This window comes from Mesocricetus auratus, unplaced genomic scaffold (genome assembly GCF_017639785.1).
Source record: "Mesocricetus auratus isolate SY011 unplaced genomic scaffold, BCM_Maur_2.0 Super-Scaffold_100004, whole genome shotgun sequence".
Classification (NCBI taxonomy): domain Eukaryota; kingdom Metazoa; phylum Chordata; class Mammalia; order Rodentia; family Cricetidae; genus Mesocricetus; species Mesocricetus auratus.
Window position 1 is genome coordinate 116,245,866 of NW_024429189.1, and position 117,935 is coordinate 116,363,800.

General features: G+C 45.3%; 2 protein-coding genes, 1 long non-coding RNA gene and 1 pseudogene across 5 annotated transcripts; 1 reads left to right on the top strand and 3 right to left on the bottom strand.

Annotated features, from left to right (window-relative positions):
- Positions 1 to 241: 241 nt before the first annotated feature.
- Positions 242 to 2,316, bottom strand: LOC101831574 (annotated as a pseudogene).
- A 941-nt stretch (positions 2,317 to 3,257) lies between these two features.
- Positions 3,258 to 77,250, bottom strand: Ninl (ninein like). 2 transcript variants are annotated; one of them, XM_013115160.3, is made up of 24 exons: positions 77,095 to 77,250; positions 50,418 to 50,611; positions 49,838 to 49,934; positions 44,641 to 44,813; positions 43,113 to 43,179; positions 40,078 to 40,268; positions 39,313 to 39,465; positions 35,277 to 35,441; positions 32,702 to 32,838; positions 31,923 to 32,063; positions 26,946 to 27,120; positions 23,815 to 23,925; positions 23,650 to 23,730; positions 20,658 to 20,790; positions 18,709 to 18,815; positions 17,928 to 18,235; positions 14,690 to 15,775; positions 11,632 to 11,736; positions 11,145 to 11,214; positions 8,604 to 8,762; positions 7,816 to 7,929; positions 6,726 to 6,893; positions 5,967 to 6,080; positions 3,258 to 4,117 (listed from the first exon to the last, which is right to left on the bottom strand). In XM_013115160.3, the coding sequence occupies exons 2-24, from the start codon at positions 50,598 to 50,600 to the stop codon at positions 3,926 to 3,928; spliced, it is 4,230 nt and encodes a 1,409-aa protein (XP_012970614.1). In that variant the 5' UTR covers positions 50,601 to 50,611; positions 77,095 to 77,250; the 3' UTR covers positions 3,258 to 3,925. The 2 variants fall into 2 exon arrangements, with proteins under 2 accessions (XP_012970614.1, XP_021084331.1); XM_021228672.2 differs by having other exon boundaries at positions 50,418 to 50,768.
- A 22,177-nt stretch (positions 77,251 to 99,427) lies between these two features.
- Positions 99,428 to 107,287, bottom strand: LOC101831045 (N-acetylneuraminic acid phosphatase). 2 transcript variants are annotated; one of them, XM_021228671.2, is made up of 3 exons: positions 107,151 to 107,287; positions 106,580 to 106,667; positions 99,428 to 100,636 (listed from the first exon to the last, which is right to left on the bottom strand). In XM_021228671.2, exons 2-3 carry the CDS (start codon positions 106,589 to 106,591, stop codon positions 99,980 to 99,982), a joined length of 669 nt encoding a protein of 222 aa, XP_021084330.1. In that variant the 5' UTR covers positions 106,592 to 106,667; positions 107,151 to 107,287; the 3' UTR covers positions 99,428 to 99,979. The 2 variants fall into 2 exon arrangements, with proteins under 2 accessions (XP_021084330.1, XP_005072598.1); XM_005072541.4 differs by lacking the exon at positions 106,580 to 106,667 and having other exon boundaries at positions 107,151 to 107,286.
- Positions 107,288 to 107,408: 121 nt separating this feature from the next.
- On the top strand, positions 107,409 to 108,845 carry LOC121140559. The gene is made up of 2 exons (XR_005877471.1): positions 107,409 to 107,933; positions 108,388 to 108,845. It is a non-coding gene; the product is annotated as an uncharacterized LOC121140559 (long non-coding RNA).
- Positions 108,846 to 117,935: the final 9,090 nt, after the last annotated feature.

A 117,935-nucleotide genomic window follows, 5' to 3' on the forward strand; every position in this document is an offset into this window, starting at 1 on the left:
AATTTTATCTTCTGATTGTTTTCCTTACACTCAGACCCTACATGGTTCAGAACTAAGACCCAAGCAGGATGGACAAGGTGGCTTTGGGAAGATTTCTTCCAGCACCACTGCCCTGGGTTCTGGTCCCTGGGTCCTATCTAGTCCCTGGAGACATTATATTTAATATATCTTATGTAAGTACAGAGGAATAGAATATATGAAATCTGAGAGATTGGGGAGAGGTCAGAGTTGCAGATCTTACTCAGGCTAACTTGACCTCTTCTTTGACCCCCTTGGCTTCTGGCTTCTCTTCCTTGGTCTTCTCTTCTTCTGTGACTTCTTTTTCTCTTCTGGATCTTGAATTAGAGGAGTTCTTGAGACTACCTCCTCCCTCCTCATCTGAATTGGAGAATTCTTCCTCGTTTGTCAGAGGAGCAGATGCAGATGGGTTTATCAAGGTCTTCATCCTCATCACCTCTCTGGGATGGCATCCTCCGTATTGCCTGCATTTGGACACCAGGTGCATTGTGCAGCATTCTCAAGTTCTCCAAGAGCCACTGCTTGATTTTCTCCAGATACTCGTTTAGTGTTGGTCAAATTGGAAGGACTGATGTGAAGCTTCAAGTCCAGGGCCACAGCTGTTTTATAAGTTCAGCACCGAGCAACATTATGGATGGATCCACCTCCTCTCAGCATTAGCATAGGCAAGTTGAAACTGTTGACAAACTCTGCACACTTGGCATGCCCTTTGATGGTCAGATTGAAGTAACCTAGCTGATCTCCAGATAGGGGATCTGAACCACACTGTAAGAGCACTGCACTAGGCTAGAACATCTCCATTACTTTGGACATGACTAGCTTGAAAAATGGCTTCACAGGACTCATTATCTGTCCCATCTCAGAGAGAGCAGTTAGTAGCATAGTACTTGCCTTTGCCTGCCCCAATAATCCCATAGGTCCCAATTCCAGGGAAGTACTCTCCGTATTTATGAAAGGACACAATCATGTCTCAGTCTATGGTCTAGAAGGCATCTTCCACACCATCGACATAGTGAGTGTCAATGTCAACATACAACACCCTCTGGTGATAATTTAGCAGTTCCAGGATGGCCAAGAACATACCATTGACATAAAAGAAACCAGATGCTCCAGACTTCTTTGCATGACACAGACCCTAAGCCAAGTTCACAGCGATGTCCATCTGCTGCTTATTAAGTTTCACAGCTCTTGCCACAGAGCCACTAGTAGACAGCTGACAAAACTCAAACAAGCCATCAAATACTAGACAGTCCTCACCAATGCTGAATCTCTGTATCTGCTTGCTGTATGCAGACATGTTATCTGGGCAAATGGAATACAGAAATTTAATGTAGTCATCACTGTGGTATTTGGTCATCTCAGCATTGGCTTTGTGAGGACAACAGATTTCCATTTTTCAGTAGAGACCATAGTGGAGCAGCAAATGTGAATCGTGGATTTGGTGAGGCTTCATCAGGTGGCCTTGTCCATAACAGTATTTTCCAACATCATCTCAACTTCCCTGGGCCTGATGAGCCACTCCAGTTCTTGGATCCTATGTACTGAGGCCTCTTTGTGTTCTCCAACACTGAACATCCTCTTATATAACGGAGCACATTGTAGTAATAACAGTTTACTCTTGGTGCCCTGAGTCCACAACATCTTGCACACTGCCCAGCCCTCCCGTCAGTCTCCTACCAAATAATTTTTGATTAGCATGTACAGTATTAGATATGATGGTAGAATGAATTTGATACTTCATTCTTTGTAATTTTTGAAACTTGTAGTAAAGCTCCAAACAAGGTCTATCATGGTAATCATTACAGGTTTATTTACTACTGCTAAATTTGGGAGTGGAGTCATTTTCTAAAACGTCAATTAGCTGATCATGTTTTCAGGTCCTTAACCAATATACTTTGTGTGAGTACATGTGGTTGCTAATGCACATGTATGGAGAGGCCAGATATTTTCCTCAATTGCTCTTCACCTTTTTTTGCCATTTTTTTAGACAGGGTTTCTCTGTGTAGCCTTGGTTATCCTAGAACTCTCTCTGTAGACCAAGCTGGCCTCAGGCTGAACAATTCACCTGCCTCCTGGGTGCTGGGAACAAAGGTTGTGTGCCACCACTGAGCCAGAGTCACTGAACCTAGAGCTTACTGATTGAGCTAGACTGGCTAGTGGACTCTAGGGAACACATCTCTGTCTCCAGTCCTCCTGTGATGGGATTACAGGTCCACACTGCCAGCTTTGTACAGGGTTCTGGAGATCTGAGCTCAGGTCTTCAGACTTGTGCAGCAGGACCTTTACCAACTGACCCATGTCTCCTGCCCTCTCACCTTATACTTCAGTTCCAGGCAGAAGCCCAAAGTAAAGAAGTACATCCAGTAGCCCGACACTCTAGACCAGGCTGGCTTCGAACTCACAGAGATCCACCTGCCTCTGCCTCCCAAGCGTTGGGATTAAAGGTGTGCTCACTAAGTTTTGGCAATGCCTATACTGGTATAACACAAAGTATATTGAGACTTAGTATTTTACTGGTTAGTAATACTAGACTCTACATTTTAAGTGTATTCCCTCTGGGGTAAAGAGCTGACCAGTGTAGAGAATCCTTGTTTTTTCATTTTTTTCAAGACAGGGCATTACTATTGTAGCTCTGGCTATCCTGGAACTCACTATGTAGATCAGGCTGGCCTCAAACTCATAGAGATTCGCCTGCTCTCCTTCCTGAGTAATGGGATTAAAGCAGTAGTTGTCAAGCTTCCAATGCTGTGACCCTTTAATACAGTTCCTCATGTTGTGGTGTCCCCCAACCATAGAATTATCTCATAGCTACTTCATAACTAATTTTGCTGTTATGAATAATATAAATATCTAATATGTAGGCTCTCTGATATATGATACCTAAAGGGGTTGCAACCCACAAGTTGAGAACCACTGGATTAAAGGCATCACCACTATACCTACCAATCCCTGTTTATATTTTTATTGAAGAGTCCAAACTCTGTCCTCATGCTTGCTCATCAATCACTTTGTCTGCTGGACCTTCTTCCTAGCCCCATAGTGACTCTTTTTTTTAGACAGGATTTCTCTGTGTAGCTTTGGAGCCTGTCCTGGCATTCATTCTGTAGACCAGGCTGGCCTTGAACTCACATAAATCCTCCTGTCTGCCTGCTAAGTGCTGGGATTAAAGGCATGTGCCACCACTGTCCAGCAAGTGATTCTTATAAAACTATTATTGGTGAAATAATTTAAGACTTAAAAAACTTAAATTCATTTTATTTTATTTTTTAAAATCAATTTTAATAGAAAAGAAGTTATTGAAAATACAGTAACTTTTCATTTCACAGTAGAATACTCTGGTAAACCAAATGGTCATAATTTAGGTATATCTGTTATAAAACTATACCTTTAAAAATATGTACAATTTCCAGTGTGACAAGAGTTTTGTAATGAGATTGCACTTGCAACAATGAGTGTGGCTATCCCTGAGCCCACCACCTCAGATACCCCCTCCCTCCCCCCTCCCGGAGCAGATGACTGCTGGGGGATGCCCTCTTCTGGGGGTGTACTGCCCACATGGAGAGCTCTGATGTCAGAGCTCACCTAGAACCTGATTCTGCATTTCAGTCTGCCAGCCCAAAGCACAACTCTAGAATACCAGCCACTTTCTCTCCATTGCTCTTTGCAGAGAGCCTGAGTCTTTCAATAGTATCAAACTTGGAGACTTAACCCAAGGTGTTACCCGAGACCCACTTCCCCAACACCTGGCACACAGTAGACCGACATTCATCAAATACTTTTAGGGTGAACAGGAACCAGTCCTTACGTGTCTAGGGAGTGTGGCTAATGAGCCATAGAAAATTATGGCATCAGAGTAGCAGTATCTGAAAAGACATTACTTCACATGAACTCTAGGAAACAGCAACTTCTACACAGAGAGTGATGCTGGTGCCATCTTACTGATCAGTTTGTTGAGAGCTCGAACTTTTTCTTCCAAGACACAGTTTTTCCTCTCAGTACCTCGTTGCTTCTCTTCTGTGAGCTGAACAGCTTTCATGAGGTGGGCATTTTCCACATACAGTTCCTTGAGCAGCAAATCAGATCTGGTGTTCTTCTCCAACTAGACAGGGAAGAGAGCCACACTTTCCTGTGAACTGCTGCAGGCTGCTGGGACAGCCTGCCCCTCATCCTCTGCTCCAGCCCTATCCTTGTTCTTGAGTTCTGACACACATACTGGATACAATGACAATTTCTGTTCCCTGATATAAGGGAGGAAAGTGAGAATGTGTAGAACTATGTGGAGAAAACTTAAGACAATTTTATGACAATCTTTGCCAGGAAATGAAAAACCTTGCTACTCAATGCAATGTCTATATGCTCTGCCTTGATGATGCCACACAGGACACACTGGGTCACTACAGCTGCTCTTGTAGCCAGGTGTGTGAGCCAGTTACTATGTATAGGGAGGCTAGATAGATTCCAGTGATGGAAACACAGTTCCAGGCAGTGGTCCTTGCTGTATTCTTGTTCAAGACACATAGATCAGGGCACTGGGCTCCATGAGGCCACAGAATACATGGACATAAGCACTATGGCAACACGAATGCTGTGGCAGAGCACATGAATAATGGAGGCAGATAGAAACTAACATGCAGAGGAACCAGAGCAGTGTGTGCCATTGTGATGAACAGGGTAGGGCGTCTCCAAGGACAGGTAGAAAAAAGCCAAAAAGCTAGTCAAGGCTGGGCATGAACGCTGCAAGCGGAGGAAAGCATGCATACAAAGGCCCTGTAGCTGGCAGGTGCTTGGGGACAGGTATGGGTGGATAGACTTGGAGTAGAAGTGAGAACGGACTGGGCCTGCCCTCGCTTACTCTTGAGTGAGTGGCAGCTTTCGGGCTGTGCCTAGCTTTGGGTGGCTCCATGTTATAAAGCAACAGCCTTGACTGGAATTGTTGTGTTTGGAATATAAGTGGCCAAAAAGGATGGCTATGTCCTGTATACTCATGTAAAGAAGTTATCGGTGTCACCTATTTATATATCCCAAATCACGTCAGAAACACCAGGCACATGAGCTCATCAGCCACACCATCAGTAACCCCTTGCCTGACACTAAAGGGAGGGGACTCGCATGTGGCAGGCACACTTCTAGTCATGAGGCCCCTCACAAGCCTCATTCAGGGAAACCGCCACAGTGATGGACTTCTGCCTCATTCTTGGGCTCCAGTTGGAGTATAATTTTTTCTACATGTGACAGTTAGCTACTCCTAGCTGACTCTTGGCTTCTACCCGGACCTGAATCTAGCGGCACATGACACACATGCAGTGTCCAGCTCTGTGCCTGGACTCCTTGTCTGCCTCCCTGTCCCCACTCTTCCATACACCTTGTATCAGCTCCATCTCCAACGTCAGGACACCCCCTGAATGCTGCACACTTTGACCTGTTCTTTCATCCAGTGGCCTACATGTTTGTAGATTGCTGTGTGAAATGCAGTGTGTGGTGTAACAGTCAATATTAGTTAAGACTGAAATAAAAGAGCCTATGATTACCATGGGCAATCACCACGAGAAGCCAGGAGTACTTGTCAAACTGTAACCAAGGACATGGACATGGCAGCTTGTGAATTTATGACTAGCCTAATCAGTTCTGACACTGTAGAAAGACAAATGTGCCTGTGTGCTTCTGACACGTGACATCCATGACAAAGAGGCAGAGGGCCTTAGCACCGTGTAACGGAGAGCAAGGCAGGGAAGAGGATTCCTGACAGTGGCAGCCACAGTTTCGGCATGATGTGCAAATACAGTATGGCATGTATTGAGAAGTCCATCCGCCTGGATTAATAATTACTAAAGAAAAATTATGCACTTGAACCCTTTCCTGGATCTCCAGGTTCTGGGCTGGAGTCACTCCAGCCTTCCTGGGCCATGGGGAGGAGAGTCCGTGGAGGAAGGGCAAGAGGCTATACTCACCTGTTCTCGAAGCTCCTCCACCTTCTCCTGAAGCAGCCACTCCACACTGCGTAACCGAGCCTCCGCATCCTCCACCTGGTCCTCCTTGGCCTTCAGTTGCTGCTTATATTCTTCCTGCACAGAAGTTTGTACTCATAAACAGTGCTCCTGAGGGTTTTTTTTTTAGATTTATTTATTATATATACAGTGTTCTGCTTACATGTATGCCTACAGGCCAGAAGAGGGCACCAGATTTCATTACAAATGGTTGTGAGCTACTATGTGGTTGCTGGGGATTAAATTCAGGCCCACTAGAAGAACAGCCAGTGCTCTCAACTTCTGAACCATTTCTCCAGCCCCTTGGGTGGTTTAAGTGAAAAATGACTAAATGCACAAAGCTGAGCATGGTATTAGATGATCGGCTACCTGTGAAGATTCAGCAATGTTTCCACAGGCTATAGTAACCAGCTCTTTCTCTAGTTGAGGGAGACACGGTAGATACTCTTAATCATAAATGACCAGTACCAAATGAGCTTCCATCATGGTGTCACTCTCCGCCAACGATGACTGACTGCGATGGTGTGACCTGGAGACAGACTGGAGTTTGGGAGGACCTGTGGACCCTGGCTGGAGGGACCCATGAGGTTGGTTGGCTTCCTAGTCTTCAACTATGACCCTGATCTACACCTCAGCATCTATTAGACGTCCCTGGATGTTCAGCTTCCTTGTCCTGGGTGCCCTTTCCCAAGCAGCTAGCCTGAAGTGCGCATGCCCACTCACCTGCTGTGCATTTAGTCGTCTCCCAGCCTCCTCCTCAAGGCTGAGCAGGTGCTGTAGCTCAGCTACATGAGCTCCAGGAACCAAGTGACCCATCTGCTCCTGCAGGCACTGGACAATCTGATCATGCTGGGACTGTGCAGCCTCCAGCGTCAGCTGGACACTGTGCAGCTATAAGGAAAGTTTTGGCAAGACTGATAAGTGCAAAGTCATTACCAGACAAGTGAAAAATGTTAGTGTTATAGTCTCTTTAAGGTCACCCCAGAGAGGACAGAAGGGCCCACTCCCTGTGCTGTGGGACCTGCCTGTGTGTGTACAGCAGTCCTTAGGGACTCAGAACCAAGTTCCTGCTAGACACGGTGTCTCCATGCAATGTGGTAGGGAAAGACTGTGTCCGGAACCCTCAATAACAGCTCTGGTCCTTGATGCAGGATCAGGTTCTGTTCCATTCACTGTCCACCACAGCCTACTTCATGTGACCAGAGTAAGGTATAAACCATGTGAGCATGGCCTGGTTTCCTTACACCGGGGAGGGAATTCATGGTTCTTAGACTTAGCTATGGCTCAGGTCCTAGAGTGTGATTAATACGCAAGGCATTGAGGACTTTGGGGACAGGAATGGAATGGACTGCAGCATAAGGTCCTAAATCCAGGGGACCAGAGCCACAGAGCTCACCATGGCTATGAGCAGCCTCTGCTAGTAAACTATGCATAACTTAGCCAACTCCTTCAATCAAACAAAGGTAAACACAAGTTCAATGTGTTTGATGCTGGATGCTTTATCTAAAACACAGAACATCCTTGACCGCTCAGAAGAACTGGCTGCCATAGTCTGTTTACCTCCAAGACCCCAGGGACAGAAGAGAGAAGCCTAGGTTCATCAAAGATCCTGTTTGAGGTAAAGCCGATCTCTCCACGTTACCACGGAATGGGGATGCCTCTGACCCTGATGAGTTCCTGGTCAGCTGTAGAGCATCTGGCTGGCCCAGTAATGTCTTTGGGCTAGATGAGTCATGGCAACGGCTATCCTAATATTGATACTTCTCATAGCCTAGGACTAGACCAAGTGCTTCCAGCCACCTCATCTACCCACCTGGCTTTGACTTTCTTTGAGGTTTTCTGTCAGCTCTGCCTGTGACAGTCGTAAGCCCTGGCATTCCTCATTTACACGTTCAAGTTCAATTTCAAGATTTTGGATTTGGACACCCTGTTTATAAAAAACAAAACCATTTTCATAATTACAAGCAGAGCATGAAACAGACATAGAAATCAGAAAGTTCCAGACAAGAAAAAAAAAAAAACAAGAATTTTCATCTCCCATGACCCTGAGAGCCTGAGGTCCACACCTAATTTCTTTACACTCTTCTATCCAAGGGCACATCTACTGTGAGCTTGTATCAGAAAGCACATAGTGTCCTGCAATGCTGTCCTCCTTATGGAACCTGGATCACTTCCAAACCCTGCTATTTGAGAACTTGGCATTTAATGGCTGTGCCATCATTTACTCATTCACCTGCTGATGTTCTAATTGATACTGGGCCTGTTTTTCTATTATAAATAGGACATCAATAAAAACACTTCCAGCTAAATCCATAATGCTTTTAGGTACAATCTTCACAAGCAAAAGTCTATCGCCAACATACAAGGGCACTCTCAGGCTCTTGCTATTTATCTTACTAGGAAAGTTGTCTCCTGTCACCTGCAGTAACAGTCAGTTCCCGTTTCTGCATCCTGGTGATTTTACCAAAGCTGCTCAGCCTGACCCATTTCTCCAGGCCTTACCCTTTACTTCACTTTTGGGGGCAACCACCCACCTCCTTGACCTCCACCACCCAGTAGACCATCCTTCCAACCACTCCCTAGGTACAGCTGGCCCCTGACCTGCTGCTCCTCCCGGCACCCTGCCTCCTCCAGCTTCTGCATTAACAGTTGGATGGCAACACGATTTTCCTCCTTCTGAGTGTGGAGGGCAGAAGTGTCCCCTTCCAGCTGAAGGATCCTGCAATTGAGCTGTGACAATTCATCCTTGTACTTCTGAGCCTACAGAAAAAAGAGTTAAAAACATATTTTTTTAAAATATACTTTTAAACAGCGGTTCAATTCAGATCATTCCAGAGTTTCCTAACCAGGGGTGACTTTTCTCCCTGTGGGTATCTTGGCAACTCCTGGAGACACTTTGAAGCTGGGCAAATGGGCAGAGGCTGTACTTGTTCCCAGAAGGCGGGGGATGATCTAGCCTCAGTGGCCAGCAGAGCTGAGAACTAGAAACCCCACTCTATTCTGTAAGACAAGAGACAACCTAGGCCGCCAGAGGCCGTTATGTACTACAGCCACCATCCTTCTGATGCCTTCTAGTCCTTGTCATTCTCTAGTCTGCAAGCCAAACAGGTAACAAAGGACCAAACAGCACAGTGCCCTCAGGAAGCAGCCAACAGATACAGACTAGGGACAGCCTGTGAAATAACAGTCTCTTCCAAAAGTCAATGTCAAGGGGAAAGACAGGTATTCTGGGTCCACAGAGCTAATGTGTCACTCGGAAGACCACACTTCCATATCTGTCCCCAGTCAAGGGGGTCCTTGACTGCCATGTGACTGGACATGTGCAGAGTGAGAGAGCCACCCTGTGCTTCCATGAGTATCTAGCTGACCCTCTTTGATACTGACCTTGGGTATCTCTGCCTAGAACACTCCCCAGAACCTGGCCCCACAGAGAAGCACCACGCCCACAGACATGCACATTAGGAACGTTGGCTATTGGTCACTTCAGCTCTCCAGTCTTCTCACTACATTTCTCATGGTACTGATCAAAGCACATCACCAGAGATGTGCCAGGCTTGTTCTCTAACCCCTTCACTCTGCAAACAAGACGGCGTGGATGGCTTATTTTAAAAAAGGTTTGAAAGTTAACTGCAGTATGTCAGCTGCTTACTGTGTAATTTTTGCATCACTGAAGCAATGTGAGTATGGCCTGACCTAGTACAGTTATGTCTCTTCAGCATTACGACAACATTGTGTACAGTAAAAGATGCACTTGTTGAGGAGACACCTGCTGACGTATTTAAGAGAAGAATATCATGATACGACTCAGAAGAACACACACGAAACACAGATACAACAATAATGAGAAACTGGCTGCACAGAGAATCTCCCAAACTCCCCAGGGAATGGTGATGTGTGACAAAAGACAACCTCAAGAGCCACACTTGGCATAGTTCCATGTTGGGGAATATTATTTTCAGGTGTGTTTATGCTGCATTTGTTTAACTCTGTGGAACTGTGATTCTTTGCCCGTCTAAAACACCTGATGGTCCTCATAAAGATCTGGCAGACAGAGAGGATAAACAGAAGGAGAACTGAGGAAAACGAGGAGCAACAAGAGCAAGAGAAGGAGGAGGGCGTCGGGCCAGCCACCCACGGAGTAAAAGTAAGATTTACAGACGTATGAGAACAGAAAAAGCTAAAAAAGTGGATGGGGTAATACTAAGTTAAGGAAAGTTGTCAAGAAACAAGCCAGGCTAAGACTGGGCATTCATAAGTAATAATAAGCTTCTCTGTGTGACTTATTTGGGAGCTGGGTGGTGGGCACCCCAAAAAAGAGTCACTTTGAAATGAGCTTTCTGGAAGGGGGGAGGGAAGACTGAGGCTGCCAGGTGGGAAAGTTGGCAAGGCAACTAAATGGTAACAAGGATTCCCTAATAGAAACACCAATCACATGTCTGCAAAGGACACAGGAGTCTACCCGGCTGATACAATTATGTAGGATCCAATGCATAAGCAATGAGGACAGGTATGAAAACTGGGGATCTAAATATGCTCTAGGAGTCTGTCAATATTGTACCTTGGCTGTGACATTGTTAAGGGCTGAGGTATGTCCTCCCCAAAATACAAATCTTGAACTCCCAGCCATAGTACCCTGAGCGTTGACTATACTTAGAGAGAAGCGCTTTAGTTTTTTTTTTTTTTAATTTTTACAATGGGGCCCTGCTGGGAGATGGGGGGAGCCCTGGCAGGGGAGACACAGTTGCCCCAGGTGTTGGAGGGGGCAGTAGTGCCTTGTCTAGCCCACGCCCACGCCATTGAGGGAAGCACTTTAAAGATAACTGAGTTGATACCGGAGTCCTTGGGAGAACACAAATACTCATGGAGATACTACCATGTGGAGACTGAAGGAGGCTGGATTGCACACATGACTGCTAACAGCTAGGATAGCTGCCAACCTACGGAGGGGCCTTTGGGGCCTCACCAGAGACCTTATAAGGAGGGGCCTTTGGGTCCTCACCAGAGACCTTATAAGGAGAGCTGGGTCGGCTGTAACTAGATCTTATTGGGAAAAAAAATTCTCTATCCCCTTTCATTAGAGAGAAATTACTTGGAGACGCCAAGACAGGGAGTCAGTACCACTCATGCCAGTCAGTACCCAACCTGTGTGCCGAGCTCTTCCAGGTCAAAGCGGGCCTGTTCCTTGTCCTTCTTTAAAACCTCGATTTCCTGCCTGTTGAAGAAGCAGATTAGGAACATCACTTCATAGCCTGCCTGGGCTCAGCCTGTGCCCAGCTCTGACTCACTGACTTGAAGACGCCGGCAGTAAAGGCTGGAGAAAAGCGCAGTGGGACCATCGCCAGGCTGTGCTAGGCTCTGCTCCACTCCAGACACTGGCAGCCCCACCTCAGGTGCCATGTGGAACATTTCTGCAGGGCTGACACCTGCCATGGCCTGCGCTGTGGTGGGGCAGCTGAGCACACACTAGACCTCTGTGTAGCTCCAAGGACACAGGAATGTAGGGGCTGCTGGAGCCCCCAAACCTGCTATCTGCTCATAGTCCCCCCACTGTCCTGCCCCTCCTAAGCTCACTCCAGGGTACCATCAGGTTGCAGTACACAGGTCTAGGGAACCCTGAGACCCACCTTACCTCTGTGTTTCATTTCTCCTCTCTGAAGTTTCTAGTTCCAGTTGAATCCTCCCCAGGTCACTTTTCAACACAAAGTTTTCTTCAGAAAGCCTCTGAAACTCAGCCCTGTGGTCAAAGTTGAAGAAGCCAGTTAAGGCCTGGAAGGGGAAAGCACGACACAGCCTCCCAGGCAGCTCCTAGCAGGCAATGCTGAAAACTGTGCAGGCTGCATCTCCTCTCTGGAGGAGACAAGCACAAAGGAGAAGCAAGCTCTGGTGTGTGCTCCCCAAAGGCCAGGCCCCTTGAACCACACCCACAACTCCTACATGCTCTTGGCACCTGGACTCTGCCTGTGAAGAGCCAAGTCACACAGAGTGTATGCCATCTTCACAGAGGCCATACTCCAAGGGTCCCAAACCAAACCAAAAAACTGGAGGCTGAACGGAAGAGGTGAGTAAGCCGCATGCCTCACAAAGCTGGGCTGGCCCAGAATACTGTATCTGTCAGCATCACAGCCAGTAGGGCAGAAAAGTTAGACTGTGGGTACCCTCACAGCTGGGGCATAGAAGGAAGCTCAGGCCGTCTCAGATGAGCGGTGTCCCACTTCTCTGCAAAGGCAATACAGAAAAACACCCTCTATTGAGGCTCTCAAGATTCCTTTAATCTCAGTCGGGCAGTGGTGGCACATGCCTTTAATCCCACCACTCAGGAGGCAGAGGCAGGCGGATCTCTGTGAGTTCGAAACCAACCTGGTCTACAAGAGCTAGTTCCAGGGCAACCTCCAAAGCCACAGAGAAACCCTGTCTGGAAAAACAAAAACAAACAAAAAGATTCCAGTAAATATGAACACACAGAGACTCATGGACATGTGAAAAGCCACCAGTAATAACAGAAACAACCAACTGACCCATAATCAGATCCCCCAGGAACTTCAGACACTAGAATTATCTGAAGTCAGGGTGCTGAGGACAATACTCTACACTACAGACACATGCTTAGGAAGCAAAGGTGTGGACAAACACCTAGAGACATCTGCAGAAGTGAAGAGCCTTTGGGAACACGTGGGTAGGCCTATCTATCTATCTATCTATCTATCTATCTATCTATCTATCTATCTATCTACCTACCTACCTACCTACCTACCTACCTACCTACCTACCTACCTATCTTGGAACTCACTCTGTAGACCATGCTGCCTGCCTCTGCCTCCCAAGTGCTGGGATTAAAGGTGTGAAAGTTACCATTGCCCAACTTTAATTTTATTATGAAAATCCTTTTGACTATCTAGGCTGGCACCCTTCTCCCTCTCCTTCTTCTCCCCCAAATCTTTCTCTTCCAATAATTCTGCATAGGAGAATGTCAGTTAATAAAAATGACAAATGGCTCAGTGGCCTCCTCTGAGCCTACAGGCTGTCTCTATAGGCAGGAGTAGTGTGCTGAGCCGAGGGCTGAAGGAAAGCATATATGGGCCGCCCTCCCCTCACGTCCTGCTCCCCGGCCATGAATTCACAGGGCCTGGGCTCTAGTAGCTCTAGTAGCACAAAGCGAGCTTCCGGGGTGGAGCAGGTTGGCCCTGAAGCTGAACCCAGGTTCCTTTCCCTTTGGTGTTCTCCTTTTTCTGACCACTCTCCTCCACTCAGCAAGCTCTCTCAGCTCTTACAGGGCAACCAACATGCTCAAAGTGCACATTAATGCTCTCGACAAGGCTCTCGCCCTTGACTTGTGTGTTTATAGCAGTGCCAGCAGCATGCTGGGTAACCTCGCAGACCCTTCCTGCCCAGCCATGCTAACATTTATGGGCTATTCCTTTTTGAACAGCTATAGTATTGTTCTTCTCATAGACTCTTATATATGTGGTCAAAGGAACAACTGCATGTCTTCTAAAGGCCTAGAGAGCACATACTGGTGCCTTTCCTCTTCCCACTGGGTTTTTATTTTGGTGAGTTCTTGGAAGATGGCGTTTCCTGTTGAAAGGGAGCCATGTCTGCTTTCTTACGCTGTTTCTATAGTGACATGTGCATGTCTGCAAGTCTACTTTATTTATTTTGTGCTGCATACAGAACACAGGACCTCACACATGCTAAGTGCACGCTCTGTGCCATACCTAAACCTCACGTTCTTCCCCAGAATGGAAGCAACTGCACACTATTCCCCAATGAGCAGGAGTTCACCTTTTAGTGGAAATGCTCATATCATCCATATGTGACCACACACAATCCTGTGACACACTGTACACCTACTGTGTCACCAGCCAGGGCTTCCTGTAGTGACCTGTAGTCTGTCTCTACAGGAGCAGATACCTCCTCAGTGTGCTGAATGAGGGCTATTGGGAGTAAAGAAAAGCATATATGGTCCACCATCATGTGCCTGCAAATTTCTCCACCATCAGAGAAGGAGCCAGAAAGCTCTGGTAGCCATGACCTATAGCTTAGGCAAGCCTTCCCAGGATCCTGGCATCTGTGACAGAATTGGTACTCACTCACAACTCATCTTCTGATCATGTGGCCAACAGACCCAAACCATAGCCTCCTTCCCACAGAGGGTATTCCAATGGGATCGGCTACAGCACTATTTCCAGCTCTATAACCACGAGTCCCCTGAACCCCTGACAGTGCTCAGGCCAGCCCAAGCACTGCAGCCCAGGGGTCCACTCCACAGAAGGCCTCACTGGCTGCTGCCCACGAACCAGTATAACAACCGGTTGATTCACTTTCATCGCAGGGCCTGGCACCAAAGCACGCTGCAATCCCACACCTCTGCTTCTCTTAAACTCAGAGGGAAGCAGGTTCACAGATGACCCACAAGTTATATGAAGTCTCCAAAACATAGTCCTCATGAGGTGAGAGGTGGGGACGCCAGAGCCAGCTGAGCTGTCTCAGAAAGGCCTACCCTTCCTCTCTTGGCCCACTTGCGGGCACCCAGGGATCAGGGAAGCTAGGAGTGGGCTTGGGATTTCTGCACAATAGGAACCACACAGCCATATTGCCAGTCAAGAGCTACAAATTAGGGGAACTGTACAGTGGTCACGAGGGACAAGTCTGAGGGGCTCATGTGCATTTAAAGACTCAGAGTGACAAACCTGCAATTCTCTCTGGCATCCGCTTCTCTTTCAAGAGCACGGACAACGTCTTCCAGCTGCAGAAGTTTGGTCTTCACATCGTCCATCTCACTCTCTGACATCACTGATGGCACTTTGGCCTCTGTCTCCCCCCGAGTGGCAAGGTGCTTGAACTTGACCTCTTGTGGATCTGGGAGCTCAGAGCAGGGCAGTGAGGGCCTCATCCTGGAAGCTTCTTCCCTGAACTGGAGCCAAGTCTCTTGGACGCCCTCAGCATCTCTATTCGGCCTCTCTGAAGCCTGTTCCTGAACCCCAACAGGAGCTGGCTTCCTGTCCAAAGCAGTTGGGCCCAACCATGGTTCCATCATCTGGGGCTGAGTGGGTAAGGGCAGCTTCTGCTCATGGCCTATTAAGGCCCTGGCAGGAAGCTCTGACTCCTTTGGGATAGGTCCCTCCTCAGCACTGAGTGGACCTTGATGGTTGTCTCTGACACCCAGGCTCTCCAAGGACCTTGTGGGCACTAGGGTAGGGGTTGGGCTTGGCATGGCAACTATACTACAAGGCTGGCCAGGAAGATTACTCCCCTTAGCTCTCCGCTGGTCAGGACATTCTTCTGCTGGTGCCCCAGTCCTTCCATCAGGGCTGACAGCTTGCTGGGGTGGTGGCTGCTGCCGGCTGTCTGGACCCCTGGGCGTGGAGCTGGGTGTCCTCTCCTGCTGGTCACTCACCACAGAGGTTCCATTCTTCAGGAGAGCACGTAGTGCATCTGCCTCCTGGACAAGTCCCTCAACCTGCTCCCTGTAGGCTTGTTCCAGCTTCTCCTTCTCCAGGGTGAACGACCTGCAGATCCGCGCCTGCTCCTCACTCATCACAGCCTGCAGCTTCAGGTGCTGCCTCCGACAGTGTTCCAGGACCTCCTGTTCCCTCTCCTCCCTCCACCCCTTCTCCAGGTCAAGCTGAGCAGCCAGGTCCTTCACTCGCTGCAGGTGTGTCTGCAGCAGCTGGTCCTTCTCGCACTGATGCTGCAGGGACAGACTCTCGCAGCAAGCAGCGTGCTGGGCTTCCAGCCATGACAACTTCCGGTTCAGCTCTTCTTCTGCCTCTCTCCTGCAGAAACATAGTCATACACTGTGGGTTCTGCCCGCTGAATCCCAGGCCCTTCCACTTATGGGAGAAAAAGCCACTTGAACTCCCGCTCTAAGTGCCTAACGCCTCCTTCCTTTCTGTAACCTATTTGGTGTCAGGATGCCCTGTTCCTTCCCTGGAGTCCCTTGTGGAGTTCACAGGAAGCAGCACAGAATCATTCACCATGTCTAACAGCTTGAAGATAATAAGGGGTTAGTTACTATCCAGTAGAACTAAAATTCCTGTCCTTGGCCACACTGCAAATGCTTAGTCAAGTGTGGCTGGAAGCCTTGCACCGAGGGCTGCTGGGCAGCGCTGGTCTCACTGAGGGCTGCTGGGCAGCAGTGGTCCCAGGTGTTAGTGAGACAGGTAAAATTGACCCATACTCGAAAACCCTATAAGCAGTTTGGCCTGGTGTCTCATGAGCCTGGAGACAGTGGAGAGAATGTGGGAGTGAGGTAAGGGCTCGATAGAAATACCTGGCGTGGTGAGGCATGCTGTGTACTCTGGCCTGGCCCATCCTGGAAGCTGCAAGAATGAGGGTTCCCATGCCCTAGTCATCAGGCCCCAAAGGAGCTTTGTTCCAGTCCCTTAACACAATCCTCACGTTGAAGAGGAGACAGCTTAAGGTTTGGGGAGAGCATGTGACTTGAAGATGGCTGCTTCTGTCCTTCAAGACTGCAACAGTCAGTTCCCTCAGATCTCCAGTGGCCCGAGTGTCTCTACTGCTGTCACCCCCAAGGGAGCGAGAGGGGACTCTGATTCTCTCCCCTTCACATCCTATGTTTTCTGGCTACTCTCAATCCCCTCCCACAAGGAGAGAGCCCACTTCAATAGGAACTGACACCATGACAGGAATACATCCCTTTATTGTCAACATATGGACCCAACTAGCCTCAAGATAACACCAACTGACTGGGTGTTGGTGGCACACACCTTTAATCCCAGCACTCGGGAGGCAGACGCAGGCAGATCTCTGTGAGTTTGAGACCAGCCTGGTCTACAAGAGCAAGTTCCAGGACAGCCTCCAAAGCCACAGAGAAATCCTGTCTCGAAAAAAAACCAAAAACCAAAAAACAAAACAAAACAAAACAAAAAGATAACACCAACTGAACCATCTGCTCAGTCTAGTCAGTGGGAGGCTCCCAACATGAGTGGCCAGGCCAGGAAATAGGAAGGGCCATTTTTTTTGTGGGGGTGACAATCTCCACTGGTTATGTGTCCCTAGAAACTAAGTACTGACTCTACCAAGTTGGCCTCAGGGAATAGAGGGCAGGTGACATTTCTCAAGTAATAGACACAATGAAATGTACCACATCCAGGTTTTCCAGGTGACCCTTTCCTTCCTTAGTACAAATATTTTAGCTTTCCAAGACTTTTCTCACTAAACCAAATTAACTGTCTATTTAGAGGGGCTTCTGGATTTTTCTTCCTCTACTGTTGTGATGGCTAATATTGGGTGGTCAATTTTGCTACAATGGAATCAACTAAAACCCATGCAACTGGATACATGTGTTACAGATTTTCTTGATTGGATGATTTCAGGAGAGAAGGCCCACCCTAAATCTAGGCCACACCTCCTGGTGGCAGCCCACATAAAAGGGCATGGGAAGCTTTTGCTTTTTGCCTGCTTGCCCTTACTCTCATTGGCAAAGTCATCTGCCCTGTTGCTGAGACGTTCCTTCACTGGTATTAGACCCTGCTTCTTCAGGATTCTATTGCAGACCAGTTGAGGCATTCAGCCTCACGGACCGAACCACCGGAATGTTGGCCTTTCTGTTGAGAGAAAGCCATTGCTGGACTAGCAAGACCACAGCCTGAAAACCACTCTGATAAATCCACAGAAAACCCTAATACACCTACTCTCTGGTGTCCTCAATATTTAGTGATGGGGGATAATACATCATCTTGCTACCAGGCCTGCAAGGAAAAAAAACAGAGTCCAAACACCACACAGCAAATTGCTCCATGATTCAAGGTGGATTGAAAGTGAAGACCTCATATAGAAATTCTCTGGGCCCTTGTCAGAAGGAAACGTGCCTGTAACCAGGGACCGGATCCTGACCAGTTCACATAAGCTATGGTCAAGTTTTGGTTCCTTGTGAGCAGCCCTGAACAAAAGCCCATCCCAAACCTTATCTGCTGCAGCTGGTCCTGGTGTCGCAGGTCCATCTCCACTTCTAGCCGCTGGGCCAGGGTGCACAGCGCCTGTGCACAGCAGTGGGCCAGCCCGGCTGCTGCAGGCTCTGGGCTTCGTGCTGCGTCCTGCAGCTGCTCCTTCAGGCCCAGGATGACCTCCTGTGACTTGGCATACAGGGCCTCTAGATCTGCCTTCTGGCCCTCCAGCATGCTGACCTCAAGCTGGAATGCCTGCTCCATCTCCTTTTTATCTTTCTCAAAGTTTCTCTTCATGACCTCAATTTCCTTTTCATAGTAATTTACCTAAAGAAAGATGAGCAGTGCTAATTAGAAAGTCCTAGCAACAGCTTGACAAGCAGAAGACACACGAGCAGGAGGGTATCAGGCAGGATGCTGAGAAGAGCTGATGGCCCAGACAGTGATATCAACAAAGTGTGCAGTGTGCCTATACACCCTTTCACAGTAACCCTGAGGTAGGTTCAGTGGGTGAGCTCAGGAGGCCTGGGACCAAGACTTGCCAAGCACCCGGCAAACACCATGGGTCTAGAGGGTGTGATAGCAAAGGAGTCTTCACAAGACCAGGGGGCAGCACTCCACAGCCTGGAAGGCCCGGGGAGGGAATAACCCAGATACACAGGCAAGGCTATGTGAGAGGCGCTCCCAGCATATCTGCCAGGGAACGCAAGGATCCAATGGGGACAGAGTGGACGGCAGTGCTAAGCAGTCTGATGCACTGGACATGCGACTTTGCAGCCTGAGGTCCCAAATCCCCTGACCTTCGATTCCAGCTGCATCCTGAGTTCTTGGTAATGTTCCTTCATCTGCTCCACCATGATCTCTGTCTCCAAACTCACTGAAGTACAGTCACCCACGAACAGATTGCCTGTAAAGAGGAGACACTCTGACATTATGACAAGGATGCCTCCAGTGGCTTCTTGACATTTTCATCTGACTTTCCATGTGTAACATGTGAGTGCAGGCCTGGCAAGACAGTCTTTGTCCTCCACCTGCACTGCATAAAGAACGTGGGACCAGTAGTAAAGGCCACCCTGCCCTCTAGGTGCACCACGGTTGAGGACTCCGGGGACGGAAGGAAAGGTCACACTGCTTTGCAAATTGACACAACAAAGAACTCAGGGGTTCTAGTCTTTTAAAAAAAAGGATTTATCTATATTTTATGAGTATGTGTGTTTTGCATACATGTGTGTGCAGTGCCCACGGAGGCCAGAGATCAATGTCAGGGGCTCTGAATCATGACTTACTGATGGTTACCATGTGGTTGCTAGGAACTGAACCTAGGTGCTCTGTAAGGGCAATAAGTGCTCTTAACCTCCAAACAATCTCACCACAATGTTCAAGTCTCCATCGTACCACTGGTTACTGAGAGAGAACTCCCATTAAATTCACCAGGACCTTTAACTCTGAAAGATCCTTGTCAGATGGTGGAGTCACTGCATTTAAAATCTGGCTCCCAATGATGCCAGGAGCACAGGGGAAGTGAGAAGACAAGGCAGAATGGTGACAGCTTCACAACCTCCCTACTGTGGAGATCTTCATGCCCACATCTCCACACTCTTGAACATATTCAGTCTCTGTCTTGTGAGTTCTTGGAGATTCTGTGTGACGTGCTTTTACATCATACACTGACATGTTCAGCACTGGAAATCCTGGTGTGTGAAGGCTCTGGTGGGTGCAGAGGGAAGTGTGAATAGCTCCACAGTGGTCTATCCCCACACTCCTGACCACAACCACATGCTCTGTGCAACTCAGGTTCCTGAGGCACCAGAGGAGCAATCAGCATGTTTTACTGTCTGGCTAGGCTGGGCTCCTAGCTGAACAGCGCAGGTGACCACATCCCATACCCTTTTCCTCTATCCTAGCCCCCATAGGGCTGTGCCAAGGCCACTCTCTACTTCTTACGGAGACTCCCCAGGGATTCTGGCAGCCATTCATGCCCCACACAGGTAATGTCTCTAAGAGGAACTTTGACTGGTAGTAAAGGCCACCGGTATATCTCTTTGGGGTATATTATTTTGTCTGCTTTCCAACATAAATAGTTATAGGGCACATGGAGACTCGTGAGCTCTCAAGATTGAAGAACGATGCTAAGGGGTGTGGATTTCCACAATGGAACTGGGTAGGGGCAGTCAGGGTGGTTGGACCCATGGGCAGCACAGAGATAGGGGCCATGAGTGTCCCATGATGCTGCTGAGGGAAGCAGAGCTGGAGTGATTGCATTGGTGACAGCCAGCCTGGAACAACCAGTGGGTAGCCAAAGTACACACTGTCTTCCACAAGAACTGTGACACCTTCACAACACCCGACCCCCCACCCAGTCTCTAGAAAAGACCAAGAACACTTTAATATGGGCCTGTGTTTTGACCCCACTGCCTAAGAGCAGGAGATGCTGAACCAGCTGCCAGGACTCCCTCAGTTGGGAATATCCCACTATTAGTCATCTTGCTATATGGCCTTCCACACCAATGACCTTCCAAATGTAGTACTGCCACTAAGTTGCCCGTGATCTCATAGGATCCCTCATGGAAACAGGACCCTAGTGCAAATCTGTATCCTCCAGGATCAGGTAATCATAACTTTTGTGATTTCTAAAACATAAAATCTTCCATCCCTCATCTCTGACCTCTGGAGTGCCAAATTAAAGTGCAGCCTTGTGGTCGTGTCCAGGAGCTCCGCTCTCAACTTACCCTCAGGACTGAGCTCCTACCTGTTGGGCCACGTCTAGGAAGTCGCCTTCTATGGGTGCCTGGGGTCCTCGAGGGGCTCTGTCGACTCCTGGGAAGCCGCATCCGCAGGCCTTCTAGCTCTGTTTGTAATTCATCATTGCGGTCCTGTAGGTCCTGTGTAGGCAGAGCCAGATACGTCCTCCAGCTACTGCAGCCACTCAGACTTGGGAGGCCAAACCCAAGGCCAGCCCCATCCGCAGCGAGCGTACACAACAGGTTAGACATATAGGCAGGGGCAGATTCTGGACTTCCCGCACGTAACACCAAACCTAGCAGAACTGCAGAAACCATTTCTTTTGACTTTCTTGTTTGCTTTTTTTTTTGTGTGTGTGGTTTTTCGAGACAGGATTTTTCTGTGTAACAGGCCTAGCTGTCCAGGAACTAGCTCTGTAAACTAGGCTGGTCTCAAACTCAGAGATCCACTTGCCTCTATCTCCCAAGTGCTGGGATTAAAGGCATGCACCACCAATGCCAGATGATTTTTTAATGCTTGCATCACTGGATACATAAAAGGGATTCAAGGGGGGGGGAAGAGTAGAGGCTGTGAAGAAAACAGGAAAGGTCTCAATGGGTACTACCCACCACCAAGTGGTGGCATGGCAAATGCAGGGGATCAACATCTTGGAACAGGTTGGGGCTGTGTGCTTGCTGAGGTGGAATTGGCATGAGGTTCTGTAGCTATAGCTGTTAGGCCATTTGTTTAGATTAAATGCTATAGAGCAGTGATGCACTTAGCAGAGAGAGAGAATAGTATCTGAGAAGCCGAAGCCTGGTGGGTAGAGGCTGCTGGACCACAGGAAACTGAACTGGGAGAGACACCCTTTGGTGAGGATGAGGAGTCTGCCTTTGTGACAAGCACCACCTTGCTGGCACTTTAATGACATATGTCTGGGTGAGCAGGCTCAGACACTTGCTTGTTAAAAGGGAGGAAAAGAAGCTTTTAGCACACTTCCCTGGGAGGTTTTGGGTCCTGCAGAATCTTGGGAAGTATGACAACAATCAGTCCTGACTGTAGGCTCCTATCTCCAGTTCTGGGATTGCTCCAACCAGAGGGCCCTAAAAGCAAGGCCACACATTTTCCCAGGACATGCATTTACTCAACTTGTAGGATACTCCGACTAGAGGAAGCTCAAGATACATCACAGGAAGAGGAACCAAGAACACACTCAAAACAGTAGCAGTTCCATTTCTGAGTTTGTTTTCTGTCTATTTACACCTTCTGCAATGTGGGAATCAATTTTCATATAATGTAAAACTATTTTGTAACTCTCTGTGTCATAACAATGCCTATAATGGTATTCCCAGAAATAGCTACAGATTTTCAGTATGAACAGACTCAGAGCAAAGCCTTACTGTCAATGGAGCTGTAAAGAATCAGATGCAACTAAAACCAGCTGTCTGATTCAGTCACATCCTTCAGTAATGTCTTCATAAATTATCATTTGTCACATTTTTATTATTGTAGTATACACATGAGAAAGATAAATGACTGAATAAGCTCTCCTGACCTCCTTAGCTTTCCCATGTCTGTCAGTAGTGTTTATTATTGAGTGGGTTTGTTTTATTTTGGCTTTGGAGACCAGACCCAGAACTTATGCATGCTATGCATGGGGGTCCTCTAATGAATGACAACCTCATGTAGTTTTAAGTGCCCATTACCTGAGCACCCACACTACTTATCCTTGGTCACTTGCCAATGTTGCCTATGAAGGGTTTGTCTATGAAGGTGATTTCCAAGACTATGCAAAATTCTATTAAATTAAGTCATGACATGCTTCTCATTTCCTGATACTGAACCAGCAGCTACTGTTTTACTCTCCCTGATGCTTATGATATAAAGGAACAAACAGACCTGTGGGCTCTTATGATCTTGTTGTTTATTTCTGAGACAGGTCTTGCAACATTGCCCAGGCTACCCCATATTTGTTTTTGTTGTGGGTTTTTTTGGGGGGGCTGGGTGGGAAGGTGATTGTTTTTTTTTAGACAAGGTCTCAGGTAGCCCAAGTGCACTTCTAACTGGCTATGTAGTCAAAGATGAATGACCCTGAACTCCTACTATGCCTGCCTCTACTTCCCAAGCACTGGGATTATAAGCATGTGTTTGGCTTAAGACTGACCTTTAGCTCCTGGGTGCAAGCAATCCTCCTGCATCAGCTGAGACAGTAAACTACTGTACATTTAGCTTCAAGGGCAGGAGTTTTTTTAAATAATTGTTGTAATTTAATTTTTTATCTTTATTTTAGGTGCCATGGTGCTTTGCCATGGGTGTCAGGTCCCCTGGAACTGGAATTATAGACAGTTGCGAACTGCCATTTGGGTGCTGGGAATTGAACCTCAGTCCTCTGGAAGAGGAGTAAGTGCTCTTAACTTCTGAGCTATCTTTCCAGTCCCAAGGGCTGGAGTTTTTAACCACACACATGCCTTTCTTTGTAAATAATGTTTCTAGTTAAGTTTTACATAAGTTAACTTTTGGTAAATTAAGCCTAAACAAAAGCTGACTAATAAGGATTTGTGATAGATCACTTTATAAATCAAAGATCTTTTCCGTATCATTAGTAATGGACCGTGCCAACTCTGATTTTCCTCTCTGTTCTTCTTACACTGAATTTTAAATAAGATTCATCGTGGGAGTACAGTCAGGGACACCTTCGCTCCTGGGATTTGACTAGTCACTGTGATACCTGCTGCACAACTAAGCAACACCATGCATGGCTGAGCGCAGCCTGAATAAAAAGTTCTTGCTGGAAAAGATGCTCCTGCAGTCACTTGTGGGCCACCCTGCACATATAGACCAAGGAGGGGAGAGAAATGAGGCCTCACATGGCCTCTGGGGTCAGAGCCAGGGAGCTCTGAGAACCCACAGTGGGGCCCTGTGTAGCTGGTCCTCCCTCCCTGTCACTGCTGCAGGACAGGCTGTAGGAGCAGGACTTGGGGATGCTCAAGATGGCCAAGCAGACTGGGACAGGCACGCACCCTGCACTTGAGCTCATATTCTTTCAGCATGGCTGTGAACTTCTCTTCTTGGGCCAGGAGCTCCATGTTCTGAGGTTCCAGCTGAAAGTGAGAAATATGTAAACATCAGCGAATCAGGGTTTGGAGCGCACTGCTCTGAAAACCCAGAATAGCAAAAAGGTTCACCTTGTCCTTCAGCACAAACTGGAGGTCACTCTGCAGGCGCAGGACCAGCTTCTCTGAATCTGAAAGTTTTTCCACAACTTCTATGATCTCCTTCTGTAATCGGCTGTTTTCCTAGGAGATAGGCGTACATACATACAGGGTTCAGGGCACAGAGAAAGACGATGACAAGTGCCCATCTTCATATGCTGGAGGCTTGTTCCCAGCAGCATTTCTCAGAAAGAGCCCGGAGAAAGGCAGGGCATGTGGGTGCCTGCTGCCTCTGCACCAAGTAGGCAGCGTGTGCTGGTGGAAGCCACAACTTCCTACGACACATCCAACAACTCTAAGCTGATTGCTTTCCTTCTGCCATCTTTTTTTCTTACCTCCACTCTCATGTTCAGAAAGTTAAAGACTGACGCAAGAATGGCCTGGTAATGCACCATTTTTAGTTGTTTTTAAAATGATGGTTTTGAAGTTGTGTCTATATGGCTCAGAGGTCTAGCACATCTGGAGTGCTTGTCTGTAGACAAGGGCTGTGCTGAGAAGGGTCAAGACAGTGCCATCACACTAGGGTGATGTCAGTTACGTCCAGATACTCCTACTACAATGTGCAGGGACTGCAGGAAGCAGGGTGGGAGGGAAAGAGATCACAGAGATCCTTGGGCATTAGGAAAGGAGAAGCAGCTGGGATGAGAGCAACAAGAAGGCTCACAGTGAGTGCTTCTGGGAGCCAAAGGCAGGGTAGGTGCAAGGCACAGTCACCAAAACCCTAAAAGCTATGTCTGGTCCAGACTCTGAGCTCAGGCCACGGCAGGAAATGTCTAGAATATTCCTAGACCCCAGGGATGTAGCCATGCTGGCTATGGTAACTGACTCACTCTGATTTTGAGTTTGTATGACACAGAACAGAGGGGGATGGAACAAAGCCAAGACCTCTTACTTTGGGTGAGAGCATGACATCACCCTGTTCTGCTGTGGTGATTTGAATGGCTATAGCCCCCATAGACTCATGTGTGTAAATGTGTAGCCCATAGGGAGTAGCACTATTAGGAGGTATGGCCTTGTTGGAGGAAGTGTGTCACTGTGAAGATGAGCTCATATATGCTCAAGCCACACCCAGTGAGACAGTTCACTTCCTGTTGCCTGCAGATCAATATGTAGAACTCTCAGTTCCTTCTCCAGCACCATGTCTGTTTGCATGCTGCCGTGTTTCCCACCATGATGACAATGGATTAAACCTCTGAACTGTTTTCTTTTGTAAGGGTTCCCATGGTCATGGTGTCTCTCCACAGCAATAAAAACCCTAAGAAAGACAGAAGTTGGTACCAAGGACTGGGGTATTGTGATAGGACTAATCATACATTTGTTGGAGGAATCTGGACTTTGGGACTTGGGTCAGGAAAGCAATAAAATGTTTTAAGAGTTGCTTAATGGGTCATACTAGTAGGAGCATGTAGGACAGTGATGCTGAAGTTTATTTGAATTATGGGGGCCTGAGGGGAGAGGAATTTTAGTTTGTGGCCTAGAGATTGTTCTTGTGATATTTTGGTGAGCAAAGTGGCTGCCTTTGCCCTCATCTGAAAAGTCTGCCAGAGGCTAAAGTGTTGACAAAGGAAATCTTAAAAAAAGCCTAGTATAGACTGTTGTGGGGTTATTACTGGACACTCTTATACAGATTTATAATGAAAAGCAGCAAGGTGAAAAAGTAAAAATACAAAGTGTACAATTTGAGGAGAAAAGGAACACCAGAAAGTGGAATGGAACTAAGTCCTGTGTTCGAGGAGATAAACACATAAGAAATGGGATAAGTGGTGACCTCTTTATAAAGTGGCAAGATACCATCCAGCTAAGTTTCTACTTGTGAAAAGGAACTAAAGAAAAGCTTAGAGCTGGGTTTGGTGGTGCACACCTTTAATCCCAGCACTCTGAAGGCATGGGCTAGCAGATCTTTGAGTTTGAGGCCAGCCTGGTCTATAGAGCAAGTTCCAGAAGAGACAAGCTTAGGCAATGAAGGAAGCCATCAAAAACAAAAGCTGATAGATGTACTTGAACAAAGAGGTCATGTTCCAGCCCCAGCAAGCAACAGAACTAGGTAGCTTCAACATGTGGTTCTGGCTTTAGAGTCAAGGATAGAAGAAAGGGGCTATGGATTTATCCTCCATGACAATGGAAAGCTGCTGAGGCCAGGTGTGTGTCAGGGACATCCCTGAAAGGAGGCCTAGGGAGGCCATTGTGTCAAGCTGTGAAGTTGAAGCTTGTATTGCCTTGGAGATCCCAAGATGTTGCAGATGCCAGAGCTGTGAGACACCTGCCATGGAAAGCTGCTAACAGACAATGGAACCAGCCCAAGAGAAACAAGTTATGTACCAGTCAACAAAGATGAAAGGAGTTGGAGATCTGAAGAATACTTTGATATTAGACATGGAGATGCAGAGTTTGGGATTTTCCCAGGTGGTATTTGGTCTTGTTTTGGTCTAGTATATCCTCCCTTTCTTCCATTTTGGAATGATAAGGTAGATCCTGTGCCATTATATGTTGGAAGTATATGATCTGTTTTTGTATTTTGATTCTATGGGGTATTATAGTTTAGGGATTTGCATGAATCTCAGAAGAGATTTTGAACATTGTTGAGACTGTGATAGACTATGGGAACCTTAGAAGTTGGACTAAATGCATTTTGCATTGTTAAAGCTACACGCCTATGAAGATGGGAGTGGAATGTGATGGTTTGAATGGATATGGCCCCTATAGACTCATTTATGTGAATTCATGGCCCACAGAGAGTAGCACTACTCGGGGATGTGACCTTGTTAGAGTAGGTATGGCCTTGTGGGAGGAAGTGTGTCACTGTAGAGACAGGCTTTGAGGTGTCATATAAGCCAAGTCATGCCCAGTGAGACAGTTCACTTCCTGTTGCCTGCAGTTCAAGATGTGGAACTCTCAGCTCCTTCCCTAGCATCATGTCTGCCTACATGCTGCCATGCTTCCCATTATGACAATAATTGACTAAACCTCTGAACTTAAGCTAGCTCCCATTAAATGTTTTGTAAGAGTTGCCGTGGCCATAGTGTCTCTTCACAGCAATAGAAACCCTAAGTAAAATATCTGCCGACATGTGCCTTCAGTTTACAACAGGGATGCATCCCACCTACCTTCAGGGCCAAGGTCAGCTTCTCTCGGAGACTGGTCTCCTCAGCCTGGAGGCGGCCCACGTCCTGCTCCAGCACAGCTCTCTGCCTGCGGGCTTGCTCCCAGAATAGCTCCCGTTCCATCTCTACCTCTGACCGCAGGAGGCTCAGCCTTCCCTTGTACTCGTGCTCTAGGTGCCTACAACATAGCACAAAATACACAGTCCCACATGGAAGTGTCACTTTGCCTCTCTGGACACCTGTCCCCCTTTGCTGGACATTGTCAACCTGCTCAGCAGATGAACTGTGTATGCTGGCGATACACACATTGATGGGTATCTTTCCCTCATAGGCTGGAGGAGGTGACACCCAGACAAGGGAGTTGGGGTGGTATTGGACACATGGTAAATACTCAAAGCTGGGGTAAGCAAGTAGGCAGAGATCTCTGGGCAGATGCCCTGAATGTCCTCAGCCTCTCTGCCCCCAACACCCACACTGTGCCACACCACACCCAGAAGCCCTGGCCCACAGCAGCCCTGTGACAGGCCTTTGATGCCAGATGCACATCAAAGCCAGCCTCCTTCTCTAGGAACCAGGCTGCACAAAGCCTGTAGACAGTGACTTCCCAGGGGTCAGAGGAATGGGTACAGGCACTTCTCCCTCAGACTCTGCTCTCATCTTCTGCAAGTGCTGCCAACAGTGGGGAAAGTCGGGGCAAGCTTAGTCTTTCCACTCTAGCGCAGCCTCATGGAGTTTCAAGTCTAAACTTCAGGTGAGCAAGGCTCACACACAGGGGGAGGGAGGGGAGAGAGAGAGAGAGAGAGAGAGAGAGAGAGAGAGAGAGAGAGAGAGAGAGAAGGAGGGAGGGAGGGAGGGAGGGACAGAGACAGAGACAGGCAGACAGACAGACAGACAGACAGACAGAGAGACAGAGACACATACACATGCTGACCAGGTAGATCAGTTCTATATCTCAAACTAGGATCCAAAATAAGTTTGCTTTCAAAATCAACTTGGAACATCATGTTTAAGGAGGGTGGTCCTTGAGGGTAGGACTGTACCCCATATCCCTAGCATGAAGAGATCTGGAGAGGAAGCATTAATGTCTCAGTATCACACATGGAGCAGCTAGGAGCAAGCCCTGCCACGCACTCTGAACCCAACACTTGGGAGTAAAGTAAAAGTGTCATGGTTGTGTCAACCCTTTGGGCACATAAAGGGGAAAAATGACATTCAACTGACTGCACTACTTGTCTGTCTTAGTCATCTGCCATTTTTTTCTAAGTAAACGCTCTAACTTTGGACTATACCCAAAGCCTTTTTACTCTCTAACAACAGCTTCACTCTGAAAACAGACTTCATGAGCAGTTCTGAGAAGACAAGGAAATAAGAAGAGGTTCTTAGAGTAGCAAATATCAACACTTTGAAGATGATTTAGCCTGGGCCAGAGCACCATGGAAGAATTCAGAGGCTGAGAAGCCAACAGTCACCAACTACTCACAACAGCAGAAACACAACACATTCTTTCTATTGGAAACACCCTTCTGTGATAACCCAACGTGACCTGTGCCAAGGGAAGAGGTGACTGGGCATGTGCCCTGACTTCACCGCTTAGTGGGTCTCCTGTAATTGGTTTCAGTCTTATACACATGCTCCTATGATAAGGCAACAGCTCAGGCTTGACTGGAAACACTTAAAAGTAGACACCTCACTTCTAGCTTCTTTGAGAATTACCACCATCCTATCAAGACATCGGTGGTGGAAGTGAGCATGAAGCCATACTCACTGACACACTCATACCCAAGTCTCTTCTCAGATCTACACATAGCCAACAGTCTCACACACCTGTTTATCCACACTCATACAACTCTCCACAGACCTGGATTCACACACTCATTCTTACACACAGCTGCAATCAAGGCTCACATCCTCATCTCTATAATGTCAACTTGAACAAAGCCTTCCCTCAGACCTCAGAGAAGAAGGGCACATGCATAGACACAAGCCCTGTCATACCAGAGCTGGCCAGTGTGGGGCAGCACTGGTTACAGGAAGGGGGCAGAGCTCCCTTCCATAGAGCAGTTCTATAGGAACTCAAGTGCACAAGTCATGGAGAAAGGGGAGATAGTGAGTCTTCACAGTGAATCAAAGGTCACAGCTGACTCAGAGAGGTGTGGTGATATCTTCCTTGTACAAATAAAGCCTGGCCGGGCGGTGGTGGCGCATGCCTTTAATCCCAGCACTCGGGAGGCAGAGGCAGGTGGATCTCTGTGAGTTCGAGGCCAGGCTGGACCGACCGCCTCCAAAACAATACAGAGAAACCCTGTCTCGTAAAAACCAAAAAAAAAACAAAAACAAAAAAACAAAAAAACCAAAACCAAAAAAATAAATAAAGCCTGTCTGAAGGTCAGAGAATAAAGCTTGCCACCAGCTAACCATAGAGGTCTGGAGGTCTGTACAGACAGACAGGAAGTGAGGTAGGTAGGCCGAAACAGGATATAAGCAGGGAGAAACAGGAACTCACCCTTTTGTCTGCTGAGATGCTAAGGAGATAAGGTGTGGCAGTGGCTTGCTCCTTCTCTCTGATCTCTCAGCATTTTCCTCTATATCTGACTCTGGGTTTTCATTACTTACACCAATTTAAAACTCCATGAGATCTCCAGATCTCTATGGTTAGCTAGTGGCAAGCTCCATTCTCTGAACTTCGGACAGACTTTACTTGTTTTAAAGATTTATTTATTTATTATTAATACAACATCCTGCCTCCATGTATGCCTGCATGCCAGAAGAGGTCACCAAATCTCATTACAGATGGTTGTGAGCCACCATGTGGTTACTGGGAATTGAACTCAGGTCCTCTGGAAGAGCAGTCAGTGCTCTAAACCTCTGAGCCATCTCTCCAGCCCCCAGACTTTACTTGTATATGCAAGATATCACCACAGAGAGGCCTAAGAATCCACCCTGCCTGAAAAAGTGTGCAGGCTCCACTTCGACTGGTGCTTCTCAGAAGAAACAGACTATCTTTGAAATACTGCAGGACTGGCCAGGCACATTGGCCCAGGATAATATTTATAACCATAGCTACTCAGGAGACCAAGATAGGAAGATTCCAAGTGGGAGTTCGGCTGGGAAGTTTAGTAAGACTGTCTTAAAATGAAGTAAGAAGGGCTGGGAAGCTGAGTGGTGGTGCATGCCTTTAATCCCAGCACTCGGGAGGCAGAGGTAGGTGGATCTCTGTGAGTTTGAGGCCAGCCTTGTCTACAAAACTAGTTCCAGGACAGGCTTCTAAGCTACACAGAGAACCCTGTCTTGAAAAATTAAACAAAAGGAAAGAAAGGGAGGAAGGAAGGAAGGAAGGAAGGAAGGAAGGAAGGAAGGAAGGAAGGAAGGAAGACAGAAGAAGAAAGGGCTGGGATGTATCTCTGTATTACAGCACTGGCTTAGTATGCATGAGACCACGGTGTAAGACCTGGCAGAGAAGACTTGAGTTTCCACTGCATACACCCATGAGTAATTGTGGGCAAGTCATGAGCTTGCCTGACTCTCCATTTCTCTGCCTAAAATGGGATTAAGATGGGTGTTGGGGGTTAGGTGAGGCAGCATTGACACAGACAGGACCATAACAGCCTGAGAGTCCATCATCTCCTTCCTTAACCTCTGATTTTGGGTTGCTCTGCAAAAGTGCCAGGATACCTCTAGTGAAGGAAGTAATGGGCTTTTTGTTTAAACCCAGCATTAGCAGAATACAATCAAACTGATAGAAGGAAGGGACTTGCAGCTGAGGTCTAGTAGCATGGGGATCACCCTGCAGAGCCTATGGTACACCCAACACCAGCTGCCCTCAGCTACACAAGGTGCTGTCTAGGCCGCTGTGGTTCCAATCTGACCATATGCTGTTCATCCCTTGTCTCTAGGTCCATGATGATCTAATAGATCCCTGGCCAGATGGACTCAGACACTAAAGCTGCAAACAAGGCAAGTAAAGGAGGATGAAAATCCTGGTAAAATCCCCTGAACTCCCATCAAGCCTTTGTGGGAGGCTTCTTCAAGATCTTGAGTAACACTCGGGAGATATGTGACTCCAAGGTGTCACGCTGTGAAGAAGCAAGGTCTTCAAATGCCATAGGACACATGACAGGATACACAGACTCCTCAGCAGGACACATGACAGGATACACAGACTCCTCAGCAGGACACAAGACAGGATACACAGAGTCCTCAGCAGGTGGACACCCATTCCATCCCTCAGGCAGTGCAGACCACACTGAGACAAGTGGTATACTCAATGCTATGCACAAAGATGCTGGCCCACAGCGGAGGAGTTGAATGAAGGATTTAGGCACAGCAGGATTGGAACTCTAGCCTGGGGCAGGCCTTTCTCAGCCAGGTGCCCAACCCAAGATGGAGAAAAGGAAAACAACCCGCAGTGCTCTCTGGCCCAAATCATAACACAGAGCTGGGTGATTTAAAGCATCAGGCAGATGACCATGTAGCTGAGGCAGGCCAGGACCTAAGGAGCTAGAGATGCTCCTTCCATTCTGTAGCCCTAGTAATCTTCACGCCAGGCGTTTCCTCCAATGTCTGGTTAATAAACCCAAGAGGTAACTTTGTGTTTTTGATTTTGGCCCACCAGCCACCTTCTCTCACTGACCCCTACGGATCAATCCAGGTGCTGTTTCCTCCAAATCTCACCATCTTGAAATACAGGCAACTCGAGTTAAGACAGAGCCTGATAAATCCATGGACAGAGCTAGGGTTTTCCTCATGGTCACATGCACACAGGAGACACCAGGGTCACTGTACCCACATCACATAAAGTAGGACACTGCTTGTCAGATGCAACCCTTGCTTTAAAAAAAAAAGGTGGTTTCAAAAGTTGTCCCAATTTCCACTGGTTCCAGCAAAGCGGCAAGATCACGGGAGCAGGCAGCATCCCTGGCCCGACTAGGGTGGTCACTGCTGTGGCAGACTGGGAACTATAGCTGTGAGCCCAGGACCTACTTGATTTTCTTTTCCGTGAGCTGTTCCAGGGCAGAGTGGCAGTCATCCATCTCTCTCACAAAGTCCAGGTTCCTCTTCTCAGCTTTCTCCAGGTCCTGCCTCGCCTTGTCCCGTTCATGCATCAGCTGCTCCACTTGTCCTCTGCCATGGGAAGGACAGACGGGACACTGCTGTCAGCCTGACAGACTTACCTGGGCCTCACAGCCTGGTGTGACCTCCCTGCCCTACAACCACCTTCTGGGGCACTCTGCAATTGTTGGGGCCATTTTGCCAGCGTATGTGTTAAGAAAGGCCAAATAAACTTCCTCAATAGTAAGCTAAACCACATTCCAGCCATTAGGAAGTTAAGCATGGACTTCCTTTTCCTGGTGCTAGCTGTAGCCAGGGATCCCTTGGCTGTTCTCAGAAGCAGGTCCCTCTCAAACCACAGGTGTTCTGCCTCCACAACAGTGAGCCCCAGAATCAGGATGACAGTCAAGATCAAATCTTTAAACACCCTGAAAGTGGCTGAATGAGGTCCTGGACATATGGATTTCTAACCATAGCCTGTGCTTGAGGACACATAATACAAGCAGTAGCAGCAGTGACTAGCTGTGGGTCCTCAGGCCTCCTCTGCTCTGTGCATGTGAGCTCTGGTTGCAAAGGTAGGAGAGCAGGGAAGAGGCAGCCTGGGAGTCACCAGGGGAAACTCAGATGAGGCAGGGGAGGTACGACCTGAAGTTCCCAGGATGTGGACCAGACCAGCGGGACCCTATCCCCATTCCCTCGTGGGCTCTTACTGGTGGTAGTTCAGTTCCTGGCGGTAGCAGGCCAGGGCTGCCTGCTGGATGACACCATCAACTGTTAGGAGTTCATTGTCGAGGGCCCAGGTCAGCTCCAAGAGGTTCACCTTCTCATCCACACTGAAGTCCAGGCTCTAGAATCAGCAAGCCCCATGGGACAAAGGGGAGTGAGGGACTTCTCCAAAAGTACTCTCTTGCTCTGTGGCAGCTCAGGGGCCCTTACCTACAGTGGTGACTATAGCCAGCACCCACCCCTGTACTGTCTACAAGTATCTCTGGTTCTTGGGGTGCTCCTTCTCAATCCCAGTAGTTCAGCTGGGCTCTCAACAGTGGGCTTCCCCATCATGCTGTGGTTCCTAAGACACCTTCTCATTGCTGGGTACAGCACAAGATGGACAGAATTCTTCTACCTAAACAATGTATACAAGATGCAGTAAGGAGCACCTCATCTCAGCACATCACATGAACTGAAAGGAGAACTGAGGAACGGGGTCCATTCCCCTCTGAGACCAAGAGTTTTACATACTTTTGTAAGCCTGTGGATGCCCCATGTGGGAACCTGAGTTTGAATACCTAGAACACAGGTAAAGCTTGGTGCCATAGCGCCCATCTGTAATGTCAGCACTCTCACGGTAAGATGAAAGACAGGCAGGAGGATCCTTGGAACCTCACAAGTCAGTTAGCCTGGCATATGCACTGATAGACAACAGAGCTGGTCTCAAACAAAACAGAAGGCAAGGACTACACCTGAGGTTGTCCTCTGACCTCCACACATGTCCACACACACATGCACGTAAAAAAAAAAAACAAAAACAAAAAAAAAGAATAAAGCTGGCTCATGCTTCCATTCCTAGAACTCAGAGCAGAAACTTTTTCAAAAGGTAAAATATACAGGCAGGAATCAACTACACAGAGCAACATGACCATAAGCACAGTGAAGCTGATACCTTATATATGCTGAGGAAAAACCTACCTGTCCAATAGCAATAGCAACAGCAAGGAAGGGCTGCATAGTTTAGTGGTACACTATGATACCAATGCCGAAAAAATAAACTAGAATATATAAACACACTCACTTTACTGTGCTGGGAAAAGTCCACAATAGGCTCACGGCACACAGGTTCATGTGCACATACATTCAAAAGGAAAAACCCACAATAGGCTCACGGCACACAGGTTCATGTGCGCATGCATTCAAAAGGAAAAACCCCACAACAGGCTCATGGCACACAGGTTCATGTGCGCAAACATTCAAAAGGAAGCCAGTTGAGTTCTTCCTCAGATGCCATCCATCTAGATTTTTCTTCCTTCCTTCCTTCCTTCCTTCCTTCCTTCCTTCCTTCCTTCCTTCCTTCCTTCCCTCCCTCCCTCCCTCCCTCCCTCCCTCCTTCCTTCCTTCCTTCTTTCTTTCTTTCGCTTTTGTTACTTTGAAACAGGGTGTTTTCTGCCAAAGTAGGTTAAGCTGGAAGGCACTGAGCCAAAACCCAGTCTTGTCTCTGCCTTATCAGGGCTGGGATCGCAAACACTCAGCCTTTCATGCATTTGTAGCAAGTAATTTGCCAACTGAGTCATTTCCCCAGGCCAAGCTGTGACTAAAAATTACTATATTAGAATTTTAATTATGTGTATGTATGTGTGTCTGTGTGTGTACACCTGAGTGGGGTGCCAGTGGAGACCAGAGACATGAGATCCCGTAGAGTTGCAATTACAGGCACTTGACATGGGTGCTGGGGACTGAATTTGGGTCCTCTGCAAGAGCAATAGGCACTTTTAATCACTGAGCTATCATCTTAATCCAAATTGTGATTTGTTTTCAAACAATGGAAAGGAAAATTTGGAAAGGAAGCTAAATCTAGTCTGTAATACTTCACCCCTGCCCCTGCCAACCTCATCGAGCCTGACTCAACTGCCCCGGGGCAGAACTCTATATAAACAACAAATGTGACTCAATCAAACCTATAGAGCAAGATTGAGCCCATCTGTGTGAAGCCCACCACCTCTGCTCAGTGAGGCACTCTGGTTCACTGTGGCCTCATCAAGGCTGACTGACAGTGTTAACTAAAGGTCCTCTTAGCACAATGAAGCTGCATGACTTCCTTCTTTTTTTCCTTGGTTTTTCGAAATAAGGTTTCTCTGTGTAGCTCTGGAGCCTGTCCTGGAACTAGCTCTTGTAGACCAGGCTGGCCTGGAACTCACAGAGATCCTCCTGCCTCTATCTCCCGAGAGCTGGGATTAAAGGCGTGCGCCACCACTGCCTGGCGTGACTTCCTTCTTCTGGGTGACAATCGGGGCTGTTGTGTATGACACTGGAACTTATCTTGGAATGCACAGTTCCAGACTGTTTTCTCCATAAAGTTCCCAAATTAAAATTTCCTACATTTTAATTGCAAAACTTGATGGAAAAACGTTCCTTTTGGGGTTCCCCTGCACGGGGTGGGGGCTCATCAGCACACAGCACATGCTCTGCTGCATTTACCCTCAGTGGACACATGGCCTCTCATGTCCCCTGCTCAGCCCCACAGTGTCTCAGGCCCCACCCAACAGGGCAGCCACAAAGCAGTGAGTTCCAAACCTGCAAGATCTCCCTGCCGTTCTGAATCCCCTCCTGGGCCCATGTGGAGATGACTTGCTCTGGGAAGGCAAAACCACTGCCATCATCGACACTGGAGAACAGGCGCAGGCCTGAGCACACGGACACGAGGGACGAGGTCGTGGTTGTGTGGCAGCCGTTCTCCTCCTGCACATCAGGAAGGAAGATGCCCTGAGCATTCAGGTGTCTTGAGGCTGTAGTATCTACCTTCTAACACACGTCTCACCTTGTAAGCCTGTGTTTGGTATTTTGCCTTCTCATCCAGGCTTAAAACAAGAGAACACATACCTGCGATGATCCAAGCCCCCTTCCCTCAGGAAGAAGCATGACACAGTCCAGAATTTACCTGGGATCCCATTGGTTCTGCAGGGGACAGAAGTGAGACTGCACCCAGTCTTGCAAGGATCCCTGGACACTTGCTCTTATGGATCATGGCCCTCACACCTGTTAGGCCTGAGTCAGCTCTGGCCAACACATCATCATGTAAAGAAGACCCACAAAGGGATCTGGCCATTTCGCCCTATGTTAAGAAAGTGCATGTACTAGGAAAAGCCAGGCTGAGAAAGGAAATGACAGACAGGCTCAAGAACAAAGGGCAGGATAGCCCAAGCAGAACCCCACATTTCCCAGAACTCTGAGCGCCACAGCCCAGTGCTAAACAGTACTAGGGAGGTTTATGGGACAGTAAGGAAATCTCCCAGAGGGAAAACTGCCTGTGAGGCTTCTCTACTACCTGAACACAAGAGCGAGAATGATTTCCCACCCTCTCCTGTCCCACCTGGGGTCTTCCCTACAAGTCTCAGCTGTAAGGAACCTTGGGACTGAGGTAGGCAGTGCTTCCTTTATACAAGAGCTGGAACCCCAGGCCCTCACTGCACCCAGAACCACACCCTGTATCGGCATGATATAGATGGGCTGCTGTGTACTCTCCAAGCCGCCTCTCCAGTTCCTAGGTCTCCTTTCTCTTTATACATTCCTGTGCAGAAATACTTTCTCCAACACTTGCCAGTCTGTCCTCACCCCATCTTGGTTTGTCCTTTTCTTGAACTTAATTTGACAACACCCCGCCGCCACCAGACCAGCCTGAAAAAGCTTCATCCGTGTGCAGCTCCAGGAAAGGCTTGCTGGTGGTTCTCTTGCCGCCTGCAGCTCCAGTCCCCCATTTGTCCATATGCCTGCTTTTCAACTGGCCCTACCTCTACAGCATGCACAGGGAGAGAGTTTTTCCTGGGCTGTGGGGCTGTCTTACAATCCTGCACGGCAGACATCTTGCCCTTTTACAGAGGGAGAGAACATCTCTACCACATCTAGTGATGGCCACCTGTGCATAAGCCTCACTACCCAAATGCACCAAGGAACTGCTGGTCCCTCCTCCGGCTCTAGCAGAAGGGCAGGACTGACACTAATCTCTCTGGAGCTTGTCTTCCTGGGGCTGGCACAGCCACATAAAGCTAGCAGAGCCCACACAGGACATGGCAGTTTCAACTTAGCATTCATGCAGGTCACTTACTGAAGTCCTTGGAGTCCTGAATGCTGCCTAAAGTAGAAGGCAGGCATTCTAAAATAAGAGACATCAGAAGGGCAAGAATTCGGTATACTACAGACTAGAGTCAGAATCTGTCCTCTTTCCATCTTGGCAGCACATGCCATAATATGCTAGAACACAGTGTGCATGCACTTATGGACTATGTACAATGGCTCATATTATTGTTATTAATGGCTCATGTTAATGTGTATACATATTTGTATATATATTATGAGTAGGCATAATGTGCGTCACATATGTAAACACACAGTGGGTTTATGCATCCAGTAGATAGATATCTACTGTGATTGTGGATGTGTCTATAACAGGTACAAATCTATATTTGACAAGCACTTACAGAAGATCTGTAGGTGCACATAAACAGTGAATGAGCAACTGTTTACAGAGTGTGTGTATGTACAGAGCCTGCTTATAATAGGGATGTATATAGTAAGGTGTGTTTGTACACACTGTAAGAACAGTGGATGTGCACATGTCTACATTGGATGCACATACAGAACCTGAGCATGCATCTACAATGGGTATGCATATATAGAACCTGTGCATGTCTTAAGCAGATGTGTACATACAGAAGATGTGGAGTTAATGGTAGATACATACATATACTGAATGTACACAAGTTATTAGCAGGTGGTGCAGCCAGACAGTGGTGGTGCACGCCTTTAATCCCAGCACTCAGGAGGCAGAGGCAGGCGGATCTCTGTGAATTCGATGCCAGCCTGGTCTACAGCACTAGTTCCAGGGCAGTCAGAGCTGTTACACAGAGAAACCCTGTCTCAAAAAACAAACAAAAAGTAGGTGGTGCAGAGACAGACTGACTGATCACTCATCTACAGTTGAGTATGTATGAATCATAGATGTACATTTGTCTAAGAGCAGGTTCACACATACAGTGGATGTGTTGGTATGGTGGACTGAGTGTCTCTATACCAGGTGAGACATGTACAAAGCCTAAATACAACTCCATACAGTAGATGAGCAGGTACAGTGGACGCACAGTTCTATAGCACATTCACACATAGAGTGGGCTCACATGTGTCTGCAGGAAGCTCAGATGTATAGATGTGTGCACACACACAGAAAATGTGTGTACAAGTTGTTATAGGTGTACAGTGAACATACGTGTGTACGGCTGGTGAGCATTTACAGAGTGAACACACAGCAGATACACACATTAAACAGAGGTGCCAGTCTACAGCAGGAATGCATGCATGGCGGATGTGCGTGTTCTCAGTGAACTGTGCATGTCCAGATGATGTGTGCATAGTGAGCACAGTACAGTGTGTATGGGCTGTATGGACGCATGCAGCTGTATGCCTGTGTTGTATTCTGGTAAGCAGGGAGTTTGTGAGCAGAGGAAACAAGGTGGGGGCTGGTTCAATACCCATACTGCCAGGAGCACGGGAGAAGTTCACCGCGTGCTGGAAAGGAAAGGAAGGAAGGTGTACAGAGAGGAGCTGCAACTTCTAGCACATTCTAGACCATGACCTCTGTCATCAGTAAGGCTGCCAGGTGAAGAAGCAACTTCTGGGAAGCACATGGGACCTGCAGTACTCCTTATATGCTAGCCTAGGGTGTATAGGTAGTTGCTGGGCCTTCTAGAAGATGGTTCAGACTCTGAGAGTTCATTTGATAACAGTTGCTAGTGGTATCAAAGCACAGGAAACATACGGCCTCACTCAGAGGGGGTGTCCAGCTGAACCAACACTGAGGAAGACTGGGGGGGGGAGTTCATCTTCGGGCTTCAGACTTGATTTGTCTGTGTTCATGTGTGTTACTAACATGGTGTAGAGATGACACATGGTGGGCAAGAACTCCACCACTGATCAGTATTTCCACCTTGAAGGGCTGACACCATCTCGCAGTGCTCGCTCTGAGTTTGCTGATTGCCAGTGGCTTTAGTTAAAAACTTAGATTCTCAAATGCGCCTGCCCACACCAGTGCTGTCCTCCAGAGCTAGTCTATACTATGTCTTGGTGCTAATGAAACAAGTGCTGGACCAGCAGTCTCTGAGTGAAGTGAAGTGGCTTATACAAAATAAAATTCAGGACTTCAGGTCAGAAAACACCCAGTCCATGTGGGGAGGGAATCCCAGACAAGCTACACTACTCTACAATTCACCCTTAGTGTGTAACAGGACAGGGACAGTTGTCTCACTGAAACACATCTCTCAACCGCATACCTGAGGGGACTTGCTGAGAACTGCCATGTTCTCCACACTGCATTATTCCCTGGAAACTCCTGACGTAGGTGTTTAGAGTCAGAGAAAGTAAGTAACGTACCATCAGGAATTCCCACCACCAGATGAGTGTAAGGTCCACAGAGTGTTGTACACGCACAGGTGTGTTAGCACGTCTATCTGGCTGCTGGGCTGAGTGCCGTGACACTGGCCGAACATCAGCCGGCACCCTCATCGGTCAAGAAGCAAAACCAAGTACTGCTGGTGTTAGACATGTAATTCTCCCATTTTACCTGATAATGAGACCAAGGCCGGTTTGGTTTGACGAGACTGGAAGATTCTGGAAGCGAAGGAAGCTCATGACCAAACAGACCAAGCTGAAACTCTTCAAGACTCACTCTGCCATCGCCATCTTGATCCAGTTTGCTGAACAGTTCTTCAAGTTCCTAGACAAAAGCCACCACCCTTCAGGCCTGGAGAGTCACCTTGCTCTGTCCCTCTAGCTGCCAACAAGGGCCCTTGGCTTATCCAAAAATTAAACTGTCAGCTGGTTTGAATCCTACATGGCTTTGACGGGTACGGGTGGGCAGCATCTGAACATCCTAACTATAGATAACTTGTGTCCACTGGGGATAGGAACTTTCTGGAAACCCAGCCTCAGCCTTACAGTTCATGTTCCATCAGGGATACAGGGCAGGAACAATAACAGGAAGGACCTATGCTATCATCACAGCCAACTTCCTGTCCAAGGCTTCCCAGAGAATGACACACACCTGGGGTGTGGCCAGGCTCAAAGGTGCTGCATTGGGCTGGGCAGAAGGAGGGCTCAGAGTCAAGGTTTTAGAAGCAGCTGAGACCCTTGAGGAGAGCCATAAATTTGTGAGGATGGACTGTGTGCATGAAGATGGACTCTCCAAGTTCTCTCAAAGCTTTGGCCAACAGCCCTGGGAGCCATCAAAAGATCTGAGACTACAAAGTGCAGAAGAAAACAGCTGTATGAAGGTGAACTGGTTTGCCAGACTCAGCACTAAATGTGACCACTACAAATACCAAGTCACCTGTTTCTCAAGCCCATGGAGCCCGATGCTTCGGCAGACCACAGCCAGTTCCTGCTCATTCAGGTGACCACTGCTGCCAACCCCCAGCTCATGCCAGATGCTCTGGACCTGGTTCTCAGGAGTGTTGAAGGAGGGGCTACAGGATTTCCTAGGTGTCCCAAAGACATCACAACCCCAGGACCGAAGCTGGCCTGAAGCAAGGGAAGGTCACAGTTAAACACTAATACACCCATAATAAAGAAACCAAATGGAATACTTAGCCTTACTGGCATTAGTTACTTTCATAACTCAACAACTAACATTAAACTACTGTCTTCCAAAAAGAGCCAGGCCGAGTACTCCCAAATGACACCATGGGCTGGGTAGTGGAAAGCAGGCCAAAGGGATTGTGGCCAGTGCAGCCTGACCCAAGACATAGATCACAGGGCACTCTGCCCAAGCTGGGGAACTTGCTGTGTGCAGGTTAATGAGGCCTAGACTCTGTCCATGGCCCATGGGTAGTCAGAGCTAGAAGTTTTGTGTATTCACAGGTGGTCTAGTGTCTTTTCCTACAGGATAGACCAGCTCCACACATGCATCCACTAGGCACCTCCCAGTTCCTTACAGGTGGCTTGGGGTTGGGCACTCTGCAGCAAGAAGAGTAGTCAATCTCTTCAAATGGCTTCAGACCCCTCCTCCCTGGTCACTGCAGCCTAACATACAAGTTCCTTTCAACATTGCCCTGCAACAGCTTCCTGCTGCCCTGGGGTCTCACGGGTCTGGCTTTAAAGGGCCTCACGGTGTGCTCCCCACTTGCTTACTGAGGCAGGTGCCGTGTTCACGTTCTCACTCCTCCCCGCTTCTGAAATGACTGCCCCCATCTTTTTGGCTTTCCCCATGAGTCAGTTTAAAATCCTGACTCCAAATTCTGACTCTTCTTCCATCAGTACCCAGGGGTCTGAAGCCTGGAGACAGCTTTCACCAACAGAACACAGAAGAAGTCATGCCGTATGATTGTAGGCTAGGCTCCTGTAACACAAAGGATGGAGGACCAGCTGGCCAGACCTTGTGTGGGGAGACATGAGCCATGATGCTATGAGGAAGCCCAGCCATGCCTAGGACCTTCAAAAAGGCAGTCCACATGTGAGCCTCAGCCCTGAGGTGTGAGCCAGCTCACATCGGCTCACGATTCAGGATTGGCCTTCCTGCGTCTCGGCAGAGGCCCCGGATGCCACAATACGGAGCCATGCTAGCCACCTTCTTCAGCTCTTCATGAGTACGCCATGAGAAGCTCTGCAGCAGTGGCATGAAGCTTTTGGCTGCCCTGGCCATTGAGGCCTGGTGTGATCTTCACTCCTATTCCTAAGCTCACCAGAAACCTCTGCAGGCACCTTGGTTGCACAAAGCGAGAGGTGCTCAGACTGCTTTCAGCCTGGTGAAAGGCTCAGAAAAGCCTAGGCAGGTCCTTGGCCAGCTCCTCAGGGCTTGCACAGTGGCCAGGAACAGATGTCACCCTCATGCTGGCAAGCTCCTTTTATCACTTCTGTGGCATCACTGATGTTGACAATTACACATTGTCTTTTTTTTTTTTTTTACGAGACAGGGTTTCTCTGTATTGTTTCGGAGGCTATCGGTCCAGCCTGGCCTCGAACACACAAAGATCCGCCTGCCTCTGCCTCCCGAGTGCTGGGATTAAAGGTGTGCGCCACCACCGCCCGGCTTATACATTGTCTTTTAATGATTTATTTCAAATGCGTTGCTGTTTTACCTGCATGTATGTCTGTATGAGGGAGTTACAGACAGTTGGGAGCTGCCATGTGGGTGCTGGGACTTTAACCTGGGTTTTCTGTAAGAGCAGCCAGTGCTCTTAACTGCTGAGCCATCTCTCCAGAGCCCTACATTTTTTTTTCTTGCTTTGGAATTGTTTGCCATTGGCCTTGATCTCATCTCCCCAGTTAAATTCCAGGATTCAACTTTTCTTTCTGTGTGGGTGTGTGCACATACACTCATACACACATGTTCATGTGTACCTGTCAGTGTACATGTGTTTGCTGGTACACATACATGTGTGGAGATGTCAAGTGTGTTAGTTACTTACCACATTATTCTCCAGGACAGTCTCTCAATGAGCCTGGAGCATACTGACTGGGTAAGACTAGGTAGTCAGCAAGCTCTAGGGAACCCACTCTTTCTGCCTCACCCATGCTAGAATTACAGAGGTGCTCTGACAAAATGCACTTTTTATGTTAGTGCTGAGAATCTGAATTCAGGTCCTCTGGCTATAAGCTAGGCACTCTACTCACTGAGCCAACCCCAACATGTAAGCATTATTTCTTTACCTCTCATCACAGAAGCAGCATAGGCAAATACGAGTTTGAAAGAGTCACTTCCCTACAAAGTCTCTGTACTCTCTCTTAGGACACTACTACTACTATGAAAAACTTCTTGTGAATTTCTACAGCCCCAGGGACATGTAATACAACTGCCATCCCACATCCGGCTCATGCCTATGCACCCAGTGGCTGTTTGGAGCTCAGTATCACACACAGACCAAGCAGTTCTGATGGCCAAGAGCCCCTGGACCAGCCACACTCTCCTGATGCTGATGCACTGATTTGCTCCAGTTGTGGGAATCTGGTTGCTGTTTGAGGGCCTTCAGGAGCAGAACCACACGCTACTCTCTGCTGGGGGATAACTCAAACACAGGTAGGCTTGAGGCTACCCCTTCACAGCTTGAGAGAATGCACACAAGTAAGTCAAAGCCCTTCAGTCCAAGACTCCTGGGCAATACCCGAAACCTGGGCAGTGCCATGAATCAGAGCAGCAGAACCCTGCAACCTCAGCCAGACGCCTCTATCTCAGGAACTGGTCTTGGAGAAAACCGAAGATCAAGTGACTGTCTCATGCCTGTGACACCAACATTCTAACCACTTCTGTAGAAGGAACCTATGAGGATCACACACACAAAACATGTAGTTCCCAAGACACTGCCCTGCCCAGCAACGGCTCTCAGAGCTCTAATCAGATACAGTATGAACTAGGAAGCCATAGGTTACCTTGTGCTTCAAATAATTCGTTCTGAGGTTCTTTAGCACTCTCAGCATCTTCATCTGACTTGAGGCTCTGAAAAAAAGCAAAGAAAAGGATGTGAGTGTCCCGATGGGTGACACAGTGGATTAAAGCATCAGGAATAAGCACAAAGGATGTCGGGGTGGGAGGGGTCACTGAAGATACACTCTGGGCTGTCACCCTCAGACTGAAGTTCAATAGGTTATGGACCCACCAATCAGAGCTTTGTATGTTACGAAGACTAATGCCCTTTCCAGAGCAAAGGGTTCAGACGTGAGTTTGAGCACTGCTTTGTTTTGCATACTTGGGCTCCTTAGCAGGTCACACAGAAAACACAGAAAGCTCCTGTATCCCACAGCAGAATGAGGCCAGCTTTACTCACCAGCATTCGACAGGAATTGTCTACTTATGGGACACCCACAACAAATATTGTGGTATTGTGGCCCTGTGCACAATCCTTTACCATCCCTATTAGTTCAGCAAACAGAGGGGCTAGCCCCTGGTCCCTTTAGGGGCTCTGGGGACAATACAGCCCATAGTAAGCCCTGACACCTTGGCCTGGAAGATAGGGCCATCAAGGAATGTGTGATGTAAGTGAAAGTCTCACCACCCCAGAAGACCAGAGCTAAAGTCAGTTTCTGAGCAGTGCCATGTGACTTGCTGATTCCCAAATGAACACCTGGGGGACCAAGACTCTGTCCCTTTAAAGCTGCCCTAACTCTCAGAGGACAGAACCCAAGTTGGCAATAAATACTCAGCTCCATTTTTCTAAGGCTTTTAACTTAGCTGACAACATGGTGTTCTCCGAGTTTGCACCGTGAGTCAAAGATGAAGTAATCACAATGAGTCAAAGATGAAGTAATCACAATGAAGGTGGAGAGTCACAAGCTCAGAAGTGCGTTCCCTCAACCCATCAGGCCTGGCAGAGGTGCCCTTCTCCACTGAGTCACCTCACCTGTCCAGTGAACACATTTCTTTACATGAAGCAGGCAAGGCTCCATTGCCAGCAGCAAAAGGCTCGGAGGCAGGGAAAGGGTCAGCTCCCACACTCCAGGAGGTACCATGCAGGACCACAGGTGTGTCAATCTTGGTATATCCTGAGGCAGACAGTACGGTGGACTCCATACTCCCACATCCCTGCCCTGGAGACTCACCAAAGACTTCTTTTTCCATTCCTTGGCATGGAATGCTCCTCTGTTGTGAAGCCCTAACTTGAACTTTCCACAGTGAAAGAAAGGTGTAGCTGGTAAGCCATGAAAGAGGAGTAAAGGTCACCACAAAGTCCCCATTTCTCCACATCGGATGAAAAGTGGCCTGGGACCAGGACTGTCCCAAACAGAGAAGAGGGTTTCAAGTGAATCATAGCTGTCATGAGCACCCAGGCTCCTGACAACTCAAGGCCCAGGAACTTGGTCCCCTGCCTACATCCTCCAGGACCATGTGTATGGACAGTGACAAATTGACAATTACTTCTGTATGTTGGGCAGTCTGGGTGGGAAGGGTTGGCTGACTTACCTCCACGCTTTCCAGAGACGCAGAACGCCTAAGTGGTGGCTTCATGCTACCCTTGGCCTGCTGTTCTGATCCATATTTGACTGCAGTAGCAGAGTCACAAAGCTCAGGTCGGCTCCGGCGGCCATACCACTTAGAGCCACTCACGTACTTTGGAGGGACAGCACAGGAAGTAGCTGGGAAGATGAAAGGAGATGGGGAGAGCGGATGGCTATGAAGCAGGTTGGTGGGCCCTGCATGCCAATAAGGCCCTTTCTTAGAAGCAGCAGGTTAGAGCCCCAGTATGGCTCAGACACACTGTTGACCACGTTAGCCTGGAGGACACAGAACACTGATCAGTTAACAGTGGATGTTGTATTACTTACTTGAAGCAAAACAGGGAAAGCTGGGTTGGGTAAGAAGGAGTCCTACTAAACACCAGGTGCTCTTTATCTTTTCTCAAGCATATTTTGGAGAAATACCAACATTCCAAGAACATGTGGTTAGAGAACTGAGGACTATTTCCCAGAACGCCTTCCTTAGTGTACTAGACTCGGGGTCACAGTCTGTGCCTCAACAAGCCAGGCTCAGTCACTATCACAATGAGTCGATTAGAAGAGCCAAATTAACAGTAAAAAGCAGATGTGCTCAATGCAGCCACATCAAGGAAGAAGAATAAAGAGATCCAGTGATCCCCATGAGTCTATCTTTAGGGTCTTGCCTTGCGGTTAAGTTTTATTTGGCACTCCCAATCAATGTATGGTCCTACCTATTGGTGACTTATTACCGTCTTGACTCCAGTCTCTCCTGCACGGTGGTCTGAAAACCTGCCAGCACTGTGTGAAATCCTTCTGCTTTCCTAAAGACAAGACACCCCCCCCCACACACACACACCTCTAGCTCATACAAGGATTCAGCGATTTCCTTCTCTCAGGGTGAGATTTCTGGGGGAAATCCCAATTCTCTCAGTGCCTTGCTCCAATGGTCCAGAGAGTTAGAGTGAGGGACACATGTGTCTCTTTAGAAAATCCTCACTCTTGCTAGGTTGCTGATTACTTTAGGATCCCATGCTCTTGGGGCTAGAGGTGCTCCATTGGCAGGCATGGGAGACAGACAAAGACCAACTGCCATCCTGTGTAGCCTGAAGGTCTGGGGCAGAAGTAGCATGGATTGTAGTCTCCAGACGGAAGGGAATACTCTAAACCTTACACTTCCTGTGGCTCCTTCTTTCTTCATCCACTCTGCACATCTACACAATCCTAACTGAGCACATGTGGGGAGGAGAGCACAGGGAGGGCAACCAGAGAAGCAGTCATGTTGGGATGCGGATTCAGGAGAGGAATTCAGGATCGGGATTCTGAGGGAGGGAAGCTAAGGAGACCCAGACGAGCCCTCTGAGGCCAGGCCTGAGGAGCCCTTCAGAGCACATGCTACTTAGGTTTACCAAACAGAAGGGCAGCTTCTGAAGGCCAAGAACCCCCTAGATGCTTTCCTCTGTGCTGAAGGTCACTACCTGTTCACCCCTGGACCATCTGAGGAGAAATCTGGGTGACCTGAAGACACACAAGAATTGGGGATGAGGAACAAGGTTCGGTGAGGTCAATGCTGAGTTTCAATCTGGATATGCTGACTGTGAAGTGACAGTGTAGCATTCAAGGTCTGAAAACACCCAGGGTTGTTTTTTCAGGGACACTTTAACAGTCATCATGAGTATCACTGATAACTACTCTAATGCAGCAGGCATTGGCAGGCAAGTCATGGGGCATGTTGAGAAGAAGGAAAAGCACCCATTCCACAGAGAGAAATCAAGAGGCCACATGAGAAAATGACCTGAGGCCAGAGTCAAGTCCCCATAGGCAGAGAGAATAAAAGGGGAGGTAGGCACATCACTCACTTCTTTGAGGGCTGTGGATACGCTTTCCAGAGACAATGCATGCCATGGTCTGTCTCTGATCCTGTAGTCTAAACTCTCCTCAGAGGCCCTGCTCTGCTTTTGTCTGCCTGTCAGTGGTATCAATAACTCTTTTAATGAATTTCATAATCAACAATCTGTCTCAAAGTCTTTAAACCCCAACCCAATACCTTTTAGTCATGTAAACAGAAGAACAAAGACAGTATAGTTTAGTTGGAAGCCAGGAAAATACCAGCCAAGGTCAGAGAGCAGCAACACTTGCAAGGTCAATAGTTACAGTTTCAGGCAAAGCCAGCAGCCAGCAGAAGCCAAGGTTAGCAGGGGACAGAGCAATCAGATGGACAGCATGTGACCACCCTCCTAACCAGGAGAGCAATGCATGGCCATCTCCCGATGGGACAAGTTGAAAGCATTAAACATCTCAACTGAAATGACCTCAGTCTGTCCAGTTTCTGCTGTAAATCCTATTAAAAGCTCCTACAATATGTCTCCACAGTGTTCCCTTCCCTCGGAGTTTCTCTTGCTTTTCCTTATTAAATCTGTTTGCTTGGCTCTTAAGAAGCCCATCATTGATGGGCTTCTAACTATAGGCAAGGTGTGGCTGGGCACGACTCTCCCTTCTAGTCTTTTGGGGAAGCACCTTCTTGTAGGGCTAGAAGATGAAACCCCTGTTGTAGGAGTGGAAAGCATACGACACCTGGGTACCATAAAAAGATGCCCACTTTCATCCTCCCCACCAGGAGGCCTGCCACAGAGGAGACCTTGGCCACCAGGCCATGGCTACAGTTCCATCCTGGAGTTCGTTGGGCACATCTGAAAATGGTGCAACTTGTCCATGCTTCTCTTCCTTGTGGGCTTCCTCATGTCCAATGGCCCCGTTCACATCTCTGTTGTCCACACAGACCTCATAGTGCTGTTACTCTACATCTCCATCCACCGACAGATGTAGTTCCCTTACAATGGTCAACAATGGAGAAAAACACATGCTCTTCTGGCAACAATCCTAAGGACCTCACCAGGGCAGTCCAAGGAGGAACCACCCTCCACCGTGTACCCACAGGGCTGCCTCTTCAGCACAGAAGCAACAATGGCAGAATAATGACAATGACTGGGCAGTGTCCAATCCCTATAGCACCACAGGTGCCCTCCCATGGGGTGGGAGCACAATAAGTCACCTGGACCCAGCATTTTCCACCAGCCCATTGTAACATCAGCTTGACGTGCATTGCATAACATCCTGCAGAAGCCCCACTGTCTGGCTAGAACCCTGGATACCTACGTGCCATTATTAAATGTACAGAGTATTGAGAAAGTACAACAGGGTTGGAGAGTCAGGTGCATTTAGTTACATGTCCACCAATGGCCTTTAACAACAGGAGGGGGAACAGGAATGCAGGGCTGCTCTTCCCAATCCAGGCATTTGGCCACATAAACATAGTCTAATGGCAAGATGGGAGGGCACTAGGAGAGAAACTCGAAATCATGATGAAGACGATGCAGTGCAACCAAAAAGGCAAGCAGCACAGTCAGACGGCTGAGGGGCAGGCAGGGGTGAGTGAACCACAGGAGACAGGGACCGGACAAGTCAGAGAACTATGAAAAGACTAAGCCAGATCAGCCCTGGAGTTGACCAGCTCTGTGGCCAGAGGCCCACAGCACAAGGTCAGTTCTGGTAGCAGGAGATGTTTCCAGACTGTTCCAGACTTCCTCCAAATTGAAACACTCCCTCCTCCACTCACAAGACTGGCAAAGCTACCGGAGCTTACGGGGCTGAGGAAGCTCAGGAAGACACAAGGGTCACAAGACTGAGAGACCAAGCTTAAAAACGTAAAGATCAGCACTGAGCAGCAGCTGGCGGAAGAGGCTGACGGGGGCTGGGGGAGTCACCGTGCTCCTCTAAGAAAGCCCACTAATCCCACGGTTCCCCACTGAGGCACGGGTAAAGTCTTTTCTTTGGCCTGCTGTTAGTGTTCTATCTAGAGTGAACAGACTTTTGTTCACACGTCTTCCGTAGAGGGCACACAACACAGACGGGCCAAGCTTGGTCTCCACTCAATGGCATAAGAGGCAGTGTTTCAGGGAAGGCCTGGGGCTCCTTAGTTGAGAAAAGCTTCTCAAATTCTATCAAAAGAAAAGAAAAAGAATTGGCACTGGAGAGGAAGAAATACAGTTGCTAAAGGGACTCACTTCTTTGGGAAAATAGAACATGTTCCAGAGAGTTTCAAGCTTTGAAATGTCACATGGCAGGAAGTAGGATCTTTTATCTCTGGTACAACAGAGGGACTGGGTCTCACTTTTCCAAAGGCATTTTGATATCCAATTACCATCTTGTGTCAGGAAAGACAATGCGCCCTCTTCACATGTTTGGAGAGGAAGGCAGGAGACAAGCACCTGTGCATGCGGTGTGCGGCTGACACAGACCCCAGTGCTCTGTCCTGTGTCCAGGGCCTCTGCAATCAGAGAGGTGGCAAAAGGGCTGACGATGTCATCCAAAGCAAGCGCACTGTCCTGACACTGTGGACAGCAGGGACTCAAATCCAAGCCACCAAGTACTAACTACGGGTCAGGGATAAATGTTTCTCAGCTCAGCTGTGGGTGTGGCAGGACCACTGGGTTTCCAGGAGGGCCAAAATCTACATAAAATACACGAGAAGCTCCAGGCCTAGCATCCAGAAGACAACCGGTGTGCGTGCGTGCCAGTCCCTGTGGCTCTCACTGTCCCTCATCTCCCTGCCTCTGCTCCAGACTAGGATGCTTCACCCTGCTGTACGGTCACACAACATGCCACGGGGTAGTTGATTCCAGTGAGCCCACCTCACACAGTCCTCATGTCCCTAAACAGACCTGCCTCCAGCTCCGTCCCATCAGGCCCATTGTCTTGTACTTCAGGACCAAGTCCTTGGGCCTGGTGGCTTCCTGCCATGATACAGACGTACTGTGTTCCTGCCCCACAAGCATTTCCACAATGGGATTCCTGTTAGTCCTGTTAGCACACCGTAACAGCACTGGCCATGACGGCAGATGCTACTGTCCAGGACGGTAGGCCAGTCTACTTGCTTGGTACCCCAGAGCCCTGGGGCTCTACCTCTCCCTGCTCCACACCCCTCAGCTCACTTGGCAGCCCATGTAATGCGGGTTACACTCTCATGACATTCACAGAAGAGGAAACTCCAGGTATTTTGCTCAAGTCCACATGGTTTGATGGTAACAGAAAGAGAGGTTAGAATTTGGAGCAGTTAAGCTACACTCTTAAAAAAACATAGAGAAACATAGGAAAGAAACTCAAGTCCTTAGAGGAAATCCTCTTACCTGACTCTGAGGAACTACCTTCTTCATCAGAGGGTCCTACACCAGAGCCAGAGGACAGCACAGCCACAAACCCATCCTTAAATTCTTCAAAGTTGACCTGCAGGAATTCGAGTAAGGAGAAAACCCTGTTACTTTCCACAGATTCACATTTAATTTGGTGGACAAAACAAACAAACAAAAAACAAACAGCCCTGAGTCTTTTTTCTCAAACAATGTCTGATCACTCACTGCCTTTTGGAGTGAGAACATTCATTTCACTTTTCCAAATATGTACTTAAGATGATTTTCACTAGAAGAACCTAATGTGGAAGGTAATGGTGAACCACCATCCCATCATCAAACAAACCAATTTATAAAACCAAACCAAATGGCATCATTAGAGAACAGTGCTGGGTACGGTGGATCACCTACACGTGGTGGGCGTGACTGCTTATACTCTCTCAAGTTCTTTCTACAATCCCCAGAACAACCTTGGCTCATTGTTGGTGGCTTTCCTTTCCCAACTGTCTTTCTTTGGGTGCCGAGTACCAGTATCAGTAGCACAGCTCCGCACTCTGCCCCGGGAAGAGCCCACACTCACCCTGGCCAATCGGTCATTTCCAAGAAGAATCTGAAGAAGCGCTGGCAACTGCTCTTCCAGGCCAAGCTTAGTGCAGAGCTGGGTCAGCTCTTCCTGATCCAGGAACCCGGTCCCTGTGGTGTCACAGCTGCTGTAGACGTCCCTGAGCTGTGAGACATAGTGGTTCTCTTCTTCGCTGTCCATCCCATAGCAGGCTGGTCACGGAGGAGAAAAGGACATTGTCAGGACAGGTTTCTTGGTCCCACTCCTCTCACGCCGACACGATGAACAAAAGCAGGTCCCAGAGCTATTGGTTCACAGAGGTGTCAGGAGCCCTTCCCGGTCAAGTGCAGCTGGAGGATCAGCTTCTCTCTGCAGGAGAGGCCAGTGTCTAGACAGGGGCCAAGCCTTGTCAGTCAGCAGTTACAAGAAAAGGCATTTTGTTCTTGTGTAAAAAAGAAAAAAGCTACAGAATAACTAGAAAACAGATAAGACCTGGTACTAAGGCACACAGCTATAGACCCAGTTACACTTGTGAAGCAGAGGTCAGCCTGGGTAACATAACAATATCTGTCTTCAAAGAAGGAATGAGGAGGGGAGGGAGGAGTGAAGGAGGAGGAGGGAGGGAGGAGGGGAGGAGGAGGAGTGAAGGAGGAGAAGGAGTGAAGGAGGAGTGAAGGAGGGAGGAGTGAAGGAGGGAGGAGTGAAGGAGGGAGGAGGGGAGGAGGGAGGAGTGAAGGAGGAGGGAGGAGTGAAGGAGGAGGAGGAGTGAAGGAGGGAGGAGTGAAGGAGGGAGGAGGGAGGAGTGAAGGAGGAGGAGGAGTGAAGGAGGAGTGAAGGAGGGAGGAGTGAAGGAGGGAGGAGGGGAGAAGGGAGGAGTGAAGGAGGAGGGAGGAGTGAAGGAGGAGGAGGAGTGAAGGAGGAGGAGGAGTGAAGGAGGAGGGAGGAGTGAAGGAGGAGTGAAGGAGGGAGGAGTGAAGGAGGGAGGAGGAGTGAAGGAGTCGGGGGCGGTGGAAAGGAGAAGAAAACACAAAAAGAGCTCAAATCATTCAGGATTCCAATACCTAAAAACCTTGTTAGGGCCAGGTGGTGGTGGCGCACGCCTTTAATCCCAGCACTCGGGAGGCAGAGGCAGGAGGATCTCTGTGAGTTCGAGGCCAGCCTGGTCTACAGAGCGAGTTCCAGGGCAGGCTCCAAAGAGAAACCCTGACTTGGAAAAAAAAAAGTACTATTATGGAGAACAAAGACCATTTTTCAGTACACACAAGGTCTTTCCTTTATACATGAAATACCCACTTAAAAACTAAATCAGTAAATTCTACACTAAATTTCACTAAATAAAAGGGCATATAAAAAGAGATACTCCAATAAAAAGATGCAGTAGTCCTAGATACTGGGAGGCTGAGGCAGGAGGACTAAAACTTTACAGACAGCTCTTTCTTGTGGTTGGCTGTGTCAAGATGAAGCTGAGTATACCCTTCCCAGCCCCAGGCTGTCAGAGACATCGGAGAGACGATGAACTTGAACCTCTACTTCCTACACGTGTACAGCCGCAGAGGCAGCTGCTGATGCTCTGGGTGAAGATGGTGGATGGTGGTAATGAAAATCAGTGTGGTTGTTATGGAAACCACCCCAGAAAGATGCCTTACTAAGAAGCTAAAAGTAGAGTTATCCTATAGCCAGCAATGCCTTTTCTGGGTATATAGACCAAAGAACGGTAAGCAGGGTCTTAACAAGATATCTGGACTTCTACATTCATCACAGTATTAACCACAAAATGGCCAAGAGGAGAGGCAAACCAAGTGTCCATCAATGACAAAGATGATAAAGAAAACATAGGGCAGCCATGTGTCTTGGTTAGGGTTCCTATTGCTGTGATAAACACCATGACCAAAAGGAACTTGGGGAGGAAAGGGTTTATTTGGCTTACACTTCCACATCATAGTCCATTATTAAAAGGAGTCAGGGCAGGAAGTCAAGGCAGAAATAAGGAGGCAGGAACTGAAGCAGGAGCCATCCAGGAGGGCTGCTTAACAGCTTGCTCAGGTTGGTTGGTTGGTTGGTTGGTTGGTTAGTTAGTTAGTTGGTTGGTTCCTTCCTTTCTTCCTTCCCTCCTTCCTTCTTCCCTCCCTCCTTCCTTCTTTCCTTCCAAGATTTATTTATGTATACATTGTTCTGCCTGCATGTACTCCTACATGCCAGAAGAGGTCACCAGATCTCATTACAGATGGTTGCTGGGAAATGAACTCAGGACCTCTGGAAGAGCTCTTAACCTCTGAATCATCTCTCCAGGCCCTCAGCTTACTTTCTTATACTATCCAGGGGTGTCACTGCCCTCAGCGGGCTGGGCCTTCCCACAACAATCATTAACCAAGAAAATGCAAGGACAATCTGGTGGAGGCATTTTCTCAATTGAGGTTCTCTTCCCAGAAAATTCTAGTTTGTGTCAAGTTCACAAAAACCAACATGATACTATGTAATTAAAATATTGACATCCTCCATACCCTTTGGAGACAGGGTCTCACTATATAGTTTTAGCTGGCCTGGAACGCTCTACATAGACCATTCTGACCCTGAACTCACATAGATCCGCCTGCCTCTGCCTCCCGAGTGCTGGGAATAAAGGCGTGTGCCACCCACCACCTGTTGGTCAAGTATTTTAACAGTAACAGAAACCAAAACTAGGACACAACTGGGCACTTCAGAATGCTCTATCATCTTCATGCCCAGAGTGACATCCCACAGCCTTCCATCCAGCAAGGCCCAATGTGTCACCTGTGCCTATATTTTTGCCTGCCCCCGTCTGTGTCAATTTCACCCTCACCCCCTCTCTCTTCTTCCTCCTCCCTATCCTTCCCAAACACCTCCGCCCCAAGTGGCAATGTCTGCAGACAGTAGCTGCCTTACTGACTCAAGTTACATTGACAAGAGGCACTGGTTCCTAGTGTGGACCAAGTGTGGTCTCACTGGGCCAAGTTCTGCAACAGCAACTGAGAGGTTAATGCATGTTGCCATCCAGAATGGGATCAAAGTACACTGATGGGCAGATGTGCATCAGGCTAGAGCTCCTAGGTGGGATGGAGCCTGTGGCTGCTGAGCTCGGGGACCAGCTGGGTGCCTCGGTCAGTTTCCTCCCTACTAACGACTAGTGTGGTGCTTCCCTGGACCCCATTTGCTCTTTACTTGACATCACAAAAGGCATGGGGCAGCTCTGCCTCTTCTCAAGGACAATAAAAGATGCAACAAGTTTACAGAAAGGAAGCTGAGACAAAATTATCCTTCGTGGGCAAGTTTCTAGGGCAGTTACAGATAACAACTTGGCCCCAAGTGGAAAAGCAAGATTTCGGGACCAAGGAAGAACTTCTTTAGAACTGGCCAAAAAGGATAGCGTTACAGGGTCATGAGTGAAAATGCCCTCAGTCCCCTCAGTTCCTACAACACCAGGAGAGCTATAATGCCAAGAGCAGAGTGATGGGGTCTTAAAGTCAGAAAGAGCCATTGAGTTCAAGGAACAAAGGGAGGCTTCTCGCTCTTACAGGTTTTAGGGTGGGAGGTAAATTCCATAGCATGTGACCCAGCCTACTGCTAGAAATGAGGAAGGCACTGATGAACGGACAGCCTTGACAGAAGGACATCCTGGGTCTGAGCAGTAGTGAGGAGGTGAGGCCTTGACTGTGGCTTCAAGAAGGAGATGACTCAACTGGGAGTTGCAAAGTCACAGCACTGTGTGTCTTATCAACTCCTTAGAGAATGAGACTGCAGGGGTCTGGGAGTGGGGAGCTTGATTCTGTCAAGCGGATACTACTACAAGGTCTGTAACCCAACACTCGTGAAAATATTATGTGGCATATTCTTTTATTTTATTCCCAACAAATTGCACCCAAACTGCTTCCCATTACTCTTGGTTGCCAGCTTTCCATGGGTGATTAATCTTTTGACATCTAGACTGTTTCCTAAGGAAGCTGTGGGACCAATTAAAAAACCCAGGGCCAGACCTGCAGCAAACAGTTTGTTGTCAAAAGTCTCTTCCATTTCTTCTTCCTCCAAATGAACTATTTGATTCTCCTCAGGATTTCAAAAATGCATGAGATATTTGCACATCAAACAACCCGAAAGCCTGGCCTTTAGCAGCTTAATGCAAAATGGGGTAATAATCCACTCAGTTGTTTGTGGTATGTTTTTCTAATGGAAAGGAGGATTCTCAAAAGTCTGATGCTGTCAAGCTTTATTTGAAACTCAACTGTAAACACTGCTGCCAGGCGAAGCCAAAGTCTGTTCACACAGGACTAAAACCTTCCAAAAACACGGAATCTGACTCAGCCAGTCACCCTTGGTCACTCCACAGGACAGGGAAGCCCTCTGGAGGCAGAGGCAGTCAATGCTGGTTTACAATCCATCGGTGCAGTACCAAGGGAATCCCTGCCCTCAAGACCCCACTGAGGAGGAGTGGAGAAGCCATAAGAGTGTAGCTCCTCTGTGGGACTTGGGGACCCCTGTTATAGGAAACATGTTCCAACCAATGGCCTCCATAATTCTGCTGACTATGCAACACATAAGACCAAAGGTAGCCATTCCAGATGGGGTCCTGGTTTGCCAGGAGCCAAAAGCCAAGATCCAGCTGGGCATCATGCACCACGTTCGGTGCTCTTGCCTTTAGTAACCAGCTTTCACCCTCAGCACCGCCATGCCATCAGAACCAGCTTCTACACTCTTGCTTTGCCTTGCGAATGTGTCACTAATTGAGTCATCACTCCAGAATCCGTAGTCCTTTTTGATCCGACTGTTTCCTTCATCATAAGTTTTAAGTTCTTTGTATATTCTAAATATTAAACTTCTATCAGCTGGCAATGATCCTCTCCCATTCTGCAGCCATCTCTTCAGCTAACTTTTATTTGCTGCACAGAAACTTTTTATTTTATGACAGTGCATGTGTCAATGGGTCACTAAATCTCCTGAGCAAATGGAATCCAAGTCACAAAATTCTTACCTGTGTCTACCTTCATGGGTTTTCTGTACTTTTCTAATAGCAATTTCAGAATATCAGGTCTTACACTAAGGTCTTTGGTCCCTTTGCAGTTCATTTTTATGAAGGCAGAGAGATAAAGATCTGGTTTCACTCTTCTACATTAGATACCCAAATTTCCTAGTACAATTTGTGGTCCACAGAGCAAGATGCAGGCCAGACCAGGCTATGTAATGAGATTATGCCTGTAAACAAATGCATGAATAAATTCAAAATGTAAGAGATGGACACTTAGAATTAACTTTAAATTTGCTCGTTCTCTTCCCAAACATCTATTAACTACTTAATCAACAGCAAAGAATCATGAAGATGCTGAGACTGGAGACTGGTCAGTTTCTTGGTTCCCAAAATGTACAGAGTGGGTAGATATGAGCTCTGTTTAAGTAGTAATGAGTACTTTGTACAGCATTTGTCTGCTAAATACCTGGGGGAAATGTGAGAAAGTCTACACCCAGCAATAGCTATCACCTTTCACATTAGAAAACTTAAGAATGTCAATTAATTGATACTGTTTGATCTTTCTGTACTTGGTAGAATTTTGGTCCATCCTGATCACAGATTTAGGTAAAGGCTGAGAAGACTACAAGACAGAAATTGGCATTCTATCCCCAATTGCAAAAATGTAGAGCGTGTGGGGTTGGAAATAAGGCTCACTGCTTAAGAGCACTTACTGCTCTTATGGAGAATGGACAGTCATTTTCTGGTACCCACACAGGATGGCTCAAAACCTCCAAATTGTTAGCTCCAAGGGATCTACCATATGTAGCCTACATAGGTACCATCACTTACATTTACTTACCCACTAAGACAGAGACAAGAAGACATAACTAAAAACAAATTCAAAGGTTTTAAAATATATATTTTGGGAATAGAATAATATTCAGCTATTTTTAAAAGATGTTAATGCTTCAATAAAGTCATCAATGCAACTAGAGCATTATTTTTGTATTTACAGCAAATAACACTGTTATGGATGTATGCTTTTACATAAGATTTTATATGTTTTTTTAATTGTCTTCTGCTATTATGTTAAAGACATTGCTACCTAGGGACCCTTTAAACAGATACTTCAGGTATCTATATTAAAGTCTTTACAAGGCAGTTCTATAAGCACAATTTTTAAAGTGTTTTTCAGTAGTTGTAATGGCCTGTATATCAGTGGCTTTCAGAAGTATGTGTCTACACATTATACATTAAACCAAAGTTTATACACTTAAAGGAGTATGTTTTGCATGTAGTAATATGCAAAGTGATCCATAAATGCAGTTTGTGGTGCATTCTGATTTAAAACCTGCTCTTTGCACGCACACACACACACACACACACACACACACACACTTACACTTCTTTGAGGTAGGGTCTTCTTGGTATCCCTGGCTAGGCTGTCCCTGACTCACATAGATCAACCTGCTTCTGCCTCCCTGGTGCTGGGGTTAAGGTGCATGCCCACATGCACTGATTGATTGTGCTTTTAAAATCCCCAATCTTTAACCTATTTGCCTCAGTTGAATCAGCGTTTAGTGATTATAAATAAGATACACTTCCACACCATCTCTTTGCAAGGACTGCTGTTCTTCTCTACAATTGTGAGGGGCCTTAATGTTTCCACTCATCATTGCTGTGGTCATATTGTCCTAATGATCCTGGATTTTACTTCAGTGACAGAAGTTGACTAGATACCTGGCGGACTTTGGTGTACCTCTTCTGTGGAATGTTGCTGCCTGTGGCTGGCTGGCTCTTTTACACATGTATGCTGTGCCTTCGAGGATTCAACGCTTAGAAAAAAACTTCGCCACAGGCATTCTTATTATTATTAATGACACTACCACTTCAGGTTTTATGCTTGTATAATCCTGTTTTATGACTATTCTCTTTAGCAAAAAAATAATTAAATAGGCTTTCACACTTGACACCCTAAATGATGCCTGCTCATAATTGACAAATCTGTAAACAAGTACTTAATTTTCAAATTGTTGTGACAATTATTGTTTTTTAAATTTATTTCTTATTTTATATACATTAGTGTTTTGCCTGCAAATATGTATGTGGGAATCAGATCCTCTGGAACAGGAGTTACAGATAGTACTGAGCTGTCATGTGGGTACTGGGGATTGAACCTGGGTCCTCTGGAAGAGCAGCCAGTGCTCTTAACTGCTGAGCCATCTCTCCAGCTCCCAGTAATTGGTTTTTATAAAGTTTTGTAAATACTGTCTGTTGACATTCTGCAGAGTAGTTCTTCTTAGTAGTTCCTTGTTATGTTTGCATTCTGCAGAAGCACAAAGATACCCAAACAAGGATTTTGGAGATGCGAGGACTTCCCATAGAGGACAAACAAAAATGGGATCCAGGTTCGCTTGACCCAAGAGACACTCTATACATCTGAGCTTTGCCACAGGCATCACCGGCTTGCTCAGTAGAAGCCTGGCTCCTAGAGGATCCCCCAGCAATGGCTGCTGACACTTGCCTCCTTCCCCTTGGCTATTCTGTGCTAAGAAGAAAGCTTCTGATTCTTTTATTTGCAGACAAGGGCTCTCAGAAACTCACGACCTATGTGCACACTGCACAATGACTAAGCAGACACATCCTCAATGCCAGGAGTGACAGGCACTCCAAGGCAACTTGGTTTGTGTCATCCTTTCCAAACGACCTCACTAGATCCCGAGTACACCAACATGTTTTGAAAACTGTTTCCACATGTGCACAACCAGATTTGGGTTAGTTTCAGAACTTATGATATTTACCAGGTTCCATCTAAGCTTGCTACACACCCATCTGTTGGCAAGCATGCCTCTAGAAAGGGAGGCCATTACAGTCAAAGAAACTACAACAAGCAGTTCAGAAATGAGCACAATGCTGACAGTGAAGGAACATTCAGTATCTACTGAAGGGAAGGGCCTTTCTCCACTCCTAACATGTGGAAAGGAAAACACAGAAAGTTATTTCCTGTAAATCTTTTCTCCTTTCCTCCCTTCTTCCCACTCAAGTCAAAAATCTACTGAAGGAACAGTAATACATAATCCTCTGGTATGTCAGTCCATCAAAGCTTCATCCTGATTCAAAAGCACAGGTGTGCTCCAGAGCCCGGGTTCCAGTCCTGCTGGCCCTGGGAAGTGACACAGCCTCCTAGGCTCTTCTATTAGAGAACCAGGGGATCATGAGGAGAAGATGTTTGGCAGAGGCCTTCTAATTCTGATTGGTAAATAGCCAAATCTAGAAATACCCCCTTTGGGAGAATGAAACTTTGAAGATTCACCCTCCAAGATGTGTCCAGGGAGAGAAATATGGACAATAAATAACAAGCAGAAAAAGATACAAAATGAATTCCTACTAGCAGTTATTTATTGTTACAGCTTTGTTTATTTGCTTGGTTTAGGGTTTGTTTGCCATTTTTGAGACAAGGCCTTATACTTTGTGGCCCCAGATGGCCTTGAACTTGCAATGATCCTACTATGTAATGTGCATTCTTCCTGCCAGCCTGGTCCCAGAGCCGTGTCAGTCCCAAATGAACACACAGGACACTATATTAATTATGAAGCTGTTGACCGTTTGCTATGGTTTCTTATTGGCTAGCTCTGACTTAATTATTAACCCATAACTGCTAATCTTGAGTATTTCCACATGGTTTTCTCTTACCAGAAAAGGGTACGGACCTCTCACTCCTCTGGCGTCCTACATGGTGACTGACTGTGCCTCTGTTTCCCAGAATCCTCCACCTCTCCTAGTCCCACCTATCTTGCTTCCCTATTGGCCAACAGTGCTTTATTCATCAACCAATAAGACAAACATATATACAGAAGGACATCCCCCATCACTACTGAGTGTTGGAATTATAACAGGTGTTTACACAGTACAAAAGGGTCATTTGTGCAGCTGTGAGGGCAACTGGGATAGAGCTCTGCTCATCTGTGAAGATTACCAGCTCCTGTTGTGTGATGAGCACAGATGAGCAGAGTCTGGCTAGAGTCAATAAATGACACTCAGGAGAGCCAGCCCTGCCTGCACCAGCAAGGTCCCCCCTGAGTGTCTCGGTAATCCTCCCACCAGCTCAACCTCTCTTCAGCAGACTTCCATTCCAAGCCTCACTATACTGAAAGCCTACATTTATGTGGGAAGTGGCTTCAAAATGCTACTGGAAGAGACATATGTAATCTAAAGCGAGGGCTGGAGAAGTGGAATTTTAAGCAGAGCCATGCACTGGCCAACAGTGGTCTCTGCCAGGACTGGGGACACTCAGGAGCAGCCACTGGTGCTCCCTGTGCTTTGGTATCTATAACCAATGGCTTGTGGGTGACATATAGAAAGACATTTTCTGATCTTCTTCACTATTAAAGACAATTGTAAAGCAAAAACATAGGGCTTGTGGATATGGCTCAGTGTCTAGAGTGTTTCTTGGAATGTATAAGGGCCTTGGGTTCAAGCCCCAGAAGCCCATAAACTGGGTGTGATAGTGGTGGCACATGCCTGTAATCCCAGTACTCACTACATGGTGACATAAGACTGAAGTTCAAGGTTATTCTTGGCTATACATCAAGTTTGAGGCCAACTTAGGCTACACGAGACCCTATCTCAAAAAAGAAAAGGAAATAAAAAGAAAAGAAAGATGAAGTAAAGAAATAATAACTGTAGTCATGTCCCATAGTAAAACAAAGTTTCTTCCAAAGTCCTGAGGAGATAGGAGTTAGCCTAAAATAAACAGGCTAGGTCAGAACTAGCATATGCCTTAACTAGAGTCTGTCAACTCATTCTTTGAAGGCAAATACAGGCAAGTATCACCCAGGAACCAGGGTGGGGAACATGGCCTGTCATAGGTTTTCCCCACTAGGATGTAGTGAGGAGGGTGAGCCTCCCAGGACACACATGGGACAGGATGTGGCTCTGGCCTCATCCATGATGCTTCTGGGTGGGGCACATTCTGCCCTGAGACAGAAAGGTCAGAGCAGAAAGACTGAGGGAGACACACCTTTGTGTGGGAGGGTCAAACGCCAATTCCCAGAAAGATGCAAAGAATTGACAAGTAACACTGCCCAGAGCAGCTAAGGCAGACAGCAAGTGCTTTAGAAAAAGGGGTGTGAACTTTTCAGGCACAGCTGGGGAGGGAGGGGCACATGGCAGAAGTAGCAGAAGTCCAGCATTAGAGGGGCATGTTAACTCAAGGAATGTTTATAAAACATACACACTCATAACTACCATCCAGAGTAAGATAAGACACGCGGACAGAACAGCCAAGAGACCCCTCTGTGCCGTCCTCTTCAAGAGCAACCGTTACTACTCCATGATGTGGTGTTTGAGGTGTACTTTCAAGACTGTAAAATTTCTTTCAAATGTCTTAAAACATCTTTTCTGAGCCCAAATATTCATAGGCGTTCCCCTGGAAAGTGACATTTCTCCTAGAAATCACAGAGCGTGGTGTAGTGAAGCACCTTATGTTTGACCTTTTTTTCTTTCCTTAACTGGAATTCAAAGGTTAATCATCCACACATGACAGTACATCCCATAATCATAGCTACCTGGAAGGCAGATGTGGGAGAACCACTTATATCCAGAAGTTCAAGACCAGCCTTGGCAAAATACTAAGACCCACAGCTTTGAAAGGAAACTTTACTCAGACACTTCAGTTTCATATAATACACACACACACACACACACACACACACACACACACACACGATTTCTTAAATGAATGAAGATACATGTCAAAGTTTATATTTGAACTATATCACAACTCTCGTAAAGTATAAATTGTGCCTGACCAAAACAAAAATCCCAACATTCTATAAAGTTTTATGAAACATGAGACAGAACGTTGCATTTAAATGTCTTGATAATTTAGAACTCCATTGTCATGAGACACAATTGCTCCTGGCAGCAACAAGCTATTCCTGAAAGTGTGATGGGCACCAGAGACACTGCATTTGGGGTTTGTTTTCTTCCTGGCAAACCTGGCCATAGGGTGAAGAACTGCCCTTGTCTCGACCGCTGACAATGGGCACACTCTCCTAACTGGACAAGCAGGATATAAGCAAAAGAGACTGGTGAACTTTGCCAAGGCAGGGCAGGCCAGTCTTTCTAATTTTCCTGCTTCTGATAATGTTTGTCAGAGTTGGTTGTCCTGACGGTACTGTGAGACCTTGAGCAACTGTCCAGGCAGCCAGCTGCCTCTGTCATTTCTTACACATTTGGGAAGTTCCCGCTTACTCAGGGAATATTATTTTCCTTCTCAGGTATTTGATGGGGTTAAAGACTAGATAGTCTCCACTACTGTTCTCTCATATCTTAGCTAAGACATTTTAGGTACAAGACTTAGACTCCTCGGGATAGGACAACTGTTGGAATAATCTCTTTTATTTGCCAATTACCAATAGCCTGGACATTTAGTGTGTGTTTCTTGCTTACTGACGTTCTTATTGGTTGTAATTCTAATTTTGTGTATGTTTTTACCTTTTCTTTCTCCTGGACAATACTTAATATTTGTTGTTATTGTACATAGTTTTGTATTAGGTTTAGAACCTCTTGTTTAGACAAAAAGGAGAATTGCTCTGGGAACTCATTCAGTCAATAGTCTTTGAGGTACATACCCCTTTGGGGTGGAGTCTCAGGTACTATGGATGGACTGGAAGTAAGTGCTGGCCCTCTCTTGGGTAGTGGTCCAAGGGCTGAGAGCAGCATCCTGTGCCTCCAAGGACAGAAGACTGCGGTGGCCTTTTACCTTCATTGTGTAAGTGTTCCCCAAATAAATATTTGATATTCTTTTATCTGGGCATTTGGGAACTCCTTCGCTTCACTGACAGAAACACACACAAAAAATGAATACATTTTAAAAACATAGGTGTCTGTAATCTAATCAAAATGGCCCTTTCACAAGACTGGTGTAATCTAATCAAAATGGCCCTTTCACAAATGAAGACTGGTGTCAGGCACGGTTTACTCTACAGCCATATGGGAGCGATCATGACTTAAGAATACAGATTTGGGTCTCCCCAAGTGCCATGCTCTGATGAATTTTTATAGTAAGAGGACAGGGAAGACAATAAATCAAGACACTTCTTAAATATATCAGTGGGCACATCAGGTAGGCAGGTCATAGCAAGATGGACAGAACTTCACAATGGGTCTTAGATCCTGACAACACTCTTAGCCCTCTCACTGATGAAGGAGTAGAGTGTGGTTAAGCTAATACATTCCAGAACGTTTTTATCTGTTAGTCACAAGATGTTAAGCCTGAGAGAGGGAGGCAAGGAATAGCTACTTCGTGGTTTCAAGACAGCCTGAGATAAATTATACTTAGGTTTGGGCTTGCAACACTGCAGCCTTTCGGCATCACTAGCATTCTAATCAATCAGCCTCTGCAGACACAGCTCCTCTCCAGGAATTCTGATTCACAGTTCCCCATCGGCCAACCATCAGATTTTGTACAGGCTGGGCATATATATATTTACTATATATAATGTACCACATAGCTCATTTCCAGGATGTGATAGAGATGAGGATGAACAGAGACCAAAACAGCAGTCTTTAGGGAGTGGAGTAGCTGGTAAAGAAACTCCTGGACCACATCAAGAGTATCAGCAAAACAGCAGTCTTTAGGGAGTGGAGTAGCTGGTAAAGAAACTCCTGGACCACATCAAGAGTATCAGCCATCATTATATTCACACTGGACAAAACACAAAAGGCAAAATACAAAGATGAAAGCACCCAAAGGTAAGCAAAAAGCAGGAGAATTCTGGAAGTGAGGTACAATCACAGGGGCACTGAAGGGGTCGCCATGATGCTCCCCGCATTCACACAGCAGCTGGAACACTGATGGGAAAACCAATCTTGAGTGTGTGACACCTGCAACCCCTGCACTTGGGAGTTGGAGTGAAGGAAAGAAAAATCCGGTTTCAAAAATGGGGAGAAGAGCAGGGGACATGGCTAAGTAGTTAAGAGCACTGGCTGCTCTTATAGAGGACCTGGGTTCAGCTTTCAGCAATCAGATGGCAGATCACAACCATCTGTAGCCAGTTCCAAGGATCCAATGCCCTCTTCTGGCCTCTGTGAGCACCAGGTATACAAAGGTTTGCAGCTTGCCGCCTGAGTTTCTGGCCCTCTCCTCATCTCGCAGGCAGAGATCCACAGTTCTTCCTTTCATGTGGACAACAACAGTAACACTAATAACGCTCATCTCGGCTATCAGCAGGGCCCAAGCCAGACTCCGGAAGCTGTGACTGTCCACACCTCGTCTAGAAGGCAGATGTGGCTGACTGTTGAGGGCTAGGGCACAGTGCAGGGTATGTCTCCAGCTTTGTGCTTCCTAGAGATCTTTAGAAACATGATGAGGAGCAGCTCTAAGTGGGTAGACAGAGGCACTGAGCATCCTGGTACACAGTTTTGAGAGCCGCAACACCAAGCAGCACAACGGTGAGACAGCTGTGACCCCATTTCATACTCAAACAGAAGGCCTCTGGTCACTATGCTCTTCCCCACATCAAGCACCAGGGGCAAGTCACAGGCTCACACTTTCCGCTTTGCTCCACAAGGTCGTTTTGCTTCCAAGGCCTTGTAGTATTCTCCAGGGTTTTATGCCTTACATTATTTTCAGTTTCCAGCAATGAGCTGGAAGCAGTGTCTGTCTCAAGAGAGCTCAACAAGCTTGTGCTATGCAGATGACTATCTGTGATGATCTGCACTGCACCACAGGGATAGTCAAACCCAGAGTGCTTCTTTCACATGAGTGAAACCAAGTCTACAGGGCTCCCCAGCCTGATGACCAGGGCCACAGAGCACTTACCAACTGTCTGACAGGGAAATGCTCTGCTGGGCAGGAGCATAAAAGATCAGCAGCACACTGTAACTTGCTGGGCTAAGTTACCAGGGAAGAGGTACAGCACTGCGTGCACGTGAGCCACAGACAGCCATGTTCTAGATAGTCTGCTTGCCCCTGCAATCTCGGCTACCTGGTGAGCCAATGCCAGGGAAATCACTGGAACCCAGGAGTTTGAACCCAGTCTGAGCAAAACAGCCAGATCACATCTCAAGCTTTAAAAAGGGTCAGGAGAAGCAAGGTATAAAGCATTCACTCACTGATAGGCATTTACTGAGCACCCACTGTATACCTCATGGCATCCTAAATCCTTAAATACTATAGCTAACATAGCATGCAGGTCAGTATATTTGCATATACAGGCAGGCAAAATACCCATATACACAAAATTGAATAAATATTTAAAAATAGGGGTGATGAAGGGAGGGAGGAGATGAATTAAACAGTTTTAGTAACTGAAAAGTCCAAAGTCTGGGACTTTGGTCATTTGGGTATGCTTGAATGTGCCCCTCGGCAGGCCACATGCTGGAAGTTTTGTATGAAGTAGGGCGGTGTCAGGAGGCAGGGCCTATCGCAAGGACATCAGTTCACAGGGATATGCCCTCAAAAAGACATTAATGAAGTTCTAATGAGAACCCAGCAGGACCTGAAAGAGAAAACTTTTATGAGAGTAAGCCTGGTTGGTCCCTTTAAATCTCTCTGGCTCTCTGTCTTAACATGTGATCTCTTCCACACTGGCTCCTGCTATGGTGATGTCACCTCCATATGCCCTCACTAGAGCTTTAGGTGATAAAGTCACGCTATTTTAGATTTGTAGCCTCCAGCACTATGAGCTAGACAAACTTCTACTCTTTAGAAAAACATTCAGCCTCAAACATTCTCTCACAATTACCCAAAACAGGCTAACAGCTAAATAGAGCAAGTGAAAATGAGAGAAGAAAACCAAAATGTTGAGATCCACAAAGAGAAAGACTCGCATCCTATGGATAAATTTTGCCGAAATCTCTAGATGACCCGAAACCTTGCATGTGTGGAAGCAGCTCCCTACACCCGGCAAAGAGTAAAAACTGAAACGAGTTGTGAGCGGCTGCACAGCCAGCTGTTCACAAGCTGAGGCCACCTTCCCAATGAAGGAAAAAACCAGTGTTCTTCAAGAAATCTGAAAAGAACCCACATCTGTGCTGTTCATTTCACAAACCAAAAATTCAAAATCTGTCACAGAAGTGCAAAGTCAAAACAAAACCACTCTCAAGAAAAACACATGCAGAGAACCACCCAGAAGCTCCAGAGGTTGGACCAAGGGGCTTTCAGCTCCTGTCTGCCACTGTGGCCACTCAGGGGTGTGGAGGAAAAGGTTCTGCATGTGAGCATGCACACCAGGAATCGTGGCAGAGAAACAGCTATGTTAAAAGGACCAGATGGAAGTTCCAAACTGGATGACAAGTGTCTGAAACTAAAACCTCATACGATGGCTCAGCAGCAGCACGAAGATGACAGAGAGAAGACACAGGGAATTTTACAAGGTGAGAAGCACCCAATCTTCAGGGCAGAGAGAGTGATCTAAGGTGTATGCACACACACACACACACACACACACACACACACACACACACACACACGTATACACACACATATATGTACTTAACAATAATTAAAAGGGAGCAAAGGGGAGGTGATTGTGAGGGTTTTGAGGGAGCAAAGGGAGGGAGAAGTGATCTAATTATAATCTTTACAAAATTATTAAAACAAAACAAAACAGCCCTAGGGTTGGAGAGATGGTTCAGCAGTTAGGAGCACTGGCTGCCCTTCCAGAGGACTCAGGTTCAATTCCCGGCTCCCACATGGCAGCTCACAACTGTAACTCCAGTGCTGGGGATATGGTGCCCTCTTCTGGCTTCCACGGGCACTGCATGCATTTAGTTCACAGCACATTCAGGCAAAACACCCACACACATTAAAAAAAAATTAATCTAAAAAAAGAAAAAGGAAAGACTAAGGAGTTAATTTCAAAAGCCCAAAACACCAGATGAGAATGTAATAGAGCCTTTTCCCTAAATGACCATTCTGAGTAGTTTGTTTCATTTTGTTTTAGTCAAGTGACCTTAAAGGTTGAGGGAGAAAAATAAACTGGGGCTTGGGAGATTTTCTGAACACTTGCCTCTGAGCGTGCAGGTCCTGGAACTTCCCCTCAGGACATGGCTGAAACTTGGTGGAACATTTGCTAAATAACCTTTGATAAACAAAACTAACATTTCTTAAGCATTGATGTATTAAGTCTTATGAGGGAGGTTCCATGACTGTTCCCAACTGACAGGTAAAGAAACCGAGATATAGACATGCAATTTGTCCAAGGCTGTTGCAGAACAAACCCTCAGTTGACTTAAAGGCTGTTAGCAGGCTGGGGAGATGCTTCAGTGGGTAAGAGCCTTAGTTCTGCAAACACAGGGACCTGAATTCAGGTGCCCAGCACCCACACAAAAGCTAGGTAAGGCCCGAAATCACAGACGGGGTTCTGGGGTTCACTGCCAGCCAGTCTAGCTAGGAATAAACCAATAAACCACCAGTGAGCTCCAGATTCCACGAGAAACCCCGTTCCCAGGGGATAAAATGACAGATAGAGCCAGACACCAACGTCCTCCTCTGGCCTCTGCACTGACACACGCACATGAACCACTGACCCCCCCCACACACACACAGAGCTTTCCCACTGGCTTTGCTGTAGATGATGCCTCTGACTGTACAATGAAAAGTTGCATTTTACTATCTTGTTGAAGAAGTCCCCTGTCCTCCACAGGAAGCTGCTTGTCTTTATCTCCCCTGTCCTTCAGGGAGAAGTAGCCTTCAGTTATCTTATCCTGATGGAGAAAATGGTGCCTTTTGTAACTTCATTGGAACCAACCCAGAGAAAAGGAGACAAAAAATGTGAGTTCTAGAACTTTTAATCAGAAACTTTTCTTTAGGTTCACAGAGCCCAGAATCCCTGTGACTTAGAGCAGCCTTGCATGGTGTCAGAAAAGCAGGCCTCCCTAAGTCTCTAAGCACCCTGTGCCAGCCTACATTCCTAGCTCCCTCTGTAGGCCTCGCACCCAGAACATCCCAGAAAGGTGGCCTTTGTTGGCCACAGGCTCCATGATAGCGGTCCTAGCTGGGGTTGCTATTGCTGTGATGAAATCACGGCCAAAAGCAAGTTGGGGAGGGAAGCATTTATTTGGCTTACACTTCCACACTGAAGGAAGTCGGGGCAGAATCTCAAATAGGGAAGCAACCTGGAGCCAGGAGCTGATGCACAAGCCGTGGAAGGGTGCTGCTTATGGCTTGTTCAGCTGCTTTCTTATAGAACCCAGGACCACCAGCTCAGGAATGGCACCATTCATAATGGGCTGGGCCCTCCCCCATCAATCACTAATTAAGAAAATGGCGTATAGTCAGATCTTTTAGAGGCATTTTCAGATAACTCTAGCTTATGTTAAGTTGACATAAAACTAGACAGCATACTAACTTTCCAAATAAATCTTTTTCCTTCACCAAACAACTGGCCCCTCCAATGATTGAAATTTTCCAGTGGCAACAATACAGGTCTTGGCTACGAGGTCATAGAGCTAATTAAATGAATACTAACTCCAGTTACAAAACCAATGTTTTAAAAATATAGTTCCTCATTCCTACCAACAGTACACAAACACACCAATACTTTTTAGTACCTAAAGAAACGTTTCAGGGCTGGAGAGATGGCTTAGTGGTTAAGAGCACTAGGCACTCTTCCAGAGGACCCAGAGTCTATTCCCAGCATCCATATGGTGACTTACAACCATCTGTAACTCAAGTTCCAGAGGATTCAGTGCCATTGTTTGGTCTCCACAGCACCAAGCCCAAGCCTGGTGCACAGGCATGCATGCAGGCAAAACACTCATGCACATGAAATAAAGCATTGCAAATCAAAAATGTTTCTACAAAGCACAGGAATTTCATATCCAAAATATATTGGAACACTATCTTTTTCATTTCCCTACCAAACAGAAAGTCTTAATATCATGCAAGACTCTGTATGAGTATTAACTATAGGGAAAGAACATTAAAGTCAACAGTCCCCCAAATTAAGAAGGAAAAGTTTCAACAAAGCACTTCACACCCTAACCCCAGTAAGATACTTTCTCTTCACCAGAACCTGGGTGTAATTTTTTCATGTTAGCTATAAAGGAAATAAGAGAATAAAACAGTATAGCCTATAAAATCTAATCAGAAAACCCCAAAATGTTCACATACATATGCTCGTCTCATAATTACTCTCTTTCCTATCTGGAATTCCAATCATTCAATGCAGAGCTTGAGGCACAATACACACTGTTGACTGTTTGGTTTGGTTTAATCTCTGCACATAAACAGTCCAGAGAATCTGGAGAGAATCACTATTTTGGATTTCTACTTCTAAAGAATGGGCCTGCTGTGAAAGTCAACACCAATAACTGAAGACTCCAAAGGGATTCAGCATTGTCCCAAACTAGTCATCCTAAATGCAGGTAAGTCACCGTTCAAGAAACCAGGCAATGAGGAGACCACTAGATTTCTCTACTGTAGCTATTTAAAAGACATGCCAAACAAAATAACCTAACAAGTTATAATCTTGGGCTGATGCAAAGTTTCCCCTTAGTCAAGCAGGAATCCAGAACCACTAAAAATTAGACTAGGGCTGGAAACATTTCAGTGCTACACAGAAAGCCTCAATTCTAAAGAGACTACATAAGTTTGTAGCACTACAGTGACAGGAGGCCCAGGAGGAGACAGCAGAGCTCCTGAGGGACACTGTGAATACTGCACAAAGTGCCTGTTCCTTGAGGCCAAGAGTAAATCACCCAGTGAAAATAAATTTGCCCAGTGAAAAAAATTCACCCAGTGAAAAGAAATTCACCCAGTGAAAAAAATTCACTTGTAACCAATACAGAAAAGGAACTTGAAGGGAATGCTGAGGGCCAGGAAGCAGACCAGCTCTGGCTCATACCTGGTCCAGAGAGCAGCTCACACAGCTACTGGCCTAATGTGCATTGTCATTCTATGACTCTTTTTAAAAGCACTCCTGTGAGTCCTAGAAGTTCGGAGCTTTAGAACATCTTAGCCTATCTCATCTATTATCTTGGAAAGTATCTTCTCTTGACAAATAGGACAGGTGAGGCACAGGCAGGTGGATTCTAGCTTTGCCAAGAAATGAGCTGAACCAACCCGGCACAGGAGGCTGAGGTAGAAGATCTAAGAAAAACTACATATTCAACATGGATCCCAGTGGTGCCACAGCGGGTTTAGTTTGTATACCTACATTGTGATGTTTGCACAATTATGAAGTCACATGCTAAAGCATTTCTTTGAACACGATACCATCCTTCATCAAATCTATACAGGGGCATGTCTGGTTGAAGACCGCATACCTCTCCCACAAGCACTTGAAGGGCAGTCTCCTCTCTCTGGGCCTGTGCCCTTGAAGTTTCTGAAGTCAGCTTTGACTGAAAACCAGCTTCCTGCTCTCCGTGGCAGTCAACAAAGGAAGATGGGACTAGAGTGTGAAGGTGAAGACAGAAACCCAGTGTGCCGTGTCTGTGTGTGTACAAAGTGAAGGTGAAGGCAGAAACCCAGTCTGACGTGTCTGTGTGTGTACAAAGTGAAGGCTGGAAACAGTCAAAGCAGGAGACCAGACTGGGGCACAGACATTGGTATGAGACAGAAAATGTTTACATCCCATGCTCCTCAGGACTGTCATCCTCCCCTCCTCTTTAGACTGTAGGACCAGAGAAGGATACTACCCTTCACAAAAACCTAAGAGGCCATTGATTCTAAAGTAAATGACAAAGAAAAACTGTGTCAAAATCCGATGGATGCAAAGGTAACATCAATTTTAAGGTGCATCCCAATTCAGAAACGTTACCATAAAGAAGGTATGTCTTAGAATAAGGAAGTATACAGGAGCTTTTCTGAGTCATAGACTGAATCACTGTGAATAAGAGGGCAGATGTTTTTCAAAATTTTAATCATGTTTCCTTATCTTGAGGATTTTGTACATGTATACAATGAAACATGCCCAGAGCTACCTTCTACTTCTCCCTTCCAACTTCCCCAAATCCTCCCTAACTTGGTCCCTTCCCACTTCATGTCTTTTTGTTTGTTTGTTAACCTACTAAGTCCAATTATTGCCACATTCATGCACAGCTCCAGGGACATGACTGGGGCAGCAAGGGAATGAGATCAAAACAAATACACACAGACACAGACAGAAAGCCGTGATCGAGGGATCTGGGCTCTCTGCTGGAGAAACCTCAGCATCCCAGAAGTTTGGCATGTTTATTATATGGAGATGAGCAGAGAGATGGGGCTAAAGCATACAGCTGCACGGGAGCTGGAGTTATTACACACAGATAAACGAAGCAGAATTTAGGGTACACAGCTGGACCAAGGAGACAAGTTTAACTAACCTTGGTAGGAGGGGCAGTCTCTGTAGTGCAGTCTTCAGATGCAAACATGGGTGGGAGGAGAAAACTAGAGTGGGTATTTGCTACACACACAGTCAACACTCAGCACCCCAAGGAAGGCTTTGCCATCCCTCTGAGCCTGAGAGGTCTCTATGTCCTAGATATAGCCATGCCTACATCAACAACACACATAAGTTCAGGACTTCAGGCAGGGCTTTCTGTGCTCCCTATAAGCAAGCGCTGCCCACTTATGTATGTGGGTGGAGTCACCCACCGAGTCATGAGAAATCCACCAGTGGCCACACGATCAAAATAGAATAATTGCCCCTCCTCTAATAGCCATAGGCTTTCAATAAGTCCTCAGTAAGCGATAGGACCTGGTGAGCGCTCCCCATCTCTGCCAGAACCAGGGCTGGATTATCTTATGCAGCTGAGCACCTGCTGTCAAGTCCAGCAGACAGCATTTCTCAGCACTCCTCCCCATTATCCAGTTCTTACACTTTCTGCCTCCTCCTGGGAAACATGAATGCTCTGTGGGAGAGAGGGGGCGCCACAGATGTCCCATCTATGGTCAAGCACTCTCAGCACTCTGAACTGTAAGAGCCTCTGCCTTAACCCCTACTCACTGTAACAAGAAGCTTCTCTTAAAATCTTAACATGTATTTTCTGTGTGCCTGTGATCACATGTCAGTACAGGAGCACACATAGGTGCGTGTTTGCATTAGGTATGCATGTGGGGTCTCCCTTCCTTCCACGTGTCTGGTCAAGTCTCTGTTTGCACTATGCACACCACACTGTTGTCCTGTGACTCTGGAAGTCTTTCTCGTCTCTGCCTCTCTTGCCCCGAGTGCTGGGATTACAGCCTTACTCTATACCACGTCTGGCTCTTATGTGGAATTGGGAGATCTAAACCCAGGTCCTCCTGCTTGAGCATCAAGTACTTTTCCACTGAGCCGTCTCCTGACATTTCAAAATCTGCTATCAGACATTTCATCAACATCATTTCCTTTTTCATCTGCTGCTAGAGAACTGTATATTTGGGAGGTCTCAAACCACATTGCTTCCCTCATTTTCCTGTGCTCCTGTGTTGAGATTTGCTCATCTGATGGATCAGTTATCTAAGGCACAGTGCTGAAGGGTTTTCATGGCAAATGCCTTTCTCATGAAGATGTGTCTTGGAGTGTCTGGCTTGTATGCAATTTTGATTCGAGATCTGGCCAAGGAATATGATGTAGTCTCCCTGCAGTAGGTTTTAGGAGTTGTGGACAGAAGAGAAAGGAATGACTTAGGACTGATGCACATAGCAAAAGGTATGGGATGCCCACGTGTGAACATGTCAACAGGAGGATCCCTGAGGCTGGCTGCCAACCAGTCTAGCTGAACTGATGTGTTCCAGGTTCAATGAGAGGCCCTGTCTCAAAACAGTAAGGTGAAGAATGATTGAGAAAGGCACCTGACATGAACCTCCAGCCTTCATGTGCATATGCACGCACACAGACAGACAGACAGGCAGACACACACACACACACACACACACACACAATTTAGCCCCAAATTCCTAGTAACCTGGGCTCTATTTCCGAAGGATCACAATCAGGACACACACAGGGCCTGATACAGCTAAACAACTACCCCTGGAATGAGGCCTATACAAGTCAACCAAGAGCCAGGAATCCAAAGCCTATTTCTCCCATGCTTCCACAGGATCCTGCCTCCAAGCATAGGACCTACCTTATATCCAAGGGTTCTCATGTAACAGAAAACACCTGAGATACAAGGGAAAAGGATCCCCCTTTCTCTTCTGGTTTTAATTTTTATCTCTTGATGGGCGACACAAAGAATTTTAACAAAACTCAGCCACCTGCAAAGAACCGTGCTCCACTTTATCAGAAACAGCACAAACAACACTGGTGAAATAGTATGTGCCATGCCTGAAATCCACATTCCTCAGAACTTAGGTAAGCCTCCCTTTGACCCATGTTTCATCTCTACTAGCTCTCCCTTCTCTGGGCACAAGTCAGCATGATCTACCTAGAAAAGTCTTCCCTTCAAAGGCAGATTCCTGTGGAACAAGAAGGACTACACCAGCACCTCTCTCTAATATCTAAATGTAGTTGCAGAATAAGTAGCTTCAAGTCCCTCAATCACATATACAGCTGCTACTGGGGCACTTTAGTGTGTTTCCACACTTGACTCTTCAAACGTGTTTTGTCTTTCTGCTTCATCAACATTAACTGCTCTACTCTGACCATCCTGAAATTTCTTTTTGTACACACACACACACACACACACACACACACACACACACACACGTAGATGAAGTCCTGGGTGAATGTGTAGTATTGACATGTCGAAGACCCCATGACTCAGAAACATGAAAATGGCTAAGTTTTACCCAGGTGACACTCAGAGGAATAACAAAGGAATAGCAAAGCCTTTCTCTAGTCCAAGGGTTTTGGAAAGACTGGCAAAAACTAGCAACCGCAGCTTCCTCCCATTCCTCCAGGATGACTACTCCGCTACAGCGACCTCCTACTGAGACTGGATAATCCCTTCTCCTTGTTCTGATTGTAGTAGGTGCTTCCATCAGAGTGAGCACATCCTACCCGATGCCAGTTTTTCTATATGTCTATTTGTGGTTTCTTCATTCCTATCACATGCCCGTCCGGTTTCCAAGGTCAAGGCATGCAGGACTCAGCACATATACACAGGCTCTGATGGCCCTTGGGCTGTACTGACACAACACTGAGTTATATCTCCTGCTGTTGTTGACAGTTCTGATGGACCAGAGCCCACTCCTTGCTCTTCATTTCAAGATTATTTTATTATTCGTGCGTTATGTGTGCATGCGCACATGTGCAGCTGACCTGCAGAAAGTATCAGATCCCCTAGAGCTGGAGTATCAGGTGGTTGTGAATCACCTGACCTGGGTACTAGAAACTAGCTCTGGTCCTCTGCAAGAGCAGAAAGTACCCAATGAGCCATCTTTTCAATCGAACTCCTTGTTCTTTGTTTGTTTTTTTGGTTTTTTGAGACAGGGTTTCTCTGTGTAGCAGTCCTGAATGTCCTGGAACTCGATTTGTAGACCAGGCTGGCCTCAAACTCAGAGATCCATCTGCATCTGCCTCCCAAGTCCTGGGATCAGAGGCGTGCACCACCACGTGGCTAAACTCCTTATTCTTAACGAGAGTCCCAGAAGCCAACTTTCTCTTTGCAGAAGTGATGCGCCTTTACAACCTGCCCTGCATAATGCTATGCACAGAGGAACAAGTAAATGACTAAAGTAACCTCAGCCACAGCTGATGCCTTGAAGCCTCGTCACCTCCCTATTTGTTTACACTGTACTAAATTAGGTTTCCCATCACTTGCAGCTAAAGCATCTTAAACTCTTAGAGACTTTGAAACCCAGAGCTTTTGATTCCCCTAAAAGGTGGTAACCCCTTCAGTGAAACTCCAATACATCAAAACCATTGCTTATTACATGAAGTGGATCCCCAGATACGGTAACTGGGAAATTAGATGTGTGGCACATCACACAGAAAAGAAAAACAGACTTTTCTCTAATGAGATAAAACAATGCACAAAAATATTGCGCTACACACCAGCACTCCTTTCAAACTCGAGCAATCAAAATTAATGTATAGGGCAAACATGGCTTAATGCCAGGGAGACCACACCCCAACCCTTGGGAAACAAGAAGCTTCAGAGGCTCTCCATCACTTAAGTATGAGCAGGTGAGTCCATACCACAGTCAAAGGGAAGTGTGGTTCTAGATACATGTCCCACACATGAGATAAACTCCACATGCTTCATTGGCTCTTTTAAGACTTCTGTTGGTTCAAACAGACTATCAGAATGTTGTAGACTCAAGGTCACCCAGGAGGATGGTGGGGGAAGCTAAGCCAACAACTGTGGTCACCCTCCAACAGCTCCAGGTAGAGTCTGACCCAAAGTTTTGGCCTCCTGCTGTGAATAACCAAATTTCTGGCACTGAGCCTGAATTTCTAATTCATATTTGAAGCCAAGGACTTAGTTAAACCCAAACCTAGAGCCACTGCCACTCAAACACCGATGAGCAGATACTAGCAAAACACACAAAAAGAAAACTCTTCCAGGCCAGGAAACTTTGAGCTCAGGTGTGAGACCAGGACACTGCCCCAGATTTTATATCCTGCTTCTAGATCTTTCTTGAGCCAGGAAAAGGAGCGCTACCTAACAGCTGCCCACGGCATTACTCAAAGGCAGGTATCTACACTAGGAAGAAGGCACTCAGACAGGATCCTCAAGTGTTTCAAGTCTCAAATGTCCCATGTATTATCTTGAAAATTTAGAGAGAACCACCCACCAAATAACATCCAAACCAATACTTTACAGTTAGAATCCTGGTGAACATTCCTAAAGATGGAAATTTTAAGGGATTTATATCTGGCTGTCAGCAAATGACTCCAGCCTACCCATATCCTAGCACGGACATAACATCTCTTCAAATTGTAACGTAAAATGAGTTAGAATAAGCCCATTCTCTATTAGCTTGTACAGACTTTAAAAAGTTAAATCCTAGCTTTTCCTTTATAAAGTGTTCTTTTTCCAGGTCAGCAATGTTACATCTTATCTAAAATTCAAGTTTCTGGAGAAGGCTATTTTCCCATTCTGAAAAATAAAAAGCAGTATCCTCTTCCAATTTTCACTGAACCTCCATTTTGTGTTACAGAGAGATCCTACTTTTCTCCTCCATAGGAACTGGTGTTGCTAACGATGGGGACACACACTGAGAAGCAAGCCACTTAGCACTTTCATTACTGTGCTAATATCACCATGTGCACACACACTCACTTAGGTATCGGAGGCTAATCACCTGAGTAGCCTCTCAACACACTCAACAAGCTGCTTGAGGCTGCTGCTAGCACAGCAGAGCATTCTGTCTTACAGGAAGCTTTCTAAATAGTAAAACATAAGCAAGAGCTGCTTATCCGTGCTATTGCTACTGGACTGGGGATGGAGTTCAGTAGTAGAGCTTGGCATACCTGAGGCCATGGGCTCCACCCCCAGCACCCCAAAAGTAAACATTATGCTCTACACCTAACTGCATGCAATAATGCTTATAAAGCTAGCAGATCAGAACGTTGACATCAGCAATTCCTTGAAGTAGGATGTAGCAGTCATTCCAAGGATACAGGGATGGCAACCCTAAAAGGATGTTTTCGGTTCACACATGTGGTTTGTCCTCCATCAGAGCATGAGTGTCTGGCAAATGACTACAAACTAGCCTGATGTGTAGTAGTTTAAGCCGCTAACAATGATGTAAAATGAACAGAGCAGGCAAACCGGCTGCTGCCCTAACTGCCTCCACCGCCATGTTCCTTCTCATACACACCTGTTCTTGAACACAGTTCATAAACTGCCTGTATAGTGTTCTGTTGAACAGACCCATCTCCTTTCTTTCTTTTTCTTTTCTTTTTTTCTCTCTTTTTTTCTTTTGTGCTTTAAAAGTAGTGTAACTCCACCTGGCAATCTCAGTCAAAGGCTCTAAGAAGAAACACCATCTTCAGAGTTTCTCTGGGCTACCTGCATTGTGCATCAGTTGACCCGGACCTTCTCCCTGGTTCCAAAGCTTGGCTAAATCTTGTAGCAAAGACATCGCATGGCTCTTCACTTCCACCTACATACAAACAGCTACAGAGAGCGCCTGACAATGTGTGTGCGCCAGAAACCTTGAACTGGACTCCCACCGTGGGGTCTATGAACTTAAGACAACTAGACTGAACCAAAACACGGGATCACTGCCACTCTGCTGCTGATGGACCAGTCTTGGAAGGGCACAGCAAAGTAGCAGAACGGGTGCGCAGGCAGGGACGACCTTGACACAGATGCAACAGGCTTCTCCGCCCCAGAGAGGTGTCCCAGTTTTCAACAACTAAGTGCAAAGTGATAACACAAGCAGAGATCACAAGAACATCTTCACAAGGCACAAGAGAGACCCACGAGCAGTAACAACGCCAGCAGGTGCTCCCAATCAAGCACGGTCCCCGGTTTTTCCAGGGGGACCGGTGGGCGCAGACACAGGCCGGGCTCGCCTCCCGCTATGCTCCCCCTAGTCAAAGGAGGACGAAGGCGGGAAGCGCAGCGGGCTCATGCAACCCACGCTCCAAGTTCGTCAAAGTTAGGGGCGGCGGCTGCACCATACACTGAGTTCAGTACCGACCACCACTCCCGGTCCAGCCCCAGACAAGCAGGACTCCGGTGTGGCGTCCCAAGCGCGCGCCCGCATTCCAGCCATCCGCTCCGCTATGTACTGGCCTCAGCACAAGGATGCCGACCCCGGCTGCCTGGCTCGGCCCTCTTCGGCCCCGCTCGGCCCTACTCGGCATCCCTCGGCCCCGCTCGGCTCCCCACCCCTCAGCTCCTCTCCCACGCCCTACTCACCTGGGGAGTGGGAGGCTCCGCGCTCGGCTCTGAGTCCGCGTTGTGGGCGCCAGGAGCCTACTGCAAAGCGATCCGGGTAGGCTCCCCAGCCGTGCTCCTCTCGGCCGCTCTTTGTGTCTGGCGGCCCGCCTCGCTCCCCTGGGCTCCCAAAGGCCTCCGGGCGCCGCCCCCTCGCTCTCGCGGGGCCTCCCCAGGGAAGGGGAGGGGCGGTGTCGGGGGGCGGAGCCTGGAGGGGCGGGGCGAGGAAACAGGAGGAGTACTGGACCAGGGGCCTAGCTGCTCAGGAAGAAGAGGAGCCTAGGCTCTGGGAGGTAGGGTGTTATAAAAAACAAGTTACCCAAGTCTTTTCAAATGGAGAATTCACAGAGTGGAAGGCAGCCAGGGCCTGTAAAAAGCCCATACCATACCCTAACCAGCCATGCTTTGGCTGTTTCCTTTTTGATGTGTCATAACCTGTCCTAGCCAGTGATGGACATGACAGCTATGCACACACTGTGGCAGTGGTATAGCTGTGGGTCCTGATTCCCTCTAGATTGTCATATGAGGTTCCCAATTGTGCTGTGCCATAGTTGCTATTGTGAAGAATGTGTTTTATTGGAACTGGGAAGATGGTTCAGTGCATAAAGTCACTTGCCTTGCAAGTCTGATGACCTGAGTTCAATCCCAGAACCCATGTAAAGGTGTTAGGAGGTGCTGGAGAGATGACTCAGCAGTGAAGAACACTGGCTGCTCTTCCTGAGGACCCAAGTTCAATTCCCAGCACCCACATGGCAGCTCACAACCATCTGTAACTCCAGTTCCAAGAGATCCAGTGCCCTCTTCTGGGCTCATGAGTGACCAGGCATGCATGTTTCACATAGACATACGTCCAGGTAAAACACCCATACACATAAATTTAAAAAAAAAGAGGTAGTAGGAGAGAATCGACTCCACAGAGCTTTCTTCTGACCACACACACACACACACACACACACACACACACACACACACACACACACTGAGGTACATGCCCCTCTGTACATACACACATAGAAGCATAATGCACATACAAACACTCAATAATAAAGTTTTTAAAATACTTTAACAAACTATATGTTCTCTATCTCCTGACACTCTGTTTGGGTTTTTCCTGTACTGTTAGAGAATGAACTTGGTATTAGCGAGAATCACCATGTCATTTAATGAATGTTGACTTTATGCCATCCAGTTCTATTGCTTCTAGGATCTTCACTTTATCTGTGAAGTGGAGATGTGAAAAACACCCATTGCAAGGAGACGAACGAAATGATCCAGTCAAGTCAGCAACCAAAATTAGTCATCACAGCAGTGGCTCCTAGCCAGAGAGAAACAGAGAATGTTGCTTCATCTTCCCTAACTAGAGCAAATAGTTGAGATAAACTTATAAATAAAAAGAGAGTTGTTTGGGCTTTCAATTCAGAGGTTTCAGTGCATGATCATTTATCTTTGTTGCTGTGGCAAGTCACCACATCTAAGCTGGGATTCAGAGAGTGGGGGTGGGGGGCAAGTCACCACATCTAAGCTGGGATGCAAAGAGTGGGGGTGGGGGGCAAGTCACCACATCTAAGCTGGGATGCAGAGTGGGGGTGGGGAGCAAGTCACCACATCTAAGCTGGGATGCAGAGAGGGTTGTGTGGTTGTGTGGGGGGGGGTCCCTTGGGCACCTCCTCAATGACCAGAAGACTTGGTACTAGATTCCACCTCCTAAAGGGTCTATTGCTTCAACAGCATCATAGATTAGAAACTGAGTCAGTAATAGGTGGGAAACATACCGACTCCAAACTCTCGTGTGAGGGGAATAAAGCCCTCCACTTGACAATTTAAAATCTAAAGATGCCTGTGCCTGAACCTTCCCCTGGAGACGCTAAGATTTGCTCAGGAAAGAACCCGAGTCAGTCGTGCCTCTCTTATACTCTTTAGACCAATCTACACATCTCAACAGCAGCACATCCTAGGGGCTCTTTTTTTTTGCTTCTGTTTGATTTTTAAAGGTTATTTAATTAATTTAGTCATCTTGCATGGTAGGGCACATGAGCTTCATGGAGTGCACCACACATGTGTACCATGCGCTTTTACCAGCTAAACTGTCTCCCAGGGCCCAGAAGTATAGTATCTTTTAAAAAAGAATTACTTTCCATCTCTCTCTGTCTTTTTTTTTTTAACACAAATGGTAGAACACATGCCCCCAAGCCATCACTAAAGGAATAGTGTTTGGACCCTGTTCTGAGACTACCTTATTTTCCATATGAAGAAAATTTCTTTTCCAGATAGAGAGATACATTCCACTTTTGTCCAGCAAATCTTTTTGACAGGAAGATTACATTTACCTTCCCAACAAGAAAAGTTTAGCAGCCCACACTAGTACCTTTGTCCATTCTCAGCAGCTCAGCAAATGCTGAGCAACCTGGTAGTTGTCACCACCCCAGCCTGGCTGACACACATTCATTGTAAAATTATTGGTTGTCTGTGTAATGGTCACAGCTCTCCTTCCTTTTAATACTGTTGTTTTGGCAGTAATTACATAAACCCTTGAACTAATATTACTATTTTGTCTTTTTGTTTAGTTTTAATTAATTGATTTATTTACTTATTTACTTTGGTGCTGAGCATGAACATACAGACTTCAACTTGCTAAGCACGTGTTCCAACTGATCTGCATCTCCAGTCTTAACATTAATATTGTATTATCAAGATACGATAAAATCAGAAGCACTAACAGAATTTCTTTCTGGTTCTTGGACTATGTCTTCTTCTTTAATTGTTTGTATTGTGTCTTCTTGTTCCTGACTGAACCAGAAGAGGAAATGGTAGAATCACTGCAAAGTTCTCACGGTGTTCTTGAGCAATCTGCCCTTTTTACAAATCTCTTTTTTCATCACTTCATATGAGCAACGTGTGGTTTGGGTATCGGGATTGAATCCAGGGCCATGTAAATGTTAGGTATTATATGCCCTACCACTGAGCTTCACTCCCAGTCGATAATGACCTTGACTTCCCGCCTACATTTTTTCTCCTCCCTCCTCTGCCTTCTTTCTCCCTCCCTCCCTTTATCACTGAGCTACATCTGTTGGGGGAAGTCCTGTGCATTTGTCAATAAAGTACTGTTGAGCCTATAGGGAACCAAGATAGGAGGGACTAGGAGTCCAGGAGAACTCTGGGAAGGAGAAACACAGAGAGTTCGAGATGTAACGCCATGGGGTAGGATCCCGGAACTATTCTCCGGTAAGAGACATACTTAGATTAACAATTATGGGGTAATTACTTAAGTCAGAGCTAGCCAGTAAGAAACAAGCCGGTAGGATTTACTCCAGAGGCAGAGGCAGGCGGATTTCCAAAGACAAACCCTGTCTCAGAGAAAAATAAATAAAGTAATAATAGATAAATAAATAAGCCACGTAAAGATGGAAAATACACAGAGAGTCTGGATACTGTACGCTATTGTGTTTTTCAGTTTTTTCATTCCTCAGGAAGGAACAGCTACTAAAGTACACTTGATTATAAATGCTGCTAAATTAATTCAACTTATATCTTTTGAAAATGCCTTGACTTCAAAATTTAAGTATAAGGATATGTTACTTGAAAAAGGAGATTTTACTTATGTTTCCACAGAAAATTAAAAGCTGAGGATTCCTTCCAAGCTTCTGTGGTTTGACCAACCAAGACCCCCGGAAGCAGTGGACCAGGTGTTCCAACAACCGAATCAGCTAAGATAATGGAGCTTTACAGACCCTGAAAATAAGGACTTATACAGGTTTCTGAGTTTTGTCATGATCCCCATGGTATGAACAGCGCCCCCTTCCAGCACGAAGCAGTTTGGAATGAGTGATGTCCCAATTCCCATCTTGTTTATAAATCTTTGTTTTCATTTAAATGGGATTGTTTATAATTGGTTAATGATCACAACCAATCTCTTTTTAATGGTAAAAAGGGGAATTATGGTATGGGTATTGTTTTTCATTTATTGATACAAATTTAAGGTCAATTTTGTGATGTGTATATTTCTCCTCTTGATTAAGTATTGTGCTTATACTGATCTTTTAAAACATAATACATAATTAAATACAGACTATAGATAGTTACTTATAATTTATAGTTAGGTAAGTTAGGTTTTCTAGATATATAAAGATGTTTTGAGACAGATAGATAGTCTTCAAACCTTTCAAAGACCTTCAGAAAATGGCATTTAAAATGGTTTAGGGTTTTTCTTGACAATGAGAAATGTCTGCTCCTGGTAGCACCAATTACGTATGAGAGGAAGATGGGCATGGAAGAAACTCGTTATGGAGTTTGCTTTCAACATGGCAAGATTAGCCATTTGGGCAAGAAACTGCTCTTGCCTAGACTGACTGTTGCTGTATAAACTGGACATGCAGGACCCACAGAAAAATGACTACTAAACTCAGTCTTACAGGGTTCCTGCTTCATGGAGGATTCTACCAGACTTTCTGCAGGACACAGAAAAATGACTGACAGACTGCCAATGCAGATGGACAGTTTGAAATTTCCTGCTTTGCTGAGAAATCTTCTGGACACATTGTGGCCTACGGGCTGAAGATGGATGCCCCAACGTTACAGAGGAACTTCGGGTGACTGTCCAGGCAGTAAGATGTCTCTGTCAATCCTAGTGTTTATATATTATCCTTCTGTGGTCTTTGATGGAGTTGAAGACAGATAGCTATAATTATAGTTTTCCTTAGTTATGATAAGAGATAAGCTACATATAGAACTTTGGACTCACAGGAATGAGATAGATGATATTTTCTTTAAATCTTGCTAAAATATTGTAACTATGTTCTTATTTGATAACTGTTCTGTTACACACAATTTGACTGTGTTAAAGTTAAGACCTTTCTTTTTGTTTAAACAGAAAAGAGGAGATGTTGGGGGAAGTCCTGTGCATTTGTCAATAAAGTACTGTTGAGCCTATAGGGAACCAAGATAGGAGGGACTAGGAGTCCAGGAGAACTCTGGGAAGGAGAAACACAGAGAGTTCGAGATGTAACGCCATGGGGTAGGATCCCGGAACTATTCTCCGGTAAGAGACATACTTAGATTAACAATTATGGGGTAATTACTTAAGTCAGACCTAGCCAGTAAGAAACAAGCAAGGCCAACAGCTTCATAATTCATATAGCCTCCTGTGTGTTTATTTGGGACTGATACGGCTCTAGAACCAGGCTGGCGGGAAAGCGGCTCTGGAACCAGGCTGGCGGAACGGCTCCTTCTCAAGGAAAAAGCTTCTCTTAACATACATCCGCTCCCAGCCTCCTTCTTGTCCAGTATTTCTGATATCAGGTGGCTTGTACTGTGTGATTTCTTTCTCCTCCTCCTCCTCCTCCTCCTCCTCCTCCTCCTCCTCCTCCTCCTCCTCCTCCTCCTCCTCCTGCTCCTCCTCCTGCTCCTCCTCCTGCTCCTTTTGTGACACATTGTCTTTCTGTGTGGACCAGGCTAGCCTGGAACTTGACAATCCTCCTGTCTCAACCTTCCAAATATCAGGATTATAAGTACATGCCACCACACTCTCCTTCCTTCCTTCCTTCTTTCCTTCTTCCTTCCTTCCTTCCTTTTCCTTTTTGATAGTCTAGTAGCTGGAGGAAATGGCATGGATGGAGATGAAATGGAGTAACAGATCAGCTAAGATCCTGCCTTGGTCCAGTTTTTGTTAGTATAAAAATACTTTCAGTTGGGCAATTATAAAGAGCAGAGTTTAACTGAGCTCACAATTTTGAAGGCTGAGGATCTATGATTAGGTGGCCCCGACTAGGGTTGACCATGCTTTAACACATACTTGGTGTCAAACTACTCTTTTACTCTTTTTATGGTGAAAAACCTGTACAGTTAAAATTAGCCAGATGGACTCATTGTAGACTATCCCAATTTTGTTGGCAACTTCCAAAGCAGCATAATCAGAAGCTAGCAGAGCATGTTTTCTTCTCTTCATCAGGTCCTTTCAGGGTATCGACTTTGGCAGCATCAACGTCGTAGAGTTTCTTCACCGCCTGTTTGATAGGAGCTTGTTGCCTTCTCATCCACAGTTAACACAAATGTGTTGTCATCTCTCTTTTTCATGGCTCCTTGCTCAGTGGGTCTTGAGCCTCTGGAGGGGGATAGCCTTGAATCTTCTGCTGGTGGCTGTGGATGCGCTTTCAGCACTTCCTACTTGACTTTCAGTTCCTTCACTTTGGCTTCTGACTTGGGAGGGACCAAGAACTTCTTTCCTCACTTTCAGCGCCATCTTGGTAAAAAATGGTTTCTGATCTCAACCTACTCTTGCAAGAACTAACCAGGAACCCACAAGAACTGTGTCACCATCTTCAGACGCCAGTGGCCCACTGATCTAAACACCTTAGTCTAGGTCTTTCCTTTTTTAAAATTAGTTTTGTTTGGCTTTGTTTTAACATGAGTTTTGCTGTACAGCCTGGACTGGCCTGAGACTTGGAATCCTCTAGCCTCAGCTACCTAAAAGTTGGGATTTCAAGCATGGAACTCTATACATAGCCAAGCCTCTGGCCTATGAACACTCAGAACAACCAATGTCCAAACTGTGGTAGAAGGGCACTTCTGACTGGATTAACTTAGGTTTGAGAAGTGACCAGTCTCAGTTTCTCTCTACCAGAGAAGGCCAGGCCATCCCCAAGAGGACATACTCACATGTTAGAGACAACCTGCATTCAAACACTAGCAGGTTTATTGTGTCCAGTTCAGATATATTATAGTTCGTAGTATTAATATATTTTCCAAATCATAGGAGTGGGATTAAGCATCAACAGATTGGAAAATAAGATGGGGTTGTAGCTCATTTGGTAGCGTGCTTGCCTAGCATGGACAAAACTCTAGGTTTAACTCCCAACAATGCATAAGCCAGGCATGGGGGCTCATGCCTGTAATCTCAGCACTCAGGAGGTGGAGACAAGAGGATCAGAAATTCAAAGTCACCTAGGCTGAATAAAAAGTTCAAGGCCAACCTGGGATACCAGGCAGGATAGAGGAGGGAGTACAGAGAGGGGTAATTAACATTAAAGACCTTTTGAGAAAGTCATAGTGAAATTTAATACAGTAGAAGCATCCTAAAATACATACATATAAATATATAGAGAGTATAAACTGAATACCCTATAACACAGAGAATAAGCACCACAGGCTAGCAAAAAACAATAACAACAACAAAAAAACCAATGCTAAGAATCAGTTGCCTCTTTTGGAGTTGTTTGCCAGTAGAGTCCCCTCAAACATTACAGGCTGTTATCATTGCTCTTGGTAACACTCCAGAACTTCATGGTAATTAATACCTTGTTACTAAAGTCATCAAATACCTGAGTCATAGAACATGAAAAAAAAAAGAAACAAGCTTCATTGGCTAGTTTTCACAGTCCTATGATACTATGCATACTACTGGAGGAGAAAAGAAATTATCAATCAGTCTTCCAAGCTGTGAGTCCTGCAAATTATAGGACTGGCTTGGCAAACCATGTCCACTGGTGAAACAGATGCACAAATGTTACAGGAATTACCAACACTTTCCAGCTGGATTTAAGACCCATACTGTAGCATGAAAAAATAAAAGACCGAGTGACAGATATTGGGGTTCAAGCTTTAAGCTGAAGATCAGAAAAGCAAAGCATCTGGGTACTAACTCTCACTCTACCTTAGACTGAAATGCTTGTCTGGCTCTACTAAATCACATACTGAAGTCTCTTCTCAGCATGGCTGGAGAATCCTGAGACTTCAATGTCTTCTTATCCTCAATGTAGCTGGAGAATGAATGTCTGATACTGACTCCTGAAGACCCTGCTCCTATCTTTTATACCCCTCTAGTGCTGGGATTCAAGGCGTATGATTCCAGGTGAGGTGCTGAACTCATCTTTGCTGAACTGGATCAATCCTGTGTAGATCTGGGTGGCCTTAGACTCACAGAGATCCATCTACCTTTTAATCCAGAATTGTAGGATTAAAGGTGTATACCATCACCTCCTAGCTTCTGGCTGCTGATATTAAAGGTGTATATCACCACTGCCTGCTTTCTATAGCTTGTGGCTGACTTTGCTTTCTGAATCCTCAGGCAAGCTTTGATATAAATAATATATCAGCAAACCATACCACAAAATATTTGGCACCACTATCAGGGTTAAGAACCTGTGGCAGGACAGATCATGGGACCTAGGAGACAACCCAGTACTTTTGGGTTTTTTGAGACAGGGTTTCTTTGTGTAGTTCTGGTTGTCCTGGAACTCGGTCTGTAGACCAAGCTGGCCTCAAACTTGTAGAGATCAACCTGCCTCTGCTTCCCAAGTATTGGGTTTAAATGTGTGTGCCACCATGCCTGACAAACCCACTGCTATTAATTTGGCAAAATAAACACATTTAAGTATAAATAGAGTGTTTCTGTCCCACAGTCGCTGTTCCCAAATACCCAGCAGCCACTTTCCAAATAAGTGACTCAGAGGCTTAACATAAATTATAAATGCTCAGCCAATAGCTCAGGCTTACTACTAACTAGCTCTTTACATTTTAAATTCACCCATATTCCTTATTAATCCTCTGCCACATGGCCGTACCTTTATTAGTGTGGCATGTTCATCTCCTGCTCCCTTTGCATCTGGCTGGTGACCCTAGAGGCTTACTACTAACTAGCTCTTTACATTTTAAATTCATCCATATTTCTTATTAATCCTCTGCCACAAGGCCGTACCTTCATGAGTGTGGCATGTTCATCTCCTGCTCCCTTTGCATCTGGCTGGTGACTCCAGACTCTGCCTTTCTCCTTCCCACCATCCTTAGTTTGGTTGCCCTGCCTGTACTTCCTGCCTAACTGGCCAATCAGCATTTTACTAAACCAATTCAAGTGAAAAATCTTTACAATGTACAAGAGTATTATTCCACAGCATTTAACCAACTTGTGATTTATTTCTATACCCATAGACTAGTGCATCCCTCCACCTTATCAAAAAAGCTTCTTCTTGACAGTAGGTAGCAACAAACAGAGACCCATAACTGGTCAAAGTGCAGAGAATAAGAGGCTTTGGAGTGGCCAGTCCTCCATGGGGATCTATCATACCTGCTCCTCCCAAGGCTCAGGGATCATTGCAGAAGAGGAACAGAGAGCCAGAGGCAGTGGGTGACTACAATGAGACAGTGTTTTCTGGACACAACAGGGTAATTGCACATATGAACTCAAGCCAGACAAAATCTGAGCATGAAGAGGGGAGGTAGTCCTAATGCCCTACTCCTAGCTGAGGAGTCATTGGCAATTGATAGCAACTGGGAAAGGGAGAGTCTGTTCTCTTAAAGGGTGTGGCCCATGATAGGTTGACCATGCTTCAGGAGATGACCCCACTCTCAAGAGTATTTTGGTGGCACAGACTGGAATTGGTGGGTTTTTAAAAAAGATTTGAAATTGGATGGGCAGGGAGGTATGGGATGGATCTGGGAAGAGCTGGGGTAGAGGGGGTGACTATGATATGAGTATAGTGTATTAAATTCTCAAATAATTAATTAAATATCATTTAGAAATAGATAAAATAATCAATAAATACTGCATTATTAACACGTCATTTTGTTAGTACTTTTGCTGTTTTGTCTGCTTTGAAACAATGTCTCATTATGTAATCTACACTGGCCACAAACTCCCTTGGGTTGTTAAATCCATTGCTCCAGTGTCTCTCTCAAGCAGCAGTTGTCCTGAATCAATCACACAACTCAGTCTGCACAACTGATCCTTCTTCCCTCAAGTGACCCGCCTTGCAGATATGTGAAATCTTCTGCACACTTCCCAAGGCCAGTTAGAGATTCTGAACATAGCTGGTAGAGCCATGAGTCAAATAATGAAGATAGGTAAGGGAATATTGGACTCATAATGCCACTGATAGATTTAGCAGGAAAACTAGTCAGGAAGTAACTACATGTGACATTTTAGCTAGGAAAGTAGCCAGAAAGGTAGCCATAGCTGGCTTATAAGACCACACATGGGAGGGCGAGAGAGTTGTCTCAGTGACTAAGGATGCATACTCTTCTTTCAGAGGACCCAAATTTGGTTCCCAGCACTCATATGCAGCAGTTCACAACCACCTGTAATTCCAGCTCTAAGGAACCTGATACCTGTTCTTCCTCAAAACTGGCTGAACTTCTTTCTCCAGGGCCTTTAATGAATCTGCATTTAAGACAGTAGAAGCCAACTACACGAATCTTCATCCTGCCTCCTCAAGGACATCCTAGCCCCGTGGGTCTCCTTCTTCAGGAAAATCTTGCACTGATGGTTCAGGAGCATTCTTCATGCTAATGCCCCAGGCTTCCCTTCTATTGACTTGAGTCTGTCCAAGGTTATATTCAGATCTGCCCACACCAAAAATTATCACATTCATTCGTTTGCATGTGTAGCGATCAGAGGAACATCTAGGGGAATGTCAGTTCTTCCCTTCCACTGTGTGGGTCCCAAGGGTTGAACTCAGGACTTCAGACTTGGTTGACAAGGACCTTCACCAGATAAGCCATCTCAGTAGCTCTAGCTCTGTCCATTTCTGAAAAGACACCCTGACCACCCACAGCATCCTGTCCATCGAGTAAGCTACCCTACTTTGCTTTGTCTTGTAATGATACTGCTAAAGCCCCACGGTTAGGCTTCACTTTCCCAACTAAATTGAAAGTCTCCACCATGAGGAATAATGGTCCATGTGCCACATCTCCCACAGCACCGGGCAGGAAGCCTGATAAAGTCAGGTTCCATGTTTTATTTAACTCTGCGATAGATTGTATGTGCTCTGGCAATGATTTCAATGAGTATGACTTGGAAAAATGGTTCCTATGAAACAGACATTCTTTTTCTCATGACATTCCCATCACCATGTGATATATGAAGTCAAGACATGGCAGAAACTGTGATGGCACATTATGATCTAACAAATAAAGCTTGCCTAAAGATCAGAGTGCAAACCTAGTCATATTAGTTACCCATAGAGGTCAGGCTGTGGTGGCACACACCTTTAATTCAGGACTCAGGAGACAAGCAGATGGATCTCTGTGAGTTCAAGACCACCCTGAGCTACACGAAATTAATCAAGCCTAAAAGAGAAACAGAGCTCACACAAAGGTGACTCCAGTACTTGGGATCCTACACTTTTAATCCCAGCACTAGAGAGGAATATAAGGCAGAGGAGACAGGAGCTGATGGCAGTCTGAGGAGCAGTGTAGTCAGAAGCAGTCTGAGGTCTTAGGAGCAGTTCAGTCAGAGATGCAATCTGAGGACAGGATCACCCTTTGGTCTGAACATTGGTAGAGGTGAGAATTCTCTAGTGGCTGGCTGCTTTGCTTCTCTGACCTTTAGCTTTAACCCCAATATCTGTCTCTGGGGTTTTATTATTAAGACCAACTAGGATTTGTGCTATAAGCAACCCTCAGAGAGTTGTGCTTTGACAAACAGCCACAGATAGCATATTTTTGTTTTTGATTTTTACAGTGTTGTTAGTTCACATTAATTTTCCATAGTTAAATAAGAATAATCAGAACTGTATTCTTTAAAATATAGAACTTTATTATTTTAAAGAAAGATTGGTCAGGTGTGGTAGCACACACTTTCAACTTCAGCACTCAGGAGGCAGAGGCAAGTGGATCTCTGTGAGTGCAACGCTGGGCTGATCTACATAGCAAGATCCATGACAGTCAGGGCTGCTTAATAGACCTGGAATATTCCTCAGTTTGAGTTTGTCTGGTGTTATCTGATGCTTAGACTAGTATTATGTACTTTGAGGAAGAACACAGAAAAATGTGCCTTTGTCATCATATCATATTAGGTAGTACCCAAAATCCACAGGATTTTTTGGAGACAACCTTTTGCTCTGTTGCCTACACTGGTCTTAAACATGTAAGTTTGAACAGGACTGCTGGTGTAAATGTTGCATCTAGCTACATGATGTTGTTCATGTTAATCTTGACTGCTTAGCTCTCTTGGTGAAAGTGTTGACTGCCAGGTTTCGCCTCCTCTATAGAGTCTAAAGTTCCCTTTCCATATTCTACTCTTTGCTAGCAAGTTACAAATAGAGCCCACACTCTAGGAGAGGATTAAATTCCATCTCCTGGAGGGGGAATTATTTACATATATTATTTAGTATTCTTTATAAGGAAGACCTATCTCCTATTCCCTATTCACTTATTTTTTAATCATTTCTTTATGTCAGCCTGGACACCTATATACTTATTTTATATTCTTGCTTAGAATCAACGACTGTTATTTGATAGCTCAACTTGTTCCAGCTTTGGACTCTAGGGACTCATTCAAAATGCTCCCTTGGCATTCCCTCATTTTTTCACTTTAGGAGGACATTTCCTCAATTTTTGGCACTGTACAATGTTTTAGGCTTCTCACATTTTCCTTGCATCAGGCCATGTCTTTAAAAAGCCTTGATTTCTTTCACTGAAGAATCAGGTTTAGAAACAAAGATCTGAGTGAGTGTGTTTATTGAGATTGCTATCATCTCCCTACTAACCTAGCTACACACTAACTACATACGCTATATGTTAAATGAACACGTTCATACCGAAGCCTCCAATTTAAATATGATTCTATGAGTAATTCCTTGCTAAATTATATGAATGTATAAATTAATGGCTCTTATTGTATTTTTACATGCATATCATTTTACCACTCATATTCAATCTCTCATTATTCTAACATATCTCTTCCTTCTTTCCTACTGCCCATCTTTCCTGCAAATAATCCACCTTCCTTTGCATCATATATAAACATATTTAAATGCAGATTCTAAATGAGAATAAACATATGGTATTTGTTTCCCCCATTATCCTTCTTAACCACTAAGCTATCGCTCTCACTCATCCTTTCTTTTGCTCTCCCATTCCTTCAGGTTCCATTCTCTCCCGCACCACTGCAACCCTTCTATTTCCAACTGGCAAACTAAGCAATAGCAGAAAGACTACCTTAATAGCCCGCTGGTGACTTATAACTCCATCCCTTTTCAGCATTTAGGCTGGTTCCATCTTTGACTATCAGGAAAAAAATGGAAATCAACATGGATGCACAATTTTCTGGTTTTTGCTAACTTTGATTCCTTTGGGTATATATTCAGGAATGGTATAGCTGGACCATACAATGTAGACCAGGTTGGCCTCAAACTCACAGAAATACTCATGCCTCTGCCTCCCAAGGGCTGGGATTACAGATGTGCACCAACACATCCAGATTTGTTTTTAGATTTTTCCAATATATTTTTATTTAAATTAGAAAAAGCTTGCTTCACATGTCAATCCCAGCTTCCTCTCCCACCCCTCCTCCTTTGCCCCTCCACCAGGCCCCCTGCCCTCCACCCAATCCCCACACCATTCCCCAGAGAGGGTGAGGCCCTCCATGGGGGATCTCCAGAGTCTGTCATTTCATCCAGGGCAGGACCAAGGCCCTCCCCCATGTGTCCAGGCTGAGAGAGCATCCCTCAATGTGGAATGGGCTCCCAAAGTTCATTCGTACGCCATAGTAAACACTGATCTACTACCCAAGGCCCCAGAGATTGCCGAGGCCTCCTCACAGACACTACATTCAGGGGGTCTGGATCAGTCCCCTACTGCCCTTTTAGCCATCAGTCTGGGGTCCAAGAGCTCCCCCTTGACCTGTCAGTTTTCTTTGTGTGTTTCACCAGCACGGTCTTGACCCCTTTGCTCACCAGTCCTCCCTCTCTGTCACTGGGTTCCAGGAGTTCAGTTCAGTGTTTAGCTGTAGGTATCTGCCTCTGCTTTGATCAGTCACTGGATGAAGGTTCTAGGATGGCATATAAGGTAGTCCTAAATCTCATCACTATGGAGGGGCTATTAAGGTAGTCTCTCTGCTATTGCTTAGTTTGTCAGTTGGTGTTACCCTTGCAGATCTCTGGAAATCTCACTAGTGTCAGCTCTCTCCTCAAATCTATAACGACTCCCTCTGTTATGGTATCTCTCATCCTGCTCTCCTTTATTCTTACCCCGACTCAACCTTCCTGTTCCCCGATGTCTTCCTCTCCCCTCCTCTTCTCCCTGTCTCTTTTCCCCAGTTCTCTCTCTCCTCCCCTTATGTTCCCAATCTGCTCAGGAGATCTTGCCTCATTCCACTACTCTGGGGTATCATGCATCTCTCTCTTAGGAACCTCCCTCTTTCCCAGACTCACTGGCAATGGGATTGTAGGCTGACACTCCCCCTGATTCATGTCTAAAATCCATATATGAGTGAGTACATACCATGTTTGTCTTTTTGTGACTGGGTTACCGCACTCAGGATGGTTTCTTCTAGTGCCATCCATTTGCCCGTGAATTTCAAGATTCCATTTTTTTTTCCAGTTGAGTAGTACTCCATTATGTGAGTGTACCACATTTTCTCTACCCACTTTTCAGTTGTGGGGCATCTAGGTTGCTTTCAGGTTCTAGCTATTACAAATAATGCTGCTATGAACATAGTGGAACAGACATCCTTGTTGTATGAATGTGCATCTTTTGGGTATATGCTTAAGAGTAGAATTGCTGGGTCTTGTAGTACACTGATTCCCATTTTCCTGAGGAATCTCCATACTGATTTCCAAAGTGGCTGTACAAGTTTGTACTCCCACCAGCACTGGATGAGTGTTCCCCTTTCTCCACACCCTCTTCAGCATAAGCTGTCATTTGGTGTTTTTGTTGTTGTTGTTGTTTTTGTTTTTCAAGACAGGGTTTCTCTGTATTGTTTTGGAGGCTGTCCTGGAACTCGCTCTGTAGACCAGGCTGGCGTCGAACTCACAGAGATCCACCTGCCTCTGCTTCCCGAGTGCTGGGATTAAAGGCGTGTGCCACCAACACCCCGCCGGCTGTTTTTGATTTTAGCCATTCTGACAGGAGTAAAATGTTATCTCAGAGTTGTTTTGATTTGCATTTCCCTGATGGCTAAGAATGTTGAGCACTTTCTTAAGTGTTTCTCAGGCATTTCAGACTCCTCTATTGAGAATTTAGTTTTGTTCCCCACTTTTTAATTGAATCCTTTTGGTGTTTTGGAGACTTGCTTCTTAAGTTCTTGTAAATTTTGGAGACCAGCCCTCTGTCAGAGGAAGGGTTAGTTAGCCCCATTCTGTGGGCTGCCTTTTTGTCTCATTGACTGTATCCTTTGTCTCACAGAAGCTTTCAGTTTCAGGAGGTCCCATTTATTAATTGTTGATCTCAGTGTCTGTGCTACTGGTCTCATGTTCAGGAAGCAGTCTCCTGTACCAATTCTTTCAAGGGTACCTCCCACTTTTTCTTCTAAGAGGTTCAGTGTGGTGGGATATATGTTGAAGTCTTTGATACATTCAGATTTAAGTTTTGTGCATGGATCTATCTGCAGTCTTCTACATGCCAATATCCAGTTATGCCAGCACCATTTGTTGAAGATGCTATCTTTTTTCCATTGTATAATTTTAGTTTCTTTGTCAAAAATCAGGTGTTCGTAGGTGTGTGGGTTAATATCAGGGTGTTCAGTTTGATTCCATATTTCTACCTGTCTATTTTTGTGCCAATACCAAGCTGTTTTCAGGACTATAACTCTATAATAGAGCTTGAAGTCAGGATGGTAATGCCTCCAGATGTTGCTTTGTTGAGCAGGGTTATCTTGGCTATCCTGGGTCTTTTGTTTTTCCATATAAAGTTGAGAATTGTTCTTCCAAGGTCTGTGAAGGATTGTGCTGGGATTTTGATGGGGATTGCATTGAGTCTGTAGATTGATTTTGGCAGGATTGCCATTTTTACTACATTGATCCTATCTATTCAAGAGCATGGGAGATCTTTCCATTTTCTGGTCTCTTCTTTAATTTCTTTCTTTAAAGACTCAAATTTCTTGCTATACAGGTCTTTCACTTGTTTGGTTAGCATTATCTCAAGGAATTTTATGCTGTTTGTGGCAACTGTGAAGGGTGATGTTTCTCTGATTTCTTTCTCAGCCATTTTATCGTCTGTATATAGTAGGGTTACTGATTATCTTGAGTTGAACTTGTCTCCTGCCACTTTGCTGAAGATGTTAATCAGCTGTTAGAGTTCCATCGTAGCCAGTCATAGGTGGCACACTCCTTTAATCCCAGCACTCGGGAAGCAGAGGTAGGAGGATCTCTGTGAGTTCGAGGCCAGCCTGATTTACAAGAGCTAGGTCCAGGACATCCTCCAAAGCCACAGAGAAACCCTGTCTTGAAAAACCAAAAAAAAAAAAAAAAGTTCCCTGGTAGAGTTTTTTGGGTCACTTATGTAAACTATCATATCATCTGCAAATAGTGAAAGTTTGACCTCTTCCTTTCCAAGTTGTATCCCCCTGATCTCCTTTTGTTGTCTTATTGCTCTAGCTAGAACTTTGAGTACAATATTGAAGAGGTATAGGGAGAGGTGGTAGCCTTGTCTCATTCCTGATTTTAGAGGAATTGCCTTGAGTTTCTCTCCATTCAGTTTGATGTTGGCTGTTGGTTTGCTGTATATAGCTTCTATTATGTTTAGGTATGTTCCTGTTATCCTGGATCTCTCCAAGACCTTTATCATGAATGGATGTTGGATTTTGTCAAAGACTTTTTCAGCATCTAGTGAGATGATCATGTGAGTTTAGTTTCTTAACTTGTTTATATGGTGGATTACATTGATGGATTTTCATATGTTGAACCATCCCTGCATCCCTGGGATGAAACCTACTTGATCATGTTGGATGATCTTTCTGATGTGTTCTTGGATCAATTTGCTAGTATTTTATTGAGTATTTTTGCATCAGTATTCATGAGGGATATTGGTCTGAAGTTCTCTTTCTTAGTTGTGTCTTTGTGTGGCTTTGGTATCAATGTTATTGAAGCCTTGTAAAAAGAGTTTGGCAAAGATCCTTCTGCTTCTATTGCATGGAATACTTTTAGGAGAATTGGTATAAGTGGCTCTTTGAATTCCTGGTAAAATTCTGCACTGAGGCCATCTGGCCCTGGGCTTTTTTGGTTGGGAGACTTTTGATGACTGCTTATACTTCCTTAGGTGTAATAGGCCTATTTAAATAGCTTATTTGTTCCTGATTTAATTTTGGTAGTGATATCCATCCAGATAATTGTCCATTTTCTTTATATTTTCAAATTTTGTCGAGTATAGTTTTTCAAAATATGACCTGATGATTCTCTGGATTTCCTCACTGTCCGTTGTTATTTCTCCCTTTTCATTGCTGATTTTGTTAATTTGCATGTTCACACTGCCATTTGGTAAGTTTGGATAAAGGTTTGCCTATCTTGTTGATTTTCTCAAAGAACCAAGTCTTCGTTACATTGATTCTTTGTATTGTTTTCCTAGTTTCCACTTTATTGATTTCAGCCCTCAATTTAATTATTTCCTGGCATCTACTCCTCTGGGGTGAGTTTGCTTCCTTTTGTTCTAGAGCTTTCAGTTGTGCTGTTAATTCTCTAGTGTGAGTATTCTCCAGTTTCTTCATGTGGACACTTAGTGCTATGAGATTTTCCTCTTAACAATGGTTCAAAAGTGTCCCATAAGTTTGGGTAAGTTGTGTCTTCATTCTTACTGAATTCTAGGAAGACTCTGATTTCTTTTTTTTATTTCTTCTTTGACCCAGGAATGGTGCAATTTCCATGAGTTTGTCTGGTTTCTGCAATTTGTGTTGTTGTTGAATTCTAACTTTAAAGCATGGTGGTCTGATAAGATACATAGAGTTATTCCTATTTTTTTTTGTACCTGTTGAGGTTTGCTATGTTGTCAAGTATGTGGTCAATTTTTGAGAAGGTTCTGTGTGGCACTGAGAAGAAGGTATATTCTTTTGTGTTTGGATGGAATGTTCTATAGATGACTGTTAAACCCAATAGGATCATAACTTCTATTAGTTCCTTTGTTTCCTTGTTAAGTTTCTGTCTGGTAGTCCTGTCTAGTGCTGAGAGTGGGGTGTTGAAGTCTCCCACTATAAGTAAGTGTGTGAAGTTTTATATGTGATTTTAGTTTTAGTAATGTTTCTTTTATGAACGTGGATGCCTTTGTATTTGGGGCATAGATCTTCATAACTGAGACTTCATCTTGGTGGATTTCTCCTGTGATGAGTGTGAAGTGACCTCCTTCATTTCTTTTGATTGATTTTAGTTTAAAGTCTAATTTGTTAGATATTAAGATTGCTACCCCACCTTGTTTCTTGAGTCCATTTGATTGGAAAAATCTTTTCCCAACCTTTAACTCTGAAGTAACGTCTGTCTGTGGAGCTGGCTAACCAGTGATCATCTGTCTCTGCCCCAAGGCTGGGGTTACAGGGCTTGATGAAAATTCTTCCCCTGGTGAGACAGAAACAGTTTCTACATCCTCCTCCTAAGGTCCCAAAATCAAGCCAGGGCACTATTCTACCTAAGTTGAACTTTGAACTTTCAAAGCATAAAACTTTCAAAGCATAGAAGGGGGTAATTAGGAGGAGTCTGGGTGAACCCAAAGCAGCCACACTTAGACAGTCTTCATCCAGCATGGATGATGGCTTCCCTACAGTCACATGAACTGGTTCTCATTTTAGTTAACCTTGTCAGGTCTATATACCCTAGCATCTCCCAAGAGGCTAAGGTCAATTGCAATGAGGGCAGAATGACATACATATGTCTGGGAGAAGTAACTAGAATCTTGGGTGGAGGTTCAGTGACTCTCTCTACCCCCTATGAGGTAATGCCAACAGCCTGATCATGATGGACTCTTGCAAGCATACAAGGCTAATCTAATGAAGATGGGAGTTGCTTTGCTTTAGGAACCACAATCTACAACAAAAACATGCAAATATGTCCAACTTTTATGTAGGTGCTGGGGACTGGAACTCTGATCCTCATTTTTGCACAGCAAGCACTTACCCACTAAATCATCTCTCTAGCTAATCCTACAATTCTTGCCATGTTTGAGATTAAGGAGTCTTTTTAAGAAGTCCCTGCCCATGTCTTCATCTTGAAGTGATTTCCTATGTCTTCCTTTAGCAGTTTTGACATTTCAAGTCTTAAAGGTCTTTGATGCATTTTAAACAGGTTTTGTTTATGGTTGAGTTACAGATCTAGTTGTATTCCTTGTGGCCCTCCAGGTTTCTCAGCACCATTTGCTGAAGAGACTATTCTCTCTCCAAAACAGGCTTTGGCACATTTGTCAAAAAACAGGTGGCTGTGGCTGTGTGGATTTATCTCTACGTCCTATATTGTTCTATTATTCTGTGTATCTGTTTTGTGCCACTACCATGAAGTTTCTGTTAATCTGACTCTAGTATAATCTGAAATCAGGTATTGTGACAGCTTTGACATTTGTGCTTACTATCGATTTAGCTATTTGGGGTCTTCTTCACTTCTATGTGATTTAGAGGGTTGTTTTTTCCTAATTCTGTGAAAAATGTCATTGGACTTTTGGTAAGGATTGAAGTGAATCTGAAGATCATTTAGTATTGTAGCCATTTCAGTGTTTATTTTGCTGATCCATGGGCACAGGGGTCTTCTCACTCTCTAGCAGGCATGTTCAACCTTTTGACATTGCAACAAGACATTGTCATCTATGAAGTTCATGCGCAAGACCCTAACAATGAACTAAGAAATCATCTCAAAATCTCTCTCTCCCTCTCAAGTAAATTTACAAACTTGTGTTGGGCCATACTCATAATTACGCTAACACATAGCAAATGCCTTTAACTTCTGAGCCACCTCTCTAGCCCCTCAAAGGACTTTTCTACATCAAGTAGATAATTACACTTTTTGTCCTTTTATAGTATATGCTGAATTACACACACTTACTAATGTTATGTTGAGCCACCTTGCTCTCTGAAATGAAGCCAAGTTGGTTACAATGTAAGATCTACATTCATCATGGAAATTAGTCTCTAGGGGTTTTTGTTTGTTTGTTTGTTTTTCCTGCTATGTTCTTCTGTGGTGGTCAGTGAGTTGGCATTTGAGTCTGTCTGTAATTCTGTTCATGTTTGGTTTGTTTTTTCTCTTAATAGCAGTTTGTGTCTCCTACCTGAATGGTACTGTGGATTGAGCCTTTTATAAACTGCTGGAGCTGGATAATGGTGGCACACACCTGTAACCTCAGCACTCAGAAGGCAGAGGTAGGTGAATCTCTGCGAGTTGGAGGCCAGCCTGATCTACAGCGTGAGTTCCAGGACAGCCAGGACTACAGAGAAACCCTGTCTCAGGAAGAAAAAAAAAAAAAAAAAAAAAGAATAAGCTTCTTGAGTTGGAGAGATGGCTCAGCTGTTAAGAGCACTGGCTGCTCCTCCAAAGGACCTGAGTTTGATTCCCAGCACACACAAGTGGTTGACAACTGTTAACTCCACTTCCAGAGGATCTGATGTTCTTTTCTGGCTTCTGCTGGGATAGGGTATGCACATGGTGCACAGACATACATGCAGGCAAAACATCCATACACATAAAATAAAAATAAAAAGTAACTCACAACAAAAAAAGGCTTCCCTATGAAGAACCACAGATAAAACTGGAGATATCAACAGATGCCCAAGTCACAAAACAGAAATAAGCTGGTGTTGGTGGTGCACGCCTTCAATCCTAGCACTCGGGAGGCAGAGGCAGGCGGATCTCTGTGAGTTCGAGGCCAGCTTGGTCTACAGAGCTAGTTCCAGGACAGCCTCCAAAACAATACAGAGAAACCCTCTCTCAAAAAACAAAACAAAAACAACAACAACAACAACAAAAAACAAAACAGAAATAAAAGAAACAAGTCAAAGCAGGCAAAAGTAGAATGTGCTGTAAAAGTAAATATTGCTTAAGACAAAGGTTGCAGTTGTAAGTGAATGAAACAAAGGGGGCCGGGGAATGGAGTAAAAAAGGGGACATGAAAGTTAAATAAAGTATGGTGACATCTTTCTTGCACAAACAAAGCCTGTATTTGTTATAAACTTTTTAAAAATTGTAGACAAAAATAGGGATATGTGGCAACATCTTGCTTGTACAAATAAAGCCTGTCTGAGGGGTCAGAGAATGGCACTTGCCACTAGCTAACCATAGAAGTCAGGAGGTCTGTACAGATAGACAGGAAGTGATGTAGCTGAGCAGAAACAGGATATAAGTAGGGAGAAACAGGAACTCATTCTCAGCTGAGACGCTTAGGTGGTAAGGTGTGCTGTGGCTTGCTCCTTCTCTCTGATCTTTCAGACAGGCTTTATTTGTGCAAGAAAGATATCACCACAGGAAAGTAAAAAAATGGGGAGCAGAGAGCAATGTTCTAAAGAGGGATGGAAAAGAGCAAGAGATTTTTAAAACTCTGACTGTCCACTAACAAGGAAGTGCATAGATAATGTAGATAAATATAAATGGTCAAGAGGTGTCCAGGTGTGGTAATGCACACCTTTGATCCCAGCACTCAGGAGGCAGACAGGTGGATCCTTGAGTTCCAGGACAGCCAGGGCTAAAAAGAGAATTCCTGTCTTATAAAAATTTGCCTTCTCTTTCTTCTTTTCTTCCTCCCCTTTTTCTTTTTTCACTCAGTTGCCCAGGTTGGCTAGGAACTCATTATGTATCCCAGGTTTTTCTCAAACTTTAGTGATCCTCCTGCCTCAGGTTCCTAAGAGCTTGATAAAAGTCTTTAAAAAAATAAAAGTTGCCAGGCATGGTGGCACATTATAATCCTAGCAATCAGGAGGCAGAGGAAGGCAAATTTCTGTGGGTGTCACAACAGCAAAAGCTACACAGTGAGATCGTCTCAAAAAATAAATAATTACCAAAATAAAGAAAAAAGTGGGGCCTTAGACACAAAAAGATGACGTGTTGGAGAAATTTCCCTCTTGCTCTTCTAAATTTGGGGGTCTCTTAGGTAAGAGGGACAGTGGGGAGGGAATCTATCAGATGGTGACTTAAGTTGTCATCCCTTTAGGAGAGTCCCTTCTCTGTATCAGGAGCCTCTACTGGCCACTTAACTTTGCTGCACATGGACCAGACAGGTTCTCCCAGTCTCCGTTGACTCAATTTATGTACCCTAGGGTGGCTAATATTATAGCCAGAGGGTGTCTCCCAAGAGCACTGGGAATGGGGATGCAAATACAGCATTGAAATCCATACAGAAGTACCCGTTTTTGTGCCCATTCTGCATTAAACATCCTCCTGGGGCATGAGTTGCAGAAGTACATGCATGTGCGTCTAACCAACTCCCACTGCACACACAAACCCTCCCATGAATACATAAAACTGCCACACAATTTCACTGAAGACCCCCTTAGCAATGACACTAGAACTGCTCCTCACATGGGGATATTGGTTAAGTGACCAGCACTTAACCCAAGCAAAATGTCTAGTCCTCTCCACTGTGTGCCTGAAAAAAAAGTAGTTTTTACTCTTTAGAAATAAAAACCATAGAAGCCACAAGCTCACTCCAAAAGTATGAAAATGGAGCACCATGGGTTGATTTTTAATAGTCTTTTTCCAAATTATAACAATCTGTCATGTTCACACCACAGAAACTTCAGCCCTCTAAAATCATGCAGAAAAACTAGATAATAGATAAGTACACAAAGTAGGCAAAATATTTTAACAAAAAATTGTCTAAAATATGCAAAATTTCACTATGAAATGTTTCAACTTGTATGATTTAGTACTTAAACCAACCTGATTTAGTTGCTTCCAATCTCTATTTTAGAATATCTTTTTTAAAAAATATATCTATTTCTATGCTTTAAACCAGTACCTGCATACCCACATGTAAGCTATTCTGCCTTTCAAGTTTTCTGGACTACACATTTAAAACCTGGATTTCAGATATGCAATAAGCCTATGGTTATCAACAGCAGCAGAGTTGGTAGGATCTTCACAGCATGACAGTGAATCCTCACTTACATTCTTAGAACTGAACCAAATACACAGAATGCCTTGGCGTGCGTTAGTTCTAACCCTGTAACCTGGCTCTGCACTTGGTTGCTGTGTTCTTCTGTGTGTTACACAGATATGCTGACTTTGCAATCTATGCTTTGTAAGAGAGCAGGTAATTCCAGAACTGAAGAAACCATATAGTGAGGCATGGGGGATGGTGTCAGCGGCACCTTCCCACTCTTGTTTATCCAGACTGTGGCTTTCAGTCCTGCATTGAGGCCTCCTTGTATATCAGTTTCTAGTGTGTCACCGACCATCACGCAGTCCCCTGGCTGCACTCCAAGGAGATCACAGCAGTGATAAAATATGGAAGGTGCTGGTTTCTCCTCTTTCTGTTCTCCTCCTACAACAATAGCGTCAAAGTAAGACTGGCAGGCACAAGCCTCTATTTTCTCCCTCTGTGTCTGCCTGTCACCATTTGTTAACAAGAGTAGGCGGACCTCTTTGCGAAGTTCAGTGAGCATGGCTTTGACATCTTCTGCTAGGGTCATATGCTGTAAACGTGTAGATTTCCACAGGAAATAACATTCTTCTGCCAATTTCCTATTGTCTGCACCACCTCTGGTTTCCTGGATTGCTTCTTCCCAGTGTGAAGTCCTCACATCTGTAATGCATGTACTGTAAGGATGAAAGCATTCCTTGCTGAGTTTTACTTGAACTTTATCACAGATGACTTCTGCTTCTTCTTTGTAGTGGTATTTTGATTGTAAGAGCTTTATTACCTAGACAAGGAAAATAACTTGGTCAGCATACCTGTCTTCCACAGTCATGTCTTGAGAAGCAAAGACTTCTTCCCATTTCCACACCATCTCTAGAGGGAACTGGTCTTAGTTTTAGAGATGCCAAATTAAGGACTCTCCACCCCCAGAGACAATCAATCATACACATATCATATGTCTGCCCCCTACAACCCCCGCTGGGTCTGTCTCTGTCTCAAATTACCATGTTTAAAAACCAGCATCTATTTTATGATTCTTCACATAAAGCCAAAAACAAGCTTTCATCGGTTTGGTAGCCTACCATGTTTCATACTGGTCATGAAGACACAAAAAATAAGAATTTTGCTTAAATCTAGTGACACATTTTAATAATTTCTGAAAAGCACTGCTATAACATACACACACACACAGTACTGGTGACAGAATCAAGGGCCTTGTCTACATTAGGTACACTACCACCAAGCTACACTCCCAGCCCTACTAAACCACAGTTACCCATTTGGTCTATTTTAACATTTACTAGGCACTGAAATGTGGCTAGTTTTATGGTTACACTAGTATAGACCTTATTAACATTTGCTATAACTCTACAATTCCCCTTTCAAGACAAGGCATAGGAAGTTCAGAACTGTTAAAAATTTCCCCGAGTTGGGATTTGAATTCATACTTGCCTGCTTCTGCAGCAGACATGCTGGCCTGATAGCATGCACTGATCCCTGGAGACAGGGTCCCTTGTCCATGGGGCATCACCATAGGAAAAGGAAGCAGACCCATAGTCATTACTGACTGATTCTGGGTTGAGTGCCACTGACAGTTAAATGGGCAAGAACTACAGAAATAAAACTGAATTCATTCCTTTTTGTTTTTTGAGACAGGGTTTCTTTGTGTAGCCCTGGCTGTCCTGCAACTAGCTCTGTAGACCAGGCTGGCCTCAAACTCACAGAGATCCACCTGCCTCTGCCTCTCAAGTGCTAGGATTAAAGGTGTGTGCCATTCTTTTTTTTTCTCTTTCTTCTCACATCAATAATTAAGAGCATTCTTAACAACAATAGTTGAATAAGGCTTGGCAGAAGTCATACTCAAAGCAAGAGTTGATAAGCATGGTCAAGGGAGGTTTAATTCATGCCACACAGAAGCAAAAAAGGGCATGGAATTCTGACCCCAAAGGGACGAGCCAAGTTGAACCAAAATGGAAGGCATAAGGAGACAAGGATATGCTGGAGGGTCCTTGAATAGATGCTGCCCAAATCCCTTCCGCAACCACTTTTCCCACAGATGCCAAGTTTCAAGTTTGTGACTTCTCTGCTTGCAGGCTTATCCACAGATACATCCAACATGCAGACTGGGGCTGTGGTGTTGCCCTAGGAGCAGCATTCAACCAATCAGAGGCAGAAACTGTGGATAAACATCACACCTTCGATGCTTTCTTGTGACAACTAAAGTATGTTCTACACTGTCATCCCAGACTGGTGTCTCATACCAGTAGTCACCTGATCATTGATATACTTCGTAATAGCATTCTACTCTTACCTTCCACACCCTTCCAATGAACTACCTATACGGAAGGACGTACTTCTAAAGTCAGCCGAACCAAGGCAAATATTGATCTTCAGAAATGAATGTAAGACATTGTGCTATGATGGTTGTGGGTGCTGCTCATGGGTATAAATGGGCCTTGCAGGCATAAGGCCCTTTCCTGCACCACCATCAGAAATCGTTTCTATTAAAGCAAAGCAGTCCAGTAAGTAAAAATGATACAAGGAACAAGTGGCATACTGCTCACTCCAAAACTCTGTACACTGAAAAGGAGCAAGGTATTAATAAAACAGTTTCTCTTCTTAGGAATGTAAGAATTCCCTCTAATAGAGGAAAAAGAAGTACTTCAGGCTATTTGTGTAAACCAGCTATCTCACTCTGTAGCCCAGGCTGGTCTTGAACTTAGAGTGATCCTCCTGCCCCAGTTTCCAAGAAGAAAAGTCTCATTGATCAAGAAAAATACATCAGTCCTAACCATTTAAGGCAAAAGCAAAACACAGAAAATTAGCCTTTTCAACTCCATGGTTGTGCCACCACCTTAAAAAAACAGAATATGGACTGTTAATTCTTCAGCTACATTCCAAGAGCACTCCTAAGTTTCACTGCAACATGGTAAAGTGAAACAGGATTGGTTGACAGAGAATAGAAAGTAACCACGAGCTGGGGTGGGGGGTGACTAAGCATTCAAATATGGGAACTGTTTTTTTCTGTCATAATCTTGGGCTGGGGGATAACTCAGTGGGTAAAACACCTTCTAAGTGCAAAGAGCTGAGTCTCACTAGCTAGCCAGTCTAATCGAACTGGTGAGCTTCAGTTCAAGAGAACCTGTCGCTAAGGAGGCAGATGGTGTTCTTAAGTATGACACATGAGGGGATTTCTTCCAGCCCCCACATATGAACACACATGTGCATGCACACTCATGAACATACACCCATGCACATAAAAATATTAACATCTTCAAACAGAAATACCACTTAAGTTGAATCAGCACACCATTACAAACTCTCCTAGCCCCTCACTGAAAATGAGTTTGGGCTCAATTGGAAATAGAGGACAAAGCCCTCTATTTTGAAGTTGTAAGGACATTTTGTACTTGGGATAAGACAGCTCGGAAAGAACTAAGGTAACGAATGCACCAGGTAACTGCAGACATGAAAACAGGGTCCTGTAACAGTGAGAGAGCAAGCATCAGTCTAGATTAAAACATTCAAACTCTAACACTCTGAACATCCATGAAAAGATCTTTTCTACTTTCCACTCCCTGGACCTAGGAACCAAAGTCACTGTCAGAAGAAAGAGGTAAGCAAACTGTGATTTTACAAAACTCTTTGAGAGTTAGCTTGAGAACTATATAATAACACTTTAAGAAAGTATTTTCTGAATGCCTGTTATTTGGATGTGAAGGAGCTAAATTAAAACATCACACACACACACACACACACACACACACACACACACACACAGACCTGCTAAACAGCCCAGAAATTTAAAATAACCTTTGTTATTATTTTTTAAGATTTATTTTTTAAGTCTGTCACATGTGTGGGGCTGCCCATGGAGGCCAGAAAGCATCAGATCCCCAAAGCTGGAGTTACAGCTGGTTGTGAGCCATCCAACATGGGTGCTGGGATGGGAACTTCAGTCCCCTGGAGGAGCAGCCAGTGTTAACCCTTAAGCCATCTCTCCAGCCCATCCACCTGGTTCTTGGTTTTCTTTTTCCATTTTTTTTTTAACATTTTAGAGACAGGCTCTTATGTAATCCAGGCTGATCTCAAACTCTCTTTGTATCAGAGGGATGACCTTGAATTTCTGATTCTTCTACCTCTATTTCATGAATATTGGGATTACAGGCATGTACCACCATGCCTCGTTTTTTTTATAATAATTTTTTTATTAACTCTTTACACATATTACTCTCAGTTCCTTCTCCCTCTCCTCCTCTCCTGGCCCCCCCATTCCTCCCAACCCCCAACCCCATTCCATCTCCCCTCCGCTCCCCAGGGAGGATAAGGCCTTCCATGAGGGATTTTCAGAGTCTGTCAAATAATCCCAGGCAGGGCCTAGGTCCCACCCCATGTGTCCAGGCTGAGAGAGCATCCCTCCATGTTGGACTGCAGTACTGGACTCCTTTAATTGGCAATGCCGTACAGGTCTTCTGTGAAGGATTTCACCATTCAAGCTCTGTTTCTATAGTACTGGCATTGCATAATTTCCAAAAGTGCTGTTTTTCTCATCTTTGTTGATATTTACTTCTTTTACCATGCCTCGTTTTGCTTGCTTTTTGAGACAGGGTTTCTCTGTGTAGCTTTGGAGCCTGTCCTGGCACTCGCTCTATAGATCAGGCTGGCCTTGAACTCACATAGATCCACCTGCCTCTGCCTCCCAAGTGCTGAGATTAAAGGTATGCAGCAGCAGCAGCAGCAGCACCACCACCACCAGGCTCATGCCTAATTTTATATGATTCTAGGAACTGAGACCAGCGATTTGTGAAAATTAGGCAAGCACTCTACCAAATGAACTACATCCTCAGCCCAGATGGCCCTTTTTATGTCTGAGTCAAACATCATCTACTAAGACCAAATATGATTTTCTAACATACTTATGAATGCATTTATCATGTTCACAGCTATTTCTATCAGACCTTTAATTTACAAATGATTTTTTGATCTGTCCAATAAAAAACCATACATGTAGGTTTCCTCTTGACTATGAAAGCATGCTGTAGAGGTTTGATCAAGAATGGCCTGGATAGGCTCATGTATTTGAAAGTTAGATTCCTAGTTGATGGACCATTTAGGAAGGATTAGGAGGTGTGGCCTTGCTGGAGGAGATGTATCATTGGGTTGGGCTTTTGAGTGTTCAAAAGCCAGGACAAGTCTTGCTCTCTGCCTCCAACATGCAGGTCAGATATGAGCTCTTAGCTACTGCTCCAGGGCCATACCCGCCTACCACCACGATGATCAGCTAGACTAACCTAAAACAGTAGGTAAGCCCCGACTTTAAGCTGCTTTGGCCATGGTTTTGTCACAGCAATAGAACAGTAACTAAGACATATGCCTAGAGATTGCAAATGATTCTTTTAAAAGTACAGTTGAAATACTCCTTCCCAAGGCAAAAGTCAGATGTTTTCTTAGCCCCTCATAAGTCATTCAGAATGGCTTATGACAGCTAGCATGTTACTTTGGAATAGGCAGAAATTTATAAGGAATGCTGCATCCTTATAAGATAGCCTTCACAATATTTAATTTTGCTAATTTCATAGGCCATTTATAAATAAAGGAGGTGGTAAAAGAACCAAAACTGGAGATCTGAATTCTTGTCCACCACCCAGTATTCACTCAGCATTTACTACATATCAAACACAAATAATTAAGACAGCGTATTTCCTTTGAGGAAACTCAGGATCCAGCCATAAGCATGAGTTGCAAAAATTAATGATAACATCCTGACAGGTGCCATAAGAGGAAAATACGGCATCAACACCATGGAGTAATACGGTGGGCTGGTGGTGTTGCTCTGAGGTAGGAGTCTCACTATGTTGCCTAGACTGATCTCAAATTCTGGAGCTCAAGTGATGTTCTTGCCTTGGTCTCCCAAGTAAATTTTTGTTTAAAAAAAAAACAAAAACAAAACAAAACAACAACAACAACAAAAAACCAAAGCTCAACATGGCAGAAATGTGGAGGATGAATTGGATGTGGTCAGCCTGGAGACAAGATCACAGCAAAAATCTACATAGGTTGGGCCTTTCTGTAATTAATGCAAGAGTAAGTGTCCTCAGAGACAAGAGTGGATGAGGACATCGTTCGCTGAGTGAGCACTGGGTGCTACATTCTTCCCATGTATTTTATTAAAACTATCCGACTGTGTTTCTCAGGTTAACACTCAAATTTGACAAGGATCTGAGGCTAAGCCTGGGCAGGGGACCTGCTGAGACACTTGGTACTGGAAGAACTGTGGTTGAAACTAAATGTGAGGTTTTAGAAGCTTATAACAAGAAACAGCCTAAAACAAAAACTTAATTTCAAAGCAGTGGGCTTGGCTAGTAAGAATACGGGGTAAGTATGCACTATCTGCTGGTAGAGATAATGGCAAGGGTGTCAAACAAAATGTAAGAGGCACTGGACTGTTTCCAAGTGTGAGCAGAAGTAGCTCAGTGAAAAACTTGTTTAGGAGGACAAACCAATTGTATTCTAGTGGTGGAAACAGAAGCTACCTGCCAATGGATTTGGAAATACATAGATGGAGATGATACATAAATGGGTGTAGAGTTTCCTAAAAACATAGCTGTGAAGAAAAGCACAGTCTAAGAGAGGTGTGTTAAAAACAATTATAAGATAGACACGAATTACATGTGTGAAATGCGGCAAGAAACGGGAAAGGTTTAAGACCCGGATAAACAAAAACTACCTGAAGAAGCATAGGATCTTTAGTATTGAAAGGGCTGGCTTTTGTAAGTGTTTTTCCACATCGGATACTCCTTCGGTTCTCCTTGAAACTGACGGCAGAGGGAGGAAAATAAGGGTGGGTTATGGACTGGAGAAAATGAGGAAGATGTCCGACAGCATTTGCAGCTACAGGAAGGAGGATGCGGATCAGCAATGCGTCACTAAAAGAATGCCCACTGAGCATTTTATGTCCCGAGGGTCTCAACACCAGAAAGCCCGGAAGGACAGAGAGGCCTGCAGGGAAAAAATACTCTGATGTAGGTTAAGTCCAGGCCCGCCTCTCAGAGTTATGTAACTTCCTGGGCCAAAACCTTGTCTGAGCCTCTTTCCCCAAACCCACCGCAGCCCATCCCGCGCGGTCACGTCCCGCGCCGTCCGAGCACGGGTGACCGCAGGTGGCGACGACTCTGCAGTCGTGGCAGTTCAGAGTCCAGCGCCCGGCCCCGCGCGCGGGAAGGCAGCTCCATGGGCACGCGGCGGGGGACCGCGGAGTGCTGGCCCGGCAGGGGAGGGCGACGGCGCGGGGACGTTACCTCCAACATGCCTCTCCGGCTCGCCCCGGCCGTATCGATGAGTGTGTTGTCCAGGTCAAAGAAGACCGCGCGCACCCGACTCAGCCCCATAGCCTCGGCCGCTCAAGCCGCCCGCGAGCTGCCTCCGCCGCACCGCACATGCGCGACGACGGCCAGGAGAAGTTGGGCGGAGTCGTGGGGTCACCTGACTCTCCTGAAGTACCGGGGACTCTGTGGAACTACCGCGAGATGGCCTCGATACCTGAGCATGTGAGCGAGACTCGGGCAACATAAATTTTGCAGAAGGTGCGCGTGCGCGATATAGGCACGAATGTGTTATGGCTTCCTGATGTGTGGGTGGATAGTTAAGAACCGTGTCTTGGTGGGTTTGCTTTTCTTCCCTTTCTCTGTGGTGCGGGATAAGAGGGACGTCTGAATCGCACTGGAGGAACTCTCCAGGCACTTTGCTGCCCTGCCTTGGTTGCTGGACAGTCAGCATCACGAGCTGGAGCATCAAGGGCCACGAGGGTGTGCTAGGTACCCTGCAGTCTGTGCTACACTTTCCAACCTCGGAACCCAGCTGCCTGGTGTCCTCGGCGCTTCACTTCTTGTCTTGTTGCAGCTGTAACCAGAACATTTAAAGAGGCAAGGGAGGCTCTACAGTGTCAACCCCATTTTAAACCTTCTTTTTGTATGTGTATTTGCGTTTGTGTGCACATGAGTGCAAGTGCTTTCAGAAGACTGAAGAGTGAGCTGCTCACTGCGGGTGCTGGGAACTGAACATGAGGCCTCTGCAAGAGTAGTGTGAGTTCTTAACCACTGAACCATTTCTCCAGCTCATTTCTCCTCATCTTTATTCATTTCCCTGAAACCTTGCAACCCGGTCTCCTGTGCCTATTAATCACATGGTTTTCTGGCTATAAGAAGTGGGCAAGGACACTAGACAGTCCATTAAGCCTCTCTTGCCCAGAATCTGGACAAGAACAAGGTTTGCCTTGTGTTAGCTGAAATTAACCTCTAATCCTTTGTGATTAATGAAATTTGGGCCACCATCAGTAACCAGAAATTGTTTATTGGGTCCATCAATGCTACAGATTTGATCTTGTTGAGTTTGCAAACTAGGAGAGGTTCTTACATTGTAAGTTGTTCTAAGAATCCAAGAAATATTTCATGATGTGAAAATTGATGAAATGCAAATTTAATTGTCCATAATTTAGTGTATTGAATGAACTTTATTTTCTTTTGTCTTTTGAGACAGTGTCTTCTTGTGCAACTGGCTGGCCTGAAGCTAGTGTAGACCAAGCTGACCTCAAATTTACAGTGCTTTTGTCCACCAAGTGCTAGTTCTAAAGGCATACACCACCATCTGACTTGAATTAACTTTGACTAAGATCTATGTCTGTAATGGAACGATACTGTCTCAAAGTGGCTTCTGTTCATAGTGAACCATACTCTACCTAAGTAATACATACAAAACAATGTAACAAAACAGCTGAGCCTCCAGCCACTCAGACCAAAACAGCCAAAACATGACTGTATAAGGTTAATACTGACTTCAGTCAATCAGATTGTTCCTGTATACCATTGTCTTTTCATCGGCTATATATTTAACTTTGAGCTGTATTGTGTAAATAAGAAACTCACTGAACCAACTTTCATCAGAAGTTTTTTTGCCTGGCCATAGAACCTTCTTTGTTGAAATAAATTTAACTCATACTTGTTTGTTTCTGTGTGGTATATTTCTGCTTTTGCCTTACAATGACAGAGTTGAATAGCATGACTGAGGTCTAAAATAATTAGCTCTGTACAGAGAAAAAAATGCTCCCATAACCTGAGGTACACAGACAGTCACAAATGGATTTCTGATGCTCAGTAGGAAAAGATGAATGGCAGACTACCAAAAGTATGCCTCCTCTAGCAGACTGCATTCCATGGATACGGAGGCAGCAAATCCCATGTTCCATGGATACGGAGGCAGCAAATCCCAGGTGTTCCCTTAGGCTAGCAGTCAGCCTAAATTATGAATGCATTATCTGGAAGTATTTTTTGTAGTTGTATCAAATGTCATAATAAATGTAAGCAAAGCTGCTAGTGGTCACATGAATCTTACAGAGCTGGAGCAGGTCTTCTGATGTGCATATAGCGTGTTGCTAATTCAGCGACAAATCTACACTTGTACAAGGCATAGCAGCCTATATAACCAATCCTAACAGACAGGTTTGTTTCCCGTTATGATACCATGAATTGATTGGTGCCTTAGGGTTTCTGTTGCTGTGAAAAAGGCACCATGACCACAGCAACTCTTATAAAGAAAGACATTTAATTGGGTGGCTTACAATTCAGATATTTAGTCCATTATTATCATGGTGGGACATGGTGGTATGCAGGTAGACATGGTCCTGAAGAAGGAGCTGAGAATTCTACATATTTGATCCACAGGCAACAGGAAGTGAAGTGAGACACTGGGTGTGGCTTGAGGATATATGAGACCTCAAAGCCTACTCCCACAGTGATATACTTCCTCTAACAAGGCCGTACCTACTCCAACAAGCCACACCTCCTAGTAGTGTCTCCCAATGAGCTTATGGGGACCAATTACATTCAAACGGTTACAGTTGATATTCAAAAATGGCTCTTCACAGCCTGGTTCCTTCTAAATTTACATGTCTGGAAGCCTCAAGATGTTAATACTTGTGAACACACCTTTAATCCCAGCACTCGGGAGGCAGAGGCAGGTGGATCTCTGTGAGTTGGAGGCCATCCTGGTCTACAGAGCAAGTTCCAGGACAGCCTCCAAAACAATACAGAGAAACTCTGTCTCAAAAAAACAACAAGAAAAAATGTGTGTGTGTGTGTGTGTGTGTGTGTGTGTGTATGTGTGTGTGTGTGTGTGTGTACTAGTAAGTTTTACTATGGAAATTCAACAGTGAGATGCAAGATGATAAAAATATTATGAACATCAGCTAATGAATATTTGAAAAGTGCTAGTTAGTTTATTTATCATAGTCAACCCCAATAGAAAAATTGCTCAGATGAGACTGGCTTATAGCTATGACTGTAAGAGAGATTGTCTTGATTTATGATTAATTTGGGAGGGCCTAGCCCCCCTGTGGACCTAGCCCATTCTTAAGCAGGTAGGTCAGAGCTATAAAAGAAAGCTAACATGGTCCAGAGAGTAAAACAACAATCTACATGCCTACATGGTATTTGTTTCTAGTTTTTGCTTAAGTTCCTGCTCCGGCTTCCCTTAGTTATGGATTGTGACCGAAAAACATTACCCAAATAAACCTTTTCCTTCCCAAGCTGCTTTAAACAAAATATTTTATCACAGAACTGGAGGCAAGCTAGAACAAAGGTCAATCCCATTAATACTTAAGAAATGTAAATCTAAGTTATAAATAAAGATAACATATTTAGCCATGGTGGTGGTCTACATCTTTAGTCCCAGCACACTGCCAGCAGATGGACGCAAATCTCTCTGAGTTCAAAATCAGCCTGGTTTACATAGTGAGCTCCAGGCCAGCTAAGCCTACTTAGTGAAACCCTGTTTCAAATATATATATTGCATATTTATGTAATAAAAGTTAAATATTTGGTGGCTGGATAAATGGCTCAGTGGTTAAGAGCACTGGCTGTTCTTCCAGAGACCTGAATTTGATTCCAAGCACCCACATGATGGCTCACAATTGACTGTAACTCCAGTTCTAGGGACAGCTGACACCCTCTCTTGCCTCCACAGGTACCAGGCACACAAGTGATATATAAATATACATGCAAGGCCAAACACCTGTATACATCAAATACAATAAATTTAAAAAAACAAAGCATCTGAGTATTTGGAAACAGAAAACTAGAAGCCAAGAACACATTTCTTCTTTTTAAAAATATTTTATTTATTATGTATACAGTGTTCTACCTGCATGTATGCCTGCAGGCCAGAAGAGAACACTAGATCTCCTTATAGATGGTTGTGAGCCACCATGTGGTTGCTGGGAATTGAACTCATGACCTCTGGAAGAACAGTCAGTGCTCTTAACCTCTGAGCCATCTCTCCAACCCCAAGAAACATTTTTTAAAGTTAAATATTTAACAGCCAAACCTGGCAACCACACAGGGAAATGGGCATTTATATACTAGTTGAGGAATTGAAAATTGGTGCAAACACCTTTGAGAGTAATTTTGCAATGTCTGCCACTGGCCTTAGGAATTTACCCCTGGACATATTTTCAAAACGTTCTCTTCTTACAGATACTAGATTGTTTCTGGTAGCATTGTAAACAAACAAAAAAAAAAAGATGGGTCTAACTCTTAACTGCTGTCAGTTTGTGCCTCAGATCCCTGTAGGAAGCTTAGCCCCAAGTGAGATAGCGAAGTGACAGAACTAGAGTGGACAGGGACCTGCGGGAAGGTAATTGGGTCACTGGGCTCCACCCTCTTGATGGAATAATGTTGCCTTGGGGGACAGGCAAGCCCCACAGAACTGAGTTCTTAGGCATACAAATTTCCACTCAGAGTGAGAAATATGAACTTTTAAGGAAATAAGATCTGGGCGTGGTGGCATCTGCCTGCAATCCCAGCACTCAGAGGCTGAGACAGGATTTCCGATTTGATGACATCCCCAGCTATACAGCATAGCCTGTTTCAAAACGATGAGATAGTTATGTTTAATTTGATTAAACATTATACAGTGTAGACACTTGTCATGTTTAAGGTGTCCTTTGGGTTAGAAGTGATCAAAGTTTCCTAGTGATACATTATAATGGATTTACCTTAGTTATGGTTTCTATTACTTTTATGAAACACCATTACTTAAAAAAAATTGGGAGGAAAAGGCTTTTTTGACTTATAATTCTACCTTGTAGCCCATCATTGGAGGAATTCAGGAGAACTCAGAGCAGGAACCTGAAGGCAGGAGCTGATGCAGAGGCCGTAGAAGCGTGCTGCTTACTGACTTGCTCTATATGGCTTGCTCAGCCTTCTTATAGAACCCAGGACTACCAGTCCAGGGGTGGCCCTACCCACAATGGGCTGGGTCCTTCCATATAAGTCTCTGATTAAGAAAATGCCCTGCAGGCTTGTCTACATCCTGGTCTTATGGAGGCAATTTCTCAGTTGAGGCTTCTGTGGTGGTTTGATAGAAAATGACCCCCAAAGGGAGTGGCGCTATTAGGAGGTCTGGTCTTGTTGGAGCAGGTATGGTCTTACTGGAGAAAGTGTGTCACTGAGGGGGTGGGCTTTGAGGTTTCTTTTCCTCAAGCTTTCCTACATGTGATTGTCTGCCAACATCCTGGTGTCTGTAGGATGTAGGACACTCGGCTATTTCTCCAGCACCATGCCTGTCTATGTACCACAATGCTCCCTGCCATGATGGACTGAACCTCTTAACTGTAAGTGAGCCCCCTCAATTAAATGTTTTCTTTATAAGAGTTGCCATGGTCATGTATGTCTTCACAGCAATAGTAAATCCTAACTAAGACAGCTTCCTCCTTTCAGATGACTCTAGTCTGTGTCAATTTGACATAAACTAGACAGCACACTCTTTTAGACTTCTTTATTTTGCTCAAAAACTTTAAGTTGTTGGCAAATATAATTGTATGTATTGTGCAAAGCAGTGTTTTGAAATTTGTAAACAGGGGAATGGCTAAATTAAGTTAATATATATTGTCTTTGTCATTAGTCATGGGCTGTGCTATACAACAGATGCCCTGAACCGTTCCTCTAAAATTCTATATTCTCTGACCAACATTCCTTCAACATACCTTCCCTCACCCATCTCCCAGTTTGAAAGAAAATGGCCCCCAAAAGGAGTGGTTTCCCTGGACCAGTTTCTCTCCCACTCGAGGGTCCCCAAAGCTGCTTATGAAATAATCACTCAGAGACTAATATTAAATATAATTGTTTGGCCAATGGCTCAGGCTTATTACTGGCTACCTCTCATTTATAAACCCATTTTTAATGATCCTACTAACTGGTGAAGTGCTTCTATGTCCCACCCCTATGGAGGCCCTATATGTACTAACTCCCTGAATTCCTGCTCCAGCATCTCAGTAGTACACATGATTCACCAGACAACTTTCCCAAGGTGATTCCCATTGATATAAGGTCAGTTGAGCCATTAGGGACTTTGTGCTGGATAGTTTTATATCAACTTGACACAAATTAAAGTTACCCTAAAGGAGGGAATCTCAGTTAATAAAATGCCTAAATACCCATTCACACCACAAGGACATTTGCTCAACTATGTTCATAGCAGTATTACTTGTAATAGTCAGATCTTGGAAACAGCATGGATGACCCTCAGTTGAAGAATGGATAAAGAAAATGTGGTATATTTACACAATGGAGTACTACTCAGTGGTAAGAAACAATGGTATACTAAAATTCAAAGGCAAATGGGCAGAACTAGATAAAACCATCCTAAGCAAGGTAACCTAAAACCAGAAAGACAAATATAGTGTGTAATCATAAGATACCAAAAATAAAGCAAAATATACTCAGCCTACAATCCATAACCCCAGAGAAGTTTGAACCCTTTTCCAGAAACAGATGGAAGCAGATGCAGAAAGCCACAACTAACCAATGGGTCAAGCTCCTGGAGTACAATCAAAGTGAGGGAGGAGCAAAAATATAAACAGAGGGGTCAAGGCCATGATGGGGAAACCCACAGAATCAGCTGATGAGAACTAGTGAGAGATCACTGACTCAGGTCTGACAAACTGGGAATTTGCATATGATCAAACTAGACTCCTTTAATGTAGGTGACAATGGTGTGACTGGGACAATATATGAGGCCACTGGCAGTGGGTCCAAGACCTAACACTATTGCACAAACTGACTTAGTGGAGCCCATTCTATATGGAGAGATACCTTGCCCAGCCTAGAAACAGGGTTGTGGGAGTGGAGAGGTCCCCTGGTCCTGCCTCAATGAGACGATGGGACAGACTTAGTAGACTTCCTATGCGAGGCCTTACCCTCTCCGTGGAGCAGATAGGAGGAGGGAGGAGTGGAGGGAGTAAGAGGAAAAGAGGGAGGGGGAACTGGGATTGGAATGTAAAAAATAAATTAATAAAAAAAGGAAATGCCTAAATAAGATGGGTCTATAGGAAAGTCAGCTGAGCAAGCCATGGGGAGCAAGCCAGTAAGCAGTACTACTCCGTGGCCTCTGCATTAGCTCCTTACTCCAGATTCCTGTCCTCCTTGAGTTCTTGTCCTGACTTCTTTGACAATGAACTGTGGTGCAGAAGCATAAGCTGAATGACCCCTTTCCTCCCCGAGTTGCTTTGGTCATGGTGTTTTTTCACAGCAATAGTATCCCTAAGACAGGCCTGCAAATACGAGCACTGCAAGCCTCATTTGCTGCCTGCACCCCACCCCATGCAGGAGAGGAAATGGAGGAACGTAGAGGTTGGAATCCCACCAGAGGCCATCGCATTGGCCCTTCCAATGAGTGAAGAGTAGCACTAGGAGGACCCAGGTTTGTTTCCCTGGATGCAAGGACCTGGACCTCAGGGCTCTTCACCAGTGTGTGTCTCTATGCCCAAGGCACATACAGAGACAGTCCCAGCAGGTATGGACATGGAGTGCATATCCTGGAATATTGGGGCCTGAGAACAGGCCAGAATGTGTTTGTGTGAGTGCAGGAGAATGTGGGACCCAGGGTGAAAGGGTCACCTTGTTCATGAGGACCAGCTAGTTCTGAGAATAGGCCCTGTTTTGCTATGGCACTCGGGCTACCTGACCAGGCAGTCCCCTCTGCCCTTGAGCCTCTGACTCCTGTCTATATTGGGCAGCTGAATTGGAGGAGAGATTCTTGTGGTCACAGGAGATGTGGGTCAGGGCATATGGGGATTTTGACATTAGGGATCACAGGATCCATTTATGACATTTTGCTAAAGATGATTTAATCCCAGGCTGTGAAGAATACTACCTGAAACCAGGAAAATGAGAGGAAATTCCAGCTGCCTTCCTCACTGGCCAGGGATTCTGATCCACTTTCCTCATCCGACACACAGGACAAAAGCCTGGATTTACCAATGGCTTTGAGAATTATGCACTTTACACAGATATCACTAACTGGCAACTGGGCTATGACTCATTGCTTTTATCATTATTGTGCTGACCTTTGATGGTTTTCCATTTTCGGAATGAAGGGGATGCTTCCTATGCTTTTACATTGGGCTGTAAATTGAAATTTGACTGTGATCTTTGCAGGAAACCTCACAGTGAGGAAATAAAATGGAAAACCTTGTTCCTTTTATGACAGAACAGAGACACCATAGCCTTGTTTCAGCAATGTACAGAAAGACAAGTCAGAGCAAGCTGGCTGGAAGAAAAGTTTCCAAAGAGCCTCATGGACTTCAAAAATTCTCCTTCAGCTCCAGAAACAAGTAAAAAGGAAACTAAGAAGAACCATTTTTAACCCAGCTGCGATTTCACAAAAGGGAAGAGATGGTAACTATGGGGATAGATGTGAGTTTGCTGAACATCTGCGTGCCAGACACAATTGCCCAATTTAGCCTTTTGGCCTCATTTCATGGATGAGAAAACCAAGGCTTGGAGAGGGGAGGCAACATTTTGAAGGCACATATCTGGAAAGAGCTGGGGCCAGGGAATTGTGGAGTGTTAATTATACAAAGTAAAATAATTCATTATGATATTTCCAGATGTGAGTGTGGACTTTGACCATAGTCATTCTCTCTATTTCTTTTTGTTTCGGTTTGCTTCTTGAGACAGATTGTTCTCTGTAGCTTTGGAACCTCTCCTGGAACTGGCTCTGTAGACCAGGCTGGCCTCAAACTCACAGAGATCCGCCTGCCTCTGTCTCCTGAGTGCTTGGATTAAAGGTGTGCACCACCACGGCTTGACTCCATTTCTTATTCCCCTTTTTACATCCTGGAAGATCCTTTTCACTTCAGAGCATCAATACAAATTTAAAAATGTATCTTTAATAAAGCAGCATTTTTTTATTTCTTTATTTTTATTTTTTGGGTTTTTTGAGACAGGATTTCTCTGTGGCTTTGGAGGCTGTCCTGGAACTAGCTCTTGTAGACCAGACTGGTCTCAAACTCACAGAGATCTACCTGCCTCTATCTCCCGAGTTCTGGGATTAAAGGCATGTGCCACCACCGCCTGGCTAGCAGTATTTTTTTTAAAGAATTGTTTTCGATATTCCATAAAATCCTTTCAGGAAAGCATTAAATATGTAAAATATTAAGAATATCTAAGCTGTTATATTTTGTATGTCTCTGAATTTGTCATTATTTCTACTACTCATAACATTTATAGGCTATTTTGTTGTTGTTGTTGTTTTTTGAGACAGGGATTCTTTGTGGCTTTGGAGGCTGTCCTGAAACTAGCTCTTGTAGACCAGGCTGGTCTCGAACTCAGAGATCCTCATGCCTCTGCCTCCCGTGTGCTGGCATTAAAGTCATGCACCACCAATGCCTGGTCGTTTATAGGCTATTTAAAAAGTGTTTTCTCTACGAGGACATTCAACCGTGAATGGAAAGAATGGCATGAAAGGACAGAGAATTGCACTACTAATAATTACTATCATAACAAATAATTAGATTTAGGGGAGACTTTCAGAACAAAAGAGAAACATAATGTTATGTGTATCCTTTGATAAAATGGAAAACAGCTGTTCTTTTTATTGACATTTCCTTAAAAATACATTTTATTGGCACTAAAATCCATTTGGTAAACATTCCATTAAATCCTCATATAAGGGAAACTCTTTTGCTTTCATTTTTTTTAAATTCATGCATGTGAACCATATTTACATAATTTCCATATTTATGTGTCTCCTTGAATTCGTGGCCTCTTTTTCTTTAATTATTATTGTTACATATTGCAGGAGTGTATCTTCTAGGAAGCTCTTGCCTGTGAACTCTACAATATGGTTGCCTAGACAAGATCTTGATGATGAGAACACCAGTCGAAGGGGGAACTCTCATAAGGTCCCTAGATGAAGAGTTAGAGGCAGTTAATGACTGCCAGGGAGGGAAAAATCTAGTGTTCTCCAGTAATGAGCACTCAGATGGATTATTTTACTCCAAGTGGTCAGCCCTAAAAACATATGCATGTGAGTAACACTAAACAGATTCAGAAGCTTGTATTTACACACACACACACACACACGGTTTTTCGAGACAGGGTTTCTCTGTATTGTTTTGGAGGCTGTCCTGGAACTTGCTCTCTAGACCAGGCTGGCTTCAAACTCACAGAGATCCACCTGCCTCTGCCTCTCGAGTGCTGGGATTAAAGGCGTGCACCACCAATGCCCGGTGGTATGTGCATAAATATTAATTAAAGAGGGAAACTCTCTTTTAAAAAATGAGTTAGCTTTCTCACGGCCTATCATACAGGTGTGAGGCATTATTCTAAGCACTGTGCATATGGTAACCTCATTGGAGGTAGGTTACATTTAGGAGTTGTAAAGAAGAACCATGCTGGATAGGTTGTCTGGGCCCATATAACTGCTTGTCTGTGCTTAGTGGACAACCCAGAATGTCACCCCAGGATTCTGGTCTCATCGATGTTGAGAGCATGCTGTGACAACAGTCTTTATCTCTAAATGTTTGTATGTCAATAATAACAGAGGATTTCAAACCAGTCTATTTATGGTGATAATTGATAACAATAATGTCTGGACCTTCCGAGACTTCCTGAGAATAAAGACTATACCTACTTTGGGAACTCCACTTAAATAAATTAGATTTTCTTCTGAAGAAAGTGTTGACTGGGCATAATTCATGTGTTCAGCTATTTATTTGTGCCCTGACACTTACTCAGTGACACTGTGAG

What these genes read in the sequence shown, in the direction of transcription:
- Ninl (XM_013115160.3), bottom strand. Translation starts at nt 50,600, where the DNA reads ATGGACAGCGAAGAAGAGAACCACTATGTCTCACAGCTCAGGGACGTC. An exon ending in AGGAGAAATGAAACACAGAG is followed by an intron (nt 11,215 to 11,631) that starts GTAAGGTGGGTC and finishes CTTCTTCAACAG; the next exon opens with GCAGGAAATCGAGGTTTTAA. An exon ending in GACGACTAAATGCACAGCAG is followed by an intron (nt 6,081 to 6,725) that starts GTGAGTGGGCAT and finishes ACTTCTGTGCAG; the next exon opens with GAAGAATATAAGCAGCAACT.
- LOC101831045 (XM_005072541.4), bottom strand. Translation starts at nt 107,240, where the DNA reads ATGGGGCTGAGTCGGGTGCGCGCGGTCTTCTTTGACCTGGACAACACA. An exon ending in GCCGGAGAGGCATGTTGGAG is followed by an intron (nt 100,637 to 107,150) that starts GTAACGTCCCCG and finishes TTCCTTGTCTAG; the next exon opens with GTAATAAAGCTCTTACAATC.